General features: G+C 38.3%; 1 protein-coding gene across 2 annotated transcripts; it reads left to right on the forward strand.

Annotated features, from left to right (window-relative positions):
* Positions 1–12,468: 12,468 nt before the first annotated feature.
* Chrna7 (cholinergic receptor nicotinic alpha 7 subunit) lies at positions 12,469–116,700 on the forward strand. 2 transcript variants are annotated; one of them, XM_026393040.2, is made up of 10 exons: positions 12,469–12,601; positions 12,780–12,919; positions 60,276–60,320; positions 70,041–70,150; positions 104,707–104,786; positions 108,117–108,284; positions 109,661–109,855; positions 110,809–110,895; positions 111,881–111,990; positions 116,182–116,700. In XM_026393040.2, the coding sequence occupies exons 1-10, from the start codon at positions 12,469–12,471 to the stop codon at positions 116,698–116,700; spliced, it is 1,587 nt and encodes a 528-aa protein (XP_026248825.2). The 2 variants fall into 2 exon arrangements, with proteins under 2 accessions (XP_026248825.2, XP_026248826.2); XM_026393041.2 differs by having other exon boundaries at positions 12,469–12,523.
* Positions 116,701–144,179: the final 27,479 nt, after the last annotated feature.

The raw sequence follows: 144,179 nt of genomic DNA on the forward strand, positions 1-144,179 counted from the left end.
TATTGATAATTGTTATATCTTGTTGTTTAATGGTTCCTTTTAACAGTATATAATGTCCTTCCTTATCCCTTTGGATTAACTTAGTCTTGAAGTCGATTTTATTCGATATGAGGATGGCCACACCTGCTTGCTTGCGCGGACCATGTGCGTGGTATATTTTTTCCCAACCTTTCACCTTCAGCCTGTGTATGTCTTTTCCAGTCAGGTGTGTCTCCTGGAGGCAGCATATTGTTGGATTTGTTTTTTTAATCCATGTTACCAGCCTATGTCGCTTTATTGGAGTGTTTAAACCATTAATGTTTAGAGTTACTATTGATATATGGTTTGTACTTCCAGCCATGTTTGATTATTTATCTCTTTTTTTTTTAATATTTTGTTTGTTTCTCCATGATTACCTTTCCCCGCTCCGTCTGTCTTTACTGAGGTACTTCCCACTGTTGGGTTTGGTTATTGTTTTCCATTTCTTCCTCGTGAAGTGTTTTGCTCAAGATGTTTTGCAACGCTGGTTTTCTGGCTGCAAATTCTTTTAGTCTTTGTTTATCGTGAAAGATTTTTATTTCGTTGTCGTATCTGAAGCTTAATTTTGCTGGGTACAGAATTCTTGGTTGGCATCCGTTGTCTTTCAGTGTTTGAAATACGTTGTTCCAGGATCTTCTCGCTTTCAGCGTCTGAGTTGAAAAGTCCGTTGTTAACCTTATTGGTTTACCCCTGAATGTAATCTTTCTCTTTTCTCTTGCAGCTTTTAATATTTTCTCTTTGTTCTGTATATTGGATATCTTCATAACAATGTGTCTTGGCGTTGGTCTACAGTGATTTTGTATGCTCGGTGTCCTGTATGCATCTACAATTTGTATATCTGTTTCCTTTTTTATTTCTGGAAAGTTTTCTGCAATTATTTCATCTAGTAGATTACTCATTCCCCTGGTTTGAATCTCTATCCCTTCCTCTATCCCAATGACTCTTAAATTTGGTTTTTTTATATTATCACATATCTCTTGTAGGTTTCTCTCGTGATTTTTAACCAGCCTATCTGAGTTGGCTAGACTCTTTTCCAGATGATATATTTTGTCTTCGTTATCTGACGTTCTGGCTTCTACTTGCTCCACTCTATTAATGATACTCTCATTTGAGTTTTTAATTTGGTTTATAATTTCCCTCATTTCTAAGATCATTGTTTGATTCTTTTTTATAGTCTCTATCTCCTGATAAAGATGCTTAACTTCTTCTTTTATCTGTTTATGTAATTCCTTCTCAATGTGTTCTTTCGCTGCTTGAATTTGCTGTCTCGTATCCTCTTTAAGGTTCCGTTCCATCTGTCTCAGGTGATCCATGAGTTCTTTATATGACCATTTTTCTGGTGACTCTAGGTCCTCCTGAATATTTAGGCTGCCCTGCATTGTTTGCACTCCTTTTCTTCCTTGCTTTTTCATGCTGTTCATATTGTTTCTTGTTCTGTTTGACTGCTGAGTTACTGTTTACTCCTATAAATTTATTTGATGCTTGGGAGGAAAGGTATTAGAAGGGATGGGAAGAAGTCACTAAAGAGAATGAGAGTAAGCAGGTAGAATTCAAGGAAGGGGGAATAAGAAAATTGAAGAGAAATGTAAAGGCAGGAGAAAAGAAGGAAAGAACAAAATAGAAAATTTAAAAGAATTTTCAAAAATAATAATAGTAGAAATGAAAAATGAAATTAAAAAAATAGAATAAAATAAAATAAGATGGATTAAAAAACATTTAAAAGGACAGAAAAAAAAATATAAATGTAGTCCTAGAGTTCGATTAACTGCTCTTCCAGTAGATGGAGCTATGCCTACCGGGCCAAGTCTCTCCTCTCAGTAGGCGGGAGTCAATCACTGTGCAGCAGTTCTTCCTCCCGGACTGGGCGAGTCTCCACTCCTGCTGTGGGCGGGGCCTTTCCCAGAGCTGTTCAGGGGTCGTTTGCAGCACTGGGCTGGCAGGTGGGGGGTGGTCGTCTGTAGCTCCAAACCACCAGAGGAGGTTCACAGAGTCGGGCCGGCTGGTGCCGAGCAGGCAGCGCCCGCTCCCCCACTCACTGCAAGGTTGCAGGCAGCGGCTGTTTGGGGCCAGCCGGCGGCGGTTCACAAAGCCGCGGCGGGCGTGGGCCCTGGCAGGCAGCGCCCGTTCCTAAGTTTGCTGTACCGTGTGGGCGGCGGCAGTTCACAGAGCCAGGTGGCGGGGGCCCAGGCGGTCAATGTCTGCTCCTACCTTCGCTGTGACGTGTAGACTGCAACGGAGCCTGGCCGGTGTGGGCCCAGGCAGGCCGCGCCCGCTCCTAAGCTCCGTGCACCCTGTGGGCCGCTCGTCTGGCAGTGGCCAGCAGCGGTTCACAGAGCCAGGCCGGTGTGGGCCCAGGCAGGCCCGCCCACTCGTAAGATTGCTGCTACGTGTGAGCAGCGGCTGGCTGCGGTTCACAGAACCAGGCAGCGGGGGCCCAGGCGGTCAATGTCTGCTCCTACGTTCGCTGCAACTTGTGGGCTGTAGCCACCCAGTAGCGGCCGGTGGTGGATCACGGAGCCAGGCCTGTGAGGGCCCAGGTAGGCCCGCCCGCTCCTTAGATTGCTGCTACGTGTGAGCAGCGGCTGGCTGCGGTTCACAGAACCGGGCGGCGGGGGCCCAGGTGGTCAATGTCTGCTCCTACGTTCGCTGCAGCCACCCGGCAGCGGCCGGTGGTGGATCACGGAGCCGGGCCGGTGTGGGCCCAGGCAGGCCACGCCTGCTCCTAAGATTGCTGCTACGAGTGAGCAGCAGCCATTTGGCGGCGGCTGGCGGGGCTGTGCCCCTGCTCTGCGTTGCCGAGATTCAGTAGTCTGTGACAAGCAGACACCTCCAATTAAACTTACTAGTTCCCGGTAGGTCTCCTTTCAGTGGAATTTTGCTTGAAGTTTCTCAGCCCGACGCCTGTGGGTGTATTAATGAGTCTCTCTGATCCCCTTACCACGGACGCATTGAATGTGCTGCCTCTTCGCCGGCGGCCATGTTCTTTTCCTGAATCAGACATTATTACTATCTATCTATCTATCCATCCATACAAGCGTGATTCTATATCATGTACAACCAGAAAAATGAAAAATTATATTCCATCTATATGTGATGTATCAAAGTGCATTTTACTGATATGTATAACTAGTTAGAATAATAAAAAAAAGAACCACTTACAGGGAATATGGAAGAAACACACACCAAGCAACCTTCTTATTCCATGGAATGGGAGTAGAAATCCTGAACAGAACTCATGGGCAGCAATTTGGGAATTTGGAAAAATAAATATCAGTAACAATATCAGAGAAAACTGCCGGAACACAAAGTATCAATGAATTGCTGGTGAGCTTAGCATTATTTTCCTTGAAAAATTTCCAGTCTGAATTCCATGCAGTAAGAAAAACTAGAATTGTGCACTGGGGTGCAGAGAGTTCCAGCAAATATACTAAAGTTTAGACTGAAAGACCATAAAAGAGAAATAGAGTGAAGGAAATCCCTCATTTTTTCCTTGCGCCCTGCCCCCAGGCAATTATGTAATGGGGGAAGCAGTCACAGCAAAAGCAGCATCAGTGGAAACTTGAAGGAGTCAGATCCTCAAAAGAAGGAAATTTTTTTTCTAATGTTTGTTTAACAACATCTTCAAGAGAGCAGAATCATGCCTATAATCCCAGCAGCTCAGGAAGCTGAGAAGGAGGATCGCAGATTCAAACCACCCTGAGCAACTCAGTGAGGCCCTAAGTAACACAGCGAGACCCTGTCTCTAAATAAAATACAAAAACAGGCTGAGGATGTGGCTCCGTGGGTTCAATACCTGGTACCAAAAAATAAACAAGCAAACAAAAACCAGAATCAACCCTAGAAAGGTTTTTTTTTTTTTTCTCTTTGGTCTGTGTGCTCTAGAGAATTTGTAATTGTGAAACTGAGTAGCTTCTGTGTAGAGGAACTTCAGCAAACCAGAAAATACTATAGATAGAGCAGAGTAGAACTCAGAAAATTACCCATAAAGTTGGACTGGACTCACATTCATGGATCTGATGCTAATCAGCATAAAAGACTAAAAGAGATGAGATGACCAAAGACCTGTGATCAGGCCCCTGACAGAACATTGGGTAGGACAGATCAAGGACAAATCTGAATAGCACTGAAGAGCTTAGAAGAATCTGTCGGATACTGTAAACACAGCTTATAGACAACTAAAGCATAAAATATTCTTCATAAGATTTACATAAGAGGCCTGGGGGTGTTGCTCAGTAGTCACGGTTATCTGGCATGTGTGAGGCACTGGGTTCGGTCGGTCCTCAGCACCAAAAAAATAAATAAATAAAATAAAGGTATTGTGTCCATCTACAACTAAAACATATATTGAAAAAAAAAGAGTTACATAAGAACCAGGATCTCACAACCTAATATTCAAAATGTGTTAGCATATAATTCTGCTTCTTGAAATTACTTTTATATAATTCAATCATAGTAGAACTATGATGTTAAAATTCAAGATAATATACTCTTTGAAGAATAGAAACTGGAATGTAGTAAAAGAAGGGCTTTTGGGGTTCTGGCAATTTTCATTTTCTGGTTTTTGTTTTTTATTTTTTCAGTACCGGGGAATGCACCCAAGGGCACTTTACCACTGAACTACAATCTCAGCCCTTTGTATTTTATTTTGAGACAGGGTCTCACTAAGTTTCTTAGGCTGGTCTTGGACTTGAGATCTTTCTGCCTCTGAGGGACCTGGAATTGCAAGCATGCACCACCACACTCAGGCTTTTGTGGTTTTTGATGCAAGAATTACAAAATTATTACTTGATATTTGGTTTATAGGTTATACTTCCATTTAAAAAAATCACAAAATGAAACTTCCTGCAAAGGAAACATCAAATTAGATGGGCATGCCAGTTAATTTTTCTCATTTCAGGAGGAAATAACACATCCAACACAATGTTTACACAAAGTCCTTCATAGTATAAGAAAATGGGAACTAATTCCCAACTCCTTTTAGGAGACCAGAATAATCTTGACAGCAAAACCTTCCAAGCTTATTATTAAAACAAGAAAATCTCTGATATTTCTTTCATAAATGTAGATGTTAAGTTCTAAAGAAAAGATTTGCAAAACAAATTCAACAAAACACTAAAAAAATACTAATACACTAAAACCAAATGGTTTATTTTTCAGGACTACCAGATTGGAAAGAATTAGTAAACAGTGTGTCTGTAACTCACTCCTCCTACTTCTCAGGCAGTTTTAATCCTGATCAAATGCCTAGCAAAGATTGGTTGATGATATGTATAGCTATGAGGTAAATAAGAATTCATCAGGAGTTGCTAGGTACTGACTGCTGAACCAGGATCACTTTTAATATGATATACCTGGTTTGTCTATAGTATTTATTATAAATAAATCTGCAATTGATGGGCTACAGATCTGCACGGAATAATAGAAGTTAGTTACATAGGCAGAACAGGGCTGTCTGACTTGCAGGATTATAAAGACTGATGATAACCAAACTCAGCCACTTTCCTGTACTTTGTTCACTATGCAGTTAGCACTCATCTCTATGAAAGCAGAATACACAGTGAGTAGGAAGAGGGGACTCGGGGATCTGTTTCTGAAGAGCTCAGTGCCTCCCAGACACAAAGGCAGCATATGTTGCTGCTCTGGCTCCATATCTTCCACTAATCATCAGTAAAGTTTGGTGCTGGACAGGCCTTGAATTTCACATAAGTCCAACTGATAATGTGGGTGTGTGTATTGTATGTTAACAATTAAAAGTGATATGCCTTCAAAATATTAACAGAAAAAAGGAGAAAGAATATCACCTTAACAGATGCTTAAAAAGTTATATAATTCTATACGCATCCATTCCTATCTGAACAGGAATAGAAGGAAATTTCCTTCTTGTGAAAGAATTATCTAAAAAAAATAAAGAAAAAATAGAATCACATACACACATACATAAATAATACTACAGCTAATATTTTACTTAATGGCTGCTGTGAGTTGCATTTTGTTTTTCCCAAATAGATATGTCGAAGGTCTAATTAATTACTGGGACCTGTGAGTATGACTTTATTTTAGAAATAAGGTCTTTGCAAATTTAATCAAGTTAAGATGAGGACATTAAGGTTGGTCCTAACCCAATGCAACTGATTTCCTTTATAAAAAGAGGGGAGTCTAGGCCCAGACAGGCAAGGAGGGTGATGTGATGGCAAAAGCAGAGGCTTGGAATGATGGAGAAGAAATCCAGGAGCAGACAGGATTGCCAGCTACTGGTAGCAGCTAAGAGACCAGGAGGAACACTACTCAGAGTTGCACAGGGAGCATGCTGACATCTTGGCTTCAGACTTTTAGCTTCCTGAACTGTGAGATAACACATCTGAATATTTTAAGTGAACAAAGAAATTAATGTAGTGATGAATTATTGAAGGCTTCTGCCTGAGACTAAGAATGAGACAAAGTATTGTGCTATCCTTCCTACTCAACTGAGTTTGATGGTCCTAGCTAATATCATAGCTAATGAAATAGGTCAAGAAGAAGAAATGGAAGACTCAGAATTGGGAAATCAACTTATATAAAAGAGCTAAAATTAATAAAAGTGTTCAGAACTTCACTGAATACAAGATATGCAAATATTCCATATACTCATGTATATGTAACAGTTACAAATGAATTTTTTTAAAAAATTATCATTTTTTGTAGTACTAAAAATTGAACCCAGAATGCTCTACCACTAAGGCTACATTCCCAGGCCTTTTTATGTTTTTCTTTTTAATTTTGAGACAGGGTCTCACTAAGTTGCCAAGGCTGGCATTGAACTGTTGATCCTCCCTCCCACAGCCTCCTGAGTCTCCAGGATTACAGGAATATACCGCTGTGTCAAGCTAAAAAGTGTATTATTTCAGTAGAATCAAAATACATCAAATGTCTACAAATAATCCTTATGAAAATTTCCCCAACTATCTATATTCTAAACAATAAAGTGTTCTTGATAAAAACTAGGGAAGATAGAAATAAATGGAAGAAAACATTATAGATTAGAGGTCTCAGCATGATAAAGACTGATCTTTAATGATCCCCAAACTGGACTAAAAATTAAATGGAATCCCAGTAAATTATAATACTATAAAAATTAAAATAGTAAGAATACCTCAGATAAACTTGAATAGAAAAAAAATGACAAATTTGTACTACCAGGTATAAAGATCTATTAAAATGCTATTGTAGTTAAGAGAGTGTAATATTGATTCAAATATAAATAGATCAGACCCATATGTGTACTGTTATCTGATACACAAAGGTGAAATAACACTGAAGGGAGAAAAATGTCAACTTTTCATTAAATGGTACTGGGTACACTGAATAAATAATAAATCATATAAAACAATGAATCTCTATTCTAGCCATGGCACACATAAAATTTAATTTCATATAGGTGAAAAATCTCACTGTGAAAGGTAAAATCAGAGACCTCTTAGAAGAAGGATAATATATTCGTGACTTTAGGAATAGGCAAAAAGATCTAAAGTAGGAGGTATAGAATGTAAACTGTGGTTGAAAATGTTAAATATATGATGATAATCGTAAAAAGGATGGGAAAGGAAAATGGAATTTTACTATTATTAGGATTTTGAAGTTTACAGGAAATAGTACAGTAGTAAGTGCAGTAGACAGGCACAAGTTAATAGTGAATATTGCCATCCCTAGAGTGGCTGGTTAATAAATGCACAATACCATAATTAAACGCTAAAAGAGAAAATAAAATAAAATAGTATATAAAATTTTGTCTAACAACAAACCAAAAAGGTGGGGAAAGTAGAAACAGGGTTACAAAATAGATTGGACATCTAGAAAACTTAATAAAATGCTAATCTACTTAACCACAGTTAACCTAACTAGATCAATTATTTCACTGAATGGAAATGAACTAAACACCCTAAGTAATATCTGAGGTACTCAGATTAGAAGAAAACAACACCCAACTGCATGCCATTTTGAAGGTATACTTTAAATATGAAGGTATGAGTTTCAAATAGAAAATTATGAAAAATAGTAAAAGTTATGCCATGCAAATAGCAGGCATAAGAAGACTGATGTGGCTATAGTAATATCAAAATAGACTGTAAGAAAAGGAGTATTATCCAGAATTGAAAAAGAATATCTCAAAATGCTATAAGAGCCAATTTGTCAGCATAACAACCATTCACACATACACACATACTAACAATTCAAAATACATGAAGCAAAACTGGCAAAAATAAAGGGAGAATAGAATAAAAATCAAAGAATCTATAAAAAGTCAAAAATCAGTGACAATATAGAATAGATAGAGCAACACTATCAACTTCTCTAAATGACTTTTCACTGAACAATTTCAGAATACTTTTCAAGTGCATATGGGATGTTCACCAAGATAGAACATTTACCATATAATGAATTATAAGTAATCACAATAGAGTTAAAAGGGTTGAAATCATAGAGAATGTACTGTGAACACAAAGGATGTAAGTTATAAATATACAAATATTATATATCTAGAAATGATCGAAGTACTTGAAAACAAAACAACACACTTTGAAATAAACCATTGGTCAAAGAAGAAATCACAAGAAAATGAAAAAAAAAAGGAAATTGAAAATTTGCATTTTAAAATGCTTACATTTCAAAGAAATTAGAAACCAATTATTTCAGTTTGTATCTTAGAAAGTCTGTAAAGTAAGCAAATTAAACCTAAACTAACTATAAGGCAAAAATAATCAGAAGAGTAAAATTGAGAAAATAAAAAATGAAGTTGTGAAACAAAAAAGTTGTTGTCTGGAAAGGTTAATAATATTGATTAATCTTAGCAAATGTGATCAGGAAAAAAAAATGAGATCTTCAAAAAAGAAGACACAAAGACTGGAAGCAGGAATGAAGAGAAGATGTCACTATACACATAACAACAATAATAAGAAATATAATAAGCAATCTTATGCCAAAAATCCAGTAACTTAAATGAAATTGACAAATTTCTTGAAAAATACAACTTAACAAAACTTTCCCAAGAAGAAATAGAAAGTTTGAATTATACTATGTCTACTAAAATTTGAGTTTATATTTTAAAAAATCTTTATCAAAGAAAACTCCAGACACATAGTCTCACTACCCAATCTTACCAGACATTTAAGGAAGAAATAATATATTGCACAGGTGATTTCATAAAAATAGAGAAGAAGAACACATTTACCAATTTAGTTTGTGTGGCTATCATAATTCTTCTACCAAAATTGAACAATAACCACAAGAACTGGAAATTATAGAGTAATATCCTTCACTGAAATAGATGGAAAATTCCTTTAAAATCTACTAATGAATTAAATTCAGCAGTAGTCAAATCCATAAGTAAGGGAAACTGTGGTTTGATATTTTTCATTAATATTGAAAAAAGTTTTAAATTTACTCTTTCAATATGGCTCTTGCCTTATTTTCACTCTCTGGTTGATGAAGGAATCTTGCATTCCTGAAAGACCTGGGTGGGAGGAAGGCAGTCATTCAGGAATGTCACTTGAATTCTTCAATTGTGATGAGAGGGAGAAATCAACTTTGATAGTTAAGCCAATGGAAATTGCAGATTATTATTACAGCTGACATTATCCACCATGATCAAAAACTTAAGCATTTTAAACATACTAATTTCATAGTTTTTTCCCCCTCATGATTGTCCTATTATCTCCATTGGTGGGTATAGATTTTCTGCCTATGGACTTTCCCTTCCTGTTGACTATGTCTCCCTATGATGTGTAGTCTGTTTCCTTGAATGCTTTGTTTTTTATTTTGAACTCAGTCTCATGAATACTATGACTTTCTTTTGGAGTTCTGTTTGTGAAGTTATGGAAGTCTTCCTGCAGAGGAATCCTTGAATCCTAAACTGGGTGGGTAGTACACATTTGTACTTCACACCTAAACCTAACACACTTTGGAGTACCTTCTTTCTACTAATGCGAGTCCAAGAAGAAAATATGTTTTCCCCAAATTCCCTCAAAAATGGTTGAGGTTTTCTGGTTTCTCTTACATGGAACAGGAAACTTTTTCAGGCTCTGGATTTATGTGAATATCTTTATTCCAGTGCCCCATCTTTCATATGTCCAAGTTCTGGTTGTCTTCCTGGAGTGTGTTAAAATTTCAGAGTCTAATCCTTGAGTATGTATCTTTGCTTTACCTCTTCCTGGGGTTATCATGGCAATATCAGTTTGTTAGTAACTACTTGGAATATGTTTCTGACCCCTGTTTATAGAAGCTCACGTATGTATTAATTTTCTGTTCTCTTGACCATTTCTTTATGCTGGGAATGGGAGTGAGGGTGGAGCCTGAGTAGCCCCACTGCTCTCCTCTCAGGATTTCCTACTCCTTTCTTCACTTTACCAATTAAAACAAAACAAGGCAAAACTGAATCCCAGAGACAGAGCTGAATGTAGTAAAGCTCACAGGCTTACTTATTGGCATGATGGTGAATAAAATTTTTCTATACTCACATCATTCTAACGTGTAAATTGAGTGGATTGTGCTTGTGGGTCCTTCAGGTTCCTAGCAAAGTACAGGGCATAAATGTTTTTTGACCAGTTGATCCACCTTAAAATGGTTTGTTTCTAATATTATAGTTTCTAATTTTAAATAGTTCTAATATTATAGTTCTAATTATAGTTTCTGACATAATGGGGGTGCCACCATGGTAAGGAATCATTTCTGTTTGGGAATTAATTTCTCTGGGCTCATGTTCTTTTATGGTGGAAGGCAGGGCCCTTAGACCTTGCAAGATGTGTGCAGGAGAATAAGTTGCACTCACATGAGGTGATGTGCCAGTGAAGATCTTCCAGTTGATGTCTCCGAGCTTTCTCTATTCTGTTGTTGGGTTTTAACTTCCTTGTCTAATACTGCCTTTGTCAGAAGGTTTTATCTTGCAGCTCATTCCTTTGGGAATGCCTAGGGTCGGAGATTAGGGGGTTTGGGGAGGCAGATGCCACACCTGTCTGTTGTTCTCTTTCCATGGCACAACACATGCTCTTTGAGAGACCTGGTGAGTTGTCTCCCCTTCTATGAACGCTTCCACAAAAGAATCAGTCTTCCTTCTTCTGGGGCCTTAGAGCAGTTAAAGCCTATACTGTCGTGTGTATACATGTATCAGTTAACAAACGTAAATTTTCTTCAAGAAACCTCATTGCAAGGACAATGTATTTCCTTGAAATTATGGGGGTCAGTACACCATTCCTACTACTACTTTAAACTCAGTTACTTTTTTTGTGAGCCTTTCCCTAGTTCTTAGTGTCACTCTAAAATCCCGTCTTAGTTCAGAAACGCGCGAACATTATTGCTGTTGCCTCCTCCACAGTTGTTGAATTGGGGCAGTTTAGATGAGCTGAGGTCCACTGGACAGCGGACGACAGCGCCCCCTACAGGGGCGCAGGAAACCCCGAGTATCTGTTTCTCTGTAACCTGTTTCTGGGAGCAGGACAGAGACCACCAGAGCTCTCCAAGCCCCTCCCTAGTACCTCTCTTCCAGCCCCTTTTCATATCTTTTCAGAACCACACCTCCTCCCCCTCCTCAACATTCAGGACTCTCCCCCGCCCAGATCTCTACGGCTGTCTTAGCTGTAACTTCTTTGCCTATTAATCCCACCTGGGACCAAAAAAGGCCTAAATAATACCGTCAAGTTTTGGTTGTCAGTCCACCAGGAGTTGGAGTTAACTTTTCAATATTCTGAATCTCTTTTAAAGGCGAATGGAAAAAAATCAAGCTATCTAATGAGAATGTCAAAACATACATTTGCAGCTCCTCTCTTTTTCTGTAGATTGCCTTCCGCACATCCAGAACCCAGCCCAGAATCCAGCTGGTGATGTCCAGGGAATGGTTGCTAAAAGAATACCCGGGGCTTAAGGGATGTTGGAGAGGGCTTCCTCTTTGATCTGTCTTATCCTGTTGGAGAGACTTTCCTAAGCCTGGTTCCGGGTCGCTGCCACCTAGACGCTGATATGGAGGAGGGAGTCTTGGATCCGAGAATTTTTCCGACTTTCTCGAAGTGGTCGGATGCTGCTTCTGGTTGAGAGCAGGAGGGCGCACAAAGGGGACAAAGAACGCAAAGAACAGAACCCTGCGTTGGAGAGCCCCCGCCCGAGGCGTGATGCGGGGTCCGCTTAGTGGAAACTAGGGTACCCAGAGCGTAAGCAGCTCAAAGTGCTAGCACTTTCACCCGGGCACAGCAGTTCTGGAGATAGCCAGGAAAACGCCCGGCCCTCCCCTGAGGGCAGGCGGGGAGGAGGCCGGGGGCGGGGCTCATCACGTGGAGAGGCGCGCGGGGGCGGGCGAGGCGGGGGCGCGCTCGGCTCTTTAAAGGCGCGCGAGCCAAGCGGGAGAGGTGGCTCCGCGGCCGCAGGCGCAGGCCCGGGCTGACAGCCGAGACGGCGGCGCGCCGGCTCGCGGCAGCTCTGGGACCCAACATGCGCGGCACCCGGGGAGGTGTCTGGCTGGCGCTGGTCGCGTCGCTCCTGCAAGGTAAAGCCGACACGTCTTCCTGTCCTCCACTCTTCCGCGGGATCCCGGGCGGCTCTTTGCGCTCCGCTCGGGGGCTAGGTTGGGTATCCCCGCCAGAGAGGGGCAGCAGGGCGCTGCCGGGGCTGCAGTTCTGGGCTGCATGGTTGAGCGGCGGGGGTCGCAAGCAGGGGTGCAGGAGGGAAAAGGAAGAGGGGGGCGTGGGGATCTCTCCCCTGGCCTTTCCTGACCAGCTTGACGGTGCTCTTTTCTTCGTAAGTGTCCCTGCAAGGCGAGTTCCAGAGGAAGCTCTATAAGGAGCTGGTCAAGAACTACAACCCGTTGGAGAGGCCCGTAGCCAACGACTCCCAGCCGCTCACAGTCTACTTCTCTCTAAGCCTTCTGCAGATCATGGACGTGGTGAGTCCCAGCGCCGGCTGCAGGGATGCCGTCTCCCTGTCGCCAACTCCTAGGGGCTGTCACAGCACAGGGACTGCCAAGCAGTGTAGCTTACCCCGGACTTCCTAGCTGGTCCCGGACGAGGCGGCCCGCAATCTGACCGCGACTCCAGTTTGCCACGGGCTGCCTTGGTCTCTCCGCCTGTTGTGGTGGGACCAGGTGAAGCTTTTTTTCATCGCCCAGGCTACCTGTGCATGAGAACTTGGGTCTCACCTTTCCCTCAGCTTAGAAACTCAGGGCGAAAGTATTCCATGTTAGGAATCAGTAGCAAGAACAGTGTGCGAATGGTCTCATTCAGTGTCAATTTAATCAGTTCTAGGCTTTTCTGATGCTACTAGCGTGTAGGTTTGTCATAGGGCGAGCTGTGGATGTTTGGACTCCCTTCCCATTTGAGTAATGGAGATTTTTTTTTTTTTTTTTTTTTTTTACCTTTCTGGTGAATCTTCCTCTGGCAGTCTTCCTCGGAGAACTCAAGGCTCCACACCAGAGATTCACTTGTCTGTCCCTTCAGGCAGCTGCTTCCAGCTCTTATTGAACTCTTCTTGCTTTGCAGCCTTACCAGTGCCCATTTCACTTGGCAAATCTGTGCACTGTCCTCTTGTTTTTTCTTCTAGACTGCTTTGAATATTCAATATGCATTGGTATATCCTTCATACAGTACTGATACTTTTGCAAAATGTTTGATTCATTATGAATGGGTTTGCATGTCTGGTCCACACAAGGCATTGGATTCTGTTCTGGAGTGCCTGGATTAGGGTAGGGTGGGGCAAAGGAATAATGATATTCATGGAGAGGGAATGATGCCATAAGAAAGAGGTGTGCAAGTTAGCCACAACTCCAGCTAGAAAGTGCTAAAAGCCACCAGAAGGTTTCAGGAAGAGTGGCATAAGATGATAGTGACATTTCATAATCCTGCAAATAGTTACCCACATGGCCATGCTGATACATATTTGTCATTTAATCTAGTTAAAATTGCAGTGACGAATGACTTCCTTCTGATATTACATGTGTGGCAAATGTGTACTTCTTCCTACAGCAAGAATCCTGTTTTAGATATTGAATGTATGTGTGATGATGTGGAAAAGTTATCTTGAGAGATTTAGGGGAAGATAGCTACTGTCACCTGGATTACTGGTTTATGAGTTAGTTGCTGTTTATGGAGCACAGGCTACAGGGAAGGAGAGAGGATAGGGATTTCAAGTTAGGGAAACAAACTGAAAAAGAAGTTCTAGGTCACAGGGCAATGGAGGTGCAGAGGATTTGGGGTGGAAGAGGCATAGAGACTCCAGGGCATTTGTAAGATGTACTGCTTTATAGAACAGCTCCTGTGTTACTTTAAGGAGCTCAGGATTTGTTCTTGGGATTTTGGTGCCTTTGGGCTTTGTTGATCTCTGGGTTGTTGATTTTAGGTAAATTTCTTGAGTCTCCTGAGTCTTGACTTTCCTGTAAAAAGAATGGATATTTTAGCAATTAATGGGTTTAGTTTAAGAATGTGGAGATAACTTTTAGAGACCCCACACTTGTGCACATTCTGTAGTCATTTCCATAGAAAAATGACTTGAGGAAGGGCCAGGCAGCTGAGCTAATATACTCCACAAATGGTACATGATAGGGTGAGAAAGGGAAGTCAGTCCCCCTTTCCCTACTTGCTCAGGATCTGCTCTGGTCAGGCTACCTCACTGTATGTTCCACAGCAGCCTTTTATGGGGTTGTCCTCATGCTGTCTGGATAGGATGTGATGGTGTAGCAGCTACTTTGCTGAGGAACATGTGTGAGCAAGTGAAGCAGGCCTTCCAAGGCTATGGGAGACTGCTCACTCACAGAGAAGCTATAAGCTTTGTTTATCCTGGGTATCCCTGCCTCTGTAAGAGACTCTTTGAGGAATGTGATTAATATGAGGCATTTCACCTTAGAAGAAGTGAAAGCATAGTTAGCATTAATGATGAGAAAAATTCTAAAAACTGTCATGTTTTAAAAAAAAGTTAAAATAAAAAATCATAAGCACTATGTACCCTGACCATTCCAGTGTTATAAAAAACATGTGAAGATGACCATCAGCAGCCAGAGGTCATGGAAGGGGCAATCGGAGAAAGTCTTGAAGTCACCTTGGCTGTGGATCTAGCTGTGAATGGATTGAACTTCCCAACCAGGCAATGCTGTGTGTTTGTGGAGTGGCCTTGAGAAAACTACTTTAGCTTTATAAGCCCTGTTTTCTCATGTGTAAAATGAGAATAATAATATCCACTTCACAGGATTTTGAGAGGATTAAAAAAGTGAAAGTTCTTGACACACACTTATGGTTCACTGAAGATTTGCTCTATCTTAATCACAGAATACTTACAGGGCAGGAAGTCCATGCCTAGAAAGGTGTGGTAATCTGCCTAAGGTCACATAGTGATTAGAGAAAGGGTAGTGAGGAAAACCCACATCTAACTCACAGGTCCTTCTTTCTAAATCTGCAGCCTCCTTTGGACTGGGTAACTTATTTTGTGGAACAAAGTCAGCATAATCTACTTAAACTGACTGAACTGTAACAAATTGAATATGATTGTCCTAACATCCTGGATGAGAAAGAAGTCTCTATATGAGACCAGGAAATATGCAATCATTTGTATTCTAGTTCTGCTTGGCTTTTCCTTGTTAAGAAACAAAGTCAGATTTTTCCAGCTGAAATCTCAGCACCCTGGACAGAGACACTATGGTCCTCATAAGGGATCTATGTGGCAAAATCTTGGCTGATAAGGATTCTCTTTACAAATTCAACTATAGGGGTCATTTACCCATCTGACTGGGCTGTTCTAGACCATAGTCATTTCCCCCCGCCCCGCCATATTATTGTTCTACTTTTTGTCGGCAAGGAATTCTTAGAGAGCTAGGGAAATGGCATATGTTTTTACATATTTTATTTTCATTAAAGATCATTTACTCTTTTGTCAATTTATTCTACACATTTATTGGGCTAATAATATGAACTTTGCTAGATTCTGGTAATTTACAGATGAGCAAAGGATAATTTTTATTTTCAGTGATCTCATTATCTGGCTTGGGATACTAAAAAAGTAAATCCAAGCTTACTATATTGATGAAATCTAACATAAATATACCAAGTGCTGCAGATCTGCATAAGGAAAACAATTATTTCCAACTATAGTGGCTGAAAATGGTTTCAAAAAGGAAGTGATTGGCTTTCTAAAAGTGAGTGGAGTTTGCCAGTTGGAGAAAGTAGGAATGGCTTTCCAGGTAATGAGAACAGAGAGAGGAAAAATGCAGTGAAGGAGGCACACATTTCAACAAGGTGGGCTCCTGATTCCTGGGTGGTCTTATTTATTTATTTATTGTAGTTGGACATGATAATTTTATTTATTTATTTTTATGTGGTGCTGAGTTTTGAGAATTTCTAAAAGAGGGATACAGTATTGACCTGGTTATTGACAGCTTTACTGATCCTTTTATTTTGTGTTAGAGAAAACACCTAGCAAGATGGAAGTTATGATTTTTCTTTGGTAGAAGTGTTAATGTGTGAGATGTCTTGAATGCTTCTGCAGAGTTCACACTGGGCTCTAGTCTGGGTACCTAAGAGAACAGGAGGAAGTGGCATGCCAAGCATTTCATGAAGCTGAAAGACCAGCTTGCTGTAGCATGTTTTCCTAGAAATGAAAACAATCTAAACCATGACATTTTTATTAAATGTAACAAGTATAAATTATTGATTACAGTAAAAAATGTGAATATGTTTTGAGGACAAAACAAGAGTCTTCAAAGGAATTGATAAAGCACTAGGTAGAGAGTGGGAAGGTGAATTCCTGAGTAGGGGAGGGAAGTAATCAGATCTGTGTTTAGATGATACTAGAGCATTGTGTGTGGGATAGGTTGGAGACGAGGGAGGAATGTATGTCAGAGATGAGGATGGGTCTTTTTTAGTCTGTTTTCTGTTGCTAAATTGAAATACTGAGACTGGGTACTTTATAAGAGGTTTAGTTTGGTTCTTGAATTTGGAGGCTGGGTAGTCAAAGGATATGGTGCTGGCATCTGCTCAGTTTCTGATGAGAGCCTTGTATTGCTTTAATCTGTGGCAGAAAGCAGGAGGGCAAATAGACACACACAGAAGAGGCAAAATACCAAAGGTGACCTTGTTTAGAACAACCTGTTCTTGGGGTAACTAATCAGTCTCATGCGAATGTATCCAAAGAAAGCATACAGAATATCCAAAGAAAGGCATTAATCCACTCATGAGTGATCTGTCTCCATGACTCAACCACCTCTCACTAGCCCTCACCTCCTAATAATGGTCACTGAGGAATTAAAGTTCCAACACTTGAACTTTTGGGGACAAACTGAAACAATGGCAAGGTCAAACCTAAAATGATACTGTGGGAATGTGGAGAAAGGGAAACAAATGTTAAGTGAAAGTACCTCAATTATTCCTAAATGCATACTCTGACTTATGATGATTATTAATTTATTAACCTCATGGGCTTGTCACTGGGATGGGAATGAGATAGTACATAAGAAATCATTTTGAATTGATGCAAATGGAAGATTCTAAACTGCCAACAATTTTCATAATATTTCTCCTTTATTCTTGCCATTTGGTCAGTCACCTGGACACATACATCTAAAGGCCATTGTAAGAGCTGATTTGCATAAAATAAATGTGCATAGTTATGAAATCATGTCCAGAAGGCAAGGTTGTTTAAGATTAATAACATGAATCAATATATAATTAGGCACAAATATAAAACACATAATTATGCACAAATGATTTTTGAAATTTTTATAGATTTTGGATTGCAGGTCCACTTTTTGGAAGTTTTAATCACAGGACAGTAGTGATCAAACATTTAGAGTTTACCTAAATGCAGAAGGCAACAAAGTTGTGGAGCCCAGTATCGTAGGTATCCCAGTATCCCAGTATCCTTGTGGTTCCTCTGAACTCCCCTTGGTGGCCCTGTGCTCAGGCTCATCAGATTTATGATTTTGCATTTACTCACTACTATTTAAAAATGCTACAACTCTAAATATTATCCCATATTATTTATAAAGATTACACTTATAGAACACATTCTGAGAACAAATGCCTAAGGAAAATCTGGAAATTATCCCAGTAAAGTTATTTTTCCACACTTTTTTTTCCCCTAGAAGTTCTGGGTTTATAGCAAATTTAAGAGGATGGTACAGAGGTTTCTCATATACCTCCATGCCCACACATGCCTAGCCTTCTTTATCAACATCCCCCACCAGTGGTACACTTGTTACATTCAGTGAACCTATACTGACCTGTCATTATTACCCAAAGTTTAGAGCTCACATTGGGGTTTCACTGATGGTGATATGCATATTTGTGGACTTGGACAAAGATAGAATGGTAAGTTTCCACCACCATAGTGTTGTACAGAAGAGTGCTTTTGCTGCTCTCAAAACCCTCTGTGCTATGCTTTTACATCTCTATCCTCTACTCCAATCTCTGGCAGCTGCTGGGTACCTTTTTACTATCTGCATAATTTTGCCTTTCCCAGGATGTCACACATCTGAATTCATACTGTATGTAGCCTTTTCAAATTGCCTTTTTCATCATTAATATGCATTTTAAATTCTCCATTTTCTATGACTTGATAGCTTATTTCTGTTTAGCACTGAATATTATATTATGGATATATCATAGTTTATCCTTTCATCTAGTGAAAGGCACTTTATTTGCTTCAAAAAATTGGAAATTATTAACAAATTATTAGTGAAGCTGTTATAAACATCTGTATTCATGTTTTTATGTAGATTTTAAGTTTTCAAATCCTTTGGGTAAATATCAAGAAGGACAATGACTGGAATGAATGGTAAGAGTATATTTACTTTTATGATAAACTATCTGACTATATTCCAAAGTAGCTGTACCATTTTGTAGTTCCACCAACAATAAATGAGAGTTCCTATTGCTCCCCATCCTCAGGAGTATTTGGTATTGTCACTGTTCTAGATTTTGTCCATTCCCATAGGAATGTAGTGATATCTCATTGTTATTTTACTTTGTGTTTCCCCTATGACATATGGTGTGGAACATCTTTAGGTTTATATGCCATCTGTATCTCTATCCATTCAGATTTTTGGCCCAGTTTTGAGTCAGCATGTTTATTTCTTATTAAATTTTATGAGAAATATATATATATATATATATATATATTTGAATAACATTCCTTTACCAGATGTTTCTTTTGCAAATATTTTCTTCCAGGGTTTTGCTTGTCTTCTCATTCTCTTGACAATGTTTTTCACTTAGCAGAAGTTTTTTTTTAAAAAAATTTGAAGTCCATCTTATTGACTGTTCTTTAATGGATCATACTTTTGGTGTTGTGGATAAAATGTCATCACCATACCCAAAGTCAACTAGGTATTTCTCCTGTGTTATATCCCAGGACATGTATAGTTTTGCATTCTACATTTCAATCTGATAAATTTTGAGATGTATTTTGTGAAGGTCTGTGTCATTTGACTCATTCATTCATTCTTTTTTTTTTGTGTGTGTGTGTGTACATATAGATGTCTAGCTGTTGTATCATTTGTTTAAAGGCCTATCAGTTGAATATTTTTACGTGGGTCTATTTTGGGTTCTTTATTCTGTTCCATTCATCTATTTGTCTTTCACCAACACTATGCTGTCAAGACCATTGTGGTTTTCTAGTAAATACAAAGTTGGATAGTATTATTCCTTCAAATTTGTTCTCCTTCAATATTGTATTGAACTGTTCTGGGTCTTTTGCTCGTTCATATAAGCTTAAGAATCAATTTCTTAGTATCTACAAAATATCAGTGGAATTTTGGTTGGGATTACAGTGTAATCTGTATAGCACAAGATTGGATGAACTGACATCTTGACAATATTGAGTTTGTGAAAATGGAATTGTTCTCCATTTATTTAGTTCTTTTATATCTTCCACCAGAATTTTGCAGTTTTTCTGATACAGACTTTTGTACATCATTTTTTAAGATTTAAACCCAGATATCTACTTTTGGCAGGCTTAAATCATGTTTTAAATTTCAAGTTCTTTTGTTCATTGCTGGTACATAGGAAAGTGATTAGATTTGCATATTAACCTTGTGTCCACCAGGCTTGATGTAATGGCTTATTAGCTACAGGAGAGTTTTTAATTTGTTAATTCTTTCAGATTTTCTACATCGACAATTATGACATTGGCAATAATGCAATTTTATCTCCCCCCAATTTGTATATATTTATTTCCTTTTTGTCTTATTGCATTAGCTGTAATTCCAGTATGATATTGAAAAGAAGTGATCAGAGGGCACATTCTTACCTTGTTCTTGATCTTAGTGGAAAAGTTTGAATTTCTTACCATTAAATGTGTATCTAGTTGTAGGATTTTTGTATATTTTCTTTATCAAGTTGAGGATGTTCTCCTGTATTTTTACTTTACTGATTTTTTGGTTGTTTCTGTTAATCAATGTTTATTTTGTGAAATGCATCTATTTTTCTGCATCAGTTGATATGATTATATGATTTCTCTTTTTTAGCTGGTTCATGGGATGGATAACATTACTATTTGAATGTTGAGTGAGCCTTGCATATCTGGAATAAATCCCTTTGGCTATGGTGTATAATTATGTTTATTCATTGTTGGATTCAGTTTGCTCATATTTTGTTGAGGATTTTTATATCTGTTCATGAGCATGTAGTCCTCATTTCTTATAGTGTCTCTGATTTTGTCATTAGGGTAATACTGGCCTCATAGAATGATTTAATATGTAGTCCCTCTGTTTCTGCCATTTGAAAGAGATTGTAGAGAATTGTTATATTTTCTACCTTTAAATGTTTAGTAGAATTTGCCAGGGAACCCATTTGGGTCTGATGCTTTCCTTTTTGGAATATTATTAATTATCGATTCAATTTATTTCATAAATATAGCTCTGCCCAGATTGTCTATTTTTATGTGTGTGAACTTTGGCACATTATGTCTTTCAAAGAATTATGAATTTCATGTAGGTTTTCAAGTTCGTGAACATAGAGTTGTTCATAGTATTTTTACATATTATTTTAATATCCATTGGATCTACAGTGTTGTACTTTTTTCAGTTCTAATATTGGTAATGTATATCCTCTCTAGTTTTTGGTTAGTGTGGCTTCAAAGAATCAGGTTTCATTTCAGTTCATTTTACCCATTGATTTTCTGTTTTCCATTTCATTGATTTCAGTTATAAATATTTCTTCTGTTTACTTCAGATTTGTGGTCTTCCCCGCTAAGGTAGAAACTTAGATTTTAGATTTTTCTTTCCTGAGATGTTCATTCCGTGTTCTAAAATTTCCTCTAAGCACTGACTGTTTCTACTAGTTCTCACAAATTTTGATAAGTTATATCTTTATTTCAGTTAGTTCACAATATTAATTCTTGAGATTTTTTTCTTTGACCTGTGTGTTTAGAAGTTTTGATCTCTATATGTCTTGAAATTTCCAGCTATCTTTGAGTTATTGATTTCCAGTTTATTGAGAACTTAGAGTATACGCTGTATGATCACTATTCTTTTAAGTTGTTAAACAATGCTTTATGGCCTAGAATGTGTTCTGTCTTGTCGAATGGACCATGTGATCTTAAAAAATGCAGTTTTGCTATTTGATGAAATGGTCTATAGATATTGATTATAGCCAGTTGTTTAATGATGTTGAATTCAGCTGTGTTCTTAATGATTTTCTGCTTGCTGCATCTGTCCATTTTTAGTAAACTTGTATTGAAATCTCCAACTATGATAGTAGATTCATCTATTTCTCCCTGAAATTGTTAGTTTTTGCCTCATATAATTTTACATCCTCTTGTTAGATACATACATGTTAAGGATTTTGACATTTTCTTAGAAAATTAGGTCCCTTTGTAATGACCCTTTGAAGGCCTCTGTATCTGAAATCAGTATAGTGTTCTTAAATTAGTGTTGGCAAGATATGCTTTCCTTCATTAATTAATCTGAATGTGCCTTTGTATTTAATGTGGGGCTTTGTAGACAAAGTAAATTTGGGTCTTGTTCTTTTTGGTCCATTTCCATGATTTATGTCTTTTAATTGGTGCATTTAGATCATTGAAATTCCAAGTAATTATTAATACTGTTGGCTTATTATCTACCACATTTTTTACTGTTTTCTCTTTGTTGTCCTTAACCTTTATTCCTGTTCTTCCAGTCTTCTGCCTTTTTGGGCTGGATATGAGCATTCTACATGATTCCCTTTTCTTTCTTGGTATATCAGTTATACTTTTTTTATTTTTGTTTTTCACGTTTTCAGTGATTTCTCTAGAGTTTGCAATATGCATTCAGATAACCCAAGTTCTACTCTTTTGATAATTGTTGGCATGATATGTTTTTCTCCATTTATTGCATTGTTACCACTTCAGAGATAGTGTGATTACATTATAGTAACAAAATAGTCCTGCATACATAAACAAATACATGATTGCTAACTAATGTAAGAATAAGAAAAACAAATATATGTATCTTATACATTTTTTTGCAATCTTTCTTTTTGTAAATTTGAGTTTCTGACCTCAAATCTACTCATTTTATTTCTCTCTAAAGAACTTCTTTTAAGATTTTCTGAAATGAAGGATATCTGGCAACAAATTTCCTCAACTTTTGTTTGTATGGGTTCACCTTTGTTTGTTTATAAATGTGTTTATTCTATGTTTGTATGTTTGTTGGGGGATTGCAACCAGGGATACTTTATCACTGAGCTACATCTCCAGTTATTTATTTATTTATTTATTTATTTATAGGCAGAATCTTGCTAAGTGGTCCAGGGTGGCCTCCAATTTGTAATCTTCTAGCCTCAGATTCCAGAGTCACTGGGAATATAGGTGCCCAGCTCTTCTTCACTTTTTTTAAAAAATATTTTTTATATGTATAGAACTTTATTTTATTCATTTATTTATATGTGGTGCTTTGTATCGAACCCAGTGGCTCACACATGCTAGGCAAATGCTCTACCACTGAGCTACAACCTCAGCCCTCTTCTTCACTTTTGAAGGATAATTTCTCAGGGTACAGAAATCCAGTTTGGCTGGTTTTGTTGTTGTTGCTTTTTCTCTCAAATATCCACTCCCATCTACTAGCTTGCCGAGTTTCTGAAAAGTTGAATGTAATCATCTTTTTTTTTCTTCTCTATAGATAAAGTCTTTTTTCCTTCTGGCTTCTTCCAGAATTTTGTCTCTATTTTTTATTTTCTCTAGTTTGAAAATCATACATGTAGATGTATACTTTTTATTTGATTGGCAGTTTATCCTACTTCATCTTCCCTGTAGTTATTGTCTATGGTTTGGTGATTGACAAGAACGTGGGGGAATTGAGGGTCATTGTTGTTTCAAGTATTCTGTTCCTTTCTGTTTCTGGTACTTCCATTATGTATACGTGATTTGTTTTCTTGTCCTACAGTCCTTGGATATTCTGTTCCTTTTTTTTTCTTACTGTATTTGTTCTCTTTTTGTTTTAGTTTTCAGAATTTCTATTGATATATCCTGAAGCTTAGAGATTTCTTTCCTCACATATGTCTAGCACGTTACAAGCCCATGAAAGGCATTCTACATTTCTGTTACCATGTTTGTGATTTCTAGCATTATTTTTTGGTTCCTTTTTAGAATTCCCATCACCCATATATTCTTGCATGCTTTCTACTTTATCCACTACAGCCCTTAGTATATTCATCAGAATTGTTTTAAATTCCTGGTCTGATCATTCCAAAATTCCTGTCGTATCTGTTTCTGATGCTTCCTCTGTCTCCTCAAATTGTATCTGTTGCCCTTCAGTGTATCTTGTAATATTGTCTTAATAGCCAGACATGATGTACTAGGTGAAGAAATTCCAAAGACCTTTCCCAATAGGTATGAGGTATGGGAGAAGGGGAAGTGCTCCCTGTCCTGAGGTTAATCAGGTCTCAGTGGTTTGCCTAAGCCTCTGGACTATGACATTCACAAGTGTTTCTCAGTAATTTTCTCCATCCTTGGACATGGTGGCTAATACAGACTTCAGTTGGTATTTTCCTTTCCTCAGGCAAGTTAGGCTTTGACAAGAAATCAACAGTTTAGAGACATGAATTTATTCTTCCTCAGAGCAGGCTTTGTTTAGAGCAGAGTGGTCTGGTGTATTTCAAAATGGTTCCTTTGGCCCTTCCCTGCTAAAGACACAAGGGGAATTTTTCTTTGATCTTTACTGGAGGAAACCTAGTCAGGGTCCTGGAGGTAAATCCTACAATATCATGGGGCCCCTCTATGACTAAGTCTCTCTGCAGTTTTTAACTCTCAGTGTTGACTGCATTGGACCTTTAGCAATTCATTAATTACCAGAAGGATTTCCTGCCTCCCACTGGTTTCCACAGTGGTTTTTGCTCTGAGTCTCTGTTGTGAACAGTGGCTCCCCGTAATCACCTGTCTGTTTTTTCCAGCAATCCCCTTTTGAGGGTCTAAGAAGAGCTATTGATTTTTTTTTTAGTCTGTTCAGCTTTTACTTCTTGTTAGGACACAGTGGTAGCTTCCTAGCTCATTACATGCAGAACTAGAAACCTGACCTAATAATGTTATGAAAAGTAACATTTCTTAAAATTTACAAAAGAAGTATATGTTTTATATCATGAACTTAAAGTAAATTAAAAAAAAGAATGGGTGTGTGGATTATCCAGATCACCCTTGCCCAAGGCGTTCTGGTGCAGCTGTGCTATCTTTTCTTCATGTTTATGGATGTGTAGAGAAATATTTAAAAATTAAAATGGTGAGAAACCATGTATGGTGCCTTAATCAATATTAACAGGCATTAATTTTAAAGTGATGCAAATAGGCCAAGTTGTAAACAACTGCAAGTTTTAAAATCAAATTGTGTTTTTTCCCCATTATTGTATAACTTCCACCATCACTTTCTGTTCAATACCTGTTCCTTTTTAAATTTAGATAATCATCTAGAATTGTTTCATTGTTCACTTGTTAGCCATGCAAAGATGTATTTTTCTTTTTTAAAAAATTCCTTATTTGTTCTTTTTAGATAAACATGATAGTAGAGTGTACTTTGACAAATTATACATACATGGAGTATAACTTCCCATTCTTGTGGTTGCACATGATATGAAGTTTCACTGGTATTGAATTCATATATGTACTTAGGAAAGTTAATGTCTGATTCATCCTACTGTTTTTCCTCTTCCCATCCCTTTCCCTTCCCTTCATTCACCTTTGTCTAATCCAGTGAACTGCTGCTCCCCCATTATGTGTGTCAAGATCCACATATCAGAGAGAACATTCGAATAGATGGATTTTTTTTAAAGCTTTAGTTTGATCATCTTTGTCTTTTGCGATCTTTAATGTGATTACTGATATCGTTAGGTTTAAATCTATCCTTCAGTATTTGCTTGCTTTTGCCCTGTCTCTTCTCCATTCATTTTTTCTCCTTTCTTACATTCTTCTGCATGAACTAGTCATTTGATATGATTCCAGTTTTACCTTCTTCTAGCTTGTGAGTCATACATTCTTCTTGTAGTGGCTTAGAGATTATAGCAGGAATCCTTGAATAATGAAACACTATGTTATAACTGTTTCTGTATAATATGAGGACTTAAGATCACTTCATTTCCATTTCCATTCCAACCCCATAATTCTAACTTTTGTGCAGTTATTGTCATATATTTTATTTGTATCTGTTTTTAAACTCTGTAATACAGATTATCACTATTTTATACATTAGCATATCCTTTTATATTTACCCAAACTTTTAAATTTTGGCTACTTTTGTCCCTTCCTATATCTTTTTTTTTTGAGAGAGAGAGAGAGAGAATGAGAATATTTTTTAATATTTATTTTTCAGTGGATACAACATCTTTATTTTTTTATTTTTATGTGGTGCTGAGGATCGAATCCAGTGCCCCACACATGCCAGGCGAGCAGATTACTGCTTGAGCCGTATCCCCAGCCCCCTTATATATCTTCTAACTTTCATCTGAGATCTTTTTCATTATACCCTTTAGTGTTTTCTTTTTATGTGGACCTGGGAGTAACAAGATCTCTCTTTATTTGCTTTTTTTCAAAATATATTTATACTGCTATCTTTTTTAATGTTGCTGCTATCATTTTTAATAATTTAGACATACAGACTCTGGGTTGACAGTGATTCCTTTCAGCACTTTGAGGTACCACCCCATTGTTTTCTGACTTCCATTGACTTTCTAGGGATCAGCTGTATGTCTTGTTTTTGTTCCCTCAGGGTTACTCTTGTTTTTTTTTTTTTTTTTTTTTTTTTTGGTCTGCTTTGGTCTGCTTTTAAATTTTACTTTTGATCTTTGGTTTCTAACAGTCTTACTATGCTGTACATAGGGCATTTTTTTCCTACTTGGGATTCATAATACTTCTTGAGTCTATTATTTGTTTTTTATTTCATAAGTTTTGGAAAATTGTCACCAATTATTTACTTTAAATATGGCTTCTGTTTCATTCTGCTTTTATCCTTTGGGATTGCAGTCATGAATTGGTTATAGTTTGTCACTTTAACCCAGTGATTCTCACCTAGAAGCAGTATAGTCCCTGAGGGGATATTTTTCAGTGTCTTCAGACATTTTTTGGTTGTCTAACTGGAGAAGAAGGTGGTAATGATATTTATTGGGAAGAGTCCAGGAAAGGAATGCTTTTAAGTATCCTAAAATGCATAGGACAGCCCCCCCCCAAGGCAAAAAACAATGTCTGGACCCCAAAATGTTAATAGTGTGAAGATTAAAAAAAAGCAAACAAACAGAAAACAAACAAACAAATAAAAACATTGTAGTCCCTATATTTCATATTCTTTTCTATAATTTTTGTTATTTTCTTTCTGGGCTTCAGACTATTTTCTGTTGACTGATAGATACAATGAGAGAATCTATTACTACCTATTTGTTGTTAGTTCCAGAGATTATAGAAAAGAATATGAAATACAGGGAATACAATTGGTTTTAAAGTTTCAGATACTGTATTTTTTACTTTTAGAATTTATATAGATCTCAAGTTTGTTCTAAAATTTCTCAAATACAAATCAATAAGAATAATTTTATATCTGATGACTCCATCCTTGTGATATTTTATGCTTCTGTTTCTATTTTTGATTTTTCCTCTTATTTTTCAGTCACATGGCATTTTCACATGTTCCTTCTTAGACTGATGGTTTTGTAGTTCAGTTCAAACAATGCATATGAAAAATTGCAGGGATAATCTGAGGGTATTGAAAATACTCTTACTCCTGTTTTATATTTGCTTCTGATCAACAGCCAGCCTATGAGCGCCAGCAATAACAGATTACCTTAATCCATGTAGGAATTAAAAAAATAAGAAGCCAGGCTTCAGTCTTTGCGAGATTGGTTCTTGCATCTACATTCTAGGGTGTAAACCCAGAGAGTTTACTAGAATTTTTTTTTTCATCTTCAGTAACTCCTGAACTCTTATTTTGTCTTCCTTGCTCTTGAATCTAGGTCTCCTCATTTTTTTTAATTGGTTGTTCAAAACATTACAAAGCTCTTGACATATCATATTTCATTTTTAACCTCTTAGGAATTTTTAAAAGAATCACCATATGGTTCTGGAAGAGTAACCTACATCCTGTTGTTCTCTCAGGGTATTCCTTTACTCCGGGAGCTTCTCTACAATTCCTCACTGCCTGTGAGTTTTCTGGTGCCTTCACACATTTCTTCCAACTTTCCTAATTGTTCTCATTCAAGGTTTGGTTAACACTACTTCCTTAACATTGCTGATAACATTGTTATCCTTGCTGATAGCAGAATTGAAATTCTAAATTAAAACTTGTTTACAGTGCTCCTTTATAATTGATCCATATTTATTGCAGTAGAATTTTATCCCTGTCAATATTGCTTTTGGCTCTAAGAACATAAATCTACATTTTTTTTTTTTACTGTTACAGGCTGAGAATTATGGGCAGTTTTACTAAAGGAGACTTTGTTGTAAATGATACCCTTGAAGTCTACCTCTGAAGGTTTTCCCCCAAAGAATTCAGTTCTCTCAGAGCTCCTAGTTCATTCCTGACATGCTGTTAAAGAAAGAGAAATAGTCTTGTTATGGAAGGATGCCATTGAAAATCTCTGCTCTCTTATTGGTTTATTTTAAAAATCAGGATTAGGTAGTGTTTTACAAAAAAGAAAGTTATCTGGAATCCTTTTTTCATTTTATTAATTTAATTTATTTTGGTGCTAGGGATTGAACCCAGGGCCTCATGAATGCTAAGTATGCTCTATCACTGAGCTATATCCCAGCACTCATTTGGTATCTTCTAATAGCAAGTCACATGCTCTTCATTTCAGTGATTTCCTCACAGTCAACTTCAACTATAAATGACTGTGGCAAAAATGATTTCAAAGTATCACAAAATAGTGTACATGTGTCCATATTATCCTTACCTGTTACCCTTTACTTTCACTGTTAAATATCATTTTTTGATAGAATAAAGCATCACATAATACAGTTATTCATATTCCAAGATACCAAATTGGAAGCTATATAGTAGCCTCAGGTCACAGCTCCTGGCAAGATGAAATAATCAACTGAAACTAATATGAGATCCAGTTGGAAGTTATGTGAAATCTGGTATAATTCTATAAAAATCAGCAGAGAAGAGGCCTGGTTAAGAGGCCTGACCACCTGTTCTGAGTCGATTGCTGGTGCAGGAGCTGATGAGTCTTAACTGTTTGTTGGTGGCAGAGGGAAGAGGGAAGGAAATTGCCATTGTCATTGTTAATGAATTCCACAAGTAAGAGATCCTCAGTGTGGGAGATTTACTCTTGGATCACTGAAAGCAAATTGTAAAGATTCCTATCTTAGTTTATAGACCAACTGATATCCAAAAGGTTAATATTATCAAGGTGAAGCAACCAAATGCGTATCATATTGGGGATAGGGCCACAGCACAGCTATTAGGACTAGGATTTTTTTCGTTGTTTGTTTTCAGTCCCAGGCATTAAACCCAGAGCTTTGAGCATGATGGCAAAGCCTCTGCCACTGAACTGCGTCCCTGGCCCAAGACTAGGATTTCTGAGATCTTTTTACCATAAGCACCCAGAAAAATTGTGTAGGAAAAATATTGGTTTAGTATATTCTGTAGCTGGAGTAGAAAGAGTTTGCCAAGATAAAGTACTCTCTAGTTTAATGATGTTATAACAAGAGTCTGCTTTGCATGATTGTCTGTTTAACAATATGGTAGACTATCAATAAAATTAAAAAAAAAAAGATTCCTGACTTGAGTCAAAAAGTCTACTTTAGAGGAAGGAAAACTAGTTTGCTTTAGTATATAGAGAGAAGGCAAGCATTGGAGTGGCTTTCAAGTTGGTTTCAAGTTTTAGAAATTTATTATGAGTTTCTAATCTGTTTTAAGAAGCTCACATATAGAATAAATTATGTTTGGAAATTTTGATTAAACAAATTAGGCTAAGACTGTTCACTGATTGCCAGAATATATTTCATTAAATTCAAATTGATAAAATTTGCAATTGAAATCACTAATTAGAAAACATTAGTTTGTTATGTTTTCTATGAAAATATTTTATTGTCACTTGAAGTAAACTTTAACTCACCAGCCAGCTCAGGGAGAGACACAAGCTTCAATTTTGGAAATTATTCCTTAACCATTTTAAAACTTTGTGTATAATAGATATGGGCAAATGCACCATATCAAAAACAACTCAGTAAGTTGTCAAAAAGGGAGCCCACCTAAGGTAACACCACCTACACAGCTTTTCACTCTTTCAGAGTATCTATCTATCTATCTATTTATTTTATTGCGGTGCTTGGGATCAAAACTGGAGACTTGCAAATGCTAAGCATTGGCTCTATCACTGAGCTACATCCCAGCCCCCTTTTCTAGAACTTTATATACAAGCATACAATATGTAATCTTTTGAATCTGGCTGCTTTTGTTCAATTTATTTTTGTGAGTCCCAAGTTGTTGCCTGTAGCTCTACTTTATTTATTTTTGTTGTAAGATGATAATAAGATTTCTTATTTTATCTATGGATATTTAGGTTGTTTCTAGATTTTCGCTATTATGCAGAACACTGCCACAAATATTCTTTCAGCTGTTTCTTTGAAATTTACATCCACATCTCTAAAGAAATGCTCATATTGCCACTTTTTGGTGTAAGCTATGTTCAACATCTAAGGACTTATCATTGCTGAAAGTGAGGATTTAATTCTTCATTTTCTCCCCACTTCCACTGCCACACAGTTGTCAAATAATTATCTCCCTGTCTTCCCACCTTCCCACGGTGAAACTACATAATCGGTTTTTGTTAAATTAATCTATAGTATTGATATGAAAATCTTTGCAATCACTTCACATCTGAGCCATGGAGTAAATTATGATATATTTGTTTTCATTAGAGTTAATACTATCTTTTCCAGTTGTTGACTCTCTCATATAATTCCTGTTTTATCCTGACTCTTCAGTAGAAACATAAATCTCTTTCCTTATGTTAAGACACATGTGGATTCCTATCTTTAACATTATTAGAGACTCTTGATACATTTTGTTCTGTTTGAAACTAGATTTGTTGTTTCCTAGGCCTATCCTACAGCTGTCAAACTGGTGCTTATTTTCACTTTTGCCTTCTGTCAACAATTCTGACACCAAGTGGGTGCCTTATAATCCAATTTAGCTCTGACACTACCCACTTAGCCTCAATTCCCACACATTAAAGGGCAAAACTCCTCAACCACACTGTCCTTAATTCAGATGTCAGTCTTTCTGTACAAAGGGTTTTTTGCATTTCTGTCTGGTCTGTAGGTAGTAGTGGTAGGTCATAGGTTCATGATTTTAACTTTTCCAGATGATGCCAAATGGTTATATCAGTTAACATTTCTACCAACAGTATTTGAAGGTTTTTGTTGCTGCTCATGCTCCCTGAAACTTGGTATTTTCAGTCTTTTAAATTGTCATTCTGGACCACTGGATATAACTCAGTAGTGTAGTGCTTACCTAACATGCTCAGCATCCTGAGTTTGATCCACAGTACTGCAAACATAGAAAAAACATAAATTTACCCTTCTGATGGAGTGATATTTCCTTGTGATTTTAATTAGTGGCTCTCTGATTACTAATAAAGTTGAGGACATTTTCATTTTTTAGTTTTGCATTTGAATATTTACTTTCAAGAAGTGTTTATTCATATCTCTTGTATATTCTCTTTTTTACTTATTTGTAGGAGTTTTTCTATTTTGAACATGCACCCTTAGTTATTGCTTATTTTGTGCAGCTGTAACAGAATACTTGAGACTAGGTGTTTCTTTTTATCTTTATTAAGGCTGAAAAGTCAAATATCAAGGTGCCAGTATCTAGCTAGGTTCTTCTGTCAGTGTCATAACATGGTGGAAGGCATCACATGGCATAGGAGCAAGAAGAGAGAGCAAGAGAGGGTAGACCTACTACTTACTCCTGCAATTATGGCATTAGTCCATTCATGAGGGTGGAGCCCTCATAACTTCCACCTCTTTAAGGTCCCACCTCCTAATACCATCATAAAGGAAATGAAAATGTAAATTTTGGAGGGGATAAACAGTCAAACCATACTAATCAGTTACTTACTTTGCAAATATCCTTTGAGACTCTTTGGGACTCTTTGGCTTGTTGGTTTACTTTTTAAAATGTTCTTTCTGTTTTCTTTTGAAAACTTTTAATGGAAGTATAGTATACTTGTAGAATATGGTGTCTTCTGATAAGCAGAAATTCTTTAGCATGGCCCAACTTAGAAATCCTTTCTTATATGTTCACTGCATATGATGCCATGTTTTAAAAGTGTTTTTTTTCCTCACATTCATTAAGATATTTTTCTTTTTTTGTCTGTGCTGTAGATTGAACCCAGGGATTCAGATACACTAAACATATTTTTTTCCTAAAGAGTTTTACTCCCAGCCTGATTCTATACATTCTTAATAAGGTTTTTGTTATTGTATGATTGTAATTTTATTGTTCTTATTTATATCTTTATTGCACCTAGAACTGAATTTTTGTATGGTTTAAAGTATATTTAAGTAGCTTTAGAGAAATCTTGACCAATGAATTCCTTTTATTTTTCAAGACTAAAGGGTTACTAGTGTGATGAATGAATGATTGTCAAACTAAATCACATTTATACATCATATTATCCACTATGGAGAAAATATATTAGCTGTGGTAGTTTTTAATATTTAGAAATGTTGAAATGACATAATTATTTACAGAGCTAACAGTAAAGAAGGATTTATGAGAAGCCTTGGACCCTGTCCTAGGATTTCCCATTGCTGTATATCTTCATAAGACAGCTAGTTTTTACAGCCTCTATTTCTTGTTATTATGACTATTTTAATACTCTTCTTATATTTCTATTTCTTGATTTATTAAAATATCAAAAAAATCTAGACTCCTAAGATTAAAGTGCTTTAAGTATGGATATTCTTCAGGGATATTCTTATTTTTAGAGGGGATTTTGTTAAAAGAAAATTTACTGAAGTTTATTGGAGCAAAGAAGCATTCATGAATCAGGCAGCACTGAATGCTAGAAGAGGTTCAGAGAGTTTCACCCAGTAGCAAGATTTTATAAGCCAAATGCAGAAGTAGAAAAATCAGGAAGGTTTTATAGGTGGAATGCAGAAGTATGGAAATCATCTGATTTGCTACAGGTGGGCATTTGCCTATGTGGGCATGGTCTTATCAGTTGGTTACCTGTGATTGACTGCAACCTGACTGGTTATCATTGGGTGAAACTTTGCTGTTCATTATACTTCCAAATTAGATTTCACTATGGTTGCTTGGGTTTGTTAGGTTGCTATTTGTTACATAAGAAGTAACAGTATGGGGACAGCCTCTAGTCAATGGTCTCTTATTTAAAAATTTGTTTATTAGGCATGACAATGTGTCCCTCAAAGCAGGGTCTGATAATGAAAGGTGGTGGCTCATGAATGAAATGGAGATGGGTTTTTTTTGTTTGATCCTATAATCTGCCTCTGAAGGAAAATCAAACTAAATGTTTGCAAAGTGACCTAGCACACCAAAACCTAGCTAAACTGGTTTTAAAGATGGTATTTAAATAGGTAATGCAGTTTTGGGTATGTAATCTTGGACAACCTTAACTTTATACCTTATAAAGTAAAACATATTTGGGATTTAAAAATCTATTAATTAAAAGCTTTGAAAACACTATTTTAAAGCAACACTAGGATTTCTTTATAAAAGTTTTATATTTAATACAAAAAGTATTCTACATTTTTATTAAATGTAGTTACTCAGAAAATTTGTGGCTGAATCAATATTTTACATTTGCCTAAAATATCTGTATATTAAAGATCAATAAAATTTCTAGTTTAAAATTTACAGAATAATAAATATGTTGCTTAAAATGGATAAAAAGTTCATAGGATCCTGATATTTGCAAATATTCAGGTGTTTATGTTTGTTATAATTTATATCAGAAATGTCCCCTAAAAGCCTTTATTTTGAGGGCTTGGTCCCCCGTACATGGCACTGGTGGGAGATGGTGAACCTTTAAGAAGTGGGGTGTAGTGGAAGGAACTTAGGTCTTTGGGGGCGAGTCTTGAAGAGAGATTTTTCCTTTCTCTTTGCTTCCCAGCCACCATGAAGTAAGTAGATTTTCACAATATGTTCTGTGCTGCTGTAGGTCCAAGTTGACTGGGCCAATCAACCATGAACTGAAACCTTGGAAACTGTGAGTCAAAATAAACATTTCTTCTTTTAAGTGGACTATCTCAGGTATTTTGTTACAGTAATGGAAATTTGACTTACATAGTGGTTTTATTTTTAGGGGCATATCCTATAGATAGTTGAAAGCAGTTAGGTAAATTTCAGGTAGTCTGGGGTATTTCAAGCAGGAAGATCTTTTCATATCTGGCTTTGAGATTTTCCTGCTCTTCATGTTCGTGGTGTTGTATTTTACAACTCCTGAATAAGTAGAAATTGCATCATGTACTTTTCTCTCAGCAGTGAGGCTTGGGAATAGCATATACTGACTGATGACTACAGGAACAAGAGGCATTGAATTGAGGCTTCTGTACCCAAGGGCTGAATGTCACACAGCTGAAGGAAGTTTCTATAGGATTCTCCATCCTGTTCTGTGCATGTAACAGTTTAACACAGTGATAGTGATCCAGGACAATCTTTTGATAATAACCATCAGGCAAGTATTAAAATGGCAGCATACAGATGGCACCTTCATTGTTTCTGACAGGGAAAATTATGGGCAGTGGATTAAAGTACAAAGTGGAAAGCAATATTCATGACAGGAAATGTTTCCTTCCAGTGGCGTTTTGTTCCAGTGAGGAGCAGCTGGTCATTGATGTATTAGCACAAAGGCAGCTTTCCCTGGCTTCCTGGGTATTCTAGATATCACTTGAAAAGCACATTGAATTAGAAAGAAGTACTATTAAAATGCTTCAAACTTACTGTCAAGGGAAATGCTCTAGATGAGATACACCCTGTACTTTTGTCTGGACTGGGAGGATACCACTTATTTCAGAAATACTGCTCTTTTGGAGGGAAAGCAAGTCTCCTTTTGATTTGCTTATTGAATCTACTAGGTATATTGGAAAGGGCTGTGAGTGTGGAGCCAGGGTGCATGGGGGATTCAGGCCTGTCACCCCTATAAGTAGGTAGCTTTGGTTGTATGACATTGAGAGTCTATGTCACTGCCTGTATTTGAAAAGAGCTGTTAAATGCATCATCTATGTATACATAACTTGAAAGTTTTCAAACAGCCTCACTTACGTGTCTTCAATGATCACATGGGGTGTTGTTTCATTATTATGAACAGCTCGTCTAGGTCGAGGACATTTGCGGATTTCAACCCAATCCTCTTTGTGTGTTTTTGTTTTCAGGGTATTATATGTTTAGCTGTTCATTTTATTTAAAAATTATGCAGTAGTTAACCTATTTAGATAGGTGACAATGAGATTTTATTTGCCCTTGAATTACTGATTTTTTTTCTTTTTGTATTTAATTTGTTTTGTTCCATTGTAGTTATTTTTCCTTCTGGATGCTGACATTGTCATTTGGTTGGCATCTGTATCTTAGTGTTGTGGCCTCCATGATCCTTGATAATTTCTCTATGAATTTCAGGCACAAGATAATATGAGAAACCCCAGGCAAAAGTTATGTACCTTCCTCCCCCTACCCAGCCTTGGGATCTGCCTTGTCATGGAGTCCTTCAGTGGAAAATTGTATTTGGAAACCATTGACTAAAAGTAGGTATTGGAATGAATTCTGACTTGAGTCTGATTTTATCTCAATAACTGAGCAAATGGAAAATACTGATTTTTTTCTTATAGTTTCTAGAGTTTAAGGGAGACATGCGGCTTAAATGTAAAAGATCCATTCAGTATTTCAATTTCATTCCACCAAGTATGAAGAAAAAATCGTATTCATCCAGCCGAATAGAGGAAAACCATTCTCTAAAAGAATGAGCTCATAATATCTTTCTTATCAAAAAATACAGGACTTGATAATGTCAAAGCTCAGATGGAAAGTACTTATTATCCTAGACTCTGCAAAGCCAAGAGTAGAAAAGCGCACACACACACACACACACACACACACACACACACATATATTTTCCCCCACATATATAAGGAGTCAAAGTTCACTACCCACAAATTATCTGAAAGAATTTCTGGAATAATGTATTGCAATTATGTAAAAACAAAAAAAAAAGCCCTAAGCAAAATAAGTGTGCATAAGAAATACAAGTTGTCAGAGTCCAGAAAATTTGTCATTAAGCCTAATTGTCAATCCCTGAAACAACAACAACAACAGCAATCTATCCCAAATGATTAGATCTTATCATTGTAAAAAATAGTCCAGGAGGGGTGGCAAATCGGGTATTTCAGAGGTAGAAAAAATTGGGGAGTAAATATATTTCTCTGTGTCTCTATCATCTATCATTTATTTATATCTATAACCAGTATATATGTTTGTGTGTGTATGTGCTGACTTATGTATGCATTTGTAGAGAGAGTAAGTAAATTATGGGTTTTAAAAATTGTAAATAACTACTATAAGAATAGAAATAGGATGTAAAATTTTCAAACCTTGAAGAGAATAATAGGACAAAGAAAATTGAACAATCCATTAAATCTAAGAAATAGTTTTAGAAAACACATCAAAAGACTGGTAAACTGGTGACACATTATAACAACAGAAACAAGCCCAGTCTTATCCATAATCATCATGTTATGAGTGTCACCCCACATTCAGATTGGAAAGTTGCAACTACATGCCTCTTTTAATAGGAGACTTAAATCATATGTACTCCAGCAAAAATAAATATGTAGACAGGTAGCTGGGGAATAACTGCACCAGGTAGACGCTAATAGACACAGCTGAATACCTTGTTGTAATGGAAACTCATAAGGAAAACCCTCTGCAACTGGTCTCAGAGGGAGGGCCCCTCACTGAGGTGTGAGGGTGATGGCTGCTTCTTGAAGCTGGCATCAGAGCATGTAGGAGCAGGATGAGCATACGCAGCAAGGGCTGATAGGCAGAGCTACGTACCCCAAGGAGCACTGTGAACCATGAGAAGTTTGGATTTGCATCATGAGCATAAGATGAGATGCATGACAGCAGGAGCCAAAGTTAGGGCTGATTCTGTGGTAAGCATCTCTCATTCAATCCTTCACCCACTCTGTTGGATATGTTGTTGTTAGTATTCTTATATTGTTTATTGTATACCAAATCTAGACCAAATTCATAGTACTTATCATAGTACAGTAGACCCAACATGAACAGAAAATGATAGGCAGTTTCCAGCCATATGGGCACAGGAAATCCCTGCATCCAGAGTCATATAGTTGCAGTACGTAGTTCCATCTTACCCAGGCGAGGCCTGGAAGAAGGCCAGGTGGTATCTACAGAAGAGGAGAGAGGAAAGTACTCCAGACACTTTCCTACATGCAAGCAATAGCCTGGGATTTCTTATGATACTTTCCATAAACAGACTTTTAGATCCCTTCCTGTCAGAATTAACTATTTTAGCTCCCATGATATAGAAACACTTATTTGCAAGTGGCTACTAGGAAGATTTAGAGAGATACAAAAGATTTGGAATAATAAAAGCAGCATTTAAAAAATTGTGTGATCTCTGAAATGCCACCAAAAATTAAAAATGATAAAAAATTCATTCTTAAAAATGATAAAAAGTTCCCATGATAGTGTCACAGTACTCTTGTGATTCTTTTAGTCAGCTTTGTATCACTGTGACCAAAATACCCAACAAGAACAATCCTGAGGAGGAAAAATTTATTTTGGCTCTTAGTTTCAGAGGTTTGGTCCTTGGTGGACTGACTACATTGGTCCGGACTCATGAGGAGGCAGAGCATTATGGTAGAAGGGTGTGGTGCAAGGAGGCTGCTCCTCTCATGGCAGCAAGGAAGCAGAGAGAAGTGGAAGAAGCATAGGGCAGATTCACCCGTCTAGGGTACACCCCTGTGATTTACCACCTCCAGCCATGCCCTGCCTTGCCTACTATTCCCACCCAGTTAATCCATTCAAACTGAGAGGGACTGATGTAATTACAGCTCTCATGATCGAATTATTTTACCTCTGAATGTTCCTGCATTATCAAAGAAGCTTAATTTGATAATTAAATTACCCTCATTTCTTATTTGTATTCATATAAATCTTTCCCATAGTTTGAAAACTGGGTTCTATGAAACTTATACTTCTGCCTCCATTTACATTTTCATCGACAACCAGATATACTTCTTTTAGCCATTTATTTGATATTTACATTCATATATCTAAATAAAGAACCCGTAATGTTTCTTTTTTGGTATAGATGTTGTACATCTAAGGACTTCCCAGTACTGAAGATGAGGACTTAATTCTTCATTCACTTCCCACCTCTGCAACCACGTAGTTATGTCTTCTATCCTTTCATAGTCCTCCAGTGAAATGACATCATCAGTTTGGGTTGAATTAATCTGCAGTGTAGAATAATCCATAAAATCATTATTGACATCTGAACCATGTAATACACTATGATTATATTAATTTTTTAAAGTTAATACTAATTGCCTTTTTTCAATTGTTGGATTTTTCATTTAATATCATTATTTCATCCACAAACTCTCCAGTAGAGCTATAAGTTTTTCATCTTATGTTCAGACCATGTGAACCTCTACCTTTTATATTCTTGAGAGACATATTTTTGAAACAGTTTGTCTTCCTGCTTGAATCCCAATGGATTGTTTCTGAGACCTGTCCTACAACTGCCAGTTGCCTCCTGTCAACAATTCTGACATCAAGTGGGTGTCCTATAATCCATACCAACTCTGACACTAACTACCTAGAGTTAGCATCAGATCCCACTAAAGGGTGGGTTCTCCAACTAGATGGTCCTTAATTCGGATCCCAACCCTAATGGTGTCACCAGGGTGCCACCATTATGGCAGAAATGGTGTACATTTCTGCTCAGTTGACTTCAAATTTAATTTGGGGCTTCCCGTAATTCCTCAGTTTTTTTTAATTCACTAGACTCACAGAATTCAGAATGTGCTATTTGTACAATTATCATTTTATTATAAAGGATGCTAATGGCCACCCAGACGAAAGTTACTTAGGACAAACTCCAGAAAATCCTGAGCACAGGAGCTTCTGCCTCTGAAATTGGGTGGTACCACTCTACTAGGACATACATGGTGGTGTTCATTAACCAGGAAGCCCCCCTACGCTTTGTCTAGAGTTCTTAATTGGAGTTTCATTTTCTATGCATGATGGATTAAATTACCAGTCACATATTTGAATTATCAATCTATAATCTTTATTTCTCTAAAGTGAACCTGAAAATTCCATTCTTCCAATCATGTTGTTGGTGTTTCTTGCAACCTGGCCATATCTAGGAACTCTTCAAGGGACCCCTTTGAGTCACTTCATTATATATAGTTTAGCAAAGCATTTTTATCACTCAGGAAGTTTCCAGGGTTTTTGAAATTGTCAGGAACTAGAGACAAAGTATAGTTTCTACTTTATGTTTTACCTTCACACAGTCATAAAGTTGAAAGGTCATGAATCGAGTTACCTATAAAGCCTGCATTCTTTGTGGTTCCAACGATATGACAGTCTGGAAAAGGAAAATTATGGAGATGGTAAAAATCAGTGGTTTTCAGGGTCTGGGGGTAGGCAGAGATGAACAGGCAAAGCACAGGTGATTTTCAGAGCAGTGAAACAACTCTGTAAGATATTGTAATGGGGTCTATATGTCATTGTATATTTCCCCAAACCCAGAGACTATACCTCAAGAAGGAAGGCTCACATAAACTCTGGACTTAGGATGATATGTTTGCCAGTTTTTTTTTTTTTTCATCAAGACCAAAATACCTGATAAGAACAACTTAAATAAGGAAAGATTTACTTTGGCTCCTGGTTTCAGAGGTTTCAGTCCTTGATTGGCTGAGTGCATTGTTTTGGGCCTAAGTGAGGCAGAAGAGCATATTAGAGGAAAGCTACTCAGCTTATGACAACTGGGAAGCAGAAAGACAGAGCAAGGGCCCAGGACAAGATATAGTCCCCATAGGCATACCCCCAATGACCTCTTTCCTTCAATCATGTCCCACCTGCCTAGAGGTTCTGGCTACCCCCAGTAGTTCATTCACCAATCAGTGGATTAATCTAATGATCAAGTGTTTTGGTCATCTTTTTCATCTTTGTGACCAAAAGACCTGCGAAGAACAGTTAGAGGAGGAAAAGTTTTTTTGGCTTATGGTCTCAGTCCATCCATGGCTGACTCCATAGCTCTGGGCCCAAGGTATGCAGCTCTGCCTATCATGGCAGAAGGGCATGACAGAGGAAATTGACTCAAGGCATAACAAGCAGAGAGAAAGCTCTGCTTACCAGGGGCAAAAATATGTACCCCAAAGGCATGGCCTCAGTGACCTGTCTTCTCCAGCCACATCCTACCTCCCTAAGGTTATTACCCAGTTAATCCATATCAGTGGATCAATCCACTGATTATCCATTGATTAGGTTACACCTCGCAATCATTTCGCTTCTTAAAATTCTTGCATTGTCTCACATGAGCTTTTGGGGAACACCTCATGCGTAAACCATAATATCAGGTCAGAACCCTCATAAGCTAGTTCAGAACCAATTTGGGAATTAGTCCTTAACAAAAGCCCCTTCTCTGAGCCTCATTGCTTTGGGGACCAAACTTTCATCACATGGACCTTTGGAAAACATTTCATATCCAAAGCATAACTGGTAATATTGCAATAACTCTGTAGGTTCACTCAGTTATAAAAAAAAAATGAACTCTGATGGCGGATGTTGATAGTAGAGGAGGTTGTACATCTGTAGGAACAGAGGCTACCTTTCACTCATTTTTCTGTAAACCTAAAACTACTTTAAAAATAAAGTTATTTGATATCCGGCAGACATCAAAGGATAAGAGAACTATGAAGAATTCTGTGCTCATAAATTGGACAAATGAGTTGAAAAGGCTTGGATCCTCAAAAAACAACTATCATAAATCAGTTTATAACTATGAAGGAAACTGAAGTTGTCATTTTTAAACTCTCAAAAGCTGTCTACAAGAAACTTGTCTCAAATATAACAGCATAGGATAGTTAAAAGTAAAATGATAGAAAAAAGGCACAACATGCAATCCTTATTAATCCAAAGATATCAGCTGTGGCTGTGTTAATATCAAAGTAGACTTCAGGGCAAAAAAAAAAAAAAAAAAAGAAAATTACCAGAGACAGGGGAACACTATGTACTGGTAAATGTGTCATTCCACCAAGAAAACCTGGCATTCCTTAATGTATGTGCAACAAATAGCAGAACTTCAAAACACAGAGAGGATGAAACTGAAAGAAATAAAATAGAAACATCCATTTATCTCCATCTATCGTTGGAGATCTCTATACTTCTATCTCAGTAAGTGAAAGAAGCTGACAGAAATTCAGTAAGGATACAGACAAATTTAGTATTAGCAACTAATAGAATGCAATCAACATTTATAAAATGCTCTACTCAGGAAATGCAGAATAATTCCCTTTTTGAGAGCCCATGAAACATGCACAAAGGTATAACATAATTTGGACCATAAAGCTCAGTACACTACAGTGACTGAAATTATGCAAAGTATCTTTTCCAGTCACAATGAAATTATAAATTAGTAATAGAAGGATAATAGGAAAGTATATGAGACCATGTGGCCTCATTTTTGAGGGCCTCTGGCAAGAGTGACACAGCATGGCAGGAATGCATTAGTGGTTCAGCCACTCAAATCATGAGGCAGAAAGTAGGGAGACTAGAGACTAAAAGATTGGTGTCCCACAGTGTCTTTCAAGGGTACACCCCAGCAACCTAAGAAGCTCCCACTAAGCTCCACCTCTTAAACACCCTCAGCACCTCTTAATACTCCCTGCCCTGGGAATCGAGCTTTATTACATAAACTTTGGTGGGATGTTATCCATATTCAAACTATTGCAGTATTCCGAGTCTAAAACACACTAAAACACACACTTATATATAATCTATGGATCAAAGAAGATGAGTCAAAATTATTTTTAAAAATAAATCTTGTAAATGAAAGGTAACTTAAAATTTTGGAACAGAAATCAAGTTCTAGGAAATATATAGCACTAACGCATATATGTGAAAAGATCAAAAGCCTCAAATCAGCAGTTTAAGCTTCCACATAAAGAACCTACAAAAAAGGGGCAAAAATACCCAAAACATGAAGAGTGAAGGAAAAATGAAGACAAGAGCAGAAATCTATAAAATTAAAAAGAAGCAATTAAAAGCAATGAAACAGAGAGCTGATTCTTTAAAAAGATCAATAAAATGGATACATATCTACCAAACTAACAAAGAAAAACTATTCAAATAACCAATGCCAGGAATGAAATAGGATATAAATATAGATCCTGAAGACATCAAAATATTAGGAGAGTACCTACATTCATAAATTGGACAAATGAAGTGAAACAGATTGATTTCCTCAAAAATCACAAACTTTCACAAGTCATTCAACATGAAGTGGATAATTTAAAATCCCTGTAACTGTAAGGGAAACTGAAATTGTCATTTTTAAACTCTCAAAAAAGAAATTCCCATACCTAGGTGAATTCACTGAATTCTATCACATGTTTAAAAGAGATTTTAAACACCAATTGTAACCATCGCTTTCAGAATACAGAAGAAGAGGAATCACTCCACGTTATTTATGAAGCTAGCATTACACTCATTAAAAATCAGACAAAGTACAAGAAAAGAAGAGGGCTGGGGATATAGATCAATGGTAGAGTATTTGCTCTGGGTTTGATCCCCAAGACTACCAAGAATGCATAAACAAACATAAAAGACGGAAAAAAGATGAATATATCTCATGAATATAAACATCAACAAGAAAAAGAATCCTTAAGGAAATGTTAGCAAATGCAAAATTAACAATATGTAAAAAGAGTTGTCATGACCAAGCAGGGTTTATTATAGAGATTCAAGGCTAGTTTAATATTTGAAAACTAACCTATAAAATACAACAATCATATCAATGACTGTGAAAAAATTTAATACCCATTATAAAAATTTCAGAAAAATTGTGAGTAGAGACAAACTTCTTCAACTTGATAAAGATAATTAACAAAAAGCTACAGTTATATTCAGTGATTTGATAACCAATAATTTCTCCCTAAAATGGGAAATGGGTCAAAGATGTTTACTCTACACTGAAATGCAATGGCATACTTAGAAGTTCCACCCAGTGCAGTAAACTGAAGAAAAGGAAACAAAGTATTCAGATGGAAAAGGAGGAAATAAAATTGTGGCTATTTGCAGAAGACAGAAATACATAGGAAATTCAAAACAAGCAAAACCCCCAAACAATTCTTAGAATAAATGAGTTCTTCAAAGCTGCAGGAATTAATTAAATCAATCTATTTTTATGCACTACCAATAAACATGTGGACACAAAAATTAAATGTTACCTTTTATAAGTGCTTACAAAGAAAATAAAGAAGGAAGAAAGGAAGACAAGTGTTAATCTAACAAAGTGATAAACTGGATTTGTATAGTGAAAATTACAAAAGCTAATGACAGAAATCAATGAAGATCTAAGTAAATGGAGAGACATAACATATTCATGAATCGGAAGACTAAGTGTGTCAACATTCCCCCAGTTGATATACAGGTTTAATGCAATTCTTAACAAAATCCTTGTAAGATATTTGTACATGGACACAGATTATTCTAAGATTTATATGGAAATATAAAAAGCAGGAATTGCTTAAACAATTTTTAAAAAGAATATGTGGGGGCTGGGGTTGTGGCTCAAAGGTAGAGTGCTTTCCTCACATATGTGAGGCAATGGGTTTGATCCTCAGCATGCAGTAAATAAATGAATAAAATAAAGGTCCATCAAAAACTAAAAAATATTTTACAAAGGCATATGAGGGACCAGTTTAACAAATTTGAAGATTTACAATAATCTAGATTATGGTATTGGTGCAGAAATTAACAAATAGATCAACTAATAGAATTAAGATCTAGCAGTAGACCCACAGAAGTGTGGTCTCCTGATATTAAAAACGTGCAAATAAAATTCAGTGGAGAAAGGATCAAATGTTTAGCAAATGAGGCTGCAGCAATTGGATATTGGTATGGGAAAAAAATAAGGAGCTTCAACTTAAATCTCATATTTTATACAAAAATTAAAGTGGATCATAGACTTAAACATAAAGATGTAAATGTTTCAATATCCTGAAGTCCTCATGACATTGGCCTGGTGAAAAGTTCTTGAGCATGATGCCAAAAACATGATCTATAAAAGAAAAAAAATGAATAAATTTACCTCATGAAAATTAAAACTTTTTTTTTCCTAAGAAAGATGTTGAGTGGATTAAAAGCCACTCTACAGATAAAGTATTTTCAGTCCTTATATCTGACAAAGAACTCATCTCTAGAATATGGAAAGAGCCTTCAATATTCAACATTTAAAAATCCAGTTAGAAAATGAGCAAATGAATTTGTAGTGACAACTCAGATCAGTGGTCATCTGGGGGTTCAGGCAAAGTGGGTGTAAGGATGGAATTAGATGAGGCAAAGAAAATCCATATGGATAATGGAAATGTTCATTCTAGACTGTGGTGATGGTTTCATGAATATGTACATATTTGTTTAAACTTATTAGTATACTTAAAATAGTGGGTATATTTTGTATGTAAATTATTATTTCAATAAAGCTAGGTTTTGTAAAGTTTAGATTTCTTTTCAATAGAAATCTATTAAGAATCCACCAAGACATGGGAGCAGTTGCACATGCCTGTAATCCCAGCAACTTGGGAGGCTGAGGCAGGAGGATCTCAAGTTCAAAGCCAGCCTCAGCAAAAATGAGGCACTAAGCAACTCAGTGAGACCCTGTCTCTAAAATAAGGATGGGGATATGGCTCAGTGGTTGAGTGTCCCAAGTTCAATCCCAGGTACCAAAAACACAAAAACAAACCCACCAAGAAACATTTCTTCAACTGAGATAACTAAAATAAGCGAGAACCACTAGGTACATCATTTTAAGTTCAGAGTATTTGCATTTTATTATAGCACAACCACCATTCCTGACCAAAGTATTTCAGTGGATATAAGACTATGAGTTGTTTTTTAGACATTTGAAAATGCTATGGTTCTTCCTTTTGGTTTGTTTGGTTTCTGTAGAACAATACTCTTGCCATTGCTTTGTTTTTGTCCTATGGGCAAATCCCGTTTTTTTTTTTTCTCCCTGCTTTGAGGATTTCTCATTGTTTTTAGTTCTTAGAAGTTTGACTTAGATATTCTTGGTGAGGATTTCCATATATTTATCCTGTTTGGGGTTTGCTCATTTCTTGAACCTCTAGATTTGTATCAGTTGTCAGAGATTGTGTCAGCCATTATTTCTTCCTGTACTTTTCTAGCTTTACCCTTTCTCTTTTTAGCCAGGACTCCAATTATACAACTATTAGAACTTTTGTTTTAGTCTCATAGGTCCCTGTGTTATTTATTTATTTATTTTTTGGTTTATTTTATCTCTGTCTTTCAAATTGGGTAGGTGCCATTGTTCTGTCTCAGGGTTCCCTCCTGCTTTTGTTCTGTCCTCTCCCTTCTGCTGTTGGGTTCATGCATTTAGTTTTACTGCTTCAAGAGGTCTGATAATTCTGAGTAAAGTAGGTTGGATGTTTGATCAGAAGATTTTAGAAAATAATTCATCACTGAAATAATCAAATCACATTCATGAGTAAATAGGATGAATAGTATGGGGATCACAGGATAGAATGTAAGCAGTTCTTTAAACAATTGGATAATGGTATAAATATAATTTTATGATATTTTCCCCTATATTTTAAATGTATTATGATTATATTCTTTTGAAAACATATTAAAATTATATAATATTTTACCTCATAGGTCTTTAATAATTTTTTTACTAGGAAGTTAGCTTGTTGACAGTGTTGCTAGCATTATACATAACATCATAACCAACATTTTCAGACTTCCATCTTTGTTTTGATGGTCTGATTACTTTTAGGGTCATTTGTTAGATGTGGAATTACAACCCAAAATGTAATATATATATTTTTAACTCTTAAAGACAATTAACTTTAGATTGCACTGAAGAAAGCCTGTGATAGTTATACATTGGCTCAGTGTAGGAAGCTGTCAGTTTCACCCTCATCTGCTCTGAGTCTTACTTTAAAGCATTGATTTGAACGGCAACTTAGTTATTTTTACACACATCTGTGTGTATCTACATATTTAAAGAAATGGTCTACAGTTATGGAAGACAATCAATCTTTCATTTTTCTAAGGATCATTGCCTACTGTCTGTGGTGAAGAAAATCCATGAATCTATACCTAGAGGAGGGAAGGCATTCAGAATGTGGATATTTCACAATATTTGACAAGTATATACATTATTTATAAATTTGAAGTTAGAATGAATCCAGGGAGATGAAAGAAGACAAACATACTGAAAATCTCTCACTTTTCTCTTGTTTGTATATTTTGGTAAGTTTTGTTTTGCCCTCTCCCCTTCACAAAGCAGCAATACATATTCATGACCTTGTGAGTATTATTCCTTGTCTCTCCATTTGTGAGTTTTTTGAATAAGATTTGCCTTGTTGGTGTTGTGTTCAGTTTGCAAGATCCAGAAGAGATGGTGTGTTTCCTGCTGTCTTAATTTCCTTCCCCGTTGCTTCTGCCTTTCTGATGGAGCTTCCACTGTCAGAGCTCTGGGGGAGCACTCTGGCTCTAAGCTCCAGGTGGAACAACTTAGGTGGGACTTAAAGAGTTCCTCCTGAGGCCTGAGGGAGGCAGTGAGTATTGTGACTATTGTGACAGGGGACGGTAGGAGGGGAGGTTAGGAAGTGTCTTTGGGAAATAAGAGAACTTAAAATTCTTAGACTTAAAATGCCAAAGGACTCTTCCATTCCTGGGAATTTCTTCTTATTATAACCTGATTCTCTGTTAATAACCTGACTATAAATCTAAGTTAGGACAAATATATTCCTTGGTTAAATTGAAAAGAAACAGATTGGTGTTCTAGGTTGTAATGAATATAAAAATAGATGCAAATTTATTTTGGTCCCTATGTGATGGGAAGGTGTAGGAAGTAGAGGGCTGTGGGATAGAAATTCGGTGGTAGCTATTTTATAAAGTTAAACTTGGGCATTGCCTACATTGAACAATTTTTTTTTTCCGCTTCAGGGCTTATTCTGGAAAAAAAAAACACATCTCAGACATATCAAATGGTTCATACATAACAAAAGGTCATTTATAAAGGCAGTTATTACTTTAGAAATTTATGCAAACTATTTAATCACCTAAGTTATGAAAAAGTGCCAAGGTAATTCTGTCCCTGACTTTGTGATAGGAACATTTTTCTTGGTAATTGGTGTAGAATGCTTTATGGTATGACACTTCATTGTACTTCTCAGAAGAGAAGAGGTTCGTGACTAGTCTGAATTTGGTTTACTTAGTTCCTCATTTTTCCTTGTAAGAGAGGACATCCAAATATGCTCTGGATTCAAAGGGAAAAGGAATTTGGGGGCAGGGAGAGGTGTAGCTTTTTTTCTTAGTGTCTCAACTGCAGTGATTAGAATGAATACCCATGATATTTCTGGGCACCAGTAATTTATTAGCTTTCTGGAAGTCTGTAGGAGAAGAATTGGAGCCTAAATATCTTAGCAAACTCATTATTTATAGATTTTACATAAAAACAAAAAGGATTTATAAATACATTTGGGAACTGCAAGTTTAATTAGATTCTTTGACACTTAGAATCCTCCTCATAATAACAGTGTGAACTAGGAGTTGGTAAGAAAGGAGTTGCTTTTAATGTCAATCATTGGGGTAGCACCCTTTTAGCCCACAGGTCCAGTGTGGCCCCAGCCTAGTTTCCTAAGACAGGGATTTCAGTGCTGTCTTTCTACTGTGCCAGTTTGTTCCTAGCTTTGGAGAGCAGCACTTGGGGGATGCCTGGGTAGCAATATGGATGACAACTTAAAATCTCAGAACAAGCACTTGGGACCATGAGCAGCAGGGCTAGACCCATGGTAGCACCAATAGAGGACTGAAGGGTTGGTGTATCTTTCTTCAACTTCCTGCCTTTCTCTGAGGTATTATTTTAGAAAGCACTACTTAATAAACATGAATCACACCAGTGTTGGGCAGTCTGTCCCAGAGTTGGCTTGAAATAGAAAACACTTTGGGCCAGCTGCTGTGCTTAGGCTACTTTTGAGGTCAGCCCTGCCTACTGCTTATGCTTGTGCATCATAATGTGGCCATGATGCCAGGCTGGCACTGACTGCATGACCACACCCACACCCACTCTCAGCCCTGGCTGGCCTCTGACTTCTGTATGGGGTCCAATAATGTGGATTTGTTTTCCTATAGGAGTTGCACCATCTGACCCAGGGTCTAAAGCATGCTGAGCATGTACTCTACCACTGAACTATGCCCCCGCCCCTTACCGTATCACTGATTGCTTTAAACACCCATCTTTCCCTTTTTGTTATGTTTGTGTTGGAATATTTGGGAAAGAACAATGTTTCCTTTTGGTTGTTCATATCCTTCTTTATTAAGGAGTGCCAGGAATGCAGGATGACATGAAACCAGGAAATTTAAAGACAGTTAAACATTTTTTTTTTTTTTTTGTAGTAGGGATAGAAACTAGGGGTGCTTCACCACTGAGCTACAACCTAGCCTTTTTAATTTTATTTTGAGACAGGGTCTTGCTAAGTTGTTTAGGGCCTAGCCAATCTCCTGACTCATTTTTCTGAGTCAATGTGATTATAGGCATGTGCCTCTGTGCCAGGTGACAAAGACTCTTAATATCTTTTCCTGAGTTACATTTAGTGCTCTCACATCACCGTTATGAAATCCCTTCCTCCCCCAGTCTCATTTCTTACAGTTAAGTAATATGTTCCTATAGGTTATTGCTACTAGCTTTCTCTGTTTAGATGAGATTAGAGGCATCTGCAAACTTAGAAATTTCAGCCTTTGAGATAATTTGTTAACATATCAGTGTTGATTCTGGTAAAAATTCCTCATTTAGGCCCTTTACCACACTTAATGATTTTCAAATGTTAGACTGTATGACTTTGAGGTGGATTGTTAACAGTCTCTGCTATTTCATGTTTTCTGTAACTTTCATTGTCCTTACAAAGAAACCTAATGCCATATTCCATTCTTTTCACCTTTTAACTTATTTTTTTAAATAGTTTTTTTAGTATTTATTTTTTAGTTATAGATGGACATAATATCTTTATTTTGTTTTTAAGTGGTGCTGAGGATTGAATCTAGTGCCTCACACATGCTAGGTGAGTGCTCCACCACTGAGCTACAGCCCCAACCCCTTAACTTATTTTAAAAAATCAGTTTATTCTGAAAGTTGAATACATCTTAAATTTAATGAAATATATGAAATGAATATTTATTGAGGATAAACAATGTAAAAGAATTACACACACACACACACACCCCTACACACACATAAATTGAAAAGGGTTTTTCTAAAATTGTTTTTCAGAGTTTTGATTATGTCAAATTAATGTTTTATATTCCTTTTTTTTCTTTTAAATGTAGTGTTTATGCTTCCAGGATAATACCCGATAGTAAGTACTTCAACGAGGTGGTGTCAGTAACAAAATCTTTATTAATTTGAAAAATGCTTTTATTTTGACCTTACCCTTGGATGACAGTTTAGCTGGGCATAGATTTCAAAGTTGATTTTCATGATTACTTTATATAAATTGAAAATGTCACTCTGTTGTTTTCTGGATGCTGTTATATTTTGCCATCTGCTCTCAGAGCAGTTGTTATTCCCTTGTAGATAAACTCTGACTCTGTGCTTTTAGGATATTCTTTTTCATAGGGCATAGTGACACACACCTGCCATTAGCTAGTCCCAGCTACTCAGAACGGTGTGAGGTGGGAGGATTCTGAGTTCAAGGATAGCCCAGGCAATATAGCAAGATCTCTTTTCCAATAAATAAGTAAGTAAGTAAATAGATAAATATTTAATGTAGCATGATTTAGTTTTTTTAATGTAAACATTTTATTTTATTTTTGTGGTTCTGGAGATTGAACCCATGGACTTGTGCATGCAAGGCATGCACTCTACCAACTAAGTTATATCCCCAGCCTAACATTTTATTTTAAAACTGTATTATATTTTGATAAAACTTACTCTACAATGAGTAAATAGAAGATAATGCACTGAGTTTTCACATACTCTACATTTAGTTTTGTCTGTTATTTTTATCTTACATTAATTAGTGTGTACATTTTGTTAAAATAAATGAATGAATATTGGCATATTTTTTTTTTTATGTCCCAGGCACTTCTTGTGTCCTAGTTGTTATCTCCCCTCTTGACTTGGGCATCCCTGAGGCACTCTGCGTCAGCAGTGCCCTGGCTCTGATTCATAGTGTTACTGATTAGGCTGAACCCTGTGGGCATGGTGCTAAGTGGGGCAAGGTAAAGTGACTTATGATCCTGTGTTAGACTTCTATCTCTGTTTCTAGTGGCCAGTGTCTCTGGGCTGTGTTCTCTAGTGGCATATAGCCTTTCTCCCACTTTAGGCAAGACAGAAATGCTATGGGGTGCTGGAGGGGGGACGATGCCTTTACCCAGCAAGGTTAAGGCTCTAATAAAGCCAAGACTATAGGCCTCTGTTATTGAGACTGCTCTGGGGCATCTATTCACCATGAATACTCCTCCCTTCCTCTTGCTTCAACTGCAGATCCATCATAGGAGTTTCATGGGGTGCCTAGAGGTGAAACCCATGAAATTAGAGGGGCATCCAGAACACTGGAGCCCTCAGAGTTTTCTACTTCTGTTAAAGTACACACTCAACAACTGGAGAGTCATCACAATTAGCATGTAAGTATTATCACAGTTTTGTCTATAGCTCCAGGGGCTTCTGCCTCAAGTAAACAGGTGTTGGCTGTGCCTCTGAATTTGCTCTCTCTCCAATTTCAGTGTGACCCTGAAATCTCAGTCCTCCTGGTTCCAAGAAAACACTAATTTTTCAGTTTGTTCAGTTTTTGGTTGTAAGTATGGGAGTAGTTCATTCTAAGCTGGTTACATGTTGAAGCTGAAAAGTGGTTGAGCTTTGACTAGTTTTTGGTTCACCCTTACCATTTTAGAACCTCATACTACATTAATTTGAAGGTTTAATGGTTCAATTCTATAAACTTCTCAACCATTTTCTTCCCTAAATTTTTCCTTCTGTTGTTTTTATATGCATATGAAATGTTTTCATTGTACCCTTTATGCCTTTAAAACATCATAGTTTCTGTTTATCATTCTGAGCTACATTTCAGATTATTTTATTGTGTCTGTCGTCAGCTTACTAATTATCATTTGTTTTTCCTAACTTGATGTTTAACCTGTTCAATGGGTTTTTATTTCAGTTACTAAGTTATTTTTTTTATAATTTCATAGAGCTCATTTTTTTTCAGATCTACTTTCCCCCATCTTCTTTTAGTGTATTTTGATATCTTTAATGTATTTCAGATGTTAATCTACTTATTCATTGTTACCCTCTCATATTTCCCTTGCCTGGATTTATGGAGATTTACTTCTGCTTATTCATTTTCTGTCTCTCGCTTATGAAGAAATTTCACCTACATTTCTCGTTTGAATTTTTGGGAGTTTACTCTGCTCACTTGGTTTGTTTCTCGTTCGTAGGGAAATTTTCACTTATATTTAACAGCAGGAGCACATAATCACAATTATAGTTTTCTAGGCAATTTTTTAAAATCTCATTTGGTTTGCTTATTTGTTACTACATTCTGGTTGCCTTAGGTTTTACTCATCTGGAACAAGATTTATGCTCTTCAATGACTTGCATCGTTCTCATATATTATATATTATTTATGTTTGAATTCTCCATCAGAAGAAAAACCATGCATTTTCAGGATGATTGTCCATCTTTGTTTCTCTGCTTTTAGCCCAGATGGAAACATACAAACTTCTTTGTTCTACCAGAGGGCGCTTCAGAATCCCCCTGCTGCCTGGGTGGGGGCTGTTGCCCTCACCTTACCTCCACCTGTGCAGTCAGCTTGTCCTCAGGACAGTGGGCACTGGCCAAACTTGCTCTGAATATGCGTGACCACAGCTCTCCCTGCCTCTGCAGCTCTGCCTTAGTCATCTAGTGCACTTATGTTTATCTTGATTTCCCCTTGAATCTTGTTTTTGAGGTTTTCTGTTGCTTTCTTGTGAGCTTCGATTTGCATTTTAAAAGTCATTTGATTTCATCCAGCATTTGCAGTTCTGTTAATAGAGCAGTATTCAGGTGAAGGAGTCTACTGTTTTGTGTGTTAATCCCAGAGGACTTAACTAGTGCGCTCTCCACCCACTCTAGTTGTGTCATCTTTGTTTTACCTCCATCTCCAGCCTTTTGTCTCATCAACATAATCTATTTGTGATAGTCCTCTGCACAAATTGCGATTACCTCATGCCTTGCCTTCTTGCCAGTAAATCAATTTCTAACTGTGTCTGTTTTGTTTCTTTCTGTTTCTGATTTATTAACTATGTAATAATGTCATTTGGTTTCTCAGTTTATTTAACTCTGCAGTCTTCCTTCATATTCCACTGTCATTTTGTTATCTCTTTTTGAAATTATGTTTAATTTGAACCAAAGTTTATTAAATGACATAGGACAAAGAACTCCTAAGAAGCATGCTTATCTTGTCTGGGTTTTTCCAGGCTATACATGGTATATTGTTGTACCTGCTGCATGCCTGTTTGCTTCCTTTTAAATATTATTTATTTACAAATACACTTATTTAATTCTTCATTTTTTTATTCATAATCATACCATGATCATTAGCAGTCATTCCAATTTTTAAAAAAAATTTTCTCATGCCTTGTGTGTTTCTTCATTAATTTTTGTTTTCAGTGTTATAATAGGAGTAAATTAATTTACATGTCCTTATTTCCTTATTTGGGATCCTTATTTATTTTTTCTTAGTTTATTAAACAAATGAATCTATATTATTTTTAAAAATTATTAGAAATGTTCAAGTAAAATACACCAAATTATACTATGTTCATGTACACCACAATGAATCTGACTTTTATGTGTCATTACAATGGCCTAATAAAATAAAAAGTGGTAGTGGTGGGGACCAATAGAGTAAAGGAAGGGGATGAGGGGAAGGAAGGAGATTAGGGAAAGAGGATGTACTGGGAAATGAGGTTGTTCAAATTATATTATGTGCATGTACATATATATCACAGTGGGCCTCACTATTCATAATTATAATGTACCAATAAAACCGTTAAAAACATCAGAAAAAGTTACCACTTCTAAATCCTATTTCCAGGGGGAGGAGGAAGGACACAGAAATGTTGGTCAATGAGTATAAGTTGTCATTAGGAGCAAGCAGTTTGGGTGGGGTGGGGTGACTATGGATACTAATAATGCACTGTACATTTAAAAAAATTGGAAAAAAAGGTTTTTTTGTGTGTTTTTTGTTATTGTTGTTTTGTTTTTGTTTTCGGTACCAGGGATTGAACCCGGGTGCATTTTACCACTAAGCCACATCCCCAGCCCTTTTTTATATTTTATTTAGAGACAGGGTCCCACTGAATTTCTTAGGGCCTCACTAAACTGCTGAGGCTTGATTTGAACTTGTGATCCTCCTGCTTTAGCCTCCTGAGCCATTTGGGATTACAGGCTTGGGCCACAATGCTCAGCCAGAAGAAATGTTTTTGATGTTTTTGCCATAAAGAAGTGGTAAATGAGGGACATAGAAATGTTTCACCTGATTTAAACTGCACCATGTATACATGTATTGAAATATCACGTGATATCCCATGAATATGTATAATTTTATGTGTCAGTCATAAAACAAGTTTAAATTTAAAAAAATATTAGACAAATGAGTCCTGCTTCTAACTTCTGTTCATGTATCTTGTCCCTTCCCATCTGTCCTTTGAGCCCATTTTCTTCTGGTTTCACACCAGGACCTTTGTTGGGATCACTATGTCTCTAGGTCAGTTCTTTGATGGGACATATCATAATTAGGTTTCTAACAGAATTTGTTGGAAGAGCCTGATACTGAGCTACCCAAATCTGTCCCTAAAGCTTTTGTGGGAGGTATGACTCTGTGCAGTTGTTTGCTTTCAGTCCTGTCAGATAGAACTTGTTATGGGCGCCATGTTTGTTGTAGATGGTGCAGGAGATACCTGCAAACTGATCTAGTCCAGATGATGGCTTAAGCACAGAGGGGAGTTGATTGTTTTTATCCAGGGCTACTTCAGATGAAGCTTGATTCCTGGTCCCCACCATGTGCCTGGAGCTGATTCTCTCCCTGTGTGTCTTGCCTCCACTATGTTGTCTTCCTGTCACCTCTGCTCTCTAGCTTTGCTAACTGGAGAGGTGTTTCCATCGCTGTTAGTTTCTGCTCTCTGGATCCTCTCCCAGGCTTCATTCCTCCAGATTTGGAACCTGTGGAGGAGGCAAGGGAGCCCTTCCTCTTCACAAGGAAGCTCTTAGTAGCAGTTAAAAGTATCTGCTTTTAACTCTTCCTCATTTCCTGAGAAGGGTGGGCAGCTCTCTGGAAATGGGCTTCACTCTACAGGATCTAAATGGATGCTAGGTAAGGGGTCAATTCCCTAGGAGAGCCTTCTTATCCGTGCACGCACAGGCAGCTGGCATGTCTTAGCGATACATCTTTTTCCTTCAATTTGGCATTGAACATTGGGATTCACAGGGGAAGGAAAAATCAGTTAGTATTGCTGGGATCAAGGACCTAACCTCAGAGACACACCTGCCCCAATTTATCTGGCATTTATTCTTCCCAGAGGAGTCATTCAGCCTAATTGGCCAGTTCTTCAGTTTGTTTTTATGTGTCTGTTTTGGGATTATGTCAGTAAGGAATTACACACTGATATGTTGGGAGTGGGAGGGAAGAAAGCCTGTGTTATACTTGGGTCTGATTTCTAAAAATCCCTTAAGCCTTTCTGTTTGCATTGTTCCCAAAGAGTTTTTCCAGAGCTATGCAGAATTAACTTTGATAGTTAAAAATAGAATCAAAAAATTAAAATCATTCTGGAGGCAGAAGTTTCCCAAGGATTGCAGTCTCTGTCTCAGTGAGGTTAAATAAGGAAATTGAATCTTGGAAAAGCTCAGGGGCCTCCCCATGTCCATCCAGTCAGAGAGTGGCAAAGCCCAGGTCTGACTGTGATATCTAGACTTTTTACATTGCACTCTAAGACACATACCCCGAGTAGCCTCAAAGTAAGTGCAGGGAGGGAGATGTAATCTGTACTCTGCCAAGGCCAGGCCTGAGGTAAGAGAACCAGGGTGTCAGGAATGCCAATATCTATGCCAATGACTCTGAAACTTCTAGATTTCAGGACTCCTTTACTTTCTTAAAGATTATTGAGGATGCCCCAAATTTTGCGTACATCTATCAATATTTAACAAGTCATAAATTAAAACTAAGAAAACTTTTTGAAGTTTATCCATTTAAAAAGACAATAAACTCATTACATGCTAACAGGAAAAGAATTTTATGAAAAAGACACTATATTTTCCCAACATAACACATTTACATGAAGGGGAAATTGTTTTAGTAGTTTGCAAATCTCCTTAATGCCTTACTTAATAGAAGGTAGCTAGACTTTCTTATTTGCTTTTACTGATGGTCTACTATGTTCTGTTGGCTGTGCAGAACTCCAAGCAATGCTCATGAGGAAGGAGGGAGAAATAAGGAAATAATTTCCTATGAGAAAACAAACTAACTTTCTTTCTCTCTCTCTCTCTCTCTCTCTCTCTCTCTCTCTCTGAATTTTTCTCTCTCTCTGAATTTCTTTTTTTTTTTTTTTTTTTTTTTGCATTCTGGATCAAACCCAGGCCTCATGCATGCTAAGCATGCCCTCCACCACAGAACTACATCCCGAGTCTCAATGAGAAAAGTTTTGAGTCACTGATCGAAAACAGCAGTTCTGCCCTCATCTCAGAAACCCAGGGGTTCCCAGCCTGTGCTTTGAGAACTTCTGCTCTGTACAAATACCAAAGAAAACTTTTTTTCCATTATCATAATCAAAGTGCCCATGGTTATGGCATAAGTGTCAGGATGAAATCATGGTTCAGAACACAATCATTCAGCTAGAAGAATAAGAGGTTGGATCTCAGCTTTTACTTTTGAATATAAAAGCCAGGAGTTTATTTTGTTTTGTTCCACAATTGATTATTTAAGCATTCCCTTTTCCCTTCGATTATAAAGGTAATATATACTTACAACAAAGCATTCAAACAGAACAGAGGCAAATAAAATTAGTAATTCTCATTATTAAATGAGAAAAAACAATACTTGTAGCTTTGCTGAATTGCCACTAGGCCAAAGTGAGTTACACAGTGTGCACATGCGTGTCCATATATGTATGACATTTACAAGAATAAAAACTCTGTTTAAAGGTTATCTGTGCCCTGTTCAGGTATCATAGAAATTCTGTTTAGTAAAGTGCTTGTTCATCTTTTGCCCATTTTTTTCTGTTGGATTATCTGCCTTTATTCTTATTGATTTGTAGGAGTTTATTTCTTACTCTATCAGTCTTTTGTCAGACTTAATATGTTGCTGACACAGAAAAAAATCATAGACTCTCAGTTTATTATTCTGTAAAACTAGGATAAAATATGGTTGGTGTAAAGATTAAATTGGATAAAAGAAGCCATCCTTGTTATAAACTATACAGTGCTACAAAAAATGTGAATTTATATCATCCAGTGGTCTTCCCTGCAAGCAAGAATTTAGACATGGTTAGATCTAGTGTTACGTATTTTGTTTTGTTTTGTTTTCCTCAGCATCTACTCAAAAGCAAAGAAAGCAGTGAAATAATGTTGAATAATTCTTTCCATAACTTCCAAAAGAATAGCTGCTGTAAGAATGCAAGATAGCACATTACACATCATCAGAACAGTTGTACTTAAATAAGATACACAATTATTCAGAAAGATTGATTTTTTTAAAAAATGTGTTCATATAAATCAAAGTGTGCTCTTCAGTGAAGTGCTCAAATTAAAACAGAGTGAGGAGAGTCAGGCCACTTGACTCTGGGGTATGGTGTCACACTGATCTTCTTTGCTTCCATGATAGGCTTCTCCTGAGTCCTCAAGGCAGACAGGAGCATGTTCTTCAGGGAGATCCATGGGCAAGCAGCTGCACAGGGACAGCTGCTAATGCCGAGTGACATTTCATGGATTGAATGGTGCTACCCTTAATACCACTGGCTATAGGAGGCACATAGAGCAGCTGTTAATATTTTCATTTCCAAGGAGAGAAGATTGAAGCCCAAAGACTACAAGTGCCTACTGGCTGGGTAACTGAGATTAGACCCAGAGATCCTTCTGCCCACATGGTCTCTGACTCTTCATTGCTGTCCTGCTCAGTGTGGACAGGGCAGTAATAGCCAGATGGTTGACCTGGAATTACTGAAAACAATTTTAAGAGTGCTATGGTCTGAATATTTGTGCCCTCCTCATTCATATGTTGAAATCCTAAGCCACAAGATGATATTGGGGGTGGGGTCCTTGGGAAGTAGTTCAGTCCTGAGAATGGCTCCCTCACAGATTGGACTAGTCCTCTTATAAAAAAGAGATTCCAGAAAGTCGATTTCACCCCTTTCACCATGTAAAGACACAGGCAGAAGACCACCACTTATGAACCATGAAACAGGCCCTCACCAGACAGCAGAATTCAATTATACCAGCACCTTGATCTCAGACTTCCATTCTCAAACTGATAAATAAATTCCTGTTGTTTATAAGCCTCTCAGTTTATATTGTTTTTAAAACATCCTAAACAGGCTAAGACACAGAAACTGCACTGCTTGCTAATTACCAGCCCTGGGGTACCTGTGGGATGCTGTTTTCCACCTGAATAGAGCCTTGGCAAGCTCCCCCATTTTATCTTCCAGGAGCTCAGGAACAATGTTCAATTACCACATTACATATCAGGCCAGCATATTGCCTGAAACAGGAAGTGCTTCATAACATTTGTTGAATGAATGAATGAGCAAACGAATGAATGAAGGAAAAGTTGGCTGGACCACAGAGAAAAGGCTTGTGCACTGAGTAAGGGATTTTTGACCTGATCCTTTGTTCAGTGAAGTTGAAAGAGGATGAACTGATTATATTTGTGTTCAGAAAGCCCCATGTGGAGGTGAGCAGAGGACAAATGTGAGTGTGCACATATGTGTGTATGCGTGAGTCAGCATATTGCAGGTCGGAGAAAGTGTGAGACCTTGTCACCCTGTGGGTGCGGCCCTGAGCCAGTGAGGGGAAGAAGGAGATGCATTTGGAGAGTGGAGCCCTCCGACTACAACGGGCTTCCTTTGGAGCCTCAGCAGAGGGCCCCCCTTGGCATTGCTGTGCTGTCAGGTGGTGGCTGGCTGCTGCTTGTTGTTGATTACAGATTGAAATGCTATACTTTGGTCCCATGCTGCCACACAGCACAGAAATCCAGTGTCACTCTAATGAGGTTTCCGTTTGAATGCTGGAAAGAAAAAAAAGCCTTTTAATTAGATTGGTAGTAATTGAGCTCCCAAATCGCAGAAGCCTTTCTCTCAGGAGAGGAAGACACAAATGCAATTAAAAGAAGAAAAGGCACCTAAATGTGGAACCTTGCTAATTCTAAGTCCATTAAAAACAACAGCTGCTTAATAAGTTGAGGCAGCAGATTCATGTCCTGAAGAGCTTAAGGAATAGGAGACTGAACTGGAACTGAGCACATGTACAGTTTCAACATATGGCTCCTCATGTGGAACACGGAGAACTGTGAGCTCTACAACTTTTTACCATGAAAATATATTGGCTTGTGTTGTTTTGGAAAAGGAAATGTCTTTCCTCTGTTACAGAACTGTCAGTTTCTCCTAAGCATATCCCCTGTCCTGGAACCCTCTGAGATATAGTCCACTGGGAGCAGTATCCTCTCTGTGGTATCTGCCCAACCCCACCCATCTCACCCTCAAAGGCACTCAGCAGGTGAGCAGCAGGGCACAGGGGCATGGATATGTTAGAATGTCCCTGCCAACTTCTTACCTGTATACCACATTTTTATTTTAATAAGAAGCAGCATTCAATTCTCATTTGCATCCCTGCCTGCAGACTACACCCTGGCAGATGCTAGGTGCTTTCAATCATTGGGCCTGTTTTTGGTGACTTCCCATTAGTGAACCAGGACAAGTAATTCCTATTACAGGGGAACTTGAGGTCTTAGCTTCCAGGCAAGTCTTCACGCTAACCTTAATAAATACTTTCCCTGGAGAGGGTGTTAGTTGCTAATATACGGAACCCTTTAGGTTGCAGTTGAGAGGATTCAATACTAAAACAACAACATTCTAATATAACTATTATATAAAAGTTGCTCAGTTGCCTCTTTGTGAATTGTTTTTTGCTAGACCCTGCTGGACTTAGCCAGTGATAAAGTACTGCTTGCATCCCAATTGTAAAGGGCAAGTTTGACTAGACTCTTCTTTACATGGTATGTTAGTTCACTTTCCATCACTGTAATAATACCTGAAGTAATCAGCCTACAAAAAGAAAAGGTTTATTTTGGTCCATGGTTTTGGAAGTTTCTGTCTGTGATTGGTTGGCCTCTCCCTTTGGGACTGTAGCAAGACAGCTCATTGTGGCAGGAGCATGTGGTAGAGCAGACCTGCTCAAGAGCTGCCAGGAATGAAAGAGAGGAAGAGGAAGGGGCTGGAGTCCCACTGTCTGTCTCCTTCAAGAGCAATCCCCTAATGACCTAAAGACTGTCTACTAGGCCCCATCTCTTTTTATTTAATTTTTTTTTTAGTTGTAGATGGACACAATAACATTATTTTTTTAATTTAATTTATTTACGTGGCGTTGAGAATAGAACTCAGTGCCTCACACATGCTAGGCAACTGCTCTAACACTGATCCACAACCCCAGCCCCTAGGCCCCCACCTCTTAAAAGCTCTAGTACCTTCCATAGCTCCAGGCCTTTGAGGGATACTTATGATCCGAACTGTAGTAGATGCTTGGTGTTTGAACAACGTTGATACACTGTGCTGGGCTCAGTGGCTGATGCACAAACTTGATGCCTTGCTGGATCCCCATTCAGAAAGGTATCTTGGAAATGCAGAAAAATGGGTCCTGGAGTCAGACATATCCCACTGTGAGTGTATTCTTTGTAAAGTTGCCTCACTTTTCTAACCCTTAGTTTACTCAGTTGTGTAGGATTTATTTTGCAGATGTATGGCAGGGGCCTGACATGTTGACTGGCCAGGTAGAGAATATTAGAAGACCCAGACCCACAGGGATGTGGCAGAGCTATAGGCTACAGCATTCTCAACATAGGGTGGGGCTGCTTGACATGGGGCCATGCTTTTTTGGGAGGGAAGCATTGAATATTTGAATATTTATATTTGTTTAAAAGTACATAAATTCTAGCAATAAAACTGCCTTTAAAAATTAAAATTTGCACCCAATTTTTAAAGTATGTAAATTATAAATAAGATAAATGGCAAAGTCCTTAGCAGACATCATTTCTGGATGGTAGGGTTGCCCAATTTTAATTTCCTTCTTTATACTCTGCCATCCTTTGTAAGTGCTCTATAATAAATGTGTATTACTTCAGAATGAATAGAAAAGCTTAACTCTGGGGAAATGCTGCTGGCATAGATTTGGAAGTGCCTGGTGCATTCTAATTTGCACATATAACAATGATCCCAATAGTCAAATTTCTACATGAATAATTGTATCAATCCTTCTTTTGTAAAGTACATAAGCTGTATTTATGCTGCTTTTTTTTTGTTCTTTCTTTCTTTTCTTTTTTAGGATGAGAAGAACCAAGTTTTAACCACCAATATTTGGCTGCAAATGGTAAGTTAAGACAGTGGCATCCTTGCTTCTGTGTCTGCCTATTCATGTTTCTGGGATGCATGTGCTTGATCAGCAGGGAAGGCAGAGGTTCTGTGAGGAAAAGCCCAGGCTGTCACCCCTGACTCTACACCTGCCAACAACGAATGCTGGAGGTGTCATGCTGCAGACTATAAATTTCTGGCTTAGAGAGTCCTTTAGGTTGGCATTGAATATTCAATACTGAATAACAGCAGAGCTTGATGTGTGCTTCTATTGTACTACTGGGTGATCTGGGGACATTTCAAAACCACTTCAGGCAAGAAAAATAATAAGATGCAGGGCAGCATTTAGATGGTCCCAACCTGTGCTGTAGCCACTCCCTAGTGCTCTGCAGCACCTGCCTGTCTTCTGTACCCTCAAGAGATGCATGTTTGACTCAGTCTGAGAGTTTCTGTGCTATAAGTCTTCACATTTCATGCTGTAGTGACTGCTGCAAAAACCTCTAAAGATTATATAGGTTGAGCATCCCTAATCTAAAATCCATAGTCTGAAATGCTATGAAATCTGAAACATTTTGAACATGACATTCAAACTCTTTCAGATTTTGGACTTTAAGTTTTTAGATTTTTCAGTTAGAGATCTTCAACCAGCAAAATCTACACGAATATACCAAAATTCAAAAAAACTTCAAAATCTGAAATAGTTCCCAAGTATTTTGGATAAGGGATACTCAATTTGTTTTCTATTCCTGGATTTTTAACTTGATATCTGTGATGCTAATTTAAATTCAATTAATTACAGGTGATATTGTGCCATCAAGTTGTAAATATTGAAATTCAAACATAAAACTGTTAGTCTTTATTTCACATGGAATCTTAATATCATAATAATTAACTCTGTGTCCATATCATTTCCTTAAAAAACAATATAAGCAAACCCTTCTTTTGCTGTTTAATGTTTTACATATCCTCTTTTTCTCCTTGTATCTGCATTTCTGTTATGCTTTTCATGCAGGGTTTTATAAATAATGCAAAATAATTTTGTATTTGAAAGACTTTTATTAATCACTATAACTCATTTTTTCTCAAATGTAAATGTTTACATAGAAATTATTCCTTCAGACCATAAGTGTTTAAAAAGTTCTTCAGATTTGACTTAATATTGCTATTATTATTGGCACATTTTTATTGGTATAAATTTTAATACATAATATTCAATACTTTTTATATTGGATATTCATGTCTGTGTCAAGATGGAGGTTTGTTTTAAATTAATTTATGTATCCACAGGTGATTCTGTTATTTCTAGACACAAGAGAACAGAACAATACAGTTGTCATCATCAATTCTTTAACTTATTTTGTTAATAGATGCAGCAACATCTTGAGTTGGTAATGAAAGACTTTTTGTTAAAAAAAATTATTCAATTCTTTGAACTTCTTCCAGATTTTATGCACAAAATAACATTGTTTCCATCAAATGCATCAGTTGGCAACTTAATTAGTTTCTTCTTCATTTTTACTGAAAGCAAAAAATAAAAGGATTACCCCCTCACCTTTTAAATTATTTGCCACTCAGTTTTTTAAGGTAATTCATACACAGAGACAACTGCAGGCAGATCTTTGTTGGTTCTTTGTATAGTCTCCCAAGATGAGTTAAGTGAAGAATGCCTTTCTTTGTAAAGTGGAGTGGGGAGGAGAAGTAAAAATGAGGGCCTGTGGTATTCCCAGGTGAGTCTGTGGGAATGCCATGCAGAGCTGAGAGAGAGAAAACAGATCTGCTTAAATCCATTTGCTAAGTGTCCCAGAGGTGCACTAAGCTATGCATGAGACCCCTTGCAGAACCTGCCCATAATGAGTAGGGTGGAGTCTGGGAGTTTTCTCTTGCAGCATTTAAAGCAGTATGCTTCAGTAGGTAGATCCCATCCCTTTTCTTGTACCCACCTATTCTAGCTTCCCTCCTTTTTCCTGGGATGCATGATTTGTTCCGCCCTGGAAGGCTAGCCCTGCCTCCAGTGGACATGTCCCATCCTCTGGCACCCGCTGAGAGCATCCCTTTAACAGTTGTCCCCACTACCTTTCTCTTCATACGTGTATCTGTGGGGCATTCACATTCATGCCTCTTTCCACAGTCACCCTTGTCTGGGTAGATGGCAGTCCCATTATCCATCTGCACAACTCAAAAACCTCAGTGTCACCTTTAACTCTTGTCTTTCACATCTCACATCTGTTTCATTAGCAAATTCTGACATCTCAACATTTTAAACAGATCCAAGATCTAACCACTTCACATCTGGTCTAAACTGGCATCTTGTCTCATCTCCCGTATTGTGGAGTCTCCAGGCCAGTCTTCTGTGCAGTGCTTGCCTCCTCTAATGATGTCTGTTCTCAACATAGCAGGCTGTGTGATCCTTTAAGATACAATGAAGGTTAGTCACATGCCTCTCAGGCTCATCTCTCCAGGGTGTCCTGCCTCCCTGTGGAAATTAAGAGCTAAAGTGCCTTGAAGTCAACTTTGATCGCTCCCTGCTTAGACCATCCTTCCTTTCCCATCTTCTCTGTCTTCTTTCCTAGCAGTGTTTCCTGCCCTCTTGATGTAAGTAATGCAAACATTATCCAAATACATGTTCACCTCCGGGCCTTTGCATTTACAGCTGTCTCTGCCTGGAAGGTTCTTAAGAACCAGTTGATTTGCTTGATAACTTATTGGTCTCTTCCTAAACAATTGTTTCAGTATGTCTTCCCTGAGCTCCTGTGTATTGCCCCCAAACACTCCCTGCTACTTCCAGCCTACACTGTCCCCACTCTTTTGCAGTGCTAGGGGTTGAACCCCAGGACCTTCATATGCTAGGCTAGTGCTCTACCACCTATCTACATACCAGCCCCTACTGTATTCCCTTTACATTGCTTCAATTTTTCTTCCAAAGCACTTCTTACCATCATACATATTTTGTATTCACTGGTGTTTGTTCCTAACCTCCAAAAGTTCCTTGCCTTGCCTCCACTAGCATGTGTGCACCAGGAGAGCAGGGCTCTAGCTAGATTTGTTCATTGTTAGGACCCCTAGCTCCTAACCCACTGCCTTTCCAGAATGGCCTAAGATATTACAATACAACATAAAGCCAACACCTGCATAACATTGGGACACTTCAATATAAGGTAAAGCTCTGGCAACTTGGGGGATGATGCAGATGCTTTCCCCGTGCCCTCTAAGGAACAAAGCTGTTACTGATGTTTTTCTTACAAAATAAGTGCCATGGACAGCTCTCTATCTCTGGTGCCCACCTATCTTAGCTCTAAGTCATTGGTTTTCAGCAGAGTATATGATAGGGCAATATTTTAAAGGGTATTGGTTTTCAAGAAAAAATATAACTGGATTATTACTTACGGTATTGAGTTCAGGTGCTCCATAAATAAAAATCTTTGCTTTGGAGGATGTCACCAGAGATCTCTAAATTTCTTTGAAGCCCAGCTTATTTCTAATTAATACTTGAATTTGCAGAAGCATCTGCAGCTTCATTTAAAAAAAGTCTCCTTTACCTACTCAACTTACCTTTGGGAGCACCTAACGTGGAAAATACTGAATGAGGCCATGTGAGGGCACCTAGAAATGTAAGACACAGTTTCTACTCTCAGCCATTTACAATCAGGTTGTGTAATTAACACATTTAAGGAAATGTTAACCACTAAGAGATGATAAATGTTTGAGGAGATGGAAATGCTAATTACTCTGATTTAATCATTACTCATTGTATACATGTGTTGAATTATCACACTCCACTCCATAAGTATGTGCAGTTATATGCCAATTAATTTTTTTAAAGTCAGAAGAAAGTAGAAAAGCTTGACATAGCAAGACCAAGTGGTTTCTTAGAGATATTGCAGGGGACAGACTGATGGAAGGATGGAAGAAGTCACAGGTGGGAACAATCCTGTTTTATAGTAATGGGATACAGGTGAAGTCCCAGACTCCTCTAAATAGGAAGATCTGGGAGCACTGGCATTCCATCATTAATTGATACTTCTTTTCAGGTGCCTGCCATATTGAAAGCCAATTCTCTTATGGCAAGTGCACTTATAAAGCTGAATAATGACATTTATTTGGAATGGTGATGCAGAAACTGTGAAAGTACTCCAACTAAATTTTTAAGGCATCCCAAGAATCTTGGGTTTAAAACAACTCTTAACAGTTCCAAGATTCAATCCTGTGCCTCTGTGCCCCCGGCTCCTGCTTGGTGCTTCAGTCTAGAAGCCCTGGTGCTCTTACGTGTCACACCATGGACTTGGGAGATTTGGGCAAGAGATCCTTAACCAAGGGCAAGCTTGGAAGCTTCCCCAAAACCATTTCTAAATGGACCTTGTTTTGGGGTTTCATCATGAGTGATCAGCCTGGCATAACCCAGCCTGAGTAGTGGACATGTACAGGAACCAAAGCTAGATACTGAAGGCAGAAAGGGCAGAGTACCTGGAAAAGTAGTAATGTGGGCAGGAGGCAAACAGATTCAAGGAAAAGGCTCTGAGCCATGGGTTTTTATTTTCCACAGTTTTATGTTGCTGAATTCCTGTTCTGAAAATCTGAATCCACATAACTTTATCTCTAGGGTATTTAAACTCTGAGGTTAGTTTTCTGCAAATGATAGTTTTCCTACTCATGCAAAATGGAAGAGGCAGAAGAATAAAAAAATTATTAAATTCTCTTTGACCTAAAGTTTGTTGATTTTATTATCCTTTCTCCCAGTTGTCCTTGATTTTTTTCTGAATTTCAGATTATTTGGATAACCTTAAGGAATATGAAGTTGCTGATCTCTCTATTTACTTATTCATATTCCTAGGAGGAAGCAGTTGGTATATGGTCTCTGAAACTGTTTTATCACTTTGGGAGGTCTAACAGACCTAATCTGCTTTAATGTATGAGAAGAAATGACAGCAGCCATTTCAGTATCTAAAGAGACACATGAGCCATTCAGAGACTTACATTTGCTTTGTTAAACTCTGTCTTCTTTTGATATCTTGCTCATTCTTCTCTTTAGATTTCCCAGCCTTCTTTTGTTTATTCTCTATTTTTAACCTCCTAATTCTAATTATGGTACTAATTGCATTCAATCATAGAATGTTAGATTGTAAACCAAATTATTTCTAAAATGTTTACCTTTTTAATTTCCGCATTTATTTTCTCTAACACATTAAAACACAGCACATCAGGGTCATAGTTTAGCCAGCCAGTGACCTGCTTAGGACCTTGATTGCATGCAGAGGATTGGGGTGGGGTGATTTAATCATTATATCTCACTGGGAAAGCAATTTCAGAGGCAAGAGATGGAAAGAGGCTCACTTTCCTTCTTTGTGATCAAAGTAGTTGATGGGAAGGGTTGTCAAAAATAGGATTGGATGGTGTTTTCTGACTCCAAATATGTGATATCTTTTTCAACAGCAACAACCAACTCTACAACACCAGCTGGGTGTTGAACAATTTAATTTAGTTCTGACACTATCTACCTTGAGTTAGCGTCAGAACCCACAAGCTTGAGAGCGCAGTCCCACAAGGCTGCCTCCACTTCAGACACTTGCTGTAAGTGGGGTGCCTAGGACACCCGTACTTCCACCTGCCTGAATGTACATTCAGGTGTTTCTACAACCCTCCTTCACTTTATTTTATTTTATTTTTTTTTTTAATTGTTGGTCCTTCAAAACATTACATAGTTCTTAATACATCACATTCTTCTAGAACAGCTCACAGTTCTTGGGTGAATACTGAAGTTTACTGGTTTATTCTGAAGGATGTATCTCAGGAACACACAAATGGAAGAGACATAGGGCAAAGGATGGGGAGGGGTGAGAAGCTTGGACCTCTCTGAGTGTGCCATCCCCCATGCATCCCTGTGTCCATAGCCCTGAACCAGAAGTTCTCTGAACCTTGCTGTTATAACCCAGTTTTGTTTTATAACCCATTCTCCAGCCCACCACCCCTTCCTGGAGTTGGGATGAGAAGAAATTGAAAGTTCCCACCTTTTAATAATATGATTGGTCTTTCTGGTGACCAGCCCCCATCATGAAGCTACCTAGAGACCTATACCTAAATCACTTCATTAGCATAAACTCAGGTATGGTCCAGAGGACCTCTTTCACAAAAGACTCCTAGCACCTAGGAAATTGTAAGGATTGGGAAAACCAAATATATTTCTTATTATACTAAAAGATATATTTTTTTAAAGGAAAGAAAATTTTCCCTCCCCCCCCCCCTCCATTTCCATGCTGGTCTGTATGCACACACACACCAAAAAGTCTCCTATGACCTCAAGGTAGGTCTAATAGGGCCCAGGTGTCAGAATCACAGAAGAATCTAGACTCCTATTGTGCCTTTTAGATCAACAGCTCTTGTTCGCTGCATATCCCATTTATAATCCCACACCCTCTTCTCTTGAAGACTCAATGAAAAGAAATCCCAGAGGGAGAGAAGGAACAGAATATTCTGTTGTATGGGAAGATCAGGGAGTATTGCCATCTCTAGGTTCATTGATGCTGCTTTCCAGGTGCCACCACATGGAAAGGGTGCCAAGTGTTGTCTACAGAGATGTTGCTCTGTGCTTCGCCCCTTAGGGATCTGACATCTAATTGGAAGCAAATGTTTTGAGAGGATAAACAACATATATCTGAAACTAGACTGTTTACAGGCCTTATTTTATGTCCTTTCATAGGAAACCCATGGAGGGCAGCAGAAGGTTCCTGCTCCAGTTCCCAACATCATGTTGGCCCTCTTCTACATCTTTGGCCAGAGCTCAGTTATTATAGTTCAAGCATCCTGTAGGATTTTATATAATGGAGGAGTCTCTTTCTGTCTTTTGTTATCATTTATCACTTGACTACTAGAAGTTTTACTTACTGCTGCACACATCATCTCATTTCATTCTTGCCACACTATGAGTCTTGTGTACATACAAGGAAGTTGCCACTCAGAAAGTGTGATTCACCTATTTAAGCTCACACAGCAACACTGTACCAGAACCTTGGCACAAGCCAGGTCTGTTTGATTCCCAAACTCCCTGCAGCTCCCCGTTTCTTTCTGTGGGCCAGACTGGCTTTGGAGTAAGGGAGAGCAACATGAGCAGTTGGAGAGCACTTTTAGAGATAGCATACAGTCCATGCTTTCATGGGGGCTGCCTTGTCAGTATACAGATTGAGTTAGAAGAACCAGCTCTGAAACAGTGCAAAGATCACTTTGCTTGAGATCATGTAATGCAATTGAGTCCTGACCCAGTGACTGCTTCCAAAGATACAGTACTCTGAGTCTTAGTCTCTTGTAAATAAGAATAGTGATCATGCTGACTTCCTTGGATTGTGGTGAACATGGGCATGCACGTGATGCTGTGCTGCCACCTGGTGAGGCACTGAACCTGTGGAATATACACAGCTGGGTGTGCACATGCAGGAGGAGGTGTGGAGTGTTGGGGAGGTAGCATGCAGCCTGGCCTGCTGCCTTTAGATAGGTCTAAGCTTGACTGACCAAGCAGTTTCTTTCCCTGTCTCGCTTCTACCTTCTGTCCATTGTTTCAGCACATGGAAGAGTCCAGTGGGTTGCATCCCACGACTAAACACTTAAGGTCACTCCAGGTGAACTGGGCTGGCACGAAATAATCACACAGAGTGATACCTTTTTATTTGGGTCCTGTGACGGCTTCTCTGACCTTAGGGGTCTGTGGAAAGAGAGAGAAAGGAACATGTGCTGAACCCTTTTATTGGGAAGAAGCCATTCAAATGAGGCAAAGGGTCGGATTACAAAGGAATAGGTGAGTGTAGCTCAACTCCCATGGATGATGCCTATACCTGAAGACCTGCATTGCTATCTGAACTGGGACAATGCCCAAGTCACGACGAAATGTAGTGATTGGTCAGAGCCTAGTGATTCAAGACTGGAAGGTGTGGTCATTCAGAGTGGCTTTCCACACCAGTGCTTGCTTATAACTTCTGCTAACCTTTCCGAGCAACTCCTGGATTCCTAGGGCTCTGATTAGCATTACTAATAGTTGCTATAATTGGCTTTATAATAATCAGTAACCAATCCAGAGATACATCCCAGGGTGAGATATAAAGAAAGCATAGAAATTGATATGGAAGAGCTTTGTGCCCAGAGCAGGGAGAGAAATAAAGAGGAGCACAGGGCCAAGGGTCCTGAGAAATATAGGACTTCAGCAAACACCTTTGGTGGCACCCAGATGTTCCTGACAGACAACTTGAACAAGACCAGCCCTTCCTCAGTGTTCTCCTCCCATACCCTCTCCAATAGCCCTTGTCTAATTAGAGACTATAGCAGGGCACTTCTCAGTCCTAAATACCCCTGATGAAGCTTCCCAATGATATTTGTTAACATATTCTCATTCTCTGAGGTCCCTGACTGTAAAATGATATTATTTACCTTGGTATCTTCTCCTGTCTGACTTCAGATTGTTCCAACTCTCAGATAACCTTTGCAGATATACCTGCCCTCCCCAGAGTTTGGTTAGATGTCTGGGACATGGCCTTGGGCCCCTGTTGCCAGTATCAATAGTTCTAAACCCACCATGCCTCATCTATAATTCCTGAATTTCAACAGTTCTGAAAATTCATTTCTCCCTCTTCCCTTGATATTTTTGTAACCTTGCATCAAATTCATTTGGTCTGAAATGAAATTGAAATTGATGTGCAATTGAAGCATTTATTTATCTCTCAGTGTAAATATGTAAGTAAGTTTCAGAGCAAAAATAACAGTGTTTGATTATGGGACATCTGCCTTGGTTCCAGCTGGAGGTGTTGTATAGTGTACCTTTCTAAATATTGGAAAGTCTGTTCCAGAACATGGGTGGTCCCAGGGGAAATGAAAACAGAATGGGGCCTGATTACGATGCAGTTGTAGTATCTGCTGGGTCCACACCTGCCATCCTTGAGATGCCATGGTGGGTAGAGTGCTGGTTTCATGACACTGGTGGGGAGCTAGGGTTCCACCTCTATGGTCCCAATAGAATTTGGCCCTAGGAATGGCAGGTTAGCACCTGATCCTGGGATGGAGAACCCCAGGCAAGAGCCTTCCTCTGTTTGTACAGTAGACACTCAGGAATCTAAATTAAGTCCTGGACCTGAGTTTGTGCATCTACGAATACTTTCACATTCCTCATCTGCGTCCTTCTATCCTGACAGTGTCCCACTGTCCAGGCTCAGTGTTTGCATTGGTAGGTCCTGGTGTTAGAAGCATTGTCGTTGTAACTGAAGCAATCCAAATCTAAGAATATGCCCTTAGAATTTCTGGGTCTCCCACACATTTGCACAGTACTGTTTTCATGGAAATAAATGGTGTATATTTCCACAACCTGATTTTTATTCCAGTTGAAATAAATAAATTTATTTTTTTCAAAATGTCCTTAGAATGAAAACTTGAAAAGCAGAAGAGTTATTCATTTGGCTAGAAGGAACCCATCACTGTGGGAGAGAAGGCTCCAGGGCATGCAGTGGGTTGGAATTAGCTTTAATGTTACCATCTGAATGTGGTCATGGTGACAGCAGAAACTTAAATGTGATTTTTATGCTATTCATGATCATTTTGGAAGGATTTATTTAATTCCCAGTTGCCTAATATTGTATAGACAGCAACTCAGTTTGTGTAAATATAAATGTCTGGAACTCTTTTTCACTTTGAATACACCTAATAATCTCTTACAAGAAATATAAGTAGGCCAGGAAGCAAAGTGCTGCTAATGTCATTGTCTGTGTGCCAGTCTTGGACAGATCACTATTTACAATGGAATATGTCAGAATATCCAGGCGTGAAGACTGTTCGTTTTCCAGATGGCCAGATTTGGAAACCAGACATTCTTCTCTATAACAGGTAAGAACTCTGGACAAAAGGAAAAGTGATTTTTTGCTTGTATATATGTGGCAATCAAGCATATTTGAACATTTTATAGAAATGCTGGATATGCTATCTATAATTGGAACCATTGCTCCTCATGAAGCTTTGCAAGTGACCAGGACTTTGAGAAGCAGCTCTGTCCCCCCCCCCCCCGCTGGTATTTTCTGTGTTTGCATGCAAGTTCAGGTTTTCCCACATGTTGTCATGCATTATAGGTGCATAACACCTTTTCTCTGCATATTTGGGTATGAAGCATTCATGTGTAAGAGTACATTTGCTCTCTGAATGGCAGCGGTTGCCATCAACAGCAGAAGGTATGTGCCTATGGGATGTCCAGGTGGAGTCATCTTCATTTGCATTGGGAGAGCTCTGTTGCAAAGGTGGCTAAGTTCATAAAGACTCTTGCCTTTAGCTGGTCAGGGAAACAAGCAGCCCATGTTGCCCACTTGACATAAGTAAAGTATAATAATATTCTACTAGTTTTTCTCCTGACGGCAAGAAACAAAGGATTCATCAATAAGTCAAGGCTGTTTGTTATGGAGAGCAGATGACTTAGAGCAAGAATCTAGGCAAGAAAAATTTCTAGGAGTAGTAAAATTATTTGTTAAACCACTTAGCCAAATAAAGATATCTAGACCATCTCTTCTATTTTATACATGATGACCAGCTTAAGATAAAATAAATTTTCTAATGAGGCAGACCTCTTTGGTTGGTTCCATCTGGAAGGAGAAAGGAATCTGGACTTTTCAGGATTCAGAGAATGGTGTGACCATCTATCACTGTCCTCCATGGTCACTTAGTGAGCCCCCTTGAGCCAGCTAATAGGTTCATCCTATATTGCTCCTTCCAGAAGCCTGAACAATTCTATTTCTTATGGACTTCTAATTCTTTCTGTTTTTGCTGCTGGGGTCTTATTTCCCTTGAATCATTGGACCTGTTTTTAGAAGACTATCTCCTCAGCTTCTGGCATTTTCTGCAGCTTAAATAAAGTTCAAGACACTAATGGGAAAGGCAATGGGAACTTTCCCTGGTACTGCTAGGCAATGTTCTTCACCTAAGTGGTGACTGCAAAGATGTTTATTAAAAAACACCCTTAATCTCTAGGTACTCTACTTAAATATATTTAATATTTTCGAGGTGGGAAAAAAAACCAGTTTGGACAACTGAGCTTTGAAAACTGTCTAATGTCCAAGTATATAATCCCTTTTTGAGGGGATGAAGCATGTGAACTTTTATGCTGGACTTTGGGTCATCTCTTTCTTAGGGTCTGTATGAGTTTGCTAGGGCTCCTGTAAAAAGAGTACCGTAGACTGGGTGGCTTAAAAAAACAGACATTTGTTTGCACACAGTTCCAGAGACCAGAAGTCTAAGATCAAGGAGTAGGCAGGATTGCTCTCTTACAAAATATTTAAAACTATTTTAAAGTAACTATAGATTCATAGTAAGTTTCAAATATGTGTACAGGGAGGCCCTGTGCACCCTACACCCCACCTTCACCCATGTTGGCATCTTACTTTAGTATAGCACAATGTCAAAACCAGGGAATTGACATTGGCAAAATTCACAGAGCTTGTTCAGATTTCATTTGTTATGTATTGGGGGGGAAGGGGAGTCCATGAAATTTTATCACGTGTATCTTTGTGTAGTCACAATTGTGATACAGAACTTACCATTATCATAAGGCTCCTTCGTGGTACCTCTTGATAGCCCCCCCCCCCCGCTGTTCCCAACCCATGCCCAGAGTTGGTTTCTTCTGATCCACTCTCTGCAGCTTACAACTGTCCATCTTCTGTGCTTGTCTATGTCCTAACCTTTTCTTCCTACATCAGTCAGATTGGACAGTGACTACCCTAACAACCTCAATTGTTTTTAATTACCTCTTTAAAGGCCCTATGTACAAATATAAGTCACATTTTGAGGTACTGGGGTTTAGAATTCAACATACGAATTTTGGAGGTAGCAATTCAGATAGTAACGGGCGTTATGGCCTACTGCTTATAAACAAAGCTCTGAGGTTGAACAAATCAGGATGTAAATTATAGCCATAAAATATGCCATCTTTAAAACTTTTGATTATTCCATTTGTCCTTTGCACAGTGAAGGAAATGCCAACTTCACAGAGTTCGGAAGGAAATATCTATGGGTGTTTGTAGCATGTTTAATGTGGTACTTGGCAATGATAAACATTTAGTCATGGCATGTGTATTAAGAGAGTATTTTAACAGTTGAAAAAGAAAGAATGTGTTTCACAGTTCCTAATTCAGTTTTCTTCATCTGGAATCAATAATAGATTTTATAATAAGGCTATAAAAGATGGGTTTTTATGTCTGTGTGTAAAACTGTTAACTCCCAAATATAAAAAGTTTGATGATTCAACCATTCTGGCTAAAGAAGAGTTGCTCAAGTGTTCTGTATAATTGAATTTCAAGGAGCAAAGATACAGTAGTTTCTGCGTGACATATGACACAGGCCCTCAGGAATAATGCCATATTCTTTCTATGCCTGGCTCAGAATTCTGTTTTTCTTACATCTGCCTTTAAGATCTCCTTAGCAAATTTTCTCTTTCATCTTCTGCTCCTTTCTTGTTGACAGAGTCTTCCAGAATCGCTGATGGAGCATATAGAGGCTGCCGTGCCTTATGCTTTAATTTTTCTGAGCAGTGGGATGTAGGACTTCTTTCTGAAGTAAACTGTTAAATGTATGGCTTTCATGCTCACATGAATCGTTTACAGAGAATATTATTTAAGCCTGTCTTAGACATGGTACCCATAATCTATTGCTACAGAACAAACTACCCCAAATTTAGTGGCTTAAATAAACAGAAAACTCCTATTATTCTCAGGATGCTGTGGACTGACTGGGCCCATGTGGCTGGGCTGGTTGTCTCTTCCATGAAACACTTTCAAAGAGTAGTCAGCTGGAATTAGAATACCAGGGAACACAGTCACACTGCTGGAATAAGCTGGCTGGCGAGAATGTTGGCAGTGGCTGGAAGCTTAGCTGGGGTTGAGTGTTGTGCCACTTGGGTTTTCTTTCCCTGTCCTTTTCCACAGGTGCATATGTCCCCCCAGCTTGGTGGTTGGAAACAAGAGGAAGAAAGTAGGGGCTGCCCGGCATCTTTGGGACTGAGCATGGGAGTCCCAGAATGGTCTGTCATCCATTCTGTTGGGCAAAGTAAGCAGAGGTGCAGAGTCAAGGTGGGGAGGAATTGGTCCCATCTCTCTAGGCCATGCAGGAAAGGATTGAAGCAAAGGTGAGCTCTAGGGGAGATTAGCTATCAGATGCTAAAGAAGGAAAATGATGAAATTGTGAAGGTCAGATTAAAAATTTGGGGAGAACAGGAAGAACAGACTAGGCATGCATATTGAAAGTACTGGCTAAATGGAGCACTCAACTAAATTCATTCTGTAAGAGGATTAGTGGGCTAAGAGAGATTGTTTCCAAACAAAAACATCGTTGGATAATTCCTAGACTCTATTCAACAGCTTCCCTTTGCTGGCTAGATGTACTGCATGGGCCCCCAGGTATGTATGGACTGGCCCACCTTTCTAAACCTTCTATTCCCTAGCCCCACTGTCTCACCTCATTGATACATGCTGACTCTTCTGCAGACAGGATATTTAATCAGAGTTCCTCTTTGGGTGAGGAATTCCCACCTCCCTTATCCTTTCAACCTAACAGAAAGGGGTTCGTGTCCCTATAGCACTTAAGGGCTTCTCTTTCTCAGGGGACCTAATAGAGCACTTAATACATATACATAAACAGATAAAGTAGAGGGAGGATATAGGAATTAATAGGAGGAGGAGCTGAGAGGATGTTGCTAAGAATGGCCAGAGAAGAAATAAAGCAAAGAGAATAAATCATATTGGCAACCCAGAAAACATTGAAGTATGAAAGAGTCCAAAAATTGACATTGGAATTAGCAAAAATGGGTTTGTCTTTAGTAAGATCCTGACCTCCTGATATTCTGTACTTGGGGATTTTGAGAGATGCCAGCTTAATATTTCTTGCCAGCTGCCAGACACTCAGAATCCCATGTTCTGCTCAGAGACTCATTTGTTGGTTCATTAGTGTGTGAATGAGGGTACAGGGGCTTTTACTGAAGGAGGGGGTTAAAATGCTATCACTCTGAAAGCCAGGGTTTTTAAGGAGCGTTGAGTCCAGTGATGCCTCACAAACACGTCTCTTATTTCTCACTGTATTCCAGGTTGATATTGGAGCCCACGTGTGAGCCACTAATGGTTTTTGAGATATAATGCATTTTCTGTGCTTTGAAGAGGCTGGGTCACTGCAAAACAGCTATCTCTGCATCATTTCTGGAATAGGTTGCTGAATTTTCTTGATGGATGGGGAACCAGTTATGTGTTCCCAGCCAGCTGGCCAGGCTCTGAGGAGAGGATGGGCGTTAATAAAAGCTCTGCCCAGTGCTGATTTCAGTAGTTTCTCGTTGCTTTATTTTGCTTCACTTGAAGCCATCAGCTCAAGGATTTTTCTGAACACAATATTGCTCAAAGTGAGTAGCAATTATGGATGGTTTGTCACGATGGCCTCTTTTGGATGGAATTGAAAGCCTTGCCAGTATCAGCAGTCAGCTTGCAGAAGGTCTGAATCCTAGGGACATGGAGGCCACCCTATGCCATGCAACAGCAGGCAACTGCCTCAACCCCTCTGGCTTCATTTTTGATGAGCATATTTAAAGATATTTTGTGGATTCTGAAATTTGAAAACAGTGGAGAGTGCTAATCATCCATTTCACAGACTGTGCAAAGCTGCATTTGCCCATCTATAGGTTGATGTTTTTCTTTACACTTTTCTGTCACCCTGTGATGATAGCAGAGCCTTGGAAGTGACAATGTGTACAGGGCATTCTGGGTGCATTGTAATATAGCTTTATAAGAATTCTTAATTGTGCTAATCAATGAGGTGCCAATGGAATCAATTTATTCCCTTGCCAATGGTCTTAGGTCCCCCCAGAAGTCAAGTCCAGACAGATTCATGTGTTTTTTTGGGGGGTAGTCATAACCAAGAAGCACTATTGGGGTAGGGGGTGGGGTGGGTGGTTACTAAGGCAAGGAAAGAAGGAAAACCAATCAAAGACCCATTAAAAGTTGCTTTGTGGGCAGCTGGGGCCCACTCCTACTGGGAACCTCTGAGAGACCATCTCAGAGATGCTTCCAGAGATGTGAGTTTCATGGCATGTCTGGCAATCCTACTCCCTGCATGGACCAAGTGTGCTTTGGTAGTCAGAGCCTTGAGCTGGGTTGCAGATCCCCAGAGGAAACAGCTGTCGGGGCCTTGGGTGTGGAAAGGATGGCTGTCAATATGGCCTTCCATAGCACAGATGGGCCATATGCTCAAATTTCAATCGTTTTCACCTTACTATGATTGTAGATCCAATCTTGGCTTTCTGGGACACACAGCAAGAATGTGAGTGGTAGGGAGAGTGTCTTAGGACTCTGGACAGCTGGGTGTCCTCAGCCAGAGCAGAGTAGGTAGGCAGGTTGCAAAGGTAACTGGGCTAAACAAAAGTTCAGGCCTGCTGAGTGTATTTCCTGGGGGTGCCACACAGGCCTGCATGTGGAATGGGATCACTCACTTTCAATGTTGTCACTGTTAACATCGCCTATATCATGGTGTTTGTGGACCAGAATAAAGTTGGCCTGCTGGTGCTCAAAGACCCATAATGCAGTCATGGTTAGCCTTGAGGTGGGAGGGTGCTGAAGGCATTGTTAAATGGTTGTCAGGAATAGTTCTTGTATGTGGTAGGAATCTTCAGGTGAGCAAAGATAGTTTCGCTGCTGCATTCTCAGAGAAGAAGGCTTTAGCAATGTACTGTTGGGATGAATCTGCATTATCAAATATTCAGACCTAATCTGGAGAGAGGCTGTTTCTAAATAGCGTGTGGGTAGAAGGAGAGGAGGAGAAGAAGTCTGTTTTCAAGAAGTGAGTGGAGCCAGCCAATCTATATTTACATCTCTAAGATCATCATCCGAATGGTCCATCATAGTCTCTCCTGCTCATCCTGGGTTCTGGTGCTGTTTGTTTTTCATTTGTTCATTAATCCAGTCAATATTGGATGAAGACTCCTTCACTATTATTGTACACTGTTGGAGGAACTGAGGGTGCAGCCATGATGAAACCAGACCAAATATCTGTCCCTTAGAGAAAGAGAGATGGAATTTTCGAGGGGAGAGCATGCACCAATTGAAGGTGCTCCCAGTAAAACAGCAGGGGAGGGAGGAAGGAGATAGCATAGCAAGAGCTAGGACCAGAGGCAGAGGTGAGACCCACAGAATAGTACATCATGTGATGTCAAGGAGGGGAGTGTTCCTGACAGAAAGAGCAGCCAGGGCAAAGGGCCTGTCAGGAATGCTTGTGAAAGACTTGGAAATTCAAGAAAGAAGAAGACAATTGGGCTTTTACCGAGTTCACACCTTACTGGTTATCTAATTCTGCAGTGAACTGTGCCCATCATGGTCTTCCACCTATTTTTCAACTCTGTAAGTTCTAGAAAACTGGTAGTAAAGCAAATGATTTTAGTCCATAGAGAAGCAAAAGGATTTTGTGAGGTGCTGGATTCCTCTATTAACAGATTGAGATCAGCATTCCTAGATTCCTGGTTACATTTGTGTGTGTCTCCTGGGTGCCCCTCAGAATGGTTTTAGCACCTTGAGGTTCCCTCATGAATGAGTGACTTAAATGCTGTCTTTGACACATGTTTCATTTTATACTTGTACAAGTGTCATGGTTTTATCGTTTAAAAAATGTATCTTTTATGGTTGCCTTAAGGCAGGAATATGTCATCTAGATCTATTCTAGGAACAGAAGGGGACTGTGTGGCTGTTAAGGATGGGGAAGGGGACAAAGTCAGTCACCAGAGTGGGTCAGAGACGGGATGGGGAGTGGACCAAGTCTGGGGGTTCTTGGGTTTCACTCTGAGTGAGGTGGAAGAGGCTCTCACCCTTTTCTTAGCATTTTCATTTCACTTCTTTTTTTGCTTTGAATAATTATAAAAAGATTTATTCTCCTTCCACCTTGCTGTCAACTGACTTCCATCAGGTGATTTTGTCGATTTTGTCTAGAAGTTACTCTCTGTTCTTTTCTGCATTGTTCTCTCAGGGCATGGAGTACACATGTTTTGCTTTTGTTATTTCCTCTGGCCTCTCAGTAACACCGAGAGGGGAGGGAGGACAAGTGAGTGTGCATCATAAGCCAACCACTGTGAACCCAGCCATGGGTCCACCTTTGACCAACTGGGAGCCATTTGTCTTTCTCCATGACTCCATGAACACAGGCCCAGAACACAGGTCCACACTTATGACTTCAGCATGTTGGAGCCAAACCCTTTTTATTGGGCACCCACCTAGTACCAGGGCACCAAAGAAGCTTCCTTCTTTCTTTCTAGACTTTGTCAAATTGATATGCATATCCACTTTTCTCAAGATAAGAAACAGGTGCTCAGTCACTTTCCTGTGGCCAGCCAGCTTGGCCTGCCTGACTCTAGAGGTTGGCTTACTACTTGCCTGTCTCTGGTCATGTCTGGAAAGTCCATGCATTTTTAGTGCTCTTGTGCTTTGTATTTTTTACAAGTTAAGTTCTGGTGTGCTGTTACACAGTAGGGTGACTACAGATAAGAATAATGTACTTGAGTTGGTAATTTTTCACCACTGTAACAAATATCTGAGATAAATAAACTTAGAAGAAAGGCTTATTTTGGCTCACAGTTTTATCATGGGGGGAGCCTGTAGCACAGGAAGCCAAAAGGGAAAGAAGATAACTCTGGGTCCTGTAATCCCCTTGAAAGCATGCCACCAATAACTTAAACCCTCCCACTAGGTCCCATTATTTAAAAGCTTCCACCACCTCCTGGTAGCACTGTGGGTTAGGGATCAAGGTGTAACACATGGGCCTTAGGGGGACATTCCAGACCCCAAAATATAACAGTATTATATATTACAAAGGATGTAGAAGAGAGGATTTTTAATCTTTTCACCACAAAAAAAGGAAAGAAAAATATTTAAGGAGATAAATATGCTTATCCTGATTTGAGCATTATACAGTGTTCACATGTATGGAAACATCACATGGTACCCTAAATGGGTATCATTTTTTGCATATAAATTTTAAAAATTAAAAATGAAACAAGGGGAATAACTCCTTTCTCCCTCTGTCTGGATGTGGACTGACTTCACTTTCAGGTCTTCTCTGGGATACTTTGCCTGCCTCTACCTCCATCTTTCCTTTCAATTCTGGAAATAGTGAGTGTGTCTCTTCTGGAGCTGCTGTGGGATTTTCGTATTGATGCCTTTAAAAAAATAATAATTATAATTTTGATACTAGGGATTGAACCCAGGGCCTTGAACATGCTAAAAAGTGCTCTACCTCTGAGCTATATCCTCAGCCCTTTTTTAAAATGGTATTTTGGGCAGGGGTCTCACTAAGTTGCTGAGGCTGACCTCCAACAGCAATCCTGGTTCAGTCTCCCAGGGAGCTGGGATGACAGGTTTGTGCCACCATACTCGACCCATCCTGATGCTTTATTTTGACTTTCATTCAGCATGTGACACCTACTTTTTCTTTGACCAAATCCCTTGCCTGCTATTGCAGGCCACAGAGTAACCCTATGACAAAACAGAGAATGGAAAAATCCAACTGCTGTCTAAGAGCCTGAGCAGAATCTGTAGCAGAGGGCCAGGTGCTACTGTGAGTGGCGTTTTCTGGGGATGCCTTTGAATCCTAGGTGGCCCAGGAAAGGCTGTCTTCCTGCATGTGGTATAAGTCTATTCCGCAGAGCAGCCCTGCACCCTGAGGGCCACAAAACCAATCATGCCCAGCAGCAGAGATTTGGAGATGAGCTTATTGATCTTTGTAGCAATGAACAGAGCCAACAGGATTGTAAGGGTCTGTGTAATAAATATGTGAGACAGGAATTCAATGGGGAGTTCAGTCATCATCATGAGCTGCCTGAGGGAAGGAAGATGGGTAACACAGGTGGGGCCAAGGTCAGTTCCCACCCTGCCTCCTCCTTTGGGACTGCTGTGGGTGTCCCTGAGCATTTTCACTATCTGCCATGGCTGTTTTCATCTGCTACCTGCATGAGAGGAGGAAGTAGATAATTGTGGGTCCCAGGGCAATTAATTCTTCCCTTCACCCTAGGACCTCAGCTACACGGGGTGAGGGCCCAAGCTGAAAGTGCCCAATGGTATATTTCAAAATCTGGAGAAACTGAGGCTTGTGTGCCAGGGCCATGGGGCTGGGGTGCTGAAGCTATTTGTTCAGCTCAGGGATATTGTTTTGAGGACCCACTATGCATAAGATATAGAGTTTCTAAGAGGATGCACATTCACTGCTCTCAAGGCATGTATAATCAGCAATAAATCACTTCACCCTATGTGGTTTCATCTGATTTGATTTTGTGGCAATCAGTGAAGTGATCTGGAATGACTCCCCTGTGTTCACAATTGAGAAAATTGTTTCTGAGATTAAATGGCTTTTCCCGGGCTTTGACTGCAAGCCCATATGCATTTTCTAACACTGGCCAGCTTCTTCAAGGGTGTCAGACAAGGGTCCCAAGAAGTATCCTACAGAGCAGGAGATGATGGATGTGTCAGGGATATAACAACTTAGAAAGATCTAGAAGAGAGAGAGATCTTCATTCAGGGGCAGACTATGAGATTTTTTTTTTAATAGTAGGGGGTCCACACCATTTAGTTTTTCTGGGATTATTCTGGTTTCTGCCTGGGGTCCTGGAACAGCTGTTAATTGAATCTTTTTTTTTTTCTATGTTTAAGAGTGGCTTGGTTTAGATTGGGGGCAGTAGTGTGTGCCATAATCTCACCTACTCCGGTGACTGAGGCAGAAAGTTCTCTGGAGCCTGTGAGTTCAAGGCCAGGCTTGACAACATAAAAAGAGAGTGACTTTGTTCATACAATAATTTATTTATATGGGTCCCCTTACCTTAAGTTGGCAAGCTACTTTGACAGAACGGTTATATTAATGCATGGGAGCCAGCAAGGTGGGAAAACAAGTAAACTAAGCTATAGCATGGGCTCTGAGAGTGGTGGGACATATATTGGAAGGCAGCAAATAAGGTAGGCTCTCAAATCATTTACTGAACTCAAGAGAGAGAATACAGAATAGGAATCATGTGATCAGGAGTAAACTAAAATGTAAGAAATTCAGCTCAACTCAGTGAGACTTCTCCTCTAGGAATCTAACACTGACCCACGGCCACAGTCACCCCTTCTGGGGTGCTGTGTACCTTGAAGGATGTTTGTTTGTAAACATTGTATGATGTGGAAATGTAATACTTTTTGTTATTCCTTAGTGACCAGTGAGCTCCTGGGAAGGAACTTGTTCTCTTTATATATAAATATATATATATAAATATATATATAAGAGAGAGAGAGTTGTAGATGGACACAATATCTTATTTATTTTTATGTGGTGCTGAAGATGGAACCCATTGCCTCATACATGCAAGGCAGGTGCTCTACCATTGAGCTGTATGGCCCCAGCCCCTCTCTTCACATTTTATAATTCCCTAAAAGTTAGCATGACAAGAGCATATGGAAACCAGCAAATTCCAGTGAATGAATGAACTTATTAGGGCTGTTACCATGTAACCATGGAGAGTTGCAGTTGGAACTCAAGGTTTTTTGATTGATCCATCTTCTCAGCAACAAAAAATAAAAAATAAATGGGTTGGGGGCAAAGTTTTGGGATATGAATAAAATTTACATAGTTTTCACCTGAGTCACAAATTAGTCTAATGATGATTATTATTTCTTCTTTACTACCCATACTAATCTGTCATGAAGATTAACCATTTGACATCATTACAGATGTCTTAGGACACTATCTATTATGTTGGTTAGCTTTCCATCAGAATGACAAAATACTTGACATAAACAACTTAAAGGAATAAAGATTTATTTTGGCTCCTGGTTTTAAAGGTTTCAGTGCATGGTAGGCTGGCCCCGTTACTATGGACCTGTGGTGAGGGAGAGCATCATGGTGGAGAAAGCTTGATAGAACAGAGCTGCTACCTCATGGTAGCTAAAGAGAGAGAGAGAGAGAGAGAGAGAGAGAGAGAGAGAGAGAGAGAGAGAGAGAGAGAGAGATACAGACACAGACACACACTCATACTCACACACAGAAGGCACAAGATGTATTTCCCAAGGGCACAGTCCCAAGGAACCACTCTCTTCTAGGTCTCACCTCCTATTTGCCACCATTTCCCAATAGTCCATTCAGCCATGAGTCCAGAAATTGATTGATCCTCATGATTCAATCACTTCCTAAAAGCCTTACCTATAGATATTGCTACATTGGTGACCAACCCTTTAATGCACAAACTTTTGAGGGCCATTCCAAATCCAAACCATAACATCTATTTAAAACAGATTTTATGCTCTTGGATAATTACATCTTTTTTTGATGGATCTTTAATGGCCTTGGAGTGCCATACCAAAAAGTTACAAATTCATTCAGTTACAGTTTCTTCTAATACTTTTTGATAAACTAGATAGTTTAATTTTTATTTTGTGGGTTATCCTTCTGAAATTGTTGTACATGTTGTGAAGTGAGTGTCTAACTTTACTTTTCTTTAAGGGTTAGAAAATAATCCTAACATTTATTGAGCAATATATCTTTTCCCTGCTGAATTGCAATGAGATAGTTATATTCATCTATTCATGTGTCAATACCTTACTGAGTGCTGAGCAGAATGAATAAAAAGATGTATTATCATGCTGAAATTTTAAAACATCCAAGATAAAAAGAAAACCCTTACAAGCTCTGCAAGTGAAAATTCATAGTAATAGGAAACAAATTTCCTAAGTTAATAGAGTATTACTTTCAAATATTGGCCAGAAAATTATTCTTTTAAACAAATTATTTTACTAAACTGAATTTCCTAGGCAAAAATTAAGGCAGTTTCAAATATGTAGAGATTCAAGTCTAAAATAATTACTTAGAATATACTCTAGCAAATTGAAATTAAGAAAAAGGCAAACATAGCCTTAGTCCAGCTTGTGCCACTGTAGCAGAATTCCTGAGACTAGATAATTTATAATGAACAGAGGTTTACTTCTCATGGTTTGTAGGTTGGAAAGTCCAGTATCAAAGGGACAGAATCTATTGAGGGTCTTCTTGCTAAATCACAGCATGACAGAGAGTACATGAAAGAATGCAAGTACAAGAGGGACCGAAACCACTCCCACTGCAAGTAACCCACTCAGGAGTAACAGCATTTGCTTTTATCTATTCATGAGAGCTGAGCTCTTAGACTGAAACACCTCTTAAAATCCCACCCACTAATATTGGTATGATGGCAACTAAATTTTAACATGAGTTCAAGAGAGAGCAGACATTCAAACTATATCATATTGGCACCAAGAGTCATAGTTAAATCTAAATATTTGATGATATTTTCAATATAAATCATGACTTGGGGATTTGAATGAGGAAGAGATTGGGGGGAAAAAAGTAATCATAGAAGTTCTTTGTAGGGTTTCTCTGATTTGGATATGATGGAAATGCCCTAGTTACATACAAAATGAGAAAGGTACAAGTAAATATAGGTGTTAAATATTAGACTACCTCTCCCAGGAACAGAAATAGTATTATAACTTCCAAACCACCTGACATTAAATAAGAAACACAACAGTAAAAATGCAGTCAACATACCAAATGCAAGATCAGAAAAATGAGAAACAATAGAAGTATTGTTTAGAAACAATAGAAGTATTGGACCCCAGAGTTAGTATAAAGATTATTTTATTTCATTGTTGATGTTGTTATTATTTGGTGGTGGCAAAGATCAAAACTAGGGCCTTGCACATGATAGGCAAGTACTCTACCACTGACCCCTATCTCTGATGAATAAACTAAAGACATTTGGGATTCAGTGGTGACAGAAGTCTTCTGGAAGCCTCTGTCTACTGACTAAAGACAGAAACTTTGGGGAGTGAGGACACCATAAACCCCTTTCCAGTAGAATTTTAATGTCCAGAAATAATACAGAGAAAGCCCCTTGGATATACATAAACAAACATTATCTGAAATTTCTTACCTCCTTTTGTTCTCCTACAGACCCATTTATTCTTCCCATGGAAGGCCCTCAATCCCCAACCTCCCCTTTAGCTGTTTGGAAAGTCACCTATTTCTGCATGTTCCTGCATGCACCATGAGTAAATATCTGTTTATTATTGCTAATTTGTCTTTTGTCAGTTTCGTTTGTAGCTCCTTCACACTAAATATCAGAGATTAGTGGAAAAAAATTTTTTTCTCATCCTAAAAGAAAGTATGGCAGAAAGATAACTAATAGGATGACAGTAGTAAGTAGTAAGTTTTAAAAAATCACTAATCAAAGAATGCAAATGAGTTTAAATTCCATACTCCCAGACAAAATAGACGTACAGATAAGGCAGTAAAACAAATCCAAATCCAAATGGTGCATATATACAGACAACATATTTGAATCAAAATGTTGTATAAGATTGAAAAGGAAGAAGTTGAAAAAGTTACATCTACTAAACACCATAAAAATAAACCAAGTTTAGCAGTAATTTTTTTGAGGAAATGCATGAAAAGGGACATATGGACATTTTATATTTCTAATACTAAATAATTATAAATATCCCAAGTGACTCTTAATGTATGAATGGTTAGGTGAACTGTGATACATCCACACCATGGACCACCACCTGGCCAATCTCAAAAGGAGGCAAACTGTATAAATTCTTGCCTACAATATTCTTGAACTGCCATAATCATGAGGGAGTACTGCTAAGTCTTTTCCAGGCTTAGGGACATACAGAATGTGGTTATAATGAGATAGTTATGAGGGATCATTGCAAAAAATGATACAGTTCTTAATTATAGTGGTTGTTATACAGATCTACATGTGTTGTGGCATTGCATAAGATCATGCATATACAGAAATTCATTCATATGAACCTGGTGAAATCTGAACAAGCTCTGTAGATTATACCAATGTCAGTTTCTTGATTTTGATATTAGTTACTTAAAATATTACTGTGGGGGAAAATTAGAAGGGATAGGAAAATGTGCCTTTCTTTTTTTTTCATTTTCTTATGAACTATAATTTTCTCAAGACAAAGTTTTTAAAAAGCTGACACCAGATAGCCACAATGGAGAAATGGACCAAATCTGCTCCATAGAATATTATGTCCCTGATAAAATAATGATTAAAAAAGCAGTTGGAAACAGAAAATGTTTGAGGACCAAGAAATGCAGTAATTAAAAACACAATAAATGTATTGTGAATGGACCAATAAAAAGATAATATAAAATGAAATTCAGTTGTTTGGGGAAGGTGAAATGGAAATTAGGCAATTTGGCTTTGCTGTGGCAACTGATCCTCATCTTTTGAAATATGAAGTCTTCTTTCTTTGCCTTGTCCTCAGTCTGAAGTTTGTTTTTATTATAAGTGAAGTCAACAAAGTCAGTTACTAAAATGTATGAGTGGACTACCTTGTGCAAGTTCCTGGGTTTGATCCACAGTACAGAAAAGAAAAGGAAAACAAAAGGAAGGAAGGGAGAGAAAAAAAAGAAAAGAAAGAGGATAACAACTGGAAAGTAAGGAAGAACTTCACCTGAAAAACCAGATGGTACCATTCCAGGTTTTCTAAGGAATTTCCATACTGCTTTCCAGATTGGTTGCACCAATTTGCAGGTCCACCAGCAACGTAAAGAGTGTGAATTTTTTCCCACATCCTCGACAACATTTATTGTTGTCTGTATTCTTGATAACTGCCATTCTGACTGGTGTGAGATGAAATCTTAGAGTAGTTTTGATTTGCATTTCTCTAATTACTAGAGATGTTGAACATTTTTTTCATATATTTGTCGATTGAATGTAATCTTTTTTCTGAGAATGTCTGTTTAGCTCCTTAGCCCATTTATTTATTGGTTTGTTGTAACGCAGCTTCAATGTTTATAGCAGCTCAATTCACAATAGTTAAGCTGTAGAAGCAACCTAGATATACTTCAGTAGAAGAATGGATAAAGAAGCTGTGATATATATACACAATGGAATATTACTCAGCATTAAAAGAGAATAAAATTATCGAATTTGCAGGTAAATGGATGGAGTTGGAGAATATCATGCTAAGCAAAGTAAGCCAGTCCCCAAAACCCAAAGGCCAAATGTTTTTTCTGATAAGTGGATGCTGCCCCATAATGGGGGGCATAGGAAAAATGGGGAAAATTTGATTGGGCAAAGGGTGGGGGAGAGGTGAGGAGGGGAAAGGTGGCAGGAAAGATGGTAGAATGAGGTGAACATCATTACCCTAGGTATATGTATGATTGCACATATGGTGCAGCACTACATCGTGCACAACCAGAGAAATGAAAATTTGTGCTGCAGTTGTGTACAATGAATCAAAATGCATTCTGCTGCTGTCATGTATACTTAATTAAAATAAGTTAATTTTAAAAAGATTTAAAAATCAAAAACAAACAAAAAACCAGATGGTACCTACCATGGGTCTCCAGTAAGCTATGAATGGACCCATGAGTACAAAATTCTTAAGTTCAGAATAATAGCCTTTAGAAGTATCATCTTGGAATCTGTGAAATGCATCCCATACCATGTTCTACTTTCTAAGAGCAAAGAAACTATGTCAGAGTTACATCTTTCGTATTAACTAAAAAATGCATATGGAATCCTTCAATGATTCATTAAAGTTTCTAGTACTCATGCATCATAGGAAAGATAAGAAGCTAAGTAAGTGCCTGAGGAAAGTATTCAGATGGTTAACATCAAGTTCCTGATCATTCTTCTGCCATAAGCCCCATGGTGAAAGCACCATTCATCAATCAGTTGGTTTTTCTCTTGGCAGCAGGAGGGAGACAAGAATGTAATTGAGGTTACAGCATGGGCTGAAAATCACAACTTCCAGCCACCAAATTCCTCCTAGCTTCTACCTAATTAAATGAATGCAAGCTGGTATTCATGCCTAGAAGGCAGAGTTTTTTAAAGTTTGTTCCAGGGGACCACTTGCAGGCAGCAGATTGTTGAGCTTTATATTCCACACTTGCCATATTAGATCCGGTGCAAAGCAGAGATGGAGTCTTACTTGTTAACAAGTGCTTGGGAGCTTCTAAGAGACATCAGAAAATCAAGGTATAAGTCAAGATGAGCAACAGGCTCTCAAGCACCCACAAGAGTGACAAGGTTCAAAAGACCACCTAAGAACCATTATACTGTCCTGGGAGTTTTCAAAGAAGGTCCCAAGATACCTTTTTGATCCCCTCCATCTGGTGCAGAAGGCTGCAGAGGAGGCTCCTGTACTAGGTAGCCCAGCAGAGAGTGGTTCTGGAGCCCTGCCTCCAACACCTTAGGCAGTAATTCTTCTGCAGCACTCAGCTGGCTTTCAACATACCAGGGGGATGCCCAGGGAGGAAATCCAGGAAGAACACATCTGCTGCTTCTGAGCTGTAAAAGTTGCCAGAGCGCTCTCTTTCAGTTGCTCTGGCAACTTTTACATTTAAGTATGTGGTCTAATATGTTAATTATCATCCATTATTATATATATGAAGTTTAGAGGTTTATCTTTATGCCTATGGATTTCCAATTGCTCTGCCTTCCTTAGTTAAAAATATTTATTTCTTCTCTGAAGTGATCCATACCTTTGCAAAGATTAGTTGAGCATATTTGTGTGGGTTTACTCTTGGGTTTTCTATTCTGTTTTATTAATCTTATTTCTATCCCTCTTCCAATATTATGCTTATCTTGTTTGCTTTAGCTCTTCAGTAAAGCTTAACATGGAGTAGGGTGTTTCCTGCCACTTCATTCTTCTTTTTAAAAATTGCTTTAGCATTTTCCTGTCTATTTATAAATTTCTATGTCTACAAAATCCTAGCTGGGTGTTAATAGGAAATTTGTGAAACCTAGAAATCATTTTGGAAGAAATTGGCATCTTACTATAATATCTTCCAGGCAGTGATCGAGATATGTGTCTTATTTAAATTGCCTATGATTTTTTAGTTAGCACTTTGCAGTTTTTGGCATACAATTTCTATACATGTTTTATTAGATTTATATTTCAGTGTTTCATTTTTGGTTTCCCTTGTTCAGTCCCCACATGTTTATTGCTTGTATGGAAATAGATACTTTTTGTGTGTCAATTTTATATATTCTGACCCTGATACACATACTCATTAATTTAGAAGTTTTTGATTTTGGGGGATTCCTTGGTATTTTCTACATAGACCATCAGGTCACCTGGCAATAGAGGCAGTTTTATTTCTTTATGATACTCATTTCTTTTATTTCCTTTACTTCCCGAAGAAGAGTTCAAGAATTATATTAAAAGTAGACATCTTTATCCTTTTCCTATTTTAGGGGGAAAACATTTTCTTTCACCATTAAATATAATGCTAATTGTAGTTTTTAGTAGTTCTTTCTTTAGATTGAAGAGATTTCCTTTTATTACAGTTTTATGAGTTTTTATTATGAGTATAAGCTGAAAATGGTCACTTACTTTTACTGCATAAATGGGTATAATTATGTGCCTTTTCTTCTTTAGGTTTTTAAGAAAAGGGTGTAGATTATATGGATAAATTTTCAGTTATTGAACCAGCTTTGAACACAGTGAATAAACTTCATTGGGTCATGTGTAAAATTCTTTACGTATACTGCTGAAGTGTATTTGTTCATATTTTCTTAAGGATATTTATGTGTATTTATGAGGATTGTGGGCTACAGTTTTTAATCTTAACCTTTTTTTATTTGTACTATCTTTGGTTTTGGTATCAGAATAATACTAGTTTCTTAGTATTACAAGGATTTCCTCCTTTTATGTTTTCTGGGAAAGAGTTGTAGAATGTATATTCATTATTCTTTAAATGTGTTAGAATTTTTCAGCAAGACCATCAGGATCTGGAGATTACATTTTTAAGAGTCTTGAGCATCATGAGTTCAGTTTAATTGCCTTTAGGGTCCTCCGCTTGCTCTGCCATATCTCTTGGTTGGGTGTTAGTAGTTTGCACTTTTCAAGGAATTGATGCATTTTTATTAAGTTGTTAAATGTATGTATGTAGAGTTGTTTGCAGCATTTCCTTACCAGCCACTTGATATCTACAGAGTCTATAATGACACATTCAGATTTATTCCTGATATTCATTTCTCAATTATATTGATCTTTTCAAGGAAGGACATTTTTGCTTCATTGATTTTTCTCTGTATTTTTCTATTTATTTTTTCCTTTCTTATACTTATTACAGACTTTTCTTCTTTTTCCAGTTTCTTAAAGAGTAAGCATAGATTACAAGTTAGAAACATGCTCTTTCTAATGTGAGCATTTACTATTATACTGTTCCTCTTAGGATTTTATCCTAATCCAACCCATGTTGATACCTTGTATTTTTGTTTTTAATTAAGCTCAGTGTATTTTTTTTTAGTTTTCTTTTTTTTACAAAATATGCTAGTTTATTTAATATTCTAATTTCAACCATCATCATTTACTATAGCATTTAAATAAAGCATAAGATCTCAATTAATGCGAAAGTGTTGATAAAATTGAGATTAACCATATTTTACAAAGAAATTTCAAAAATCTTTTTTTTAGTTTTCTTGAGATTTCCTTTTTTACTCATAGACTCTTTAGAAATGTGGCACTTACGTTTCCAAGTATTTGGAGAGTTTCCTGTTACCTTATTTATTCATGTCTACTTTGATTTTGTTGTAGGCAAATACCACACTTTGTATGGTTTTACTTCTTTTAAATTTATTGGGGTTTGTCTTATGGCTCATGATATGGTTGGTCTTGGTCTCTGTTCTAGAGCAATGTGAGATGAAAATGTATTTTTTGCTGCTATTGGTAGCCATTTGTCTAAATGCTTGTGAAACCCTGCAGGTTGATGGTGTGTTAAGTTCTTGTACATCCTTGCTGGATTTCTATCTAGTTGTCCTGTCATCAGTTTCTGAGAGAAGAGTGTTGAAGTCTCCAAATATAATTGTAAATTTGTCTACTTTCTTTTTTTTTTTTTCATTTCCATCACATATTTTGCAACTTCCTCATTTGGGAAAGCAATTTTGATTGCTGTGACTTCTTGGTGGATTGAGCTTTTATCATTATGTAAATTTACATCTGTCCTTCTAATTTTCTTAGCTCTAAGGTCTACTTTATCTGATAATAGCATAGTCACTCTTGCTTTCTTTCTGAATCGTATTTTTCTCAGATTTCCTCTTCCCTGTCTTCCTATGGTTTACTTGAACATTTTGTTTAGAATTCTTTTTTTATTTGTTTTTGAGTGTGTCCCTTTGTTTGACTGTTTCAAGGTTGCTGTAGGCATTATATTTGTTCTACTAGTGTCAATATCTGACTCAAGAATAGACATTTTATCTTCCTTCTTTTTTATTTTATCTTTCAAGAACTTCCTTAAGGCACTTTTTTTTTTCTCCAAGGAAATCTGCTGATAATGAGTTCTCTTAGTTTTCCTTCATCTGAAAATGTCTTGACATTTCTTCCTTATTTCTGAAGGATATTTTTACTGGATATAGACCTCTGCTTGACAGGTATTTGCTTTTAGCACTTAAAAAAATGTTATGCTTCTGCTTTCTGGTCTCCATGGTTTCTGATGAAAACTCTACTGTCATTCTACTGAATTTTGTTTAGTTTAATTTAAATCCCTTTATGGATCATTTTCTCTTGCTGCTTCTAGAGTTTCTCTTATGTTTAGTTTTTAGATGCTTAATTAGGATAAGTATTGGCATGAATTTCTTTGGATTTATTTTTTGGGGGGTTTTACTCAATTTCTTAGCTCTTGAGATTTATATCCTTTACTAAGTTTGAGAAAGCTTTTGCCATTATTTCTATGAATAATGTGCAGTCTCTTCTTTCTCCTCTTTCTCTGAGACTCTCATGACACAAATATGAGATCTTTTGTCCCAGAAGCCCTCTTCCCATTTAAAAGTAAATACACACACACATATATTTATGTTATATAAAATTATATATATATTAGTCTCTTTCACCTTTGTTGTTTAGATTGAATATTTTCTGTTTCTATTCTATCTTCAAGTCACTGAGTCTTTCCTTTGTTATCTCTACTCTGCTCTTGAGTCCAGCCTGTGAGTTTCTAATCCCATTGGCTATATTTTTCAGTTCCAAATTTTTCTTTTGGTTTTTCCTTCTATCTACTTTTTTCTTTACTGAGACTTTCTACTATTTTGTTTGTTTCAGAGCATGTTCCTCATTGCTTACTGAAGCATTATTATAATGGTGGTTGTGAAAGCCATGCCAAAGAATTCCAGTATTCCAAGATGTGTCATCTCAGTTTTGTCATCCGCTCCTTTTCTTTCTTTTTTTTTTTTTATTACATTTGAGATTTTCCTGGATTTTGTCTTTACAGTTAATTTTAATTATATCTTTGACACTTTAAGTATTATTTTATGAGACCCTCTGTCTTCTTTCAATGTTCTTTTCTATACCTCACCTCCTCTGACACTGCACTAATGGAGGATGGCACCCCTATTGTCAGGTGGAAGTAGTGGTCCAGGGTTGCTGCATAGCCTCCATTGACACCTAGGAGAAAGAGGGGCACCTTGTTACTTCTGGATGGGGGGTGTAAGTCCAGACTTTACAAGTTTCCTCTAGTGATATGGCAAATGGCACTTGTTACTACTGAGTCAAGGCTAAGTCCCAAATCCTTGGCCTTCTCTCACATCACCTTGTTCAGATATAGGAAAGGGTACCTTATTTTCACCTGGTGAAGTTAGACATCATCTTCACTGGGCCTTTGTTGATGAGGTTAGTGAGCACACTCATTTTTTTTCCTTTGGTGTTTAATTGGGGTAGAACTATTGTGTACATAATATTTGTTTGTCCAACTTCCCCTTTTTTGATCTTTTCGCTTTGCTTAGGACTTTATGTGTTCCTGTTTATATTTATGGGGGAAGCCTTCTTTAGGACCCAATTGGGAATATGTGAGACAAATAGAAAACTCAGGGAGCTCAGCACCATGTCATTCATTTTTAATGTCATCTTATCTCTTCCACCTGCTTCTCTGCAGTTTTTCATATGTTTATTTTTGTCTTATGTTCATAATATTTTGTCCAACTTAATGAGAATAATAGTATTTTAGTCAGCTTGGGTTGCCGTAACAAAATAACAGATTTGGTGGCTTTAAAGAACAGAGCCTCACAGTCCTGGAGGATAGGAATCCCCAAATCAAGCTTCAGGCTGATTTGATTCCCTGGTGTGGGCCCTGGTTTGCAGGTAACCTTCTTCCTATTGTGTCCTCATGAGAGAAGGTTTAGAAGGAAAGAGAGGGAATGCTTGCTCCTACATGTGCACCCACAAGAGAGCAGGTAGGGACACAGATTAGATCCAGATTTGTTTTCTTCCTTTTATTTATAAGGCCACGATCATACCAGTTTAGGATCCCACCCTTGTAACCACATTTAATCTTTATCAACTCTTCCTTACCATTTTAACCTTACCACCTCCTTATCATTTTCTTTCTTTTATACTGTCATAGCAAGTAGGTTTTTAATAAAAACATAACACTTCATTTATTTGGATTTTATATTTATTTAGGAAATTCACTCTCTTTAGAAATATCAGTCTGAACTGGGCATGGTAGCACATGTCTGTAATCCTAGCTACTTGGGAGACTGTTGAAGGAGGATCTCAAGTTTGAGACTAGCCTGAGCAACTTAGTGAGACCCTGTTTCAAAATTTAAGGAAGGGGTTGTTCTGGGGATGGATCTTAGTGATGGAATGCTGGCCTAGCATGCACAAGGCCCCTGGGTTCAAATCTTAGCACACAAAAAAAAAAAAAAATAGAAAGAAAGAAAGAAAACTAAAAAGCAAAATCAGTCTGGTCAATTTTCAGTCAGTTATAGCAAACCTCAGGCATGAATTTGGGACCCTGAATAAAATTACCTTAACATCAGGTCAGCTTTATTGCTGGAGGACAAACTGCCATGGTACAACATTGTTATGTTTGCCTTTATATTTTCAGGTGACCCTTGACTGATATAGATGCATTTCCACATGTAATGAATACTCTTTATACATAGGAAATTAGTGTCAGAATATTTTCTCTTCCACAGGTAGACATGTTTAGTTTTCCTGCTTTTTCTTTTTTTTCCCCTCACAGGCCCAGGGCCAAATATAGGTCACATAGTTTAAGAATTTTAATTAATTATGTTTAGTTTATGAACCTGTTTATATCAAGTTACACAGGCTACACAGAGCTTTGTGATACAAGGGATGTCAAGGCCCCAGGCAGGCCCAGGAGGATAGAGTCTAGCACTAAGTGCTAGGGAATTCACTGAACCATCGTGGGTCACAAAACTAATTTCCCACCAAGGCAGGAGTAAAGTCTGTGCTTCTTCTTTCTGGTTCCATACAAGGTGGGGAGAACTGAGCAGGCCAAGACCCTCAGAAGGTAGCAGAAGTTGGAAAGGGGAAGAAAAGCCTACTCTGCAGCACAGGAAGATGGGAAGGAACTTGATTGTGTTAGGGTGTGCTAGGAGTCAGCTCAACAGCTCCCTTATAGATTTCTAACAGGTGGAGTGAAGGGTTCCCTCTGGTGCATCTGAAGTTTGTTTTTGTTTTATTTTTAATAGCCAATACTACCTGAGAAAGCCCAGCTCCACCCAGCATTAGAAATGGTTGGGTTGAGCTGGAAGGTTCTGACTGCAACCTGCTAGAAAGGAGCCCAGGGCATCTGGAGAGAAGGCCCTCCAGCCAGGTCCACAGGATCACTATGGAAAGGTGGCAACCCTGGCCTTACAAGGATTAGAGTTTCATTCTAGTCTGTCCAGCCAGTAAACTAAAGCTATGGGGATGCAAGTTAGCCTTTGAGTTATGAGATTTTTATAACCTGAAAATGGTCCCTGCTACAATAAGTGCCCAGGATGGATGCCATGCAGCTTTGAGGGAGCCCCAGAGCCCTGCTCATTTCTCCTTCCTTGCCTATTTTTCCATGACTGCACCTGTGTCTTTTAATCCCTTCTTATATATTACAAAAATGTTACATACAAAGGCTTTATCAGGAATGAAACAGTACAGAAAATATGACCAGGGTTCAATTAAAAAAAAACTGCTGAAGATGAACTGTATGTTAAAAATTACAAAACATTCTTAAGAATCCATTTGAATTTGAGCAGGCATCTACAAACACAGCAGAAGAAAGAAAATTAAACATAATTAAGAACTAAAAACACAAACAACTTTAAAATGTAGCTTTGAAAAGAATCAAGTAGGATTAATAGAGGTGAGAATTATAGCCATCAAAATCTAAAAATCTAGTGCAGGCTAAGGATGCCAGATGAGACATTATCATTTAAATTGACAGAGACAATTTCCTGTCAATCAAGGAACACTACATAGATGGAAAATAGGAAAGAATGTTAAATTGTAGTTGCAAGAATATGATTTCTAACACTTCTTTTGTGTTTTTATATCCTAGGTTCTATTCCAAATGCTTTACACATATGAATAAACTTTTGGGGAAAGTACCATTATTATTTGCAGATAAGGCAACTGAAGCAGTGTGTCCAAGGTCACAGAGAAAGCAGGTTTAGAAAGCCGAATTCTTATCAAGAGAGTTCCTCTCACTTGGGGAAGAGGTATTTCCACATACATTGTCTAGTAATGTTGAAGACAATAACAGAAAGAATGTAGGAAAATGGTTAAAAAGATTATTTTCAGAAAACAGGTAAAGTCATAACTCACAGATATAAAAGTGAACACCTGTCAGAGAGTTTATTAACTCATATGACATGAGGGAACCAGGCAGATGTTATAGTCAGTTCAGTGGAAAAGCCAAACCAGTACAAATTTATATGGCATTTGGGGATTTTGAGATGACCTGGAAATGGACACAAAACTTGTTCATCTGCAGTGGGCAGGAAGTCAAAGCATTACTTATTAATGACAACTCAGCTTTCACACCTGTCTGTTGCCAACAATCTACTAATCATTGCACAATAGCTCAGATAATCGGCTGTCATGTATAATAACTAAAAAGAATCAATAAAAAATAAAGATCAATGAGCTACATTAAAAAAAACAATGGATAGGGTGAACGTCGATAATTTAAATCTGTGTCCTGTAGAGAATATTGTTTTCCACTGAAATATGGTGCTTTTTCTGCAGAAGCCATGTTCCAAAAGAGTGGCTGAGAACTTAATAATGTTGATGAGAAACACAAATCCTCAGATTCAGGAGACATAGTCTGAGGAAACAATGTGTAATAAAAAAGGAGCCCAAGAAATGTTGTCTGGGTGGGCACAAAAAAACTAGAATGCCTGAAGCCAAAGGAAATCTTGGAAATAATGAAAGAAAGAAGACAGCTTGCTAACGAAGGAATGGCAATTAGGTAGACTGCAGACCTTTTAAAGGCAACAATAGGCGCCAGAACAAAAATAAAATGAAATAATGTCTTTAAAGTACTAAAAATAATTGTCAGCCTCGAATTCTGTTACAAGCAAAACAATTCTTTACACAGAGGGCAAAATCAAGGTACGTTCAGAAAAACAAAGACTAAAGGACCTTACTGTGTAAAGTCTGTACTCATATAAAAGAAATGACCAGAAGATAAAAGTGAATCAATGTATGAAAAGGAACAATAGGAAGGCAATTGGTAAACATTTAGGTACATGCAAATGGGAATGCATAACATCATAAAGATGAATTTAGGGTATGAACACAAAGTGGAGGGCTGGGGTGTGGCTCCGTGGTAGAATATATGCTTAGTCTTTGCCAGTCCTGGGTTCTGTACCACCCACACCCCCAGAAAAACAAAAACCAAGTGGGATTAAAATATTGTAAATAAGTGACATGAAACATGTTTCTTGGAGAGTACTTGGAGGTAAAACATTCAGGTGCACTTACGTTGCCTAAAAAGACCACACAGATAATAGCTTTATGTAGAATATACAAGTTAAAAATGTAAGAAGAATCAACAGGCCCATAAGACTAATATATTTATCTTCTAAACAGGTAGAAACTAAGGGGAGAAGAAATAAAGAAAATGTCAGAAACTTAAAGGAAGGAAAAAAATCCAAAGCACAACATGAGATAGTAGAAATAAAACATTATAGTCAGACCAAGGTTGTGGCTCGGTGGCAGAGAGCTTGCCTTGCATGTGTGAGGCACTGGGTTGAATCCTCAGCACTACATAAAAATAAATAAAGATATTGTGTCTATCTACAACTAAAAAGAAAAAGCAGTCTTAAAAAAATTATAGTTGGAAGGAGACCCTCATTGTTATACAAAATGCGTGTATGAAGATGTGAGGAAAAAAAAAGAATAGCATTACCCTAGATAAGGTAGAGAGAAGTGATGGGAGGGGAGGGGAGAGGTTGGGGAGATAGGAAGGATAGCAGAATGAAACAGACATTATTATTACTGTGTGTATATTATTACTGTGTGTATATAAGTGAATGCATGACTAATGTGATTCTGCAACCTGTATACTCAGAAAAATGAGATATTATATCCCATCAGATTCAAATGTATGATATGTCAAGGTCATTGTACTGTCAGTGTAACTAATTAAAAGAAATTTAAAAAAAGAAAAAATAAATAAAGTAAATGCCTTTTTTTATTTTAAAAAAATTATAGTCAACAAGACAAAATATCTGTTAAAAGGCAGGTATTTCCTAACAATAATTTGTTTTTTAAAAAGATCAAAGTATAGACTATTTAAATGGAACTAAATCACAAGTACACAAGAGATGAAAACAAAAACAGGAAAAAATAAATATTAAGTAAATAAAAATAAATTATTTTATTTATTATAAATTATAAATTATTTATTAAAAATAAATATCTGAAATATGAAAAATCTAAATGTGAATTAAAAAAGAAAAAAACACCTTTGATGTGTATGGAGTATGTGTAAGGAGATGGACTGCAGGCCTTTCAAAGGCACACAAAGAGAAATACATAACCTTAAATGTGTTAGAAACAATTTAAAAAGGAAATTTGTGAACTAACTAGCCAATCACAAGATGTTAGAAACAACATTAAATCCAAAGAGGAAAGAAGGAAGAATAAAGATAAAACTAGAAATTTGTTAAATAAGATAAATAGAATACATATTGATAAAAGATAAGTTTTATTTATTTATTTTTTTAAATAACTACTAATAACAATTTGGGAGGCAATTAACAACAAAGTAAGAAGGCATAGGAAAGTGTTTACTAGGTATAAAAGGTATAAATTACTAGGTATAAATATGAGCACTTAAAACAGAATATTATGGGAGTTTGACTCAATAAATTTTGGAAATTTAGAGAATATTTAATACTTTCAAACAAAATAGAAATATAGACCAAAAATTAAGTGAAGTTTTAAAAATGTATATTGTTAAAGCAAATTTAGTTTACAGTATAATTGAGTGGCAAATATAGAGTTTCCATTTATACCCATTGCTCCCCACCTCCACTGACTTCCCTGTTATCAACATCATCCACCTGGTGGCACATTTGATGAACTTGCATTAATTCATCATTATCATCCAGAGTCCATGTTTTATATTAAGTTTCACTCCTGGTGTTGTACATGCATTAATTCATCATTATCATCCAGAGTCCATATTTTACATTGTTTCACTCTTGGTGTTGTACATTATAGTGTCCTATGGAGAATATTCACCCAAATCTTCTGTGCTTAATCTATTCATCTGTCCCTCCCACTGATTATTATTTTTTTATTTTATTTTATCTTGTTTTATTCTATTTTTTTTTTTTTTTTGCAGCTCTGGGGATTGTATCCAGGAACTTGCACATGCCTAGGCAAGCGCTCTACTACTGATCCACATTTTTAGCCAACTCAATTCTTTTTAGCATTGAAAATGTTTTAATATCTGGATGTAGCATAGTTTATCCACTCATCTACTGAAGAGCATCTTGGTTGCTTCCAAGCTTTAGCAATTATGAATAAAGCTGCTTTAAACATCTGCAGGGCAGTTTTTATGTGTATGTAAATTTTCAGCTCCTTTGTGTAAATTCCACAAATCAAATGTAAGAGTATATTAGTTATGTAAGAAACTGCCAAAATGTCTCCCCAAGTGACTGTACCAGTTTACAATGAATTGTCAGGGGTGGAGGGATTCCTGTTGTTCCACATCCTTGTTAGCATTTGGTGTTGTCATTTTTCTAGATTTGGGCCATTCTGATAGGTGTGTAATGGTATCTCATTGCTATTTTATCTGTATTTCCCTGCTGACAGGATGTGGAGCCTATTTTCATATGTTCATTGCCATTTGCATATTTTCTTTGATGAAATGTCTATTAAGGTCTTGAACATGTTTTTCAGTTGAGTTATTTGTTTTCTTATTTTTGAGTTTTAAAAGTTTTTTTGCCTATCCTATTATTTATAAGTTATGTTTTTTGCAAATATTTTCTCTCAGGCTGTGATTTGTCTTTTTATTCTCTTGATATATTTTAGAAAAGAAATTCAAGCTGGGCATGGTGGTATGTGCATGTAATTTCAGCTGCTCAGGAGGCTGAGGCTGGAAAATAGCATGTTCAAAGCCAGCCTCAGCAACTTAGGAAGGCCCTAAGCAACTTAGTGAGACCCTGTCTCTAAACAAAAATATAAAAAAGGGCTGGGGATGTGGCTCAGAGGTTAAGTTTCCCTGGGTTCAATTTCCAGTACCAAAAAAAAAAAAAAAAAAGTAATTCAAAAAGGTGGGCTTTATGGGGAAGTCCCATCTAGCATAACACTTAAGAACATAAAAATGTATGAATATTAATTAAAATACTAGCACACTAAATCTAACAAAATTTAACAATAAATATTAACAAAATTAATTTTCTATTAAGAATGCAAGTTTCGTTTAACTTTCAAAAATCTAATACAATTTAATCTAAAACAATCATCCTGGTAGTAGGAAGAAAAAAAAATTAATTGATATTATTTAATACCCATTTGTGTATTAGAATAAAACTCACCTAGATTGACACATGATCTTTACCAAAAGCTCAGTTAATGCTGAAACATTAATGTGTCCGTACACTAGTCCTTTTGGATGCACTTTCCTCAGTTTCAATTGCCATGGTCAACTGTGATACAAAACTGTTAAACAGAAAATTCCAGAAGTAAACCATTTTATTACAATACATTGTTAAAATTGTTCTATTTTATTATTAATTAGTGTTAATCTTACTATGCCTAATTTATAAATTGAACTTTATTATAGGTGTGTAATTACAGGAAAAAGCACAGCATATATAGGAGCTAGTACTCTCCATAGTTTCAGTCATCCCCCAGGGCCTTGGAATATATGCCCTTGGATAAGAGGGACTACTGTGTGTGGAGCAAAGGAAGGATATCATTTGTCATCACTTAAAAACAAAACAACAACCAATAAGTAGTTAAGAATTAGGAATAAACTAGATTATCATCCATAGACTGTATTATTTTTATATAGAAAACTCACAAGACAAAATATTTTGGATAGAAAACAAAATCAATATAAAAGTATAGAATGTATTTCTATTCTCTTACACAACTGAAAAATGTAATACAGCAAGTTTTATGTCCAATATCTGTACATATTAAAAAGTATTAATACACACTAAGAAATATTTATATAAATGTTGAATTATATCAATATATGCCTCAAAAATCTCAGTAACATAACACTGTCAAGTTTTCCCAAGTTTAATTTAATATGATTCCACCAAAAGTCTCAACAGTGTCTTAGTGGGACTAGACAAGCAGATCCTAAACTTTACAGTAATGAGCAAAATGTCAAGAATAGCTAAAGCAATTTCAAAGAAAAAGCACCAGTTTGAGGGACTTGCCTTGCCAAATACCAGCACTTTCATAATTCTGTAATAATTAATATGATGTTGAATTGTACTGGGTCAGGAATAGGCATATAGCTCAAGGAACAAAATAAAGAACCCAGAAACTTGAAACGTGATGATAATATCCCTATGCTATTTAGAAAATTGTTATAATCCATCCAATGTTATATCCAATTGTTTTATAATAATATCAATGTTATGGATAATTGAACGTGTAAATTAATAAAGAAAGGATTCTCCTTCGCAAAATAAATTTCACTGTGTATATTTAAGGTATATAGCATGATATCGTGAGATAAACATGCATAGTAAAAATTATTGTAGTGAAAAAAATGAACATTCCCATCATCTCACATAGTTACCCATTCTTCTTAAGTTTGCTTTTGTAACACTAGCAGATAAAGTCTACATTTAACAGGACTCCCAAATACAGACAGTAATCCTCTTGTTGTATATTAGGTCTTTAGGCTCCTTCATCTAACATATCTGCTAATTTATGTTTTTGGAATCTCCCTACTTCCTTCCTATCCACTCCCTTTCTGCTTCTGATAAATACAGTTTTATTTTCTTTCTTGAATGGATTCTTCTGGAAGCCTTCTACTGATGACCCAGACATAACCTCCTGGAACTTCTAGCAGCTAGAAATGACCATGAAAATTTGGTTCTACACAAGCTTTTCATCACAGACTGTAATAAGCCATACAGTGGGTCATAGACCTTTAATGTTTTAGAAGAAAACATGGAACTTAATCAGAATATCTATGACAGGGTGTATAGATATAGGTACAAATGTATAAAATTCATCTAACAAAATCCATCTATTTTAAGCAAACTTGTTTTCCCTCTTGAAATTGGGACCTACCTTGCATCAGTAGTGCCTTTACCCTGTGTCTTAATATGTACTTTACAGTTTTTTTTTCCTTTCTTTAGAAATCTAAAATAAATGGTGCCTTAGAAACATTGTCTTCTGAAATATATGGGCTTCTCCTTCCTCCTGTCTTACTTATTTTCAGATAAGAGCATTTTCAGCTAGTCTCCTGTTCCTTCTCATAGTCTTTCAAGGATATTAAATGCTCAGATGGGATGGGACTGATTTAACTTGAGACTTCATTAGTTGGGGGTCATTCTGAACCCACACATGGTGTCCTCTTTGTACAGTATACCTGGATTTTTTTTTCAAAGCTTCATCTGTTCCTGGATGCACATTCTTATTCTGTGGAACACATATTCCATTGGGACTTGGACTTGCTGGTACTTCTTGATGACTGAGCTTCACTGTTTTTTATTTTTATTTTTTCTCTCTGGTGGTCCATTTCTTCCTTCTCTGTGGTTGGCCCAGACACTCTCCCTTTCATGATTATGGTTGAGCCTCTCAAGCTCAGTGGTGGTGCTCATGGCAACAGGGCAAGTTGAGGAGTTTATCCTGAAACTGGGATCAGAGGGATCTAATTCCAGGGCTCTTTGCAGATACAAGATACAGTGAGGCACTACATGGGACCCCAAGGATGTGGAGAAGGGAGAGTTCCAAGTTCAGACCCACACGATCCACCTATGCCCTGTGGAATCTCCCACTTTATGCTTTCCCTGCATCTGAAAGCATTGTTTGTCATCCCCTTAGGCTTGAGCCCCTGAACCCTGCTTGGCACAGCCACCCTCAGTTTTTCCCCAAGCCCCTTTCTAGCCTCACTGCTTAGATACTGTTTTTCTCACCCAGGGTCTAGGGAAACAGAAGTTCCTGAAGCCTCCATCATTTAATTTTATCCTCAGGAACAGGATAAGATCATGTCCCCTTCTAGAAGCATGGCGGAACTTTGTAGCGTCTCTGCCCATCTCTGGAGTCTGTGTAGGGGCCTTTCCTCCTGACCCCTCCCCTAAGGACAGAACCTATATCCTGAGTATCTGAGTTAAATTTGCCCTCAGTGAGTGTCCCCTTTGTGGTTGGTGGTGAGACTCAAAGGTCTCTTTACACCAAGATGGCACTCTGGTCATCTCTGGCTGGAGGAGGATGAAGGCAGCCAGAGGAAGGCAGCCCTAGGAAGGCAGGAAACCTAGGGACCAGGTTGGGCATCCTCAAAACTCTATGGATGCCTTGTGTCTTCCAGTAGTCAAGGAAAAAAATACATATATATATATATATATATATATATATATATATATATATACACACCATTTCAAACTATTTAATATAGAAAATTTCAAATATACACAAAAGCAGAGAGAGGAATGAAGTGATTCCCTGTGGACCAATCTCATCTCTGTGGTTATCAGATTTTCCCAGCAGGAAGGCTTCAAGATCACATGGCACTGTGGTTGCTGTGTTCTGGCATCTGTCGGACATTTCTGTTCAAAAGGCCAGGCTGTGCAGCAGACTGTGGATTTTGTGGCCACCCACAAAATGAGTGGCTTTAGCCATTTATATTTCAGAAAAATCTCATTATTTGTCTTGGAGAGCTACGTTCAAACTCAGTGTTTTGCAACAAGGTCCCTTTTCAAGTCAATCTTATCTCCAGCCCTTATGTTCAAAACAGATAAAGTACTTTTTAGCACACATCTGTTACATGAGTTCACTTTTGTATTATTTATTGATAAAATCAACTTGCCTATGGGAAAGAACATTTTAACTGCTATCATGTATATTGATTTTCGAGTTTTGATAACAATTGCAATGTCACAATCCCATGTATCTCAGTATTCTGTATGGATGAACAATACTTTGAAATCATGTCACACAGGTAAGCTGTTGCTAATGGCAACAGTTTTTTAATCTTGTTTTAACCTATTCCCCTTGTGGTCTTAAAAATCTCTTCACTTAAATTGGAATAAATGCTTGGAGAAAAAGCTCGTAGAAACTGCTTTTTTTTTTTCCAGAGTTGGATCATTGATCTAACAGATGCTCATAGTATTTATTATAAATATAAAAACCAGGAAAGAAACCCAAGCCTAAAATACACAAAATTTTGTATCCTGTGGCATGGCATCAGACCACACTTTCTGTTGTTGCTGCCAAGGACCATTGTCAGTGGCAGAACACATGCCAAGTCTGGTGTAGATTCACTGTTATGTAACTATAGACACAAACTTGCATTTTTTAAGAGTAATGCAAAACTGAAATCTCATGTGGTGAATCATTTACAAGAAATTCAAATGTGGTGTACATTCATGGCAAGAGAAATTTCAGTTTATCTCTCACCCAAAGGGGAATAAAGTGACCCATAAATTAATATTGGTAATCTCTGAAAAGTTAAAATTTTATGTATAATCATTTGATTGCATGGACCTTAATTCGTATTTTAAAAATACAAAGAAAAGAAAATATTGGAATCAAGCATTTGCAGACATCTCAAAAGACTTCCATAGCATGTTAGGGTCCCAGAGAACCTAGTTTGAAAACCATGGTGCTATTCTGAGTACATTTTTGAAGGTTTGCATTTTTAGCTATTTTATGCCCAGTTATGGTTTCTGATATGGCTCATTAACGCAGTCAGATACAGACTACAATCAAGCAAGAATATTTACATCCTTATCCTACTTCCTCTCTGTCTTTCCTTTCTGGTGTTTGGATGTTACCAGGTGGATGTGTTCTTTATTGTCTCAGTGGATAACTCTTTTATGTCAACTGAGCCTCCGTCCCTCCCTCCTTTTCTTCCTTTAAAATTCCTCATATTTATCATATTCAAATCATGACTTTCTTATGTACTTTTTTCCTTCAGCTTCTGGTTCCTGTTATTCTTATTTGAAAATGGTTTTTAATATATTTTAAATCAAATCCATGACGTTTTCCAGCCTGTTATTTCTTCTGTCTCTTGCTCTGCATCTCCATTTCCTAGGAGAAATCTCTAACATCTCTCATTGGGACTCTCTGTTCCTGGGCTCCTGTCTGGATTGTTGTGGTGATCCTGACCTCTGTCCCCAGGTTTCATCTAAAAGTTTGTTTCTTCTTTCTCAGTTTCATCCTCATTTTTCTGAAGCTGACCAAGGACACATATGTGGGAGAAAGCTCTTTGAGGCTTCAGCATTCTTGAAAATGCCTTTCTTTGCCTTCATGCTTGAATGGTTTTTTTTCTGCTCTGGAAGTTTTTCTTTGTGTGATTTCTTTGGTAATTTTCTCCCTCCCACTCTCCTGTTGTCTCTGGATGGACGTCTGTTCGTGACTGGAGCTCTCCTGGCCTTGTCCTTAGGAGGTGCATCATTTCTGTCCTACTTGTCATCTCTGATTTTTATCAGCCAAATCTCCAAATATTTATTTAGAAAATTATTTCATCAATTTTAGCTTTAATTTCCATATTGCTGTTTTCCTAATTGCATTATCCTCTCGAATTTGGGGGAGAATATTACATTTTTAAAGAAGTAATTTTGTATTCTTTTCATGGACAGATCTCTTTGGATTTTTAAAAGATGTTTATCCTTGATTGTAAATCTCATGTAAAGACTGATCACAAATATGTAGTGGTTCTGAGTTTTCTCTGAGAGGACCAAGGCATAGAAAAGGCTCACTGAGCCTCTGTCCATGTGTGCAGCCCTTACTAGAAGTTTTCTGGTCATCAAAATGAGGGGCAGTTTGACTCTGTGGAATGAGCATCTTTTTTTGCCTAGGTTTTCTTGAGGCAGTTTATTATTATTTATATGTAGAAGGACTGTGTTTTAACAGTATCCAGGATTTATTTTAATCAGTATGGTAAGACATATAGACACAGAACTGACTGTTGCTAAGGAAGAAGATTTTATTCAAAGTTTCCTAACAGCAAGAAGCATAACTCACCCCTGAGTCGGGGATACAGGGGGAAGTGCCGGAATGATTATAAGGCAAAGAAACCAGGGAAAATGTAGATAGATAGGAGCTTTGATTGTGGTTTGCCAGGGAAGGAACAAGTCAGGCAGAATAAGCAGGTTTATAATGGGCTGATTTGAATAATTTCACATCCCTGGGGTGATTAGGGCTGGTGGATAGTGACCCCCAAATGTGAGAGCCTGATAGAATGGGAGTGGAGAGGTAGGCTCTGGATTGATTGATTTCTATTTGAAAAGAGCTCTTGAAGACTTGTTTACTGTTTCTAGGAATTGACTAATCCCAGGAAGGGCGGTTCCTCCAGGTCAGCAAGGCTTCAGGTGTGAAATGTCAGAAAATAGGAAAGCAAGTCATGGTTAATTTAGGTCTTTACTTTTAATCCTTTTTTTCCCCCTTTTAGGGGTGTGTGTATGTGTGGGTGTGCACGGGCCTCTGTGTGCATTTATCTAAGTTGTCACCAACAGGGGAGGGTCTTGGGGCACATTCATCTAAAACTTGTGCTAAATTTGCTATCTTTTCCTACCCCCACTTTCATCATTAACAGCTGTGGACCAGAGCCCCTTTGGGGTTCTGTGTCCAGCTCCCTCCTGCACCTGCAGTTTCAAACATATGGAGTACATTTGTTAATCCTCAGCAAGTATTGGGCCCCTTTGAAGAGATTGGAAGTAAAGCTTTGAACATAGAAGGTCACAATCCCTGTCCTGTGAGGTGAACGGGGTGGCCACATGCACCTATGTTCCTTATCTCCTGTGGAGATGTTGAGATTTTTTTTTCCATCTACAGGTGTTCTCCTTAATTGATTTTAGAGACCTGGATACAAACAGGAGCCCCTAGAAAGCTGCTACTGTTCTGACCAGGGCCTCAACTAATCTAAGTGCATTGAGGAATCCACAGCCTCATAGCACTGGCTCACAAAACTCCATTTTCTGATTCTAGTGCTGATGAGAGGTTTGATGCCACATTCCACACCAACGTCTTGGTGAATTCTTCTGGACATTGCCAGTATCTTCCTCCAGGTAAGACCCATTTTCTTTGTCTTCTTCCAGTTGGAAAATTTAAGCAAGTAAATTAAGCAAATATCAGCCCAGTTGATGGCCCACCTGAGGGTCAACTGGCTCTTACATGCATTCTGCTTCTTCCTCTTCCCTTCTCTCTGTGCTTTCAGGGCCCCCTCAAGACGGCCATCTTTCTCTTTTTTCTTGGAATCCTGGCTCAAGTGGTCTTTGCCAGCATGTGCCGGGGGTTCTTACTTTCTGCCCTGTGCTCTGTAAAGTCAGTCCATAATTAAAGCAAGCCTTCCTTGTTGGGGGTAATCTCCAACTCTCTTTTCTACCCATAATCCAGATACTCAGGTCCTTTGGTCTCCATTTCAACATGTAAGTCAGATAAACATGCCCTTTCTTCTCTGTTGTGACCCACAAGTCTGATATCCAAACCATTTTTTTTCTCCCTTCCAACCCGAAAATCAGACAATCAGGTCCCCTCTCCTCCACTTCAGTCCTCCACTTTCCTCGACTTCCTGTCTTGGCAGGTGTTCCAGGTGTTGGGGGAGATGGTGGGAGTGCTGCATGGTGTATTGAGTTCATGCATTCAAGAGCACTCATGGGTTAGATGTTAGGTTCAGTGCTTTCTAGGGAGCTCATTACTGACTTGTTCCTGAACAATTTTTTTTTTTTTTCCTTTTCAGCTTTCTCATGGTGAGACACTTTCTGGGATTGACCTCCACCCCCCATCCCCAAACCCATTATTTCTTGGGACTTATAAGGCCCTAGGCTGTTCATTGAGGTATCCACAGCTTGGTAAATTCAGATTTTTGGCCTTGAGGCACAATGTGGATTGTTTTAGCATAGGAATATTAACCAATCTTGGGTTTAGCTTTCAGAACTTTTTTTTTTTTTAACATATTATTTTCAAGGATTTTCTCCTATACTACTGTCTGGCTTACTTAACTGCCTACTCAAAAGGAACCTGCAATTATCTCACTACCAGTGTGCATACACTCACACCACCCACACACAACCACACACACATCACATATTCTCACATTACACACACAGACGCACACACACACACATACACCCCTTCAACAGTCTGTCTTACTCACTCCACTGCACACAGCAAAGTCAGCTTTGCTTTTTGGATTGTTGTTTACATGCTCTTTCTGTCAGCTGATGATAAACATCCTCTAGACAGAATCTGTGTTTGCTCACCTTAGAATACTTGGCTCCTCAACCATATGTGGCCCATGTGAATGGATGAGTGACTGAATCTATCAAAGACATACACCTCCCTATAATATTTGTATAGATTGAAGAAATCTAGCTTTTCAGGTTTTCTGTCTTAACACAACTGTTCTTGGGCAATTCCCCCCCCCCCATTTTTACTACCCCAGCCTTTCCTTCTGACAGTGGGTCCTCTGTAGACCAGCTGTGGAATGCCTTCCAGCACATCTGAGTTCCTTTTCACCAGGCCTTCAAGTTATAGCTTCTGTTATGAGTGCCATTATAAGGGCCATTTTAGAAGATGGTGTCCAGTAGTCTCCAGGGTAGAGGAATATGTTGCTGCAAATTGTTCTTAGGACTGAGTTTATCTTCAGCTACCAGGGCAACACTCTGGACCCTCAAATCCTCTGAACGCAACAGACTCTGTGAGACTCCATCCTATGACCTTTCCTCAGTGGCCCTGGGAGTCTGGTCAGGATGGGACACATTGTGTTGTGACCTGGGACAATGCCTTACACTGGAAGGAAGGGTACAGAACTCCCTGTGCCTTGGGGTCTTGTAGGGCTGGTTCTGGGACACTGCTCTGCCCCTGCTTAGTGATGCTTAGTGTTACATGGGTATAAAAGACTGTTTTGGGTGTAGGTTTTGAAATAGAGACTTGATTATAATGTGACTTTTCCTGCTTCATTTTATGCATTTATTTTTAACAGTTTTATGGAGGTAGAATTTACATATCATACATTTTAAGTGCATGATTCAATGATTTTTAGTAAATTTATTAGAGTTGTGCAACCATTACCACAATCCCATTTTAGAGCATTCCCTTCACTCCACAAAGATCCCTTTTGCCTATTTGCAGTTAATCCCCACTCCCACAGCCAGCCCCAGGCAACTACAGATCTGTTTTCTGTGTCTTTCTTGGATTTTTTTTGTAGAAATGGAATTGTATATTTATAGAATGTTTTAACTTGCAAATAGTCTGGGTTTGGGGGAATCCACACTACTAATGGAAGGGGAGTGTCAGTTAAGACTTCCAGATTCCTATAAACATTTGAAATAATGCTGCAAATCATGTTTAGAGGACCTTGAGGGGGCAAATAATTTATTATCTGTTCACAACTTGGCTGTGAGGTGAAGTCTGGGTTCTCAAGGCACTTTGAGTCCCTGCCTCCCTATGGTCTTTATTTAACTCGATAGTTGACATTTACAGAGTACCTGCCTTTCCCCACCAGCAGTGGGACACTTAAGCCATTCATGCCTTCTAGTGTTGCTCAATCTTCTCTGAGCAGGGAAGAGAACAGGGCATAAAAATAAAAACTAGAATGAGTTTATCTGATTTCATCTTCATGACCTTCTGGGAAATTCACTTTCAACTTACCAGAGCCTGAACTTCCTCTTTCAGTGGAAACCCTTCCTTGTATTCTCTTGGGCTTACACCTGTCAGGTTTCATTGTATTTTTTATTTTTTTTAATTGTAGATGGACACAATATCTTTACTTATTTATTTTTATGTGGTACTGAAATCAAACCCAGTGCTTCACATAAGCTAGGCAAGCGCTCTACCACTGAGCCATAACCCCAGTCTGTTGTTCTATTCTTGATCTAGAATCCTCCACATTTATTTCTAGATAACCACATATTTTCCCAATTGGTTAGCTAAATAAAATGCCTTCCCAGACCAAACATACCCACACAGAAATACATGCCCCCATACTTTAGATTCTTGAGCATTTTTATTAATTCCTTTGAGGGTTTTTTTTTATAATGTTCTTTATTTTTCTCCTACTATTGAGTCTGATGCACAGAGCAAACACAAGTTTATAAAACTAATTTCTTTGCACAAAAAGCCCTGAGAAGTCTTCTTCAACAGAAGCTGTCATGGTTTTTGAATTTCAAAAGACAGTGAAGCTTTAGGTGAGCTGCTTGTCTAGAGGTTTGCAAGATAGATTGATAGATCAATAGATTGATCAATTGATAGATAGATAAAATATATACAATTTTTTTCTGGGTAGGTTTAGAAGCAGTTTGAAGGTGCAACATGGTCTAGAGGGACTGCTGTGTATTTTGAGTCCATCTCAGTTGTCTTCCACTTCAGCCTTCTGGTTGTTTCCATCACCAACACAGGCATATTCAAGAGTTCCTGCTATATTGATGTGCGCTGGTTCCCCTTTGACGTGCAGCATTGCAAACTGAAGTTTGGATCCTGGTCTTATGGAGGGTGGTCCTTGGACCTGCAGATGCAGGAGGCAGATATCAGTGGCTATATCCCCAACGGAGAATGGGATCTCGTGGGTAAGCCCAGCAAAGACACAAGACTTGCAGCCTGGAAAAAAAAAAAACTGCTTTCTTCCTGTTGAAGTTTAAAAGTTAGGGATTTTCCACTGACCTTTCCAGTGTGAGCATTTTTTGAACTCTGCAGCATTCTTCATCATTTACTGAGAGCTATAGGATGAGAAACCAACAACAATGAGTAAATCTAACACTTTCAGGAGGAATTTGCAGCTTGGTGAGGACATGTTTAAACAAGTCAGTGCTGGTGACATCTTCAAGTCCCCGCCATTGCTAAAATATGATTGCACAGCAACTTTCAATCAACAGTGTGAATGTCATAAATGAGGTTCAGATAAAGTAAAAACAGTTTTATTCAGGAGCAAAACACATTTACAAATATTGGGAAATGGGTTTGGCTACACACTGAACAAGTCTGCTTAGGGATAGTTGAGCTTGGGGTTTATAACAAGAAGTGGGTATAAAAGCTTAGCATTTGGGGAAAAAGATCAACAAGATTGAGGCAACTCTGGTAGTTGGAAATGGATGCAAATCAGGGTGATCATAAATTTCATAGTCCATTGGATTGTCCAGCTCAGGAGGCAAACTGGTCATTGTAGCATTCCTCACATCTTGCAAGGAATTGTTAGATTCTGAAAAAATTGTTCCTTCTGTAAGATTCAGTTCTCAACATGAAATTTATCTTGCAATCTACCCCGTCAGCAAATCTCTAAGACTCAGAAAAACATTTTTTTTACTACTCTGCAGTCATTTTCACTTTTATTTTATCAACAGCCATTTAAAATGGAAAAGCAATGTAGTTAAGATTCACTTAACACTGAATATGCATTCTGAAATGCTTTGTTGCATGATTTTGTAATTATGCAAGCATCATACACTGTACATACACAAACTGAGACAGCTATAGTTCAGTAGGTGATATAAAACTGAAGCACATTTTTTATCAATTTCTTTTTTATTTGTTTGCTTTTTGGTGCTGGGGAATCAAACTCAGGGCCTCATGAAAGCCAAATGGATACTCTACCACTGAGCCACAACCCCAGATTCACTTGTTTCATCTTTGACAGAAGCATCATTATGTGGCTCATGACTATAATTACTTTTATAATGATAAAAATTGAAAGTGCATCATTTATTCTTATGTACTTTTATGTACTTATAATCCTTCAAAAGAATATTTACCCATTTGCTTAAGTATCATTGAGATACCTTAAAAAATTTTTATAACAAACCAGCAAGGGTTTGTTCAAACATCAGTTACCAAGATTTTTAGCACTTAGCAAACTCCAGGGCTATGCTCCTGTGTGGTATATACATGGAAACAAACACAGTAATTATGTTTTCAAATGATAGTTCCTTTTCTCCTCCTCCCCATGCAGGAATTCCAGGCAAAAGGAGTGAGAAGTTTTATGAGTGCTGCAAAGAGCCATACCCGGATGTCACCTACACAGTAACCATGCGCCGCAGGACACTTTACTATGGCCTTAATCTGCTCATCCCCTGTGTGCTCATCTCAGCTCTGGCCCTGCTAGTGTTCTTGCTCCCTGCAGACTCTGGGGAGAAAATCTCCCTTGGTAAGTGCCCATATCTTTGGCAAGAGTCTGAGACTAGAGGCCCTTCCTTTAGGTCAGCTCTGTAGGGTTCACTGTGGATGGTACAGGGATGTATTTTGGGGTCCCAAGGGCCGGCCTGACTTATTCTTCATGAACCTCTTAGACCAAAGCAGCTCCAGAGTATCATAGGCTCCTGATTTGTGCTCCAAACTGGATGGATGTACCCTCCTGAGAATAACACAGGATCCTGGAATCCTCTGATCCTACAAAGAGTATGGATTCACTCATGGAGGGACCAGCTAGTTTGATTATGCGCGGAAGTGCCTGTGCTTTTTCTCCATGGTGGCAACAAGTCAGCCTTCATTGTGGACAGGGAAGAGTTTAGCTCGGTTTCAGCTTGCATTTGTCTATTGTTGTATGCAGCATAATTCCTTACAGTTGCTTCCATATGAAGATAAGTAAAGTAAAACTTTGAATGGTGAAATGACTTTTTAAATATCTCAAAGAATTTCTCAGTATCTCAGTCCATCAATCACAAACATTTCACCTTCTGAGTACAAGGTTTAGAACATTACATAACTTATCTAAGATCACACAGCTAGTAAATGGCAGAGTCAAAACCTGAAACCAGGCCTTCTGACTACAAGGTTTCTTTTTCCCGCTGTGTGGAGGTACCTCTCAATAATTTTGCGGTAAAGAAACTGACAGATAATTGTTCTGTGTTGATTCCTCCAAATTTCTGATTTCCAAAACTTGTCTTTGTCAGAGATTCTTTTGGGACTTTGACAGGTGATAGAGACTTTCCTCCAGAAAAACATTTAAATGCCCATATGTAAGAAACCATCTGTCCCAAAGCCTTTCCCCAGCAACTCCTTAATTCTTTGAAACTCAGGTTAGATGACCCGATTACTAGTAGAGGGAAATTAGAACTTGTTGCCTGTTTTGTCTAAGGATCTTCTGTGTGTTTGTTTTAGGGATCACAGTTTTACTGTCTCTAACTGTCTTCATGCTGCTTGTAGCAGAGATTATGCCTGCAACATCTGATTCAGTGCCATTGATAGGTAAGTCAAGAGTCAGGCTCCTTTCTAGAACTACAGATTTAGAGAGTCCCTAGCATTTCCCAGTAGATGCAAAGAGTAGAAATGTGTCCTTGATGCCCTGAAGAGCTGTATTGCTCCCTCATCTATTGCCTCTGTTCACTTGGGCCCAAATAGTGGGAAGAGGATATTCAACTTTGTGGTTAGGCTTTAAGTTACTGAAATGGCTAGGAGTGGTGGTGTGCCACTGTGGTGCTAGTACTCAGGAGGCTGAGGCAAGAGGATCACTTGAACCCAAGAGTTCAAAACCAACCAGGGCAACGTAGTGAGACTCCCATATCAAAGAAAAAAAACATGCAAAATTGCCTATTATATCATAATTCTCCCACTTATTCTTGCCTTGAGGTCAAAGATTTTATCATTAGAGATTCATTATTTTAGTTGAGACCTTGTTTGTCTACAAATCTTTTGTTACAAAGGGAGAAACATACAATTTAACTCTTAGTCATTGTTTCCAGGAATAACTCAGGGTCTCCATATAATAAGTATTTGGGGGAAATATATGTTTTGTCCAAAACAGGTATGAGGCATGACCTTCTGCTCGGGGAGGAATGACAGGTGCTTTGCACCTTCCTGTATGGAAATAAATGGAACCATACAAAAGGATACCCAGTCTAGTGGTTAGAATTTGATACTCTCACTACTGCAGCTGGGGTTCTATTCCTTGTCAGGGAAGCAAATCCTCCAATTCAGTTGTGAGGCTGCAAAGCAGCATTCTGCCAGCACCTATTAGGTTTATTATGGGAGGTGCCACTCCTATACAGTGATGGGAAGTCAGGTCTTTGGGTTCTAGGCTGCCTGCTTCCCACCAGGGGTGTGGGCAGTGGGCTATAGGCCTGGCCCAGACAGCCAGTCACTGAAAGTAAGAGAGTGAGGTCTGCACACTCCTCCTGTGACTTTCAGTGCTCCTGGGGCCTCAGGTCTCACCCTGTGTCTGTTCTCTTCACAGCCCAGTACTTTGCCAGCACCATGATCATTGTGGGCCTCTCTGTTGTGGTGACAGTGATTGTGCTGCAATATCACCACCATGACCCTGATGGGGGCAAGATGCCTAAGTGGGTATGTTCCTCTCACTCCCATGGAGTCAGAGCCCCTCCCTAAAGCAGAGTCTTCATATGGTTTATCTGTTTTAAAAACCAGCCCCCAAATTAGCACTCCAAAACAAACGGGTCTGTTTTTCATATGACTTCAACCTCTTTTCAGAGAGTGTAGTTATGATGAGTGTGCCTCTTAGTATCCATCCTATGACAGTGTTTTAACCTGACATCCCAGAGCATGGCTCACATACTGGCTGCCTGTGTATTTTGCTAACAGAGTATTTCTAAAAACTATTCTTTTGCATGGACAAATTGGAGAATTTTGCAAGAGTAGAAAGCAACTGATGACACAGACACTTAGCAACACGGTTAGGGCTTCACAACAGAATGAGCTATACAAAAACATAGCTACCCTTCCGTATCTGCAGAAAATTGATTTCAGGATTGCCTGTAGATACCCTAAAATCTTTTAGATTTTATTTAGAGAATAATGGAAAAACAAGTTTGTACATGTTTAGTACAGATGCAGTTATTTTCTTAATGTTGGTCAAATCCATGGATATGGAACCTGCAGATATAAAGGGCCCAAGTGTACATACACTTAATACACATAGAAACATAATCTAACGGAAACCCTATCATGTAAAGGTAGATAGGTTACTAGTAGAGAAAGGAAAGGGGATGGAAAAGAAATGGAATAACTTGATTAGAACTGAGCCAGGGCCAGGAGTTTCCCCATGTCACCAGAACAAAACCTGAGTTTTCACCTCCCATGCTCATGTGAACCCTGCAGACCTTCCTGGTCTTCCTGTCCAGAGTATTTAGTCTAGGATGGAAAAATCTCTTCTATCCCCAAAGGAACCTGTCTTTAGAGACCCATTAGTATGTATTTAAGCCCAGAAGAGAGTCTAGGAATCACCACCATGCTAAATGTAGCATAAAGTATGAGATGCATTTATATACTCTCCAGGAACAGAAAGTTTCTGGGCTTTCTAAGAACATTCAATGTGCAGTAGTTCATAGTTACCTACAAGTTAACTAAGGGAAGATCACTTTTTAAAAATATTGGGCTTGCAAATTTACTGTTTCCCCTCAAGTTCCTTTTCATGTACACTCTTCTCATATACTTAGTAAAAACTCACCTGTAACTTATAGTGCCAACAACAGTGTCACTCAACCTAAAATGATGATGCCTCCTGCACAGGTCACATTGCTACCATATGTGAGACTTGTTTTGAGAAGTGCCCACCCCCTTTAAAAAATGGGATACATTTGCACGTATGCAACTACATTCTCATCTGACTTTCTCATATATTTGACACACTTGGACAAGATGCCAGGACAGATATGAGAGTAGGCTTCTAGTTTATTTTTTGTCTGTCTGTCTGTCCTTCTTTCTGTTTGAAGCAGATGATACATTTAGATACATTTACCTGTTTCAAAAGTGTCCATCATATTAACACTATACCTAAGAAAATTGAGCTCCTATTCCCACCCTTCACCCTGCTCCCACCACCAATATTGAAACATTTAAATGAATTTCTTCTTTTTTTCCTTTTAGTGTTTGTTTATGAAAATATGAACACTTATTTCTTATTAGTTATTCAACTGATATGGAGATAAGGGAATGAAACACAGATGCAAAACCATTTTTAATGACCTGATAGCACTATGCTCTTTTGAAAAATCTTAATTAAAAGCATATGCTAATTTTTCACCTCTTAGCATAAGAGCTTGTTAAAACCAATTGGCTACAAATGAAATATAAAGTGTATACATTTCATTTTTATATAGCATACTACATTTTTCTTTTCTTCCATGTGTTTTTAAAACCTAAACAGCCTCCAAGGGACTCTTACAATGATCTGTTGCTATGAAGAAGATACTGCTGAGTGCAGTGGCATTATGTGACATTTGCACAGTCAGAAACAAAACTATAACCTAACAGAAGAGGTCACGAGCACAGTTTGATAAGTGCCAAGAGGATAATTTCATCTTTGGAGATGCTTTGGCCTTGAAAGCTAATAATTCAGGCCATGGAATTAAAAATAGACTTGGCAATGTGGATCATATTAGCTGGATTTGTGCCTCAGGGGATGTGCAGATTCAGTCATGGCTGGAAAAGTGCCTGACCCTGCTTGGCTCTCATGTGCACAGTTGCATCTGGGTATAGTTGCACTCACTGTCGGACACCTTCCCTCAAGGTCTGGTAAAGACTTTGTGGTATTTCCAAGAAGGAGTTGGGCTAAGTCACTGGAACTCTGAAAGAGCGTGTAGTCTCTGACTGATGAAGCTACCGAGGTCTAGGTACATTACCTGGTGTAACCACTTGCTTATTGTATGACCTTGAGCCAATTAATTAGTGTCTTGGAGCTTCATTTTATCTGTGTGTAAAATGGGAGAATTAAGCTCATTTCCTAGAGCTCTTAATGGCCCACGTGAGATGACATGTCTCTTGAGGGCCAAATTCCCCCTAGATGTTTTCACAGAGGTTTATGTTTTCCTCCTCGGCACAGATGGTGAAAAACACTCCAGGGTCAGGAGACCCAGCCTTCCTAGGATATAGAGTGCCACCTACTGTGGAAAGCACACTGTGAAATGAAGGCCTATCTTTGAAGCTATAGTGAAAATTATTTTAGTGTTTCTTCTTTTTTTTTTTTTAATTCATTCCCTGCCCCCAGATCTTGTTTGCTTCAGTCACCTTTGATAAGATACCATAAAAATGAATGTCAGGAAAGACTGCCCTGCAGATATGAGCTTCACAACTTACCATCTCTATCTACATGGAGATAGACCTGCTAGGTTGCTGATGAAATTTTCCCATACTCAAAAAATGAAACAGAAAATGAAACTGGATGATTTTAGGAAAAGAGCTCCCTTTTTATACACTTACCTACGGAAACTTACAAAAATTATATAGTTATCTAGAGATGCCTACAAAAATGCTTTCTTTTTTTTTTTCTTATTTTGGGACATTAGCTGTCTCCCCTCTTTCCAAGAGAGTTAAAAATAATATAAACTCACATGGTAATTTTTCACAAACTTCTTCAGGCACATTGGTACCAAATGTGTATAATACACTTGAGCCAGAGTTTGGCAAACTGAGACCCAGCTGGTCAAATTTAGCCCAGAAACTTTTTTAAAATACAGTGTTATTAGAAAATGGTTATACTCATCTGTTTACATCCTTTCTATGTTTGTTACTTCGTAAGCTGAGTAGTTGCAACAGAGATCTGTGGCCTGCAGATCTAAAAATGTACCATCTGTCTCTTTATAGAAAGTTTGCCAACTCTGCTTTCAACTTTCAATATAAGAACTTTCCCAGACATGCTTTTATTTGGTGTTCACTGTAGCCTAAGGGATCCTAAGATGAGGGGCTCTATGACTTCTTTGGTCCACAGCACATTGGTGTCTCAGGAATTTTTCCACAGAGCTCCTAGACCTGAGGAAATATTCCCCAACGGTGTCTTTATTACATAGGTTGAAACAATTTAGCTTTTATGTCTTAACGTCATGAGAGCACCTGTAGGGTACGTTCAGCACATCCTCTTGAGTCTTGGGATTAGATTGGAAACCACTGTCTTCATTTTTTTGTTTCACATTGGAACTTGATTTTTTTTTTCAGGGCAACTTGGAAAACCAGTGTTTCAAAGATATAATGTCATCACGAGATGGGACCATCTAATGTTGAAAGCCTGAACTGTTTCAAATCAGTGGTCCTTGTGTTCAAGGGCTGTCCTTGAATGTTAAAATCTCCCAGTGCCTCTGTGATTTACAGTGGTCTTCCAGGGTGCCTTACACACAGTATGGGAGATAGAGGATTAGATCTGAAGGTCCTTGGTTACAGATGTGTGAAGATCAGAGAGGGAAAGTGACTTTTGTTGTTTACCTATCCCAGAGGTATTCTTACCAAGCCAGGCCTCCTCTGACAAGGCTGTCTTCTTAAAGAATGCAGCATGTGTGCCCACCCCAGGGAAAAAAATCAGCTCATAACCAGGGTGATAAACCTGTTATAGCTTTTATTCTCACTTCATGTTTGACTAACAGTTGTGAGGCTTTGGCACTGCTTGCCCGTATAGAATCATTGGGGAGGTGATGAAACGTGTTAGCCCCAGGATCAACAAAGTCAGGCCTGTTATGTAGGATCACAGTGCTGTCAGGTTCAGTTAATATCCACTTCTTGGCCTCTCTTAACATTCTCTTGTCCCCCCAGACCAGAGTCATTCTTCTTAACTGGTGTGCATGGTTCCTGCGCATGAAGAGGCCCGGGGAAGACAAGGTCCGCCCAGCTTGCCAGCACAAGCAGCGACGCTGCAGCCTGGCCAGTGTGGAGTTGAGTGCGAGTGCAGGGCCTCCTACCAGCAACGGGAACCTTCTGTACATCGGCTTCCGAGGCCTGGAGGGCATGCACTGCGCCCCGACCCCTGACTCTGGGGTTGTGTGTGGCCGCATGGCTTGTTCCCCTACACACGATGAGCACCTTCTGCATGGTGGACAGCCCTCAGAGGGGGACCCAGACCTGGCCAAGATCCTGGAGGAGGTCCGCTACATTGCCAACCGCTTCCGCTGCCAGGATGAGAGTGAGGCTGTCTGTAGTGAGTGGAAGTTTGCAGCCTGCGTGGTGGACCGCCTGTGCCTCATGGCCTTCTCAGTCTTCACCATCATCTGTACCATTGGCATCCTCATGTCAGCTCCAAACTTCGTGGAGGCTGTGTCCAAAGACTTTGCATAACACCACCCAGTTCTATACACGTAGGAAATGCACAGATAGGCAAAGTGGTTGTTGGTGAGAATTCTGTGTGGTAAACTCACAGCAGCATTAAATGTAACAACTCTGATGTATCCTTTGTGGCTGTCAATCCTGATGGTTACAGTTTCCTTGTTACCTTCAGTAATAGGATCTTAGTATTTTTCTGTTTGATATCCTATGCATACCATTGGCACATCATTATGTTCAGCAGGGCCACTGTACAGTCATTTTGCCCATTTGTTCTCTTTCTGGAGAGCCATTTAGAGAGATCTCTGTGGCTCCAGACTGCCAGGGCAGGCCTGTACAGTTGGTTTTGCATGCTTGCATGTCACTTGCCATAAGGCCCACATAAAAATTCAACGTGTGCTTTTGCCTGTGTACAAACCTAGATTAAAACTAATGATAATAAACCACTCACTAAATCCATTCTAATAATTGACTTGTGAAAGGAAAAAAAAAACTAAAACCTATCTGCTGGCTTTTCTGTAGTTCAACTATATATTTTTTCTCTACCGATGACAGTCGGTAGAGAGAAACAGTTGTATGCTGTTTATAGAAGAGAGTGAGACAGACACTGTTTGTGTGTGTATGTGTGTGTTTCTTGTAAACTATGTTTATACCAGCTGACTAATTTTTACAAACCTATTCTTTTGAGAAAAATCAGAGGGACTCAAGTTTGTGTCAATTCCAATATAGGACCAGACCCAGTCAAGTGTGCATGAGAGGCTGTGTCCCCTGTAGATCCTAGATGACTCCCAAGATTCATGTGCTACCCCTAGACACTGTTCTGTTCTGCAAAATTCAAAGGACAAATAGGGTTCTGTGAGAAATACCAGCTCGAAGGAATAACTGAAGCTAAGTTACACACTTTAATGTGCTTTTTAAAAATAAGAATGTATTAGATGCTTCAGACTTGTTGGAGATGATTCGTTTTAGAAGAATGTCCATCCAAATGCACACCGTAAAATGAGCATATTATTTGGCTTTTTCTCCATGTGACAGGGCCAGGAGGCAGGGACTGGGACCTCCCTGGCCCCCTGTGTAGTAAGAACTGGGGAGGGGATGGTGGCTTTCCGAGATGCCCATCAGTAGCAGTCAACACGGAGGAGCTGTCAGAACATCAGAGGCTGCACAGCAATAAACCCTGGTTTCTGACTTTTGGGGATCTGCCTCCTTATAGCTTGTTCACCCCAGTTTCAACACAGAAAGTTGGCTCAGGGTTAATGGGTGATTCACTGGAGATGTGTTCTAAAGACAAGAACAATTTCAATTTTTTTAACCTAAGAGGGGACACCGTATCCCACTGAGATTAGCAGGTAGTAATCACTATACCTCTTCTTGGTTGTTATTGTTTTTAATGAGATCAGAAGGTAATTCACCAAGAAAAACCTCTGTGGTTCTATTGTGTCATTCAGTAACTGCTCATAGCTCAAAACTGTGCTTCTGAGCTCCTAGAAATCTTTAATCTGCATCCAACCACTGAGTGGAGCACATCATGAAAGATTAGATTTTCAGATCAAAAGAAATTGCCATCCATTTCACTAATTTCTGAGTAATGCCTATAAATTCACTTGTTTAGAGGAAATGAAGGTTTGTGTGTATTATGTGTGCATGGGTGCGTGCATATGTGCAAGTGCCTGTGTGTGCAACTTAAGAGAACTTGTTTACAACAAGAAGGTTGATAAACCACGAGACTCTAGCAAAATGCTATTTGGAGCAGGGTCATCCACCCATTCCACATGGTGTGGACAAATGACGCACAATGTTGTTTTTGTTTTTCCTATTGAGGTGTCTTTAGAAACAAATAGAAGTGTTTGATTTAAAAAGAGAGAGCTTCGTTTCTTATTGTTACATGAAATTAATCTCTACCATATATTTTTTTGCTTTAAAAAAGAGAACATTTTTCATTTTGTATTTTATACAGAAAAACATAAAAAGCAAATAAAAGTTTATCATTTTGACCACCCAAATAACTATTCTGTCATTGATAATAATAATTAGGAATTAACTCTCCACAAAATTAGAAAAATGTGTATGGTTAGAAACAGAAACCTTCCTTATCCTAGTCACTTGAGAAGTTGAGGCAGGAAATCACAAGTTGGAGGCCAGCCTCAACAACTTGGGAAAACCCTTCCTCAAAATAAAAAAAAAATTAAAAAGGTGTGGAATTGGCACAGAGGTAGAGCATCTGTGTGTTCAGTCCCCTGTACCACAAAACAAAACCAAGCAGCCTCCTGCCACCCCCTTCCCCTTTTTGTCCTCCACAGAGGCCCCTTTTTGTCCTCCACAGAGACTCCTTTTTGTCCTCCACAGAGACTCCTTTTTGTCCTCCACTGATGAGTTTTCAGAGACATTTCTAGAATGGAGGAAAAGAAGGGCGGGGGCTGAAGGAGGAGAGAGTTGGGAATGGAGAAAGACATATTCTAGCCCTCATGCTATGCAAAGCACTCTGCACCTAGTGTTCTGACTTAAAGATCTTTCCACAGTGACATATGAAGATCTACCTCTATTTCTCTAAATGGCTGCTTAGCATTCCTTTGCCTCAGTGGACCATAATTTATTTGATTTTTTTCTTTTATTGGTAAACATGTAGATATTTCCAGTTTTTATTTTTATATGCGAATCTATACTTATCATCTCTGTGTGTATATTTTACCACACTTTTGTGATTATATCTTGGTAGAAATTCCAGTTAGAAATGGAATTGCTGGACGATAAGGCTTTGTGCATTTAACATTTTGATAGATATTGCCAGATTATCTTCCAGACACCAATCAGTGGATACCCCACCAAGTGTACAATGAAAGGACAAGTTTCTTAGCCATTTAGTGCTAAATATTGTTGAATTTATTTTTTTCCCAACATGGTTAAAAAAAAAAAGGTATTGCACTATTATTCTGACTTTAGTTCATTCTATTGTGAGGTTGAACATCTTTTCAAATGATTTTTTGGCAATTTCAATCTTTGTAAATTTATACTTTTATGCAGTTTTTCAATTGGGTTGTTTGGCTTTTTTTTCTTAATTCATTTTCTTATGCATGTCAGGCTCTTCTCTTATGTCTGGAAATATTTTAATTTATCATTTATCTTTTGATGTGTTTATTAGTTTGCTTTTTTATTGGCATATAGAATGTTTATAATATTATGTTGTAAATTTATCTGTATTTTTCTTTGCAGATACTGGGATTTATTTACAGTTTATTTAAATGCCTTCCTGATTTTGAGATTATAAATAAACTTACTTTTTCTTCTAAAATTTTGTGGTTTCATTTGTTTATATCTTCTGACTTCTATGGAATCTTTTATTGCAAGAAATAGAGGTAAAGACCCTATTTCTTCCCTCCAATCTGTGATCAGTGGTGTCAATCCAGTATATAACAATGTGTTTCTGTAATAAAATAATATTCTCCCCACTTGCTCAAAATGCCACCTTATGTTTAAAGTTGGTTTCTTTAAGCATTTGGGTCTATTTTTCTTCTGTTGATCTCTCTCTCTCTCTCTCTCTCTCTCTCTCTCTCTCTCTCTCTCTCTCTCGCCCCTTTTCTAAAGCTTTATTCAATAGTTTCAAGTTAACACACCCATCAACTGCCATTTTCTCTTTATTTCTCTGTCATATGCATCAATTTTTAAAATTGTGCCTCAATTTATAAATTGAGTGTTGCTATTCAGAAACACTACAATCTAGGCAAATTCAAGTCAAATTTTAAGTCACTCATTTGAGTTTTATGGTTTTGTTTAACAGGTTCTATGAATCTCTTGTCTATTTACAGATGTTTTGTTTTGCTTATCATTTTCAATGGAATGATTTTTTTTCCATTTTTTTCAAACTGGATGTTTAGAAAAGTCATTGGGTTTTCTACATTATGAATCTCTTGTCTTTTTACAGATGTTTTGTTTTGCTATAATTTTCAATGGAATGACTTTTTTCCATTTTTTCAAACTGGATGTTTAGAAAAGTCATTGGGTTTTCTACATTAATGTCATAATCAACCACTATAATTGTGATATTTTTTCTCAGATTTTCTTTGGATTTCTTCCCAATATTACGCTTCTTTCTTTCTTTATCCAATTGCGTTTGAGAATAGTGTTAAGTAACAATGATTCACATAGCACACTTGTCTGTTCTTAATGTTAATGGGATATTTTAATGTCTCACATAATTCTGTTTGTATGAAGACATGTATTTTCCTTGTCATAATAAAAAGGTATCCATTTAGTCTCTCAAACTATTACTGCTCCCTTGGAAAAATGTGCATATTAGATTTTTGTCAAAGCCTTCCCAGTATCCATGGAGATCATCAGATACTTTCCCCCTTTGCTCTAGTAGAATGTTTTATTATGTTAATAGAATCCTTAAGAGTAAATCATTATTATATTCCTGAGGTGATTGCTACTTGGTCTTATGATTTTTGCTATCAATAGTCGTAATTATGATTAATCATTCCACAGCTTGCTTTTGTGTGCATCAATGGATTCAACTTACTGTGGATGATAAATATGCAGAAAAAAGTTGCATCTGCTCTCTGAACACATACAGATTTTATTGTCACTATTCCCCAATAATACAATATGGCAGCATTTACATAGCATTTGTATCATATTAGGTATTATAAATAATGTAGGAATGATTTAAAGTAAAGGGGAGAATATGTATAGGTTACATGCAAATATTGTACCATTTAATATGAGGGAATTGAACAACATCATATTTTGATATCTGAGGAGGGTCCTGGAATGAAACCCCTGAGGACAACTCTACTTGGTTTTAGAATCATTTTCTACTTAAGTTTGAGAAAACTATGTGTGAGATCTCTGGGCTAGCACCATTATGTTTCTGGATTTCTCCTACCAAGCAGGTTAGGTCCTCAAGCACTTCTGGAGTTAATTTCAGTTACATATTTTAATATAAAATTAATCATATCCATTTTTCATCTTAGAATAGTTTTACAATATAGGTGTTTAGGATTTTTAATGTATTTTTTTTTCTCCTCTAATTGTGTACGTGTCTCCTGTGTTCATTGATTTGACTTGACACAATTTTTTTTTTTCTTTGACATTTCTACTTAGCAGCTTGGGGACCTAGATGCTGAGTCCCATTGGTCCCTGTGCTGAGGCAGTCCTTCCTGCTGATAGCAGGAATCAGGGTAACCCAAGCCACAGGTACAGAAGTGTAGCCTCCTCCTGCCCAGCTTCAGGGACCCAGGATGGGAACTTTTGCCTTCCGTGGGCACTGAGAGCCAGTGGAACAAACCTGGAAGGACAACCAGACTGTATTAGATGTTGCTGGTCATTCCACTCACACTGGGAACAGTCCTCTAGAGAACAGACCCAAACAAACTTTTACCAGAAGCCCTCTTGCCATGTGTTTCTCAGGAAGTAACGCTTTCTTGCATAATTTACCACTCATTTCTTTTTTTTTTGTATGTAACCCAAATTTTCTTTATTCATTCATCCACTGATGGATACATAGGCTAGTTCCATAGTTCGACTATTATGAATTCTGATGCTATAAACATAGGTATGCATTTATTACTATGGTATGAGGATTTTAATTCTTTAATTAAATTTAGGGTTTTTTTGCTCCTTTTTTTATTTTTTTATTGGATGTTCAAAACATTACAAAGCTCTTGACATATCATATTTCATACATTAGATTCAAGTGGGTTATGAACTCCCATTTTTACCCCAAATACTGATTGCAGAATCACATCGGTTACACATCCACATTTTTATATAATGCCATATTAGTAACTGTTGTATTCTGCTACCTTTCCTATCCTCTACTATCCCCCTTCCCCTCCCCTCCCATCTTCTCTCTCTACCCCATCTACTGCAATTCATTTCCCTCCTTGTTTATTTTCCCATTCCCCTCACAACCTCTTATATGTAATTTTGTATAACAATGAGGGTCTCCCTCCATTTCCATGCAATTTCCCTTTTCTCTCCCTTTCCCTCCCACCTCATGTCTCTGTTTAATGTTAATCTTTTCTTCCTGCTCTTCCTCCCTGCTCTGTTCTTAGTTGCTCTCATTATATTAAAGAAGACATTTGGTATTTGTTTTTTAGGGATTGGCTAGCTTCACTAAGCATAATTTCTTTATTCTTTTCCTACAAAACACCCCTTCCATCCTCCTTAGACTTTGGTCAAATAATTGCTGCCTCACCACTGGTGGATTCTTCTTCTAATTTCATTTAATTCATTTTTATATGGGTTTGACCTTCTCATGTAGTATACCATGAGTTGGGGAAGTGGTTCCAAAGTAATTGCTTTAGGGTGCTGTCTGCAGTTTCCATCTGTATGAAACTTTGTAGGCAGTCTCCTACTATGTCCACAGCAAACCCCACTTTAGGAGTTGCAGGAACAAGGAACAGTTCATAGTTTTAACATCCTTTTTTTTTTAATTTTGTTGCTGGACCTTACACATGTTAGGCAAAAACTCTACCAGTGAGCTACATCCTCAGCTCTTAACCACTTTTAAGAGTGCAGGTCAGTAACATCAAGAATTTTTCAAATTGTTGTGCAGTCATCACCTGCATCCATCTCCCAGGACATTATAATCTTCCCCAGCTGTAATTCTGAACCCATTAAACACTAACTACTCATTTTGCCTATCCTTTGCCCTGGCAACCACCATTATTTTTTCTATCTATGCCAATATGATACTCCAGGAGCCTCATGTAAGTGGAATTGTATGGCATTTGTTCTTTTTGTGACTGGCTTCTTTTTCTTAGCATAATGTCCTTAAAATTCATCCATGTTACAGTTTCTTTTCTACTTTGATGTTGTGATTTTTTTTTCTGTTATTCAGAAGATTCCAAATTCCTATGTTTCTTCGTATTTTTATTTAATCAAGTGAGTACTTTAACTTTCAAATTTTATTATTCTAATCAAAGATTTAACAGTCATCTCCACGTTTTGATACATAGTGTTTTATTATCTTCATTTGGTAAATATGAGTTAACTTTGATATCTTCTTCTACTGAGCTTTAATGAATGTTTTAACATTCTCAGTTTTATTGAGTTAAAAATTTCAAATTTTATTCCACTTTTCTTTGAACACTGTGTGTGTGTGTGTGTGTGTGTGTGTGTGTGTATATAAAAATGAGTTTGTATAAATAAGTCCTATTCTGAATGGGACCCTGACCCCCATCTGGATTTCTGTTCCCACTGCCTTTGACTACTTGTCCTTTCACAGCCTGGCATTGCTTCTCTTTGAATTTTCCTTCCATTTTCTATATGCTGTTTAACAAAATCAGATTTTGATTCTCCTGTAAATCTTCATCTTGAATTCATACTTGATTGCTTTTAAAATCAGGCCCATAGGGGCTGAGGCTGTGGCTCAGTGATAGAGTGCTTACCTAGCATGTGTGAGGCACTGGGTTCAATTCTTAGCACCACATATAAATAAAATAAAGTCCTTTGACAACTAAAAACAATATTTAAAAATTAAGGCCCATAGATTTTCTGAGAAGATGCCTAGTGTATTCTTACCTACTGATGGGGAAAACAGGCTGTATATTCTCTACATTCACACAGCACTTCCAGTCTTCAGATATGCATGGTTTTTCCCCACTAACCAAGACACCTGCTTGGAGTCTTATAGTTTAATTCAATCTGCTACTAACTGCCCAGAATGAGGACAGACTCTACAGGCAAAAGTCTCATCCCACCAAACTGTCCCTTGTCCCACTTCTCTACCAAGTAGTGGTCCCAGGTATCCAAAACTTCTGTTGGATTTGGTTACAAATTGGAGGTTCCCCTTCTAAGTTTCAATCATGTTCCAGAACTGCTCATAGAACTCAGAGTAACATTCTACTTACATTCACTCATTTATTGTAAGGGATACAACTCTGGAACAGCCACATAGAAAAGAAGTATATGGAAAGGATTGGGGTATGGGATGAGGTATGGAGTTTCCATGCCTTTTTGGGTATGCGATGCTCCTGGCACGTCCACCAGTTCACCAACCTGGAAGCTCCCAGACCCATCCTTTAGGAATTCCTATGGAGGTTTCATTCATGGGTCTGATCAATTATTGACTATGTTTCCAATTCTTCTTCCCTCCTGGGGTCAAAGGTTCCAGGTTTCTAATCATGGCTTGGTCTTTCTGACTTCCTGCCCCCATTCAGGAACCCAACAAGAGTGCTACCTCATTAGGACAAAAAAAAAATCTTCCATCACCCAGAATATTCCTAGGACTTAGAAGCTATGTGCCAGGAACTGGGTCAATTAACAAAAAATAGATCAAAAGATACTCTGTGTTCCCCTGTCACTTAGGAAATTACAAGGATTTTCACACTCATAATTTGTATTTCTTTGATGCACTTTTAGATTTATCTGGAATATGAATTTACATTTTAATATAACAGATATATTTGCTTTTAACAATTTTAAACATTTTTTAATTCATATTTCTTTTGCTTCCTGTTTGGGATTTTCTTTCTTTTTCTTCCTTTTTGGTTGCATGGCTTCCTTTTGTTAAAATAAAGAAATATTTTTGTGTATCTAAGTGGTTACCTACATAATATTTCATAATAAAATTAAACGTATATTTCATAATTCATCAACATGACAGTATCTATTCATTTTCTATTTCTCATCTCAAAGACTAGCACATTATTAGTTATCTTTTTTGTTTTTAGTCCTTCTGCAGACAAAGTTTCCTTTTATAGGTTTACATAATGTTCTAAAATTTATCAATTCTTAACAGTATCTTATACTACTATTGAGGGCAAAATTGGAAGATATTAAAAGGGATGTGAAAATTAATTCATTTTGCATGCAATCTTCTCTTTCCCCAATTTTGATAGTGTAATTATCTTTGTTATTTTTACCGCTTCACAAGTTGTAACATTTACTTTATGAAAAATTCATTTCCTGCCATCACATACATGGTATACTTATATATTTAAAATGAATACCCCATATTTTCTTTATTTTGGCTTATAGATGTGTCATTCTTCTCTATTCCTTGTAGAGATCTGAAACTTTTCCTCTATGTTGATAACATTTTTTTCCCTGACATTATCTATTCGGTCCTGCCCTGACCCTTTATTATGTATTCCAAAATCATGGTGGTTTGGGTTCCTCATTTGTTTCTAAAGCTCTGCAGTTCACCTTTCATTTCTTATTAGTTCCATTTGTTATACATGACAATAGGATTCATTTTGATAAAATTACAAAGGCATGGAATACAATTTGCTCTCATTCAGTCCCCAGTACTTCCTTTTCCCCTCCTGTCCTCCCTTCCCTAGTTCCTCTCTCTACTGAACTTTCTGATATTTACTTATATGGTGGTGACATTCACTGTGATGTATTCATATAGGTATATAGGAAAGTTAGATCAGATTCATTCCACTTACTTTCCCTATCCCATTTTTCCTCCCTTCCCTTCAACCTCCTTCATCTATTCCACCAATTCCAGCTTTCTGCTCGTTTTAATGAAAAAAAATTCTCATTAACTTCCTATATAGAAGTTGGAGAATTTTCTTCTCTCTTATATTTCTTTGCAAAATAGAATCTTTCCTCACATGCCACAGTTTATTCTTTCATTTCTGGTCTCCTTTAGTATGTTAGCATGAACACCTGCCCTATTTATTTTCATTTAATTTCTTTTTTTAATTTTTAAAAAATATTTTTTAGTTGTAAATGGACACAATATCTTTATTTATCTATTTTTATGTGGTGTTGAGGATGGAACCCAGTGCCTCACATGTGCAAGGCAGGTGCTCTACCATTGAGCCACAGTCTCAGCCCCATCATTTAATTTCCTTTAAATAGAAGGTCTGTGACCCTCTTCCCAAATTCTCAAATTATTTTCTCGCAAGCTCAAGTTGAAGACTCAGTACTCCCTCTTCATTCTGCTTTTTTTTTTTTTTTTTTTTTTTTTTTGCTGAGCTTCTGAGAGGATGGTCAACCTCCAGGATGGAAGTTCTGAGCTTTTCTGTTTAAAGTTGTTGCTGCTGTCATTGGCCTATTAGTGCCCATAACATCTCAGGTATTGCTCTGGGGGGAGATCTGCACTGTCAGTTATCTTTGTACTTCAGCATGGAATTCTGACCTCTTTGATCAGCAGAACTGGTTCTTCAGCTTTCTCCTTTTACCCTGATCTTCCCAGCAGTGTTTTCCAATACTTGTCCTTAAATCCACCTTTAGTTAGGACAGAGGAAAGACAAGATTTCCATGCATTTTGCTGTTAGGACTGGGAGCTGGTGGGATGGTGTGGGGGCACCCACATTTTCCCTGATTGTGCCTTGCAGGTGGTTACAGTGGCATCCCTTTTCCGTTCTGTTCATGGAAGAAAGACACATGAAGAGCTCTGGTAGCTTTTCTGCATCTGCTGGGATCCTTGGGATTTTGTAGGGGCTTCTGCACTCATGGGATTTCTTGAATTCTTTCCAATTTAGAACTTCTCAATCAAATCTCATTCCAAATTGGCAATGGAGGGTGGGAAAAAGGGAACAGCTTATAAGCAAAGCTCGCTGTAGGATGTCAATTATTTTCCCTTGTGACAGAGGAGATGTCTGGAATGGTGGCTCACAGCATCTGCTGAGCATTCAAAGTATTCAAATGGCATTATCTCTAGCCCCGGGGTGGGGACAAAATTCCCAAGTCACAGTAGGGTATCTATAGAATATGCAATCACCTTTGCACTATTGCAAAATTAGAAAAGCATAAACCAAACCCTCCAAAGTCAGGGACTGTCTACATTTCAGGTGGAGGCATGTCTAGGGTGGGGTGGGAATGCACTGAAGCAGGAGCCATGCTCAATAGATACAGCCGCTCCGTTTTTCTTAGTTGCAGCATTTTGAAAATGTGGCATGAGGCTCTGTCCCTTCACATAACTGCTGCAGTTTAGTATTTTGCTGGTTAGGTTAGGAACATCTCTGACCCTTTCTTCCTCTCACAAAACTTTCATAAAGCCATTGAGCATATAGTAAAAAAAAATGAGGAACAGTGGAGGTGTTAGACATAAATACCAAGGCTAGTGGAAAATTATAGCCTCAATAATTTTAGAGGATCATGGCAGATGTTTTTAACTTCACGCTGGAGTTGTTGATCTTTCTGTTAAAGGACCTTATGTAGTTGCAGAACTTAATATTTTTCCACCTACATTTTCCCATTTTGCTTTCTGTGATAAATGATAATATTAAAGAGCTCGCCATTTCTTATAGTATCCTTTGTATTAACCTCATGCATGCTTTTCAAGATAAATTACTTTAAACTATCACAGAAAATAAGGATAGTCTTGTAGATGTATTTTAAGGTTAAAATAGAAATTTTGTTAAAATTCTTATCATGATAATTATTCAATCATATTAATTGTACAAATTAATGGGTTTCCATGTGCTATTTCCATACATGTATATATCGTGCTTTAATTTAAAAAATTAGTATATAATATAAAAGCAGCTGTTACACTTTTCAAATATAAGAAGTCTCAAAAACTTAAATGGCAAGTGTCCCTACTTACTGGTGCTCCCTGTACTCTGGGCATTCTTGGCTTTCTGTTTCCTCGGGTCAGGATTAACTCCTGTGGGCATCCTCGTTTTCCAAGCTTCATGCTGTCCACAAAGAGAAATGTGGCTGTAGTACTTTAGAATGCAGGGTTTCAAATCCTTGGTGAAAAGAGTTCACTCTACTCAACTCGATTCAGAATTTTCAAAATATATAAAGGTTTAGAGCTCATCTATGCCATCAGGTTCCAAACATACTTAATTTTTAAAAAAAAATTAAGCAAAAGAAATAAGAATCACTGTTCTGGAGTTAAGGATTGGGAGATTTCAGGTTTGGCCCTAAAGAGAAGTAGCAAAAGAGGAATTTTGAAAATGGTTAAAAATTGGCTCAGGAGCACGGGATCTTCTAAGCATCTCTGTTTGAGGAGGTAGGGGCCTCTTGCTGTCGGGAGGGCACCTTGGTGGTAATGGCCAGCAGTAGGCTTTTGAGTTCTCCTGAGACTGTTCCAGACTCTTAGAAATAGACAGAGAGAGAAAATCACAAGCAACTGGCTAAGGCCAACCTACAGCTTGAATTCAGATTTCACATTGATGTGGCATCACGGGAAACATGGCACACACTCCACATGTTCATCTGAAATGCTGGACCCTGTCACACACTGACCTGTGTGCTTTCCAAATTCATGTTGAAGTCCCAGGATCTAAGATGAAACTTATTTGGAGATAAGGCTTTGAAAGAGGTTAACTAGTTAAAACAAGGATGTGTGGGTGAGTCGTAACCCAGGAGAGTAGGACACACAGAGAGAAAAGACCAAGTAAGAACATAGCAAGAAGGCAACCACCTAATCGCCAAGGAGAGAGGCCTCAAAGAAACCATCCTTGATCTGGAGTGTGTATTTAAAACTATGAGAAAATACATTTGTTGCTTAAACTACTCAGTCTTGGTACTTGATGATAGCAGCTATAGAAAACTAATCCATGCTTTTATCTTATGCTGTCACCATTTCCAGATACTGGAGGTAGACAGTCATGAGAAAGTGACCCTTAACTAGAAGGACCTCTTTCTCAGTAAGCCAGTTAGATAAGGAAACAGATCAGGGCCACACAGTGAGGAACCCTAGCCCTGGGCAATGGCAGAAGACCTTCCAGGCATGGTAGCTCCTCAATTAAAATCAAGATGGAAGACGGAGACCAACAGTGACTTGCTCAGTCTCACACAAACAATTGTGCCTTATCCAAACCTCATTTCCCCACCTTTAAAGGGCTAAGGACTAATAGTAACAGCTGATATTTCAGCCCAGCCTGGAACAGAAAAAGCACTGGGACTAGAAACTCAGTGTTGACACTGCTTTTGTTTACACCAAATATACCTGTCTTCACTTGTTTGGAAATGGCAGAGATTGAATTATGTCCTATCTTTGAATATCTGGAATGAAAGGGAAAGATAGGGACACTCTTGCTGATTTGCCTTCATTCAGAATATCATTTTTGTTACTGGTAAGTGCTGCCTTTGGGAGCTGCAAATGAAAATTTTTGGCTGAAAATATTCTGCATTGTCAGTTAACCCTTTAATACCATGATTCTTGGGACACCGGCAATCCCTAAAACTGCTTTTAGTTAAGGCATGAGCAAGGGTGTCAGCTGAGAGTGAATGTCCAAAGGGCCATGGAGTTAGAACTTTCTATAAAATATTTTAGAGTGGTGTTAAGGTACCACAGAAAGCTTGAGTGAGCCATAATTAAGAAAACCTATGTGAGGCATTTTCCAGCTTGAGATATTCTGTCCCCTCCACACCCCTGTAGTACTTCTAATACAGCGGTCATAAGTGGCCATCATGCTCAGCTGGCCTTACCACCAAACAGAGCTCTGCCCCCACTGACTGATCTCCCACGCTCTACTTGCCTTATCCAAACCTTATTTCCTCACCTTTAAAGGGCTAAGGACTAATAGCAGCAGCTGAGATTTCCATGTAGAGCCCAGCCTAGAACAGAAAAAGCACTTAGAAAATGTCAGCGAGGTCAAGTCTGCATACACTGCATGGAACCAGCCTCCTCTACCCGCCACCACCTATGTTCTTGTCCTCCAAGGCTTTCTGACACATGAGGTTTCCTTTGGAGTTCGCAAACAGCTTTTGCCACTGTGACAATAGCAGCAACAAGTTCTCCAGTGAGGAAAAGGAAAGTTTAGAGACGTTTTCAGTTGTCTTTTCCCTAGTGATATTTTTTCAGACTGCAAATGCTGAAAAGCAATGTCAAAAATGCAGTCTTTGGCAGTGTCACTCAGAAGAAGTTGGCAGGGTCATTAGAAAGGAATCATCACACATGAAAAGCATCAGGGACCATTGACAGAATGAATATTTGTCTGTGACATGAGAGAAGAAGGGGGAGAAACATTGCCATGTGGAGTGTGAAGTCTGGTGAACTAGCCAGCAGACCCATGGAGACAAGAGAGTGTGACCCTGTGACAGATGGCCTGGAACTGTGGAATAGAGGGGACAGGATTGGCTGGATGCCCCAAGGCAGCCAACCACGTTGCATACCATGAATCCTGAGTCAGAATTACCCAGTAAGGAGGGACAGCAGGACAGCATAGTAGAGGAACTAGGGAGGGGATTATGCTGGAAGAGCCATTGGAATTTCCTATTGTTTTTCCAAAGAGTGATAGGGAGCCATTGAAGTGTCTAAGCAGAGGAGGGGTATAATCCAATTTATATTATTAAAATAGATCTAAATTATTGAAAAAGAGCTGGGGATTTAGCATCTCTCTTCCCTCCTTCCATCCTAGAAAGAATTTGTTGAGCACCATGCTGGGAGGCAGAACAAATCTAATTGCAGGAGGTGTTATCTCCCTCCTCCATTTTTAAGGTGAGATAGAGGGTAAGATTTATAGGTTATATATGGGATGGAAAAGTGCAGCCAAAAAGACTTGACTGATGAATGAATAACCTCTGGCCAGAGCTCAGGACAGAGGGATCTAGGAGGAAAAATATCAAAAGTGGTTTTGAAGCATTTTCCAGGAGATTGTGATATAAACCCTCTGTGATAAAAACCCTCTTCTCCATCTTCCCAAATGAATACTTTCTAAACCCCAAAGAGCCTCTTTCATCAGTCAGTGCAGATGGGAGGCAGAAACCACACCAACAAGGTAAACATAGACTCTGTCTTAGGAAGAATGGTTGAGAGGGCAGAAAGTAGCCAGCCACGGCGAGGAAAGAAAAAGCTCTCAGGTCTAACCGAGGCAGCGGCTAGAGGAGCCTGCCCCGGAGCTGAGAGGAAAGGTCTGAAATTCTGTAGGGTTTCATTTACTTCAAGAGAATTTGTAATTATTGAGGCATTTATTTTTAATGGAAGCTCCTTTAAAGTCCTTGTTAGATAATGCTCACATCTGATTCATCTTGGCAGCAGTTGATTATCTTTCTCGCTCAAGATGTGATTTTCTTGATTTCTGGCATATTGAGAGAATTTTTAATCATAGTGTGGACATTTTGTCTGCCATGTTAGGAGACCCTGGGTCCTATATAAATCTTTTACTTTAGCAGAAGTCACCTATTTTTTTAGTTTGGTAGATGGGTCCCAGTTTCTTTTGGAGGCTATTGTTCCCCAAATGGTCTAACTTTCAGAGTCTCTTCTGTGTTATTTTCTTCATGTAGATTTGTCCCTGAGGCTCCTGCCACCTTTGCTCATGCCACCTGTGGGGCAGGAGGAGCTTCCCTAGGTTGGTGATGTGTCAGGTGGACCCAGCCCAGCCAAAGGGATGCCATTTCACCAGAGGCAGAAGAAGTTCAACTGGCTACCTGAAAATGCAGGGCTGGGTCACCTGTTGGGTTGGGGCCATAAAGTATTCTGCTGCAGTGTTGTCCTTTTCTTCCTACAGTCCCAAACTAGCCTGCTTTCCTTAGACCACCTTTCAGAACTTTTTAGCTTCTTCTTATGTTATTCCATGCTTTCTGGTGATGCTTAGACCATCAGGGAAGGGTCTTCTCATCCTTTCATGACCAGCAGTGACAGGGGCATTGTGTATCATGGAGGTTGGAGGGTACTCTAAGGGAAATTGGAGCTGTCCATGGGATAGAGGAAGTGCTAAGGTGCTGGGTAGATCTGGATTGTGGCTTGTGGAAAGAAGGGCAGCCCAACTGAGGAACTACCTTTGGGGAAGTTGGTTCTGAGGGAGAGAGGCACCTAGGTACCAGGGAGAACAGATATGGGCAGCCCTCTGTGTTCTTAGGGGATTTGGTCTAACAACTGTAGCACTTTCTTTACACATATGCATATTGTAAGATTTGATTGCCTTTAGCCCAAAATCTTTTTATCATTTTTACTTTATGTTTTCCATGATTTGAAATGCTGTCCCTTCCAAATTAAATATTTTCCAGTGTTCGTAAAGAAAGGTTATGAAGCATTACTCAATAATAATCTCACAATAAACAATAATGCACAATGTGTTAAATGTAATATTCAGTTGCCTCAGATGTTATTGTTTTGTTGTGAGAAGGAGAAAAGCAGTCCTTGACCTACAGGAGCTGGCCAGGGACTCCCAACTGGGCCTCAGTCGTCTCCTTCTGGACATAAACAATTTCATAGACATGAACTTCAGCAAGGCCATTTGGTAACTATGATAGATCCAAGACAAGAAGGAGACCACTATGTCATCAACCCGAACACAGGTAAGACAGAACATTGTCCAAAACTTAAAACTGACCCAACGCCCCCCTCACCCTGCTAATTGGTGTGGATGCTGCTCTGTTATAATTGAAAAGCTGGGGCCGTGCTCTGCTCTGCTCTGCTCTGCTTTCCTCTTAGAGGAGATTGTGATTTGGATCTGAACTGTCTCCCAATACCTTGTTCTAAAGGCTTTGTCAGCAGCCTGTAGTGCTATTAGGAGGTGGTGTGACCTTTAGGAGCTGGGATCTAGTGGGAGGAAGTTAGGTTATTGGAGGTGTGCCCTTTAAGGGGATTTTGGGACCCCAGCCACTTCCTGTCTTTCTGCTTTCTGACCTACAGGTGAGCAACTTGGTTCTACTGTGTGCTTCCTGTCATGACGTTTTATTTCACTACAGGCAAGCAATCATGGACCAAAACCATAAGTCAAAATAAATCTTACCTCCTCGTTTTTTTTTTTCATGGTATTTCATCACAGTGATGCAACATTGACAAACACAGGAATTATTTAAGATGCTCCAGCATAGTATTTCTCTATTCCTGAAATCATCCAATCCTGAGCAAAAGCTTTCTTCCTTGAATCTGCCTGTCTTTACAGACCCTAGTTAAATTGGGGTCCCAGATTCGAGTGACTCGCAACGCTGCCCATGGGAAATAAAGCTCTGGAGGTGGGTGTGTATAGCATGCCTTTCATGGATGCTTTTATTTCCTGATGGATGTCTAATACCCAAGTGCTGACCAATGAGTTGGTGTCCCTCTTATAGGTAGTGTATTTTTACTGGACGATGCTCTTGTGGCTCTTCTCTGACTTTTGTCCAGTTCATGTCTATCTGATCATCACTCTGTTGTTGGGAGCCTGGAGTTGTGTTCTTCTTGGAGTTCCAGGAAAAACCTGGTCTCAGAGATAATTCCCTGTCCTTCAAGTAGAAGGGGAAAATTCAGTATACCACTGCCACGGGAAACACATTCAAGATATTTACTTACAGATCCTGAACAGGTACTTACAGCACCGTGAGTGAGAAGGACAGCCCTCTGCTCATAGGTCATCTGAAGCAGGAATGAAGAGTTCAACAGAAAGGGTGGGGCCGGGGACAGGGAGAGACAGTAAGTTTTATATATGAACACCAAACAACATGAGTCATTTTAGGTCCATGAAGAAATGCCTCCATGAACTCTTTAAAAGAAGCTGTGGATAAACAGAGAGCCCATTGTGTTAAGTAGGAAAGATGCCTCTAAGTTCTTATCTCTGAACACTAACTTGAGCCTTGGGTAGCTTGAGCTATTTGAGTGTAATATTCTACTTCTAATGTCCAGGCAGCAACTTCTGCTATAGTATTCCCATTACACTTCCCCAAATGACCCAATGCAAGCCCAAGTCCTGTGATGAGCCCTTTCTAATCACTCCTACTGATAGACCCACAGGTGCCCTATGCATTGGATGTAGTCTCTTTAGTGCTAGTGAATCATAAACCCAACTTGTTTACCTACCAATGTTCCTGGGGGTCTTTGGCTGGAGGACATTTTCACTTACAGTATATTCACATAGCGTGCATGGGCTAACTTGCATGAGGACTTTGAAAATGTGTAAAATATTTTACATTTTCTACTTCCACCTGCCCACCAACATCCTGATGGTATAAATTTAGGATTAAACCCTGGGATTTGATCTCTAGGATGCTGGAACATGCAGAATTTTAACTTCTGAGTTAAGAACATCCTTGTTGTTTTACTTGGTTTTATTTTTGTAGTGTATGAATGATACCACAAGGGGAGTAACTTCATTAAAGTGGAAAACTTGCTTTTTCTCCCCCCACTCATTGGATGACTCTACTAGTAACAAATTGGAAGCTCCAGGCCTTTAAATCCTTCTTCCCAAAGCTCTCCTAAGACAGGCACTGCCATGACTTTTGATTACTATTTAATTCCATTCAAAGAACATTATTTTTGTTCAGGAAACAACAACACAAAAGACATAATGTTCACCACTACTTTATTAGTAGAATTGCAAAAATATTGTTAACTTCAAACACGTTGCTCAGATAGGGCATTAATATCCAGAGTATATAAATAACTCAAAAACATTAATTCCAAAAAAACCCAAATAACCCAATTCATAAATGGGCAAAAGAACTCAAGAGACACTTCTCAAAAGAAGAAATACAAATATTCATCAAATATATACAAAAAAGTTCAACATCTCTAGCAATTAGGAAAATGCAAATCAAAACTACATTGAGATTTCATCCCACTTCAGTCAGAATGGAAATTATCAAGAATACAATTAATAATAAGTATTGGCAAAGATGTGGGGAAGACTTATACTCGTACATTGTTGGTGGGATTGCAAATTGGTATAATCACTCTGGCAATCAGTATGAAGACTCCTCAAAAAACTAAGAATGGAACAACTATATGACCCTCCTATCCTCCTTCTAGATACATATTCCAAAGATCTAAAATCATATATCCATATGAATGTCTATAGCAGCACAATAGCCAAGCTGTGGAACCAATCTAGGTAACCTTCAAACAAATTATGATATATATCAAGAAAATGTGGGATATATACACAAAGGAGTATTACTCAGCCATAAGGAAAAATGAATTATGTCATTAGCTGGTAAATGAATGAAACCAATGAACATCATGCTAAGTGAAATAAGCCAGATCCAGAAAATCAAAAGGCAAACATTTTCTCTCATTCGCAGAAGCCAGTCCAAAATATGGGGGAAAAGAGAGAAGAAAGAGAGGAAATAAAGCAAAAACAGCGGGGATTCATTGAAATAGAAGAAAGATCCTTGGACTAGATGAAGGGAATTGAGGGGGAGAGCAAAGGGACAGGACAAGGGCAGAACAGAGGAATGAAATAACCTAACTTTCCAATGTACATATTTGATTTTTACACAGTGAATCTACCATCATGTGTATCCACAAGACATTAATAACAGTAAAAATAAAAACATGTATGTAAATATCAGAAAAAAAAACAGCAGGGAAGGGAACAGGGGGAGGGAGTAGAAAAGGGAAAGCCAAAGTCCTAGGGACTGAATCAGAGCAAATTATATTCCATGTTATTATTATTATGTCAAAATGAATCCTAAAGTTATAGATAACTAAAAAGAACCAACAAAAAAGAATGAAACAGACAAACAACAAAGAAAGAAAATTGACTTGAAGTCTCTTGTTACTGAGTCGAAGGAATTCAAGCCAGAGAGCCTTTGCCCCTCTGCTGGAGCCTGGGAGCCCTGTGCTTAAGCAGTCTGCAGTCTGTGTCTAGAATTGATGATGGGGTTTACAAAGCTCAAGGAAGACATCGAAGGTCTGCAAAGGCCTTCTTTCTACCTTTCAAAAGAAATTGACCAAATTATGCTATGTACATGCATGAATGCATCACGTTGAATTCTACTTTTATGTATATTTATAATGCACCAATTTAAAAAGAAAAACAAACATCCAATGCATATAAGGAGGACCAGAAGAGCAGAGGAGGAAGAAGACGGGGGAGGGAAGCAGGAAGGGAAACTCAAGCACTGGGGATTGAACTGGAGCAAATTATATTACATACATGTATGAATGTGCTAAAAAGAACCCCACTATTATGTATAACTATCATGCACTCATAAAAGATTTTTTTTAAAGTCTGTGAGGCATGCAGGAGAGATTATCTGAACCCTGAATGCATGTGCTTTGTACCAGTGGAAGAACTTGCCTTCGTGGACTTGATGGTGTGGGGGTGCCCACTAAATAGTCACCACTTCATTCCAATTTACATGTCAATTAAAAAAACTTATAAGTATTTTGTTTTTACATTAAACAGTTGTAATAGAATTCTGGAAACTCTCTCCTCTAGGTTTGGTGGAAGGGAGTTGGTAAATCTAAGGCTGCTGTATAGAATAAACATTGGATGTGCCATACTGGTACTAAAACAAATGAAGTTGCTCACCTGGAATTCACATTTCAGTGGAGGTATCTGCCCACCTCAGAGGAGTTAGCGTGGGAATACTGGAACTAGAGAGCCTCATATTAAGTGAAATAAGTCAAACTTAGAAGGTCAAAGGCCACCTGTCTTCTCTCTTATGTAGAAGCTACAGAGGAAATAGGTAAAGAACGGCGGCAGGATCTCATGAAAATTGAAGGAAGATCAATAGAATTGAGGAAAGAAACTTGGGGTGGGAGGAGGGAGTAAGTGCTGGGGAGTGATATTGGCCAAGTCCTGTTGTTATATTATGTACCTCTACAAATATGCAACATCAAAGCCCACCATTATATACAACTATAAAGTACCAATAAATATGTGGGAAAAAACTGAGTAGATGGTCATGGTGTTCTAAATTAAGGAAGGCTTTGTCTATAATAGGGTCCAAGGCATGTGATTCATGACTGCTATGAAAACGGCCTGCAGGCTTTGAGCATCCCTCTAGGAAATAGGAACTTCATGGCTGGCTAAAGGAGAACGTGAGGATAGTGTACGTGGTCGGGGATCCCCCATTGATGTGTTCTAGAGAGTTGCAGGTTTCATAGGAAGGTCTAGTGCCAGGCAGTGCCTGGAATGGTAGGTCAGGAGGCTGAGCCACATGCTGGCCATCTGAGAAAAGTGCTCTGCGTGGGAAAAGAGCTGTCCCTAGTCTGGGTGGTATTGTTGGAAAAAGGGGAATAAAGAGGTCTGTGTCCTGTTTCTCCATCCTGGGAGGGAGCATTCTGTTTAACCATTTGAGCTTTGGGGTGGGGTGGGGTGGGGTGAAGGGGTAGTGGGGTGCTGTTCCTGGAGCTCAAGACAGCTATGTGTCTGCAGGGTCTGCTGTGTGTAAGAGAAGACAGGAGTCTGAGGGAGGGACCCACCTACCATTCTTCCCTCCCTCCCTTCCTTCCTTCTTTCCTTCCTCTCTTTATTCTTCTCTCCCTCCCTGCCTTCCTTCCTTCTTTCCTTCCTCTCTTTATCCTTCTCTCCCTCCCTTCCTTCCTTCCTTCCTTCCTTCCTTCCTTCCTTCTTTCCTTCCTGTGCCTGGCTGAGTTCTGTCTCTGGGCTGGCCTTGCTGCTCTCTGGTTAGAGTTGCCCACTCCAGTAAAAGCGTCCAGATATGAATGATACATAATAATGATCATCCCAGTGCGAGCCCAGGAGTCTCTGTGCCTTGAACGACTTGCATCCGCTTTGTTGGTACCACAGAACCATCCTTTATGAGAGGTAAGAAATAGGATTCCAGCTGCCAGGATGAGGACCCATGAGACAGAAAGGAAACAAATATGATTGGGATGGCCAGCAGTTAAAATTGTAGGAATGGAGAGTAAATACCCTCTGGCCCCCTGCTGAAACGTGAATGATCACGTGAACTCACTGTGTGCTCCAGCAGTGTTACCAGGTACCTGGCTGAGGGCATTTCACAGCTCAGCATCAGCCTGACACAACCTGCCACGATAGGTGGCCCCCAACCCTTTACCTTATCGGAAGCATCTTGGGGAGGAATGCTAAATGTGGGAAAGGTCCCAAGGAGACTGGGCCACTGAAACTGCTCTGAGAAACTCACATGCTGGAAGGGTTCCGAGAGATGGATTCTGAAGATACTGAAGCCAGCTCTGGGGGAAAGTAGACCAGCCTGAATCTCTCCTGGGCCATATGTGTGAAGAGAGATTTAGCATTCATCCTCAAGATGCTTCAGTTAGGGTACAGTGTCAGAGGCCACCTATCAGGAAACAAATATGATTGGGATGGGGTTGTTGTGTCAGAGGGCAGGTTGCGTCAGGCTGATGCTCAGCTGTGAAAGCCAGGTGCCTGGTAAATGCTGCTGAAGTAAACAGTGTGAGTTCACATGATCATTCAAGTTTCAGCTAGCTCTCCTCTGTCAATTAGTAAGATGTTTCCAGTAATTTCTTAGGAGTAGTGTTGTTTTTAAATCTACCTGTATTAGTTTCTGGATGGCTATTATAACAGATTGCAGTAAACTTAGTGACTTCAAACAATAGAAATGCATTCTGGCAGGGAGTGGTGTCGTGTGCCTTTAATCCCAGTGGCTCTGGAGGCTGGGGTAGGAGGATTTTGAGTTCAAAGTCAGCCTCAGCAATTTAGCAAGCCCCTGAGAAAATTAGTAAGATTCTATCTCTAACTAAAATATAAAAGTGGGCTGGGGATGTTGCTCAGAGTTTAAGCACTCCTGGGTTCAAATGCCAGTACAAAAACAAAATGCATTCCTATTATTCTGGTCATCAGAAATATGAAAGAAGTCTTGATGGGGCCAAACCAAAGTATCAAAGGTTTGGTTTCTTTTGGTGTCTCTAAAGGAGAATCTGTTTCCTTCTCTTTACCAGCTTCTGGAAGCTATTTGCATTCCTTGGCCCTTTGACAACCCATCACCTTGTTTTCCCCTACTTGTGACACCAAATTGCCTGTTTTACTTACTAAAACATCTCGCCCCCTTAAATCTAGGGAATATGTTGCAAGACCCCCAGTGAATGCCTGAAATCCCAGGTAGTACTGAGCCCTGTATATAAGCACCACAGTTCTATGATCCTCAGTCTCTTAACTGAAATAGTTACTAAGTGGCTGACGGGCAGATGGTGTGTGCAGTGTGATATGCCAGACAGAGAGATGACTCACGTTGCAGGCAGAATGGAGTGAGATTGTGCAAGTTTGTATCATGCTACTCAGAACAGTGTGGAAGTCAGTGTTTATAAATTGTTTACATTGTTTATGTGGCATTTTCCATTTAGTATTTTCAGATCACAGTTGTCTGAAGGTAACTGAATCCTTGGAAAACAAAATCTGTGGCTGAAAGAAGGACTGTTATACAGTCAAATCCACCTCTGCCTCTGTTTTACAAAGGTTAGTACAATTTAATTTAGGCTCTACCTCAGTAATCCAGGTTAAACTCCCCTACCTCAAAGTCCTTACCTTAATTTTATCTGCCAAGTACCCTTTGTCTGTAAGTTAACACTTTCACAGGTTCTGAGAATTACGGTGTTGACACATAGGAGGCTATTATTTATCCGGTCATACTCCATATTCTTCATATTGAGCTGGTGGCCCCACCTGCTCTTCCAAGGCAGAGAAAGGGACTTAAGACCTCTGCTCCTCACAATGTCCTCTACAAGGAATTTTTCTCACATATGTTTAACAAGCTCTCAAAATTACCTACAAATCAGGGTTCACTGTCACCATCATCTTACAAATGGGAAATTAGGAAGGAGACTAACGTTTCTAAATTAGATTATTCAAATGTTAATTGAGCATCACTATACCCAAAGCTCATTTCATTTGACTTTCATTACTTCATTTATTTCTTCTATAGTATGGAAAGTACCTGCTTTTACTTCCATTTTGCTTTTATCTGAAATAAGATAGATTGATAACAAAAATAAGACTGCCAAACCAGAAGTGAAGATGTTGAATTTGAACACAGATTTGTGATTTCCAGCCTCAGATGATTTCCCATCCTATTTCTCCCTGTCGAGAACTCTCAGTGCACAATCCTGCAGTGGTCTGAGGATGAGGGTTGCTGGTAGGTACTGGGAATCCCCGCAGATGTTACCTTGTTATGTGCAATTAGTTTTCCTTGGATGCTTCCAAGACAACTGAACATCAGGACAGAAATAATGAACATCTACCCTGAGTGATTCTCAAACAAAAATGTGCAAAGAACTGTCTGGAAGCTTACAAAGAAAAAAAGTCACTAAGCACCATTATACCAAATTTTAATTCAATAGATCTGGGATGAGGTCTGTATCCATATTTTTAACATGCCTGAAAGCTTATTCTGATACAACTGAAGAGAAAAGTATATCTAGATGAAAGGGGCAATGAATTTTCTCTAGAATATAGCATTGGTTTTTCTTTTTGGGGAACACACTTAAGTGTTATGAAGAACTTAGCATAGAACTACACTCTCTAGAATACAGGATTAACTGACTGGTGAAAGACATCATAAATTGGGGAATAGATGGTCAGTACCCAGAGTATATGCACTCTTCAGAGATATTAGTGCAGGCATGGGGTTGTTGCTGCTTGGAAATTTGAGAAATAAAGCACTGTAACTTTATTTGGGCTGGGGGAGAACATATCAAACAAGATGCCTGGATACATGATTGGCTTCAGCAAATTTGTCCTATGGGAAGTTGCCTTGTTCAGATTTATAAACTTATCAAGTTTCCTTTTACTCTAGGTTGCATTTCCCAAGTTGACTTCCTGACACTGGTGCACAGGAAATCTGATTGAGTGGCATATTTCTCATGGTATGAAAGATATGCATGAACAATGATTCTTGACATATCATGAATAATAATATGATGATTGTCACACTGGGGTTTGATTTAGTTCATTGGGCTTTACAAGAAAAAAGTTTTCTTGAAAGAATTTAGATTCCTGGCTCAAGATGCCTTTGCTAGAAGGGGGTTTTGAATGAAAGAAAAGCAATAGTTCCAATTTCTTTCCATGGACCAGTTCTCAAGTGAAGTCACAGTTTTAACCAGTGTTGGGTGTGTACTGCTAAAAACCCAACTCTCCATTTTCCAAGGCAAGAGGAAGGGCCAGGGTTTCTGGAGACAGTAATTTTTAATGGCAGGGTCAACAAATTATTCTAAGTGTGTGTCCTGTGATCTCCATAAAAGGGAATCATTGAATTTTCTGTCCACTTAGCAGTGTCGTTTGTTAATGATGGGCAAGAGGCTTGTATTATTTATGGAGCACTTTGATAACTCAGCAGTTTAAGGAGTATATATGAAGAAAGAGAACACTTTATCATCTAATAAAATGCTGCATAACAACTCCAACTTTGAACTTATAGAAAAGGAATTGTGGGTTATCCTGCAGTAAAGGAGAAAATGGATACTGTGGTCTCACATTCAAACTCATATCTCAACCTTTATGGCTGTGTGTGTATGTATTTGTGTGTGTGTGTTTGTATACACATGCCTGTATATATCTGCCTGTACACGTGAGGTATTACTTCAAAACTAAGGAGATTTATTTCACCTATTATAAATTCTTCCCAAAGCAAAGAACCATCTCATTAAAATGCTGTAAGTTCATCCATGTGGGATTTGGGTGAAGGTAATTTTGGACAAGCCACTGTGTACTGGTAATGAAAATAGAAATGAATTCAACCCTCTAATGGGAAAGTGACAAGCAAATAAATTAATCTCCAGGTTATCCAATTTTAGAAAATGATCTAAGACAAAAACATTGCTAAAAGTTAAAAGGGAAAGTTAAGAGTCTCAAGGCTTCCACATGGATGATTTACAATGTAAAGAGGTTGGGGAGTACAATCCAGGACAGATCTGAATATTAATATTTGCCCCCAGCCCGATGGCTGCCTCCTGCACTTTTTCTGTGCCCCTCTTTCTACATTTCATATTAAAGTGTGAGTAAAATTCATATTAACTGTTATCAGCATACAGCGTACACACTGTGCTTGTTGCCTGAGACTGCGAGGGAGCCTGTTAGTTTTGCCTTAGTTTTGTCTTTTAATGAAACAAATGATTAACTCTGCCTATTTCCAGAAAAATAGAAATGGTGTATTGTAGTATAGAAAATATGTGAATTACACCTTGATGTTCAGGAAGTGGGGTAGGTCAAGGGACAGTTTCAGGGCTTTTGTCTTTGAACTTTCCACATTTTACTTTCCCATTATATATTGTTCTTCTACCCTAGGATTCCAAGACACCCATGCCATCTGCTCTAGTTTGGATCTTAAATGTCTTCAAAAGGCCCATATGTTGAAAGCTTGGTCTCTCCAGGAAGACCTATTGTGGAAGCTCTAAAAGATGGGGCCAAGTGGGAGGTCATTGGGAACATGCCCTTGAAAAGGATAATGGTATTCTGGACCCCTCTTCTTTCTCTCTTTTGCTCCCTGGTCATGAGGTAAGCAGTTTTACAATATCATACATTCTAGCCATAAAGTATTGCATCACCACAGGTGTAAAAGCAATGGGGCCAGTCAATCATGGACAAAAAAGTGAGCCAAAATAAACTCTCTCTTTTTATAAATTGATTACCTCAGGTCTTTTGTTATAGTCATGGAAATCTGAGTAACACACCATCCTTAAGATGGTGATTTTTTTTTTTTTTGAGATGGGGTCTTACTATATTATCCAATTTGGTCTCAAATGCCTATGTTCAAGTAATCCTTCCACATCAGCTCCCCAAGTGTGAGGAGTATCTGCATGTATCACCTGGCAGGCACCATCCTTCAGTGCTAAAAATTCCTCTTCCAAGTTTTACTTTCCTCAAAATGCGTTCACGCCTCTGAATTACTACTTGATCTTCTCCTTAACTTGGTTCAATCTTCTTCATATGAGCAGTCTCTTCAGCATTTCAGCCCCTCAGATACTGGCCCCCACAAGGAGCACCATCATGCTGACCTTCAAGACAGCTTTGTGACAAGGGCACAAGAAGGAGGAGGAGTTGAAATTCCTTTAGGTTTTCTTTGCTCTAGCCAGACAGCACATATCACTTGAGGTCCTATTTCTTAACCCAAGGATTTTGACCAGAATTCCACCTAAAGCCAGGGAGCTGAGCCTCTAGGAGCCACAATTGACCCTTGTTTTAAAACAATGTTCCTTTTTCTTGCCTCCAGGTAATTTTGAAATAAACCTCACCCAGGACACACAAAAATTTATTATGTTTCTGGCCACAGAGAGAAGCCTTACACATTCCTAAAAGCAAAAATGTTATAAACAATATTTCTTTTGATAAAACAATTAAATTATCAATTAAGAATAAAAGGAACAAAATATGATCTATCCCCTTTAATAAATGCAGATTTCCTTTTCAATTTATTCTTTTTAGTTATATACAACACTAGGGTATGCTCTGACTTTGACCCCCACTTCCCTCCTTCCACTCCAGTGGTGGTGATCCATCTTCAATCTATTTTCATTTTCCTTTTTTAAAAAAAATTAGTGTCCTGTGGATACACCCTATGTGGGGACCCACCATGCCATATTCATGCATGCACATATGAAAGTTTGGTCAGATTCATTCCACTGTTCTCTTTTCCTCTCCTTTTATATTCCTCCTTAATCCTATTTGTCTATTTACTGATAATTCTTCAATTTTGATGAAATTCACTCTTCCTTTTTTCCCATTCTCTCTCTCTCTCTTTTTCAATCCCCCACCCTTATTTTGGATTAGCTTCCTAGGGTATTAATTACCAGAATATACAAATGTAGCTTTCTATGCTAGGTATGGTGGCACACGCCTGTAATCCCAGCAGCTTGGGAGGCAGAGGCAGGAGGATAATGATTTCAAAGCCAACCTCAGCAATAGTGAGGTGCTAAGCAACTCTGTGAGACCCTGTCTTTAAATAAAATACAAAATAGGGCTGGGGATGTGGCTCAGTGGTCGTGTGCCCCTGAG

This window comes from Urocitellus parryii, chromosome 6 (assembly GCF_045843805.1).
Source record: "Urocitellus parryii isolate mUroPar1 chromosome 6, mUroPar1.hap1, whole genome shotgun sequence".
NCBI classification, from domain to species: Eukaryota; Metazoa; Chordata; class Mammalia; order Rodentia; family Sciuridae; genus Urocitellus; species Urocitellus parryii.

Excerpts from the sequence above, each read along its gene's own strand:
- Chrna7 (XM_026393040.2), top strand. The coding sequence starts at position 12,469 with ATGCGCGGCACCCGGGGAGGTGTCTGGCTGGCGCTGGTCGCGTCGCTC. Across the intron at positions 60,321-70,040 it reads CCAATATTTGGCTGCAAATG|TCTTGGACAGATCACTATTT; the intron begins GTAAGTTAAGAC and ends TCTGTGTGCCAG. Across the intron at positions 70,151-104,706 it reads GACATTCTTCTCTATAACAG|TGCTGATGAGAGGTTTGATG; the intron begins GTAAGAACTCTG and ends TTCTGATTCTAG.